This window comes from Epinephelus fuscoguttatus, linkage group LG2 (assembly GCF_011397635.1).
Source record: "Epinephelus fuscoguttatus linkage group LG2, E.fuscoguttatus.final_Chr_v1".
Lineage (NCBI taxonomy): Eukaryota > Metazoa > Chordata > Actinopteri > Perciformes > Serranidae > Epinephelus > Epinephelus fuscoguttatus.
This window is the reverse complement of record NC_064753.1, coordinates 18,559,890-18,666,077: the sequence shown is the minus strand read 5'-3', so window position 1 is coordinate 18,666,077 and position 106,188 is coordinate 18,559,890. Positions and strand designations below refer to the sequence as shown.

General features: G+C 40.6%; 5 protein-coding genes across 7 annotated transcripts; 3 read left to right on the top strand and 2 right to left on the bottom strand.

Annotated features, from left to right (window-relative positions):
- Positions 1 to 11,619: 11,619 nt before the first annotated feature.
- Positions 11,620 to 13,464, bottom strand: serf2b (small EDRK-rich factor 2b). Its single transcript, XM_049561005.1, has 3 exons — positions 13,307 to 13,464; positions 12,374 to 12,482; positions 11,620 to 12,054 (listed from the first exon to the last, which is right to left on the bottom strand). Exons 1-3 carry the CDS (start codon positions 13,311 to 13,313, stop codon positions 11,982 to 11,984), a joined length of 189 nt encoding a protein of 62 aa, XP_049416962.1. The 5' UTR covers positions 13,314 to 13,464; the 3' UTR covers positions 11,620 to 11,981.
- Positions 13,465 to 44,182: 30,718 nt separating this feature from the next.
- On the top strand, positions 44,183 to 75,643 carry LOC125882539 (RNA polymerase II elongation factor ELL2-like). The gene is made up of 12 exons (XM_049566291.1): positions 44,183 to 44,357; positions 44,904 to 44,951; positions 60,749 to 60,876; positions 62,052 to 62,215; positions 65,574 to 65,818; positions 67,589 to 67,713; positions 68,045 to 68,159; positions 68,447 to 68,930; positions 70,584 to 70,635; positions 71,131 to 71,302; positions 71,404 to 71,448; positions 72,742 to 75,643. The coding sequence occupies exons 1-12, from the start codon at positions 44,220 to 44,222 to the stop codon at positions 72,853 to 72,855; spliced, it is 1,830 nt and encodes a 609-aa protein (XP_049422248.1). The 5' UTR covers positions 44,183 to 44,219; the 3' UTR covers positions 72,856 to 75,643.
- Positions 75,644 to 79,701: 4,058 nt separating this feature from the next.
- LOC125882571 (uncharacterized) lies at positions 79,702 to 83,647 on the top strand. 2 transcript variants are annotated; one of them, XM_049566364.1, is made up of 7 exons: positions 79,702 to 79,785; positions 80,988 to 81,110; positions 81,191 to 81,307; positions 81,552 to 81,608; positions 81,874 to 82,032; positions 82,224 to 82,337; positions 82,491 to 83,647. In XM_049566364.1, exons 2-7 carry the CDS (start codon positions 80,988 to 80,990, stop codon positions 82,578 to 82,580), a joined length of 660 nt encoding a protein of 219 aa, XP_049422321.1. In that variant the 5' UTR covers positions 79,702 to 79,785; the 3' UTR covers positions 82,581 to 83,647. The 2 variants fall into 2 exon arrangements, with proteins under 2 accessions (XP_049422321.1, XP_049422313.1); XM_049566356.1 differs by lacking the exon at positions 79,702 to 79,785 and having other exon boundaries at positions 79,794 to 81,110.
- A 1,395-nt stretch (positions 83,648 to 85,042) lies between these two features.
- wdr93 (WD repeat domain 93) lies at positions 85,043 to 96,459 on the top strand. The gene is made up of 16 exons (XM_049562376.1): positions 85,043 to 85,055; positions 87,141 to 87,232; positions 87,499 to 87,700; positions 87,975 to 88,039; positions 90,851 to 90,929; positions 91,026 to 91,111; positions 91,282 to 91,366; positions 91,616 to 91,772; positions 92,064 to 92,134; positions 92,434 to 92,520; positions 92,681 to 92,812; positions 93,236 to 93,446; positions 93,537 to 93,597; positions 93,726 to 93,882; positions 94,060 to 94,246; positions 94,350 to 96,459. Exons 1-16 carry the CDS (start codon positions 85,043 to 85,045, stop codon positions 94,456 to 94,458), a joined length of 1,794 nt encoding a protein of 597 aa, XP_049418333.1. The 3' UTR covers positions 94,459 to 96,459.
- A 566-nt stretch (positions 96,460 to 97,025) lies between these two features.
- On the bottom strand, positions 97,026 to 102,945 carry LOC125882558 (putative gonadotropin-releasing hormone II receptor). 2 transcript variants are annotated; one of them, XM_049566334.1, is made up of 4 exons: positions 102,811 to 102,945; positions 99,792 to 100,395; positions 98,041 to 98,245; positions 97,026 to 97,739 (listed from the first exon to the last, which is right to left on the bottom strand). In XM_049566334.1, the coding sequence occupies exons 2-4, from the start codon at positions 100,338 to 100,340 to the stop codon at positions 97,216 to 97,218; spliced, it is 1,278 nt and encodes a 425-aa protein (XP_049422291.1). In that variant the 5' UTR covers positions 100,341 to 100,395; positions 102,811 to 102,945; the 3' UTR covers positions 97,026 to 97,215. The 2 variants fall into 2 exon arrangements, with proteins under 2 accessions (XP_049422291.1, XP_049422299.1); XM_049566342.1 differs by lacking the exon at positions 102,811 to 102,945 and having other exon boundaries at positions 99,792 to 101,805.
- Positions 102,946 to 106,188: the final 3,243 nt, after the last annotated feature.

The following is a 106,188-nucleotide window of genomic DNA, read 5'->3' as shown; positions in this document are numbered from 1 at the left end:
ATGCCACACCGCAAAAAACGCTCAGGAATGGTCCACAGAACGTGACAAACAGCTCGAGGCATCAACCTGGCCTCCAAATTCCCCAGATCCCAATCTGATCGAGCATCTGTGGGACATGACAGTACCACAGAGGTACCGCTTTGGGGCCTCCTTGGATCAGATTGGCTCTGATCTGTCGAGGCACTGGCACAGGACCTCTCTGAGTATCCTGTGTCGTCTAGCGACGGGGCATTGGGGGCAGATCCTTTGAGTCCTGTTGAGGCCAGGTTGACGCCTTGAGCTTGAGCAGTTTTTGCGGTGTGGCAAGGCACATTGTCCTGCTGTCATTGTAGGTGGGGGTGTACTTGGTCTGGTGTGAATATCAGATTTTCCATATAAGGTTTTCAGCATCGGGCATTGTAGTAGTGGTAGTTAATGTGGTGGGTGTTCTACTGCATTGATGGGTAAGTTACAGAGGAGGAAGTGGGTATACTCTCCTATGTATTCCAGTTTTTGGCTTTTGGTTTTGGCATTTTTGGCTGATAGGTGTGTATATTGTAAATGGCCAGAAAAGGAGGTGGGTATTACCCCGTATACAAAGTAGGGTAGAGCACGCACATCCAAGATATTACAGGTGCAGGACTAACAAGCAAACAGATTTTTAAAAATATGCCCCGTATACCATATGGTGCACCACTGACTTTGGGGGCCTTTGCCAAAAAATGTGAGCATCAAACACTTAATTTCCTGCTTTCTGGTGAATTTTTATGCACCAATTTGTTCCTGTTTGCATCTATTTATGGTGTAAATGTGTTCAAGTTTCCTTAAAATAAAGGTCCTCTGCTATTTGATATTTTTATGGAGGAGGGAACAAATGCACATGTTGTAAATATTGAGGGGGCTGTGTCCCCTGCATCCCCGCCATGTACTACACCTTTGCCCATATTGACACCTCTGTGGCTTTCAAATGGAGTGTTGTCATCAAATTAAATAATTACCTCAATAATTATATGCATTTTAGTGGTTAATATAATCAAAATAATTAATTGCTACTTTTAAAATCCAATTCATTAAGCGATCGAGTAAATTTACATTTAAATTATGTTATTCAAAAAAGTTTGTCAGAAAAAAAACATTAAATCATTTAATTTGTCAGTTAATTGTATTTTGTTTTCTTCAGCACTGAAGTCATGCTCGCATTAGCTGATTGATATCAGCTGCCTCAAGACATCTGCAAACATCCAGCCTGTTCTGGATGATTCACAGTTTACTGTATTACATTAAGGCCACATTACATATGGTCTCCTCTGAGAGAGGGAAAAATGTATCATCTGTGGTTGTGAAATAACAGATGTTATCCGACCATTTGATGATCTGCAGGCGATGGTAAAGTGCGTTTAAATAAACCAAAGTGCAGTTTTTGAATGAAAAATTTGACCATCTGGCCTCATAAACAAAAAACAGACTCTTACTGGAAGATGTTTCATTCTCAATTCTGGAGAATATTAAAACCATGTTTATCACTCATTGTTCACAGATATTTACACATTTACCCAAATGCAACCCATTAGCCTCCCATGATGTTTCCTGAGGCTTTCTTCTTTGTAAAATCAGCATCACTGTCTTTCCATAAAACCTCAGCTCTAACATTTAAATTATTACATCTAAAAAAACCTCTTTCAAAATATGTTTCTGAAGGTGTCCCACAGGGCTCCTAACTCGTTCCAATTCTCTTCGCAGTTTACATCAATAGTCTCCCATATAATACTGACAAGACAGTGGATCCGTGGATCTAGATCAACCTCATCTTGTCTGGTTTGGTCTGGCTGTACTGTATGTTGCAGGATTTAAAGTCACAGGACATTTAGTGAGTGGTTGTGGCATGATGATAAGTTTTGAACCTGCAACGCAACAAGTGCACAAGCACACACACACAGATCCACACACAAGACAAGGAAAGTGGAGAGTAGAGACAGTTGAGATCGCCACAGATTTTCTTAATTTGTTTGGGACACTTTAAATAAAAATGAATTGTGACTTGTTTCCAATCTAATCTAATTTGGTTATCATTCATTTCTGCTATTGAAAAGGGCAGGTTAGACCACAGAGAAGAGCTGCACAGAGAGCAATATTATTCATTTTCCCTTTTTCAGATCTCTTTCCCAAAGCAACACTTTAATCATCAACCTTCAGACTGATCATTTTCTGCTTGCAATATCTTTTCTCTTGACTTTTTTTGTTGCTTGTGTGCCAAAGAAAAACATTTATGACATGTAGAAATTGGCAAATGATGTCTCTTTCCAGGAAAGCAAGGGGACATGCCTGACTAACAGCAGAGGCCATGGAAGATCAACAGATGATTTATTTCTGGTGTTGATACTAGAAATGTGTAAAAAGAAAATGGCTCATGTCAGTAATATAAAACTGGACATTAAAGTTCATTCTTGGTTTAAGAAAAAGTAGTTTGAAAATAAGAGATTTTTCTGACAGTTTTCTGCTAGCTTTTTTGGGAGACTATAACCACATCATGTGGTCTTCCTCAGAGATTTAAGAAAGAAGAAGAAATGAAGAAAGACATGTTTTTCCTTTAAATCATTTAACAACAGTGTTGCCCCAAGATAATCTCCCAAGAAATCACGGAGTTACAGACAAATAATTGTAGCATTGTTTAAAAAGATTACCCAATCATTTCTAAACATACCATTGTGTTCAGCAACAATAAAAAGTTCTGACTCGGCAGCTAATTTGTAACTGGCCCATATTTCTCCATGTGGCAATTACACAGTCAGCTAATGTCATAATCATGTTGTCTTCTGTAAACATAAACTCCAGTGTGTAGGATTTAGGGGATATACTGGCAGAAATAGAATTTAATATAATAAGTATGTTTTAGTGTATAATCACCTGGAAATAGGATTTTTTTGTGTTTTTGTTTCCTTAGAATGAGCTGTTTATATTTACATAGGGGACAGGTCCCCAGGTCCTTCTCCATGTAGATTGCCATGCTGCACCACCATGTTTCTACAGTAGCCCAGAACAGATAAACCAAACACTGGCTCTAGATAGGGCCATTTGTGTTTACATGTCAGCCACTGTAGTTAGCGGCCCCTCCACGACAAGTAGTGCTGGAAAAACGCAGATGTTATAATGTCAAACTGTTTTATTCAGTGTTTTTACCCATTTAAATTTTTTAAATCACTAAGAACAATGCTGCAGTATGGGCCTAAACAAACGCCAGAAAAGGTAGTTAGCTTGTTAACTTAAATATTACCGCACAATTATTGAACATGACTTTTTGCAGGCCGGTATGCAACACAGCCTACATAACTACGCTTCTCATTGTCTGGTGCCGGTTATTGAACAAAGTAATGTAAGCTGGGGGAGTTTTCTATGTGTTTTTTTATGTTTACATGGGTTTATGTAAAGTAACAGTTCATGGAGTGGTAAAATTCAGGAGAGCAGTTTGATTCTTTGACACTGTTAATCAGTAGTACAAGTCAGCTGCCAGCAGGCACAGTATGGCTACGTGGACAGCATGTGCAGGAATAGTCACAGGCCCACGTGGGATCAAGTCACACTCATCACATCACATATAAGTGGACAAACATTGGAGTTATATAAGTCCATACATCACTGGGGTTTAATTATGTCTGATAAAGACCACTTCAGCTGTATTAAGAAATGGCAGATGCATCTAAGGGCATCCGGATGCCTACTGACAGTCTGTCCATCTAATTTTAAATGATAAACTACCATCCATATTTCCCATCGATCAAGTGTAACCTTAAATCCTAAACATTGTAAGCACATCCAGTAACACTGTCAAACTGTACATCAAGATCAGTTTCCAACTTTGTTTTGATGACTTCTTTACAACTATCTACATGGCTCGGAGCACCAAATCATGCCTGTGAAAATGACATTACAAAGCATGTCCTGTGAGCCCCCCTGCTTTAGAATCTGCTTTATGTTCTTGCGTCAGGACATGTAACTACAACTTATTTAACCTTACGCACTAATGAAAAACTGCCTGCTTATGGCCCTTTCCAACACTGACCCCAGAGTCAATATCCTGTTGAGCCTCTAACCGAAACCCAAAGCCAGCCTGAACATGGACAAAATGTTCTGTGAGGAGCTCTGCTGAGACAGGACAGTGCACTGTGAATAAATCTCACCTTATTGATGTCCTAACACCCCTGCTGAGAGAGATCAGCTGCCAGCAGGAATAATAGGCCTCTTCCCTCACAGACTGCCCATGTGTGTGAAGGCTGTGATGGTCTAATGGATAGCACGGAGTGGATACCCAGAGCTGACTGTGACTGTGCAGAGGACTCTCATCCAACATCTTTCCTCATAATGACTCAGGATGAATAAAAACAAAAAGATTCTCCATTTTTTCTCACACTTTCAGCCCATGTCCATCTGTCTTACTGTTCCTCTGAATCCAGCTAAATCTTGACGTATCCTCTGTCTTTTGATGCTCTGTGACAGATCCCATTTACTTTCAACACCAGCCGCTCATCTGCTGTCACCGGCCATTTGATGAAGAGCAAAGACAGTAATTTGCTATTCATTATTAACAAATCACTGCGCTGTGAAAAGTGCCTTTTGTTTGCCTCAGCCTTGAAAACAATTACAGTCAGCTTGCATTTCAGCTGTGATTGCATTGCATATTTCATGGCAACGCTTGGCTGATGGTGAAATTGAAAAGCAGATTTACTTTTCACAGTCAATGAAGGGAGCTGGGAGATCTTTTAAATCAGTCCGAACTCAACTTCCCAGGTCACACACCATCTCATCTCGCTTCAACACTGGGTATTCACACGATAGTTCATATTGTTTGATGATTGGATGATAATTTTTAACTCATCTGGTAATAACGCAAAATATCTCCTGATAAAGAGAAGAGAAATAGAACTAACATGTTTTCCTGTTGTCCCGTTCACTTTGGTTCAGTCTCATCATAGCTCATGTGTTTTGGGTTTTTTTTTTTTTTGTGGTGGGAATGAATAATTTCCCACCATGTTTCAGCCAATCAGAGGCCAGTTATTAGGTCCAAAGTGCATGCATGTACATATATATTTTTGCATGTATGCAGACATTTGCTTTCCAGAAGCTCATCTGACTCTGGTTCAGAAAATTACATACAGCAGTAAAATGAGCTTCATCTCCTGGATTGTCATCATAAGAACCAACCAGTCATGTGTGCAAGAGGCTAAGAGGTTCAAGACCATCAAAAAACAGTGAAGCAGGGCAGGAAAAGTACACTTTGTCCATTTCTCCACATACACACAGCATCTATTGAAGCAGCGTACTGTAAATCTGTTGTAGCTCACTACAGTCATTATGACCCTGAAAGCATTTTATGATTTTTCTTCCTACTGTTCTATTAAACTTTTAGAGTCAATATAGAATTATATAGACATTTGATATTAAAATTACAATTGTGTTATTAAATATTTACAGGCATATTAAATTGAATTAGCACTGGGTGAAGCTGAGTGTAAATGCAGCAGCATGAAACATACCTCGGGAGAATTACAGCAATCTAATAGTTTATAGGTGATGTATGCACCTCCTGCCCCATCATTATTTATAGTAGTATAGCTATGAAGAGACAGTTTCTGTGATAAGGCCCTGTGTACACAGTGTGGCTATCAGCCGCATACATTTTATAACATCCATCCTTCACTGTGCAGTCATTGTCTAAGTGGTTGCAGCAGTGTCAATGACTTACTCTTTTCACAAAGCAAGTATTATTAAAACACTGGGCTGCCTTCAGGCTCAGCATAATGAAACAGAGGAGTACCTGCCCGCGGCTGTGTTTATCAACCACATGATAAACATGATGGGCAAGTCTGGCTTTATTAGACATTTAAGGTAAGTCTGAGATGGTGATAAGGTGGGATGAAATGTGGCAAACCCAGGATGGTAGTGTCATTTTGAGCCAGTTAGCCAAAGAAAATGTTGGCATTGTACGTTTCTGCAAACCAAAGTTATGCCACATTTGTACGTTTCATAGGTATCATATCAACGTTTCTAAAGTGACATATATGAGCTGAATTTGTCATCGGGAGATGGAGGGATGGTGGATGGCGTGACACCAATGCGAGACCCCTGCCAAGCAGCAGACCATTGTTTGAGAACGGAACAACAAAACTGGGTGCTTTTATGCAGCCACATAGGCAAGAGCTGTGGCCTGGGGCGTTATGTTTTTGGGTTGTCCATCCATTCACCCAATTCTTGTGACTGCAATATCTCAAGAACGCCTTGCAGGAATGCCATCAAATTTGGCACAAACGTCCACCTGGACTAAAGGATGAACTGATTAGAATTTGTTGGTCATATGTCACTGTGACCTCACATAACACACTTTTGGCCATAACTCAAGAACTCAAATGCTAATTGTGACAAAATTCCATTCAAATGTCAAATAGAAAATAATGAAGTGATAAAATTTTATATCCAAAAGGTCAAAGGTCACCATGACATCATAATGTCCTGCAAAAACACTTTTCTGGCCCTTATTCAATGTCACATCCCAGGAAAAGAAGGGGAGACGTTTAGTCAGAAACTTAATTGTTGACACTAATCTTGGGTGTCCACCTTGAAACTGTGCTGAGTGTACAGATCTTCTGTTTTTGTGCCCAAACATAACCACACATTAACCACAGCATTGTTGAAACATTAAGAAATATAGAGTTTCAACATATTTGCTTCATAATGATGTTCAAATGTCACATATTTGTGGTTTGCAGAAATGTACAACGCCAACATTTATTATGCTGATTGGGTAGGTTATTGTTTCTGCCTTGGCTAACCGAGCCACCGACCCCCCTGAAGACCTAAATCCTCATCACAGCAGCAGTCAGGAGGGAGGTATAATCTGGAGAAATGGGGTTTCTGACACTCTCAGAGGGTATTTATTCAACACAGGTGACAAAAGGTAGAATTTTTAACAGTAGACATCCAGAGACTCATGCCTGAGCTCCCACACGCGACCATAGCTTTGCACTGTCGGCCACTGGCCTTGTAATTAGGAGGCAGCATGTCTGGACCAGATTTTGTGTGGTGGAGTGGTGGATCTTGGAGAGAACAGTGAGATTAGAAATACAGTCTAAAGTCAAGTCAGTTTTTCTGCCCTGCTGGGCTCTGAGCTCTGTGTGTTTCGCTAGACTACATCACAGCAGGACCAAGCAGGAGCATTGAAAGCCTGTCAGTGGGACATCCAACCTGTGGATGTGATACTGAACCGTCATACAAATGTGATGTTATGGAGCCTCTTTAAAGGAGCAATGTGCAGGATTCATAGGATTTAGTAGGGAGGATTGCAGATTGCAACCAGCTAAAATTTCTCCCATGTGCCAAGCATCAACTCCCACTTAGGATTCCTTCAGTGTTTATTGTTCAGGAGGTTTTTATCTGCAGAGGTCACCTCCTCTATAAAACAAACGGACCTGGCGATTTGGTAAAAATGCTGAAAAAAGCAGTTTCACGTCACAAATCAGTGTTTCTCCGACTTTGTGTGGGGGGTTGCAGACGGGCTGGTAGCCCAGCACCTGCTAATGTGGGCTCACATTTTTCTCTAATATTTCAAGATCCAGACATTCAGGAGGTTTTTACCAGGAGCCGAATTATCCATGAGGCATCTTCCTCTGCAAAACAAACTGACCTGATGATCTAAACCTGTGAAAACAATGGATAAAGCAGTTTCACATTTTTTTTTTAAAAAAAAATCAGTGTTTTTCCATTGCTGCTTGTTGCTGTGGGGCTGCTAACTCAGGTGGTCGATGCAAAAAGCCCGAAATCCTGCCCGCACACTGGACCTTTAAGTGTGGTGTAGAAATGGGACCGAGCAAAATGAGTAACCACTACCATTTGCTACTTTTTAATTTTGGGTATATATTGCCATCTTCTATTTTACCCTCATACAGTATCTTTAGCATAAAATGTATCACTATCTGCATGAGTGTATAAATAGAGTTTGACTTTACTTGGATGACTACACTCATCTTTGCTGGGTGATTTTAAACCATATGTAACATATGTAAAGCCAAGCAGCTGCAGTACATTGTTATCCATCCTCTCCCCAATTTGTTCTTTGACATCAGACTATTCAGCATCATAAAGAGCAGAGCAACAACTCTGCTACAACAATACATTTCACCCACTTCCCCGTCTCAACAAATTCAGCAGAGAAGCATAAAGAGATGAGGCTCCTTGTATGAATTTAATTAGATGAGCTGACTCCTGTCTTTTCTTTGCATTCTGCGTCTCTCATTACCACTGAGCTCCTCTCTTGGTCTGTTTTAAGAAAACTTGCCAAAACCCACAGTCAGTCTGTTGGGCCTTATGCTTGAATTTAAGTGAGATCTACCCAAAGCTGTAAGCAGACTATCACGGATGATGGCGAATAAGGTTTGAATTGTCTCGAATTTAAGCAACTTGCTGATGCTGCATTTGCTCCTCATCACTATTCAGCTCTTCAGCGACTTCCTCTGCTATCTGAGATGGAAAAGAGCTAAACTGGTGACTTAATTATACGCCCTGTAATCTGAGAATGGAGGACATAAACTCAACTGGATTTCAGTAAGTAGGCACAGCTTATTGACTCATGGCTGAGCTATAGTTTACTGAGAACTATGAAATATCAGTAATATGCACATTGTGCTTGTGATGAAGGGTGACAGAGTGCAGATGTCCTGCAACAGCAGAAAATGTGCATTCACTTCATTTCAATAGTATGAATAACATGTTAATCAAAAGCCTTTTTATCCTATTCAAAATACCTTTAAATCTTGAATACACACATAACGCGGGGGAGGGTATAATAAAGCATAACCAAATCAGCCTAATACAATTAATCTGCTACACCTATCTGACAAATGTTAAAAAAAAAAAAAAAAGAAACATACCTTGGTGTGTGCTTCCACCTAGTGGTCAGACTGCAGCCACTATTATTTTGCCTGCTGGCACATTTGGTTTAATTACAGTAAATTTGGCAGACTCCAGTGTTAGACAACACAGACAGAGCACAGATGTATCCTTTCCTTAATAACAAGACGTGTGGGCAGGATGCTATATCTTGTGTTATTTATGGAATATAGGACTTCTATAAAGAGATCTTCTTTAATATTAGTATCAATAAGTGACCATTTAGAGCAGTGCGTCCCACTTTTTAGCTTAGGGGACTCCTTTTCAGTTATTGAGTAAACTGACAACCCCTGACTAGGTGACATATTAATTAATATTTCATATTATTTCAGTACAGATTAACTGATAAACTGCACAATTAACCCAGATAGTGAACGCAATAACTGTAGGAAGTTAGTGTAAAATGAGCAGTTTGGATGAATTTTGAGCAGATTATTTTCACTTACTGCATCATATTTGAGCTTTTCTGATATTTTTTGGAACTTTTATACAATTCTCAATCTGCATTATGTATTTATTTAACAATCCTACATACTTAAAATTTGGTTGTTTTATCAGGATAAGTGATAAGTGAGCAATGACTGTGAATATAGCTTGTATTCAAGTCTTGAACTCATGCTAATATCCTGTGAGATCTTTTTAAAATGTATATCTTTACTAATAATCTTAACTTTAAAAATAAATTCATTTAGTTTTCTCCACAGTGATGAATGAAATCCCAAGATAAAGGCTTATCATGTACACATTATATATATATATATATAGAGATATAGATATAGATATAGATATAGATATAGATATAGATAGATAGATAAAGTTTTCTTACACCCCTTAAAATCAAGAGGGCCTCGTAACCCCCTGTTAAGTTTTGGCTACCCCTATGGGAGTGAGGACCCTCGGGTAGTGAACCAGTAATTCAGGGCAGTGGTTCCCAACCGGTCCAGCCATGGGGTCCAGACTCTCCGTAGTCATTGGTTCATGGTCCACACATTTTAATAATTTCAGTGTCATACTTGCGTTTGGCCATGTTGTCGAGCTGGTTTGCTGACTCTGTCAGCTGTCTGTTATTCACTCACTCCACAGCAGAAAACTGCACTTCAAAATAAAAGCTCTGCCAGAAATTCATTGTACTCTAAAATACAGTGGATTTTTTTTTTTTTTTTTTAACGTTGAAACATTTGCAAGTCCCTTGCGGTCCATTCAGAGTGGACCCGCAACTCACCAGTTGGGATCCACTGATTTAGGGAATACTATTGAACGCTGGCTTCAACACTTTTATGCCACTTGTGGAAAAAAAAAAAAGTACATGGGTTCTTGAAGGCTGCAAAATGATCATAATACATAAATAAAGTGAAACAGAACAGGTTAGACTGCATGTAGCAATTTAACTAAGAAAAAAACAGCTATAACAAGACCCTGATTCTGCCTGTTAATTTTTTGGCATGACATGGTTCTCACTGTACCAGAGTGTCTTCCCAGGAGACCAAACTTTGTTAAGCTGGTCAACTTTATAGGGTGTCTCGCAGCCATCTTGACCCCAATACTGGATGAGCATCTTCTTCTTCTGTACTGCAGGGGTTTGGCATGAAGTTGTGTACACAGTACTGTGCCCATAATAGTCTACTGTATTTATCTGGGATGCAAACACTGCAGAGCCTGATAAACCAATATTGATGTGAAGGAGGCCATGAGCACACTGTAGTTTACCTGCAGCACAAACGCACCCAGTTTTTATCCTGTTAAGTCATTACATTGACAGCATACTGTCACAGAACAGGTGAGACAAAACACAGTGGCAACACTAAATAAATGATTATGATTATGCCTTGCCCAACTTGATTGAACTATACATCTGGATGTTTTAAAATCAATAAAACAGACAAATTGATAGCTGGGCGGCACGGTGGTCTGGTGGTTAGCACTCTCGCCTCACAGCAAGAGGGTTGCCAGTTCGATCCCGGGCGTGGGAGCCCTTCTGTGCGGAGTTTGCATGTTCTCCTCGTGTCAGCGTGGGTTCTCTCCGGGCACTCCGGCTTCCTCCCACAGTCCAAAGACATGCAGATTGGGGACTAGGTTAATTGATAACTCTAAATTGTCTGTAGGTGTGAATGTGAGTGTGAATGGTTGTTTGTCTCTATGTGTCAGCCCTGTGATAGTCTGGTGACCTGTCCAGGGTGTACCCTGCCTCTCGCCCGATGTCAGCTGGGATAGGCTCCAGCCCCCCCGCGACCCTCAAGAGGATGAAGCAGTTAGAAGATGAAGATGAAATTGATAGCTATCTTTAGTTTTTTTCTCTTTAATTAAGGGGTCGAGGGCACCTCCACGAACCATGTGTGAAAGCTTATGATGATTTAAGAAATAGACATGTGAATTGATGAAGATTTTGATTGTCCAATATCACTAGCAGGTATAGTAGTTAAGCAGTAATCATCTTCTAATATTTTAACGTGTTAAACATCACAAAAGCAATCAATGATTATCCAAGATGTCTACATAGATTCAACTGTTCATTTACATGTCAGGGAGGTGTAACTGGTTTCATGACCCTGAGCAAAATTATATTTCATCTCAATGATTCACCTTTTATCTGTTTAACTTTATGCAGTATTTATAATGTCTTTTTTTGTTTGTTTAACCAAATTTAAGTCAAAGTTATATTACACAAACTATATTCCACACCAGCATTCAGAATAACTCAGGCAAGCATGAACTAAAAAGATACACTTTATTTGAAACCAGCAGGGGACATTTTTGTACAAAAATACACAACTGTTACGTAGATGCTTTGTGTCAAGAATTGTTCATCTTTCTCCTGCTGCTTACACCACTGATGCTCCTCTGCATGCAGCACCAATGTGGGACAACCGTTAACCTGCTCAGACATAATTTCACCAAGTAAAAATAACAAATCCAACAAGCAATGTCATTTGCCATAGGGAAGAATGTAGGGTCCTAGATTCTTGAGGCTAGACAAAAATGACAGATCCAATCTCATAAATATCAGGAAGAATGCTGAACATGGGATGTTATTGAAGCACTGAGTTGAATTTGTCTCCCGTCTTCATCCTCTACTTGGACTTGGTGCCTTCTTTCGATCCGCCTTCCGCCTTTTTCTGCTTCTGTTGCATTATCTCGGCATCCCTTTGGAAGAAAGCATCATTGGGGGAGAGAACAGACTCTGTTAGGGGAAATTCTTGGCCAGCAATATTAAATTGTGACAACTTTTTAACCAGAAAAGTAATGGAAGGTTATTTTTGCAGCCCTGGTCATACCAGGAGTTATATGCTGTATAACTAACACGAAGAGGCTTCAAGAATTTGTTTCTATATGACAAAAAAAATGCATGAATGCATGATCACCCAGGAGTGAAATAGTCCACAGAGCCCTGAATTCAAGTCATGCTACAACACAACTTGGTTATGGAGCTGCAAAAAAAAAAAAAAAAACATTTCAAGCCTACCTTTGCTTCCGAGCAGCAGCAGACAGCCCATCATCGCTCCTCTTCCCTTTGCCATGTTCGTTCTGTTTCTTGGCATTCTTCGCACGTGCAAGCTCACGCTGGTTTCCTCCTGCATGTCAGACAGACCAAATAAAGACAATGTGATACAACAACCTGCATTTAAATGAGCAACACATCAGGTATGTGAGCTACACCCTTAAAAACCTCACAACAAAGAAACAATAGGGTGCTCTGACGACTTAAAGGCATTTCAAAAGTGTGTACAGGCCATAATCTAACATAAAACAACAGTCCGTTCACATTAAATACGTGTGTGTGATGGTAGAAATCAAAAAATGGTGCAAAATATGAAAGCAGCCGACGTGGCAGAGGGGCGCTCCGGAGCAGCTTCATGCCAGAACAACAGCACAGAGAGCAGCAAAGCGTCTGCCATCACAACATAGGCTGTCCAACCAGTCCGATACATTAAGATGGGCGATGAAGGCATAAGAAAACACAAATTACTACAGGCTGTCTGCTACAATCTGCGCTGACACCAAACGTAAGGCTAAATACCCGTGTTATGTCTCTGCTACCTGGCTTTACAACAGGCCGAGGCTCGGACTAGCAGCTGGACAAACGACGCCATTGGCCCATGTTGACGAACGTTCAACAAACACTACACAACACACACAGCTATTTGACACACGCTGTAGCATGAGTCCGTCTACTCCATGTGAACCCACAGAGACAGCACATCCATTCGTGTGTGTGAGCTTCAAACCAAGATGACAACACTGGTGTAAAATAACATTCCGTCCATTTCAGCAAATAGACGGAACCCAGGTCGGCGGTGGCCAAGGCTAACGAGCGGCATAAACAACGAGCACAGTGTACATGCAATCCAGTAAAGTACACGAATGCCTTACAGTCAAAATATATGTCGATACCCACTGGTCATTTTAGCAAATGCCGCTTCTTTCGCCCCAAATCCAAATAGTTCAGCTCAGCCAAAGGGCCGTCGGTTCCCTTCTCGTCGCTCCAGTCGCAGCGCTGTTTCTGCTTTCGTTGCGCTTCTGAGGCTGCCAAATATGCGCGAGACTTCCGTGCGAGAACCAGAACATTCCATCTCGCTCCCAGATTGCACTGCGCATGCGCCAAGCAATTGTTGAAGACTACAAAAGTAAAAGATCAATTTACGATTGCAGCACAATGACAAAGACCAGAGAGGAGATTAGATTATTAAAATCCGTTACATGAGCAGGAACATCAATACCACACTCAGTGTAACCATCTAACAATCAAAGGCATGCGGTCAAATATTTGATTAAGTATACTGTTCTTGAATATATGTTGAAATAGGGTGACGTCAGGTCATATGAAACTCCAGGTAAAATGGGACAAATGCGGTTTTACATGTTGCCCTCTTTAAATATTAGCAGCCAGTCATTAAGCATTTTAAGTGCATTGTTAATATAAATGTGCTTTACATGAGACAATCATTTTTATTGGTCTGAGAGTCAAAAACCACTGGTCCCAGCATTTAGTAGTTAAGATGACCCAGATGGGTAGGACGTGGCTAAAATAATAAGGGTATAATAACAAAAATGTCTGTGAGATGTTGCATTTTGTTAAATGTTTGACTTATCATCGAACTATTTTCACAATACACTTTATGGGAAAGATGTTTAAGTGAGTATTTAACACATTCAGGTAAAATAGGGAATAAAATCAAGCTAAAATGGGACATTTTTCTGAAGTGAAACAGCATATAGGGTGAATTGAGGGTGAATGGGACATAAGGTCAAATGGGACCATATAGCTATACAGGGTTTATTTTCTCACCTGATGAGAGGGGAAAAAAACAAACAAAAAAACAACTTTTTTTGCTGAGCCATAGCTGTGAAACCACATAATCAAAATTGAATGCCCTCATAAATGTGACATCAAGTAGGTCAGTGGGGCAAGATTCAAACAGGAAGTTGACCCTGCAATGCATGAGCTGAGGAAAATGACTTGAGCTTTAGCTAGTTTTAATCATAAGGTCAAACAATTGTCATAGCTAACATATTGCACACATTTTTGATGGAAACATGATTATGATGTACTTTGGCTCCAAAGTTAGAAAAGATGTGTTCATATTCCATGTCTGCTTTTAAAATTAAGGTGATTTTATTTGTCCCATTAGCCCAAAAACGCTATGGGTGAATGGGACAGTGCTAGAGGGCTTTGCTAAAAAAGAAAATTATCAACCTTACAATAGAGAACCATTGTGTATGCTCTGTATACTCTAGATTAGTGCTTCCCAACCTCATCATGTGTGCAGAACCCTAATCAACCGTAAAAACATTTATGGACTAGCTGGATTTTGCTAGGTGTTTTTTTGCAGGCCATTTTAGCTGAACTGGCCAGCTAACAAAAAGCACTAAGTTTACACTAATACACTATCGAAGCCAAAACCAACACTTGGCCTTGACCTTGTAGCCCAACCCTAATTCTGATTAGCATTTTTAAAGCTCAACTAAATTTATTCTTTCTTTTTTTTTTTTTAACTCAAACATTTTTTAACATTCAGAGTCTTAATTCATTATGATGGACAGGGTAAAAAAAATTGCATGTGGAATGATATCAAAGTATGAAATAAACTGTACAGTAAATATGCTTACACTAGCCTAAATCAGTGACAATATGTTTTCCCAATCACCCAAAGGTCCTGTCCCCATCACCCAAATATTACCCAAAAAAAAGAGGTTTGGGGTCAGAGGTTTCACCCTATTTAGCCTACCAGGTGCCATGAAATCATGATCTATGCTATTGTGTGCCACTCTGTCATATCACAGACATTTCTTCACGTTTTTCGCGATATTAAAGATGATGCAGTGAGTCCATGTCAGCCACAATAGTCCAGAATGTCCCAGAATTGCATGCACACACATACACCTCCATTTGAGACAATGTGGCACCAAGGATACACACATGATTTAAGGAATGAATGACTGAATGAATAAATGGATTTTATCACTTAATAAACAAACAAAAACAACTGTCCCATTTTATCTCACCAGCTATCCCATTTTACCTGAACATGTCATCAGCGTGAAGTCAGGGCTCTTGATGTGTTTGAAGGTCCAAAATTTCTAAATTATTTTACTTGGTAGCTTATTTTATTTATAGAAATACAGCAGAGAGCCATAACAAGCTCTACAAGAACAAAGGTCAAGAGTTAACCTTTAAGCTCAGCTCAGTAAAAATATTATGCTAAGGACTGACATGATGACAGTAACTGCTGTCATAATTAGAGTGTGGATGTTTTCTCTGTTTGTTTTGTATCTGGTAGTTTATATGACTCCAGCAATCACAAAGAGAAGGCTTGTCAAACTGTGTTATTATACCTATCATGTCTGAGGCTTTAACTGAAGGACATGGAGCCTGGCACTGTTGTAGAATAACTTTTCTTCTCTCCTTCCATCATCCTTGAGAGACACACATAGGCCTACATGTCTTTCTACACAGTTGCTTTGTATCATGTGTAAAAACCTCAAATGTATTTGATTTACATTCAGTTTGGTGCACTTTGTGTACCTTAGATGCCTCTGCATGTTTCTCTGGTCACTGACAAATGTATTAACATTTGTAATGTATATTCAATAAACTCAGTTCAATGAGACATTACTGTAACTCCAATCATAATCCACAGCAAGCTCCTTAAAATTTTACTACAAAAGAACCAGCAGGTGGCAGACTATGCTTAAGTAAGGTTAAAAAATTAAGGCACTTCGACGGCTACACAACTACATACCCACTCTTGTCACTGAGGCTACCAAACATTTCAAAAGTATATTTTTAGAGTGGGTGGGATGATATAAGTATTTATATATACGTACTTAATGAGACAGATGACATGTAAAATATTTAAAGGAAAACTTCACCCTCAAAATGATCATTTGCATATCAGTTCATCTGCTGTTACCTTGAATTCGGGGATAAAACTTTTTTTTTTGTATGTCTCCACGGAAAACAGTGAACATATTGATTTACTGATTGATTGGGGAACATGTTTAAGAACAGCACTACTTTATCAAAACATCTCTGCACACTCTCACACAATTTGGGCAGTATAATCCAAGTCTCACATGCTCAGTACTGCCCAAACACATCAGTGCAATGAAGTGTATTTCAGTGTTGTGTGTTACACCAGACAAAACACACACACATAAATCAAAAAGCAGATTAACTTTTTTGTTACTGTAAAATACAAATTGCTTGGGATCATTTATTGGACACACTTTAACATACATTTGTATAAATAAACGGCTCATATCACCACAGTGTGATTCCACTTTTAATACTGAATTATTGCCTTGCACCGGGTTTAAAGTGTGAAATGGAATTTTCTTCATTGTGTTTTTTCTGTTCTACTATAACAACCACGTGATGTTTTCCTTGCAGTTTTAGTGGAGTGATTTTATGGACTGTCTGGCAATGAAATAAGCAAGATGACTGAGTCATGTCTGCCCAAAAACTGAACTTCTACACAGACACTGAAACCATGAATATAAGACAACTTACTGTTCACAACTGAACCTGCATGTGCATGTAGGTGTTACCAGTCAGACAACTGCATCAGGAGTATTTTTCAAATTAGGTTTCATTTCAAGGGAAACTTGTGATTGTCTGCAGCTACATTTAGATCAACAAGATATTTTCTGAATAGAATTATCAGAATCAGCAAAAAAAATTAAAACAAAATGTATGTTTTAAAGAGAAACTGGAAATGTAAGATTTTTCAAAATGATAAAAATAAAACAGTCCACATATTGAAACTGGAATAGAAATCTTTAAACATGTTCATAGTGCTGGGAGTGAGCTGTAGGAGGAGAATAAAGACAGGGCTGGGTTCTTGCTGAAAGATGAATACTGTATTTTAGGACATAATTACTGTTTGAATACAATGAACCATCAAACTACTGCTGTGATTGTCTGCTAACAGTCTATTTGGGTGAAGAATAAGGTCTTCTTTGAATTTAATTATACGCTGTAAGTTTGTTCTGGTCTGCAGCTCTCTGCATTTCATGTCTTTATGGACGTTCAGCTAAAAACTTACTTTAACTGATAAAAGTGGAGCCCAGACACTTTTTTGTCTGTTTCTCATCAAAGTCTTGAGGTCAAAATCATGTGTATGCCTTCGCTAACAGAATGAGCAGTCTATTTAGAAATGTTCTTGTGACAGGTGGTCACGCATCACTGACAGGAATACACTATAGTGCATAGTGTAGTTTTGTAATTTAATAGGTTACAGATTTCTAGTTACCCTGTTAAAATGTAATAAGTGTGTGATCTGATTACTTCTTTTTTTCCTAACAAATGTTTTAATTGGGCAATAAAGCTAAAAAATATCTGGAAATAGACTACACCAAAAGAAGGCATTCCTGCATGGTGAATAAATGTTACAAACTACTTATAAACTTTTACTCTAAAGAATATAATCAGATGTAACCCTTTGTAACCCTTTCATATTTTGTTCAGTAACTGTAGCTGATTACAATTACATTCACTTTTTAATTTAATTACATGCAACTACATGTAGTTACTCCCCAACACTGACTATAAACAGTGCAGTCAGTGAGTGCATATAGAAAGTCTTACTTCTGTGCTGACTTTCACTGTGTGCAGGACACATTTGACCTGACAGAGAGCATGCAGCTCAAACTGCACTAAAAACTGAGGAATGCGGCTGAGTACTAGCAGACACAGAGTATTTATATGTGTTCATTTGCGAGGGATGTACATAATAATCATCATCAAGTTCCCTAAATTATTTAAAGGGCTAAACCGAGACTAAAACTCCTCTGTGTGTTTTTCTACACAGCAGTCACAGATGACATATTTTGTCCTTTAACTTGGACGACTCGTTGGAAATCTCTCTAACTCAATAACTGAGCATGAATAAACAAGACTAAGAGTCTGAAACCATGCTAACAGCTCTGAGGCTGTGCTTTGAGCTAAATGCAACATACTGATGTTTCACAAGTGTAATGTTTACCATGCTCGCCGTAGTAGCATGTGTTACATTTGCTAATTAGCACAAAATACAAAACACAGCAGAGGCTGATGGGAATGACATTAGTTGTGCAGATATTTGGTCATAAGCCAAATATTCTAACATAAAGTATTGGACATGTTTAAATTGTGGCCTGATGATGGCGCTAGATGAACAATTAAGGGATCACCTAAATTATTACAGTTCATCCTGAAGGGGTCATGAATGTCTGTATATTCTGTGCCAATCCATCTGACTGACACTGAGATAGATCTATTGTGCAAGTGAAAACTTTAACCTGCTGGTTGCACCAGAGAAAAATTCAGGGGATTGCTTAAGTCTTAAGGATTAATCCTAGAGATCATGAATGTCTGTACAAAATGTCCATGCAATAGTTGTTGACATATGTCAGTCTGCACCAAAGTGGTGGAGCAAGCAAACAACATACCATTAGCGTGGCTAAAACATTACTTGCTGCCATTTTTAACAGTTGAACAAATCAAATTGATTTTGAAAAAATTTAAAAGTATGATTAGTCATGTGATAGACATCTAGTTTGTATGAAATATTTCGTTTTGCAGCAATAAAAACAGTTTAACAGCCACAAAAAAATTAGAAAAGACGTCATTTGACCTCTTACATCTGTAGCTTAATGCCTTCCTGATGGCCATATACATTTTATTAGTGTTGTAGTCAAGACCACCTTAACCGAGACAAAGTCATGATGAAGTGCGGAGTGTAACAAGACTGAGACAAGGCCAAGACTTTGAGGGGTTGAGGCCAGGTCAAGACCAGACCAGTGTGAGTCCCGTACTTTAGGATAAAATGTGGAACATGCAAACTTTAGGCACTCCTCAAACTGATCTAAGAGATCTATCTACATTCCCATAAAAAACACCCACAGAAAGCAAACAAAGATTCCTCTTCATTTCTCTTTTTTATTGCCATTGTGTTTAGGCTAACAAACACTACGGAGCTGAAATCAACTTAAACATCTTAATTCAACACCCCTTTACTGCATAGGCAATTTAGTGATGTCCCTGTAGGTGATTTTAAAATAAAATCCCAAGTCCTCTTTGTCCAAGACCAAGACAAAGGCTAATTAAAAATGCAATCTAGTCCAAGATGAGACATCTCAAAAAAGTGGCTCTGAGACTCATCTTGAGACTAAGGCCATTCCTGTGTACCACAACACTGCATTTTATGTACTTAGATATCATCTTTTATGGTTTATTTATCAAATTTACTCCAAAGATTGTGAACTGAACTTCACCAAGCGTCTGTCACCATATACAGATAAAGAAGACATCATATCATAATTTCTAGTTTCAGTCCCTCATGAGAGTCCAAACTTCATTTTTTGCACATGAAATTGAATTGCCTTCGACCAGATTTGAAATGTTTCAACCACTGAGGAAATATGTAGTTTTGTATCCTGGGAGTGAGATTGTTTTAAGGATGGACCCATGAAAAGAATGAGAAAGTGAGAACTTGTGAATCTAACAGTAAAAGTGAACATACAGAGGATCGAGTGGATACAGAGCAATGGCTTTTTCTTGCCACTTGCGTGCTGGAGCATGAAGACTTTAACAGCATGTAGAACAGCGTGTCAAACACTGTGGTCAGTTTATTAGGCTGCTGGCGACACGGGACAGCCCAGGATGTCTGCCTCTGACTTGTTTTCCCCACAGCTGCTTTCAGTGACAGCATCCTGCTTAAAGCAAACTATTTTTGTCTCCTAGTGCAATTATCACCACCTGGTAATTTTGACAATGTTGACTGCTCCTGCATTTAAAAAGCCTCTAAATGTTAATGCTGTCCTTGTGTGACTGCTGCTGCAGCTGCAGCTCAGTTGCCAGTCTCGTCTGCAATTTAATCAAATGGAGATGATGGGGAGGAAAAACTTTGTTTTCCATTAATTTCATACTAAATTTAACAAGGGGATTTTATATTATAAGTAAGAGTTCTTGCCCTCTCATTAGCTCCAGCACTTTTCCATACTGACTGCTCAGTGACAGACAGCCTTTTACATAATCACATGCAAGTAAACAGTTACATTTAGGCCTACACCATGTGTATGCGTGTTTGACTACAAAGTATGTGATGTGGGATAATTATGTACAAGAACTGATTTAAAAGCAAATGGGGGTGCTTTTTTGGTGTTTGTGTTCGGACTGCTGATTTCTTCTTTATCCAGTCCAAACAGGTGATAGATGATTTGTGAAATCATGGAGCTGTGGGTTGCATGTGATGTGAGGAAAAGACAACCACCATTAATTTCTCTTCCAACACATGATTGCATCATCTTCATGCATAGGCTGCACTGCTTGAAGCGGCCTCCGCTGACGCCGATCATGAAGTGGTGGAGGCACTGATGTGTGGCAGTATAAACTTAGTGTGACAAGCTGGACGTATGGTGCATTCCTCTCTGTCTCATTTCACCGCTGTCATCCATCACACTGCCAGAGTCCTGCCTGCTGTCGTGAATGATTGATGGGACTTGCTGATCCCGTCTTCTGCATCGCCTTAATGTCCCTCGTGTCCTGATTGTGGGAGCTAATTTTGACATGAGCCTGTGGAATTATGTTGTACGTCCTGTATTGCAAACTACTGTACATGTATATTTCTTCTGAAAACCTCTCTGATCACTGGAACATTTTTGTATTTATGTAAAGTGAAAGGTTTGTTCATCTAATATTGTCAGTGTTTTCAAATATGTAGCTGTATTTGGTTTTGATATGCATTATTTACACCAATTTATTATCAAGATAATGTCTCACTTTATAAAATTTAAAATATTTTTAATCACTCTCACTTTAAACCCCAAACCCAAAGGCAAGTGGGGAAAAAAGTCTAGTGATCCATTTTTAAGTCTGATCTTAATTGTTATCTCTCTTGTGTTTATAATTTAAGAACAGGTAAAGGAAGGGTTTTGCAAGGATAATCTGTGTAAATTAATAATTTCTTTTATCTGTGAAAACAAGTTTAAAAAAAAAGTTTTGGCAAATGAAAAAAATTCTTTTAAGTGTTTGTTGTTGTAATACTCATTTCGGCCACAAGAATCTGAAATACCTCATGTTCTCAATAGGGCTATAAGCATTTTGGTTTTGTTACAGGTGAGTTTTAATTTCACCATGCACTCTAAACACATGGTAGACACCGTAGCCTATTGTGTGTCAGAAAGTTATGCAATGGTATGTGCGGTCAAAACTCTTTCTTAGCTCAAAATTGTATTTTATTTTAATTGGGACTTATCTGCCATTAATACATAATAAGGGATGAAGTGTCACGTTTACTTATCCTAACATTACAGTGGACTAACATTAGCTAGTTAATTTAACCTGGGTTGTAGCTGTTAGTTAGCCGTGAACAATGCTTGTCACTCGTTAGCTAGCAAGTTAACGGTAGTATAGCTAATGCTAACGACAGATTAGCACTAATTAAGTATATTTCTAGCCAAAAGAAAGACACGATAGTAATGTTACATATTTTGCCAACACTCAATGTACTTTGTAATTAGAGAGCATTGTGAACTTCAAATTCACCTTAAAGAAAACATGAATTCTTTTTGTCAGATTTAGAGACCATGGTAGTGGTGCATTTAAGCCTCTCCCTGGGCAACTGTAGCTCAGGAGGTAGCGCAGGTCGTCCACCAATCAGTAGATCGGTGACTCGATCCCTGGCTCCTCCAGTTTGCATGTCGAAGTGTCCTTGGCCAAGATAATGAACTCCAAATTGGTACTGATGGCTGTTCCATTGGTGTGTGAGTGTGTGTGAAAGGTTGCTGAGGAACAGGTATGTATGGTAGCCTCAGCCTCCAGTGTGTGATTGTTAGTGTGTATGGGTGAATGTGACATGTAGTGCAGAAATACAGTCCATTTAGCTCTTATGGCCAAAATGAGTAGTACAACAACAAACACAAAAAAATGATCCTGGCAACAACAACAAAAAAGGATCTTGGAAAGATTATCCTGGCAAACTTTCTCTTTAATCTGTTTGTAAATCATAAAGACAGAAGAAACAGGTTAGCTCAAAGTTAGAAAATTGATTGATATTTTTTTTCTCACTTGCTTCTTGGGGCATCTGTAAAACTTTGACTTTAAAGGAATACTTCACCCATAAAATGACCTTTTGTATCAATAAGTCACTCCATATTACCTTGAATTTTTTTTTTTTTTTTTTTTTGCATTCCTACACGGAAAATGGTGAACATATTGATGTATTGATTGATTGGGGACCATGTTTAACAGTAAAACTATAAACATGTTCGCCATTTTCTGTGGATGCATTCCAGAAAAACAAAGTTCCCTTTACAAATTCAAGGTAACATGACATTAGTAATTGATACATAAATGGTTATTTTATGAGTGGAGTATTCCTTTAATATGCACATTTTTACTTTGCTCTCAGAATTTAGATTTCTGCAGACATTTTGTGCCTTTGCTGTGAGCATTATGTGATGTTTAAAGTGTTGGTATAAATTGTAATGTAGGTGGTAAGCCTGTTACCTTTACCCCAAAATGTTAATTGTTATAAGCTGAACATGAGCAAATTTGTTCAATAAAAGAGTCTACAACCACCTGCTGTAGCTCACAAAACATCAGCATTAGTTCTCTCACAATGTTGACATGCTGATGATTAGCAGGTGTAATGTGAACTACATTAACCTTTGTAGTTTGCTAATTTCAGGTGAGCCTTATGAAAGTGTCACTAGAAATTTGGTCAGTGTATAAGTACTGTACAAAGTAAAAGTTTGACAAAATGATGTAAGAGGATTTCGGACTCATTGTTTTTGAGGCCAGAAAAAATGTAGTTACATGCAGCTCTCATGGGTATCACCATCCTCTATTATGCAATGCAGTGATTCATTTCACCTGCGCTTTTGTCCTCCTCAGCACTGAAGTTACGGCTTTCAACAATATATGCTCAGTTTTACATTGTGGAAAAGAACACTGAAGTGGGTTAATGTGTTACATTATTGGGGGAAATAGGGCATGTTTGTGTGTGCGTTGGCTTCTTTGACAAAATGAGGGAAAGATAGAGATAGGCCCGGATGTGAAGGAGTAATTGCACATACGACGACGTTTTTAACCCTCTCATAGTTCACTGTTTTAGGCTGCTAAACAACAGTCCTTTGCTTTTCTTCTTTGTTATGGCTAACACATAACTGAAACATCACTGTTCATAACATGCAAATATTCATTTAAACAATAAAAGTTTAGTGAGTCAGAACCACCGAGAAACTTAAGGGCCTCCTATTTCTTGCACTGATTAAAAAGGGAGGTGGAGGAGGGAGGTTTTCCTGTTTCAAGGCGATAGAGCCAGACAAAATGACCTTCTCACATTTTTCTTTTTTAGTATTTCCACTCCCTCTTTCACCTTATTTAGAGGCTGTTTCAGTGGGCCCATTGTTTCACATTTTAACTGAGGTCTGAGGTTTCAGGCCTCGCCTGAGGGGGACTAGTCTGATTGATCAAAAGTTATCTGGGGACAAAAGAAAGACATGTGAGTGTCAAGGTAATTTCTGCTGGAGTGCAGATGTTGCACTGGTTGACCCTGTGCTGTGGAAACATTAGCACAAGCCAGCAGGGGTGGAGATTAAGCTGGGTTGAATTTCACTGACAGGACTATGGATGTAACCTTCTGAAAGCACAGAGAAAATTTCAGTCAGGTGCATGAGAGCGAAGGAAATATGTGAAAAAGCTCTGGCAAAAAGTAACAGAGGCTCACACATGAATTGAGCCATAATGTGCACTGCGCTGATCTGTCAGCTCGATACAACTGACCAGGCTGCAACACAAGAATCATCTCCATTTTGAATGAAGATCAGGTTTTTGGGAGTCCCTGTAAGGGGGCATCTCAACCTTTTTCTGCTCTCTGTAAGTCAGTGCTTTCACAAACACAATGCCAATGACAGGAGCTGTGACACCAAGTGAACATTGTGAGATTAACAGGAAAAGAATAACACTCTCTCCTCAGGCAAACATCAGATTTTACACAGCGATGTTGCAGAGTGCAGCTTAACGAGACAACCTGTCTTCTGATACAGCTTAATTGAATGTTCTTTCACTTGACGCGGAACAGTAGCAGTCATCCGAGGAGAAAATGATGGCTTTATTTCTCTAAATTTATACCAGAATTACACCATGTCTTCTTCTGTGTTTGTTTTGTGTTTGTGTCCTGGTTTAAGTCACTTGTAACCTGCCTTTAATAGCACCAAATGAAGCAGTGGGCCAAACCGACTGTAAACACAACAGTCTGTTGTTAAAAAGTACTTTGATTCTCTGTTTGACTAAAAAGAACAAAGTCCAATCCTTTATGGATTTTCATTGCTCATGTGGTGAAAATGGGATAACGTCGAGACTGGTCTCATTACGATAATTAAATGAAATCATGACATTGTCCAGATGACGTGTTTTTCAATGGTTGCCAAGGAAACAGCCATTTCGGTGCAAATACATGATGTCCAGAATACAGGGATGACTAGATAACAGTGGCTGGTGTGCTGGATCAAACCAAGTGCTTCTGACAAGGTTGCCTGGTCCAACATCAGATTTATTTGGGAAATTGGATAATTGCACCAGAACTACTGTTAACACAACTGCAGAAACACACAAACATCCTCAACTGTCAAAATATGGATCACATCTGCTTTGATTTGTACAAATATACTTGCTTGAATTCTTTTGTTGAAGATGTCTCTGTTGTCATCTCTGTCCTTCATCCGCCTGCTGTGCATGAGCTCACCACTATCTCCTGCCTGACTCATCTTGGTTGGTTCCAGCGACAGACGATCTGACTGATGGCTCCCCACTCTGCATGTAAAGTACAGAGAATTATCCATCTCTGTGAAATCTAGAGGACGAGCAGTGATGACTCGCTGAAAATACTCTGCATGCTAAAGTGCTGCTGATTCCACTGAGCTCATCAGTGCATCTCTCACAACAAGTGTTATATGGCCGACACAGCGTTCAGTACATACAGTTCAACACATGCTAGGAGGACATGATTCGACAGAATGTAGCTCAGAAGACGAAGAAATGTGTTTGATGGTCAATGCAATACATGTTGCTACAAAAGTAGTACATGACAGCCTGTGCAACAACTGTTAGCTACATTACCATGACATTTTGTAGAGACTGTCATGGTGCCCAGGCCTAGACTTAAAAGATAACAGACATAGCTACTGTGACATCACCCATTGGTTTTTGGACCCCTGTTTTGAAACTTCAGCATTTCAGCCATCTCCATCTCAGTTTTTGGAGCCAGAAGTGACAGTATTTAGGTAAAAGGCTGGTGCTGTGGAGGAGCGAGGGGTGGATCTGACTGAGAATCTGAGGCCACTAAGAGCAGACAGCCTGTCACTCGAATTAATTATGTATAACTTTAAGCCTTAATAAAATGTAAGCGGGTGAGTTATTTAAAAATTCACCCCCTCGCAGTTTTCATGAATATTGAAATTAGCTATAGAGATCAAAACCATCTTTTGTACCAGGCCGTTAACATGTTCATTCAGGTAAAAAAAAAAGTAAGGAATATTAACATGGAGGTCTATGAGGATTGTCCGGTTTCTGGGGCCAGCCTCAAGTGGCCATTCAAAGAACTGCAGTTTTTGGCACCTCAGTGTTTGCTTAATTTTTCAGCCCTGGAGGTTGCAGCTTGTGCCTAATAATAAACCTGTGATTGTGGTGTTTCCCTGACTTTTCCCCTAGCACCACCATGAGGCTGACATTTACAGTCTTGAACGAAATGGCTCGACAACTATTAGATGGATCTAAGTTTTGGAAGTTTTTGGTCAGATTTACGGTAAATAAAGCTAACACCACATTCTCATCTTCTTCTTCTAACCGCTTCATCCTCTTGAGGGTCGCGGGGGGGCTGGAGCCTATCCCAGCTGACATCGGGCGAGAGGCAGGGTACACCCTGGACAGGTCGCCAGACTATCACAGGGCTGACACATAGAGACAAACAACCATTCACGCTCACATTCACACCTACGGACAATTTAGAGTTATCAATTAACCTAGTCCCCAATCTGCATGTCTTTGGACTGTGGGAGGAAGCCGGAGTGCCCGGAGAGAACCCACGCTGACACAGGGAGAACATGCAAACTCCGCACAGAAGGGCTCCCATGCCCGGGATCGAACTGGCAACCCTCTTGCTGTGAGGCAAGAGTGCTAACCACCACACACCGTGCAGCCCCACCACATTCTCCTCAGTTGTAATTCCTGTTTACTGCTGCCTAAAAAACGTTAGCATGCTAACACATTAAACAAAGATGGTAAACATTGTAAGCATTATACCTGCCAACCAGCTGCAGCCTAGCATTGTCACTGTGAACATGTTAACGTGCTTATAATAGCATTTAGTTCAAAGCACTGCTGTTTTTAAAGGAATACTTCACCCACAAAATGACCCATTGTAAATCAATTATTCATGCAGTTTTACATCTAATCCATGAAGAAAACAAATTGATTTACTGATTGATTGGGGTCCACAACAACAACCGCAAAACTATATGAAAATATGTGTTTACAAACTCTCACACAACTCATGCAGTATAATCCAAGTTTCATTCAGCCATATGCACAGTGCTTCTCAAACACATGTATTTTTGTGTTATTTTTATATGGCTTTGAAGAGAGCATAGATGAGTAACACTTTCTGTTCAGTTTTAAACAGTAATGTTTTCATGAAAGTGCATGTGTCTGAGCATTCGACTGGATAAATGAGACTAGCATTATACAGCATGAGTTGATGAACTGATGTTTTGATATAGCTTTGCTGTTGTTAAACATTTTCCATTTTCCATGGAGGCATGCCAGAAAAAACAACATTTTCCTCACAAATTCAACCACCACATCTTAAATAGTATACCTTTAACTTTCTGGATGAGGGTGCATATTTTCAGACTTCTCTGACCTGGAAGGCATTCATAGTGTTGTTCTCATATTTAAAAAAGAAAAAGTGACAGAAGAAGTTGTGTGAAGGATGAAAAAGAAAGCCTGAGTGAGAGGTTAAAATCCTGGTTACTTTTTTCACCTCCACACATCACTGTGTGAAAGTTACAGAAATTGTTAGGGCCAGTGTGATAGTCATTATGATTTTGAGTATTGAGCTTGTCTTGAAACAGGGTTGTCGTCTATTTAAGTCTGTATTTTTCTTAAATTAAACGCCTCTGTATGTATGAAGAAAACATGATTAATGTAAAGAAAATCATTCAGACAACAAATGGAAAGTCTATTCTGTTTCTTTATGTGCAAAATACAAATAAAAGTGAACTTAGTGGTGTTCCCAAAAGAGCGAGACTAAAAGTAGAATCCCACATCTGGGAGTCTTCTCCATGGCAACTTGCCTTTACCAGGCCTCAATTAGCTGAGTGGCAGGACACATGGGAACCCCTTACCCATCTCGAGAGAGGGCTCCTGAGACCAGAGCAGAGGGAAATGAGTACAGCAGACTGGTTCTGTACAGTAGAGCCCCTTATTGTTGGTCTGAAGAGTAACAAATATCCACAGTGCCTTTTCCCTGAGAGGACATGTGGAGACAAATATTATGAAGGGTGGAATTAGGTGTAGCTCCTTTAGTCTTGCTCCTGCTCCCTGGGCTCTTCAGCTATAAAAGTGTGTGTAATGTTGATAATGATGAATACTTAACACAGTCTGTGTTGTGTGGGAGTTCAGTATTTCATCCCATGATTTTAACCATCAGTTTAACAAAGTGTTGATATTCAACATAGCAGCTGTTAGACATGACAATAATAATAGTGTTATTATTAGCGCTAATAGCATATTAAGGCTTCCCAGGGTACATTTTTTGGTTAATTTGTGCACTCAAGATGAGTGTAACGTTACAGAGTACCAGCACAAAAGACCAGCCTGTGTACATGGGGTGAAGTTAGGTTAATATTTGATATTTACAATTTTTTCGCAGCTATTACCTTCTGACCTCATTTGAAGAGGATCTGGACAACTTGCCAGGAGCCAACAACTCCCATACAAGGTTCTGAACAATTTGTATGATATCCTACAAATTAATGCCCCACAAATGGTGTTATGTACTAAAAGTAAAGTTGTGCACTTAACATAAAGTTAAAGTGGTTAGGTTAGGGCATGTTAAGTTATTGTGGTTAGGTTTTGGGAAAAATAAACATGGTGACTGCATGCCTTAAAATTATTCAAAGTTTACAAGGTTACGAACACTGGTCTCCTGGGGAAAGTCCCGTGATTTGTGACCCATCCATGACCCCAGCCTACCCTCTTTTCTTCTTTACTCTTGTCAGTAGTCACTTGATCACAGTCTTTCCAAATATGTAGGTTATGCTCAAATTACTGGCTCATACGTACAAATTTTGGAGCATCACTTTTCGTAGGATAACAAACTGACAGTGCATGATAACAGCCCGCAGGAGCACATTAAAGTATGGAACATCATACCATTTCCTGTTGCCAGTAGGTAGCCCAATGACCGTAACTCAGTATTGGCACAGAGATGTCCTTAGGCCCTTATCAAACATGAATTTTGGGGTAGATTTGACCATCTGCAGTTGAGGTATAAACCACTTCCTATTTTGTGGTGAAATAAGGAAATGTGACATCTTGCCACAGCCATGCTGTTTCCATTTTAGCATTGCCAAGGTTTTTAGATTCTACTTCCTGAATGTGAAGTCAGTTTCTCTAGGAAGAGTTCTTTAAAGTACAGCACCTGGACTTGGCAACATTTGTCCTAAGATTAAATTAAAAATGGCTGACTTCCTGTGGGGTTCAGGGTATGTTCAGTCTCTGAATCCACAAAGCTTTTCTTTATGTCTTGGGATTTTACATGTGCATGCTAATTTTTGTACATCTAGGTGAAACATACTGCAAGGACTGCATTGTTGAAATTTTGTAGTCAGTGCTATCAAGCCATTTTGTCACACTCGAGCACAAAACCCACATTATTTCATTTCCCTCCAGTTCTGCAAAGCTTCATGAGTTTCAGTGTACCTTTAGCCCTCAAAGTAATAACTGTCATTTACCTTCTACGAATCTGTAGTTTTATTTCAGTGATGGATTTCATATGCACAATTTTCCGATTGCGTCAAGATGTGTCTTTAATAGCTGGTATCCTGATGTTACCATTCACTGTCCTCAGCTGAACTGATGCCAGTATAAAATTGTGACTCAGATGCAAAACAAGTTGATCTTAACCACTTCTGCTCATTGTGTCCCAGACTGACTGGAAGAAGAGGTTGTCCCTGGGTCATAGAATTTGTGCCGCATGATGTCCTCTGTGCTTTGGGATACATTGGGTAGTTCATCGGCATTTGGACCTGAACTTTCTCAAGCATACTGTTCTTGTTTCAGTCACCTGAAGAGGGTTTATTTGCAAAATATGAGGCTGACTTTTCCGTTTCTTGTACATTCAATCTGTCTTTCATCACCCTCCTTTCTCTCACTCCTTTATGGATGTGTCGTGCAGTAGTGGCAATAAGAAGGCACCTGCACTGAATAATATGATGTCTGTGGCCTGAGTGAGTCATCAAGGCTCTAAGGAGCTGCAGGGAAACTATAGTGGGCTGAATGACGGTCGCCTTCTCCCCCCCCATAAAGCTTGGGATGAGGCAGCTCCAATCCTCCATCTGAACAACAGTCACAGGATGAGTAGTATTAAATTCTGAGATACAACTCTTTTGTATGTTTCTAGTCCTTTGACTTTCAAGAGTGATTACCTGGTCATAATACATAATACAGCTCTTGACAAGGCGACAGCTTTAATCAAGCTTCAAAGGGAACAGCATCATGTGGTGGAAACACACTCGCACAAAAGAGCACACTGATCTGTTTCTTCTTGTTTTTAAAAAGAGAGACGTGTGTGTCAGCCAGGGGGCTTTGCTCTTAAGTTTTACATATTGGCAGTGTGCTAACATGCTAAACTAAGATGGGGACTACTAAACATCCATGTTAGCATTGTCATGGTTAACTTGTTAGCATGCTGATGCTGAGGCCTCACAAAGCCGCTAGCATAGCAGCTATAGACTCTTTGTCTTGTTGGATCGAAATCAGATGTCCTAATCACAAGTCATGAGATCAGAGAAGACCTAAGTGTTGCTCAGATCTAACCTGATCGAAGATTGAACCATTTCATTGGTCATTTCAGGGTTTCCACGTGTCCTGGATAACAGGACCAATTTACCAGTCATAGAAAACACATGGAAAATAGGAGGAAAAGTCAAATATCCTGGAAAATTATTTTAGCATTCTCCTATTTTCCCTAAGCTGAGAATTATCTACTCAGCTTTCAATTACTGTATATCCCCCCAAAAATATAAAATTGCCATCTAAAAGAGCTGAGTTATGTTCAGAATCATACGCTCAAATGGTAGTTTATGGATGAGAGTATTTTGAATAGGCTCTCAGTTATGTTGTGGAAACACTCTGAACACAACCCTAACTCACGGCACATGGGAGCATGTGACTGAAACTTCAAATAATGTAGGTCAAGCACATTCATTCATTCATTCATTCATTCATTTTCTGTGACCACTTATCCTGTTGGAGGTTGCGGTGGGGCTGGAGCCTATCCCAGCTAACACTGGGTGAGAGGCAGGGTACACCCTGGACAGGTCACCAGATTATCACAGGGCTGACGCATTTAAGCCCCTTTTACACTGCCAGATTTCCCGCGAATGTTGAGCCATTTTGCCGGCAAGCTGCAAGCGTTTAGACACACAGAGCCGGATTGGTGAGTTGATCCGAGGTGCCCAATTTTCCCCCTTGTAGGGTAGTCATATTGGCGGAACCCTTTTGGTTTAAACAGAACGAGGTAGCCTTCTGCCATGCCAGCCACTGGCGGTGGATAAACTTTGAACAGCTGATAGCAGGAATTAGCGAGCAGCTAGTAGTAAGAGGGAAACACAAACCTGACAGACACTGTAAAGATGAGCAACTGGGGAGACAAGGGCCTCTAGTTTTCTGGCGCGGCACAGGGTGGCGAACCCCGCACAGAGCTAGTTTTGAGCAGCGCAACCTGAGGCACGCTCAGTTTGGTAGTTTGGTGCGGTGAGATGGGTGTGGCGGCGCAGCAGGGGGAGGTGTCGACAGATCCAGCTTGGCGCAGTGACAGTTTCGTGCCAAAAGGCTTCGCCGAAGGTGCACTAAAAGCTCGCCAGCTGAAACCAGGTCTACTGTCAGCGCAGGCGGAGCGTAGCCGGTGTAGTGGAAGTTTGGCTGACCAGCGGTGTGCACACGTCACCAAAACCTCACAGGCAGGTTTCCAGGATGTCAGGCACATTAATAATGCAATAAATAGCCCCAAAACCACTATTCCATGCAACTATCTGCAATCAACACATAAATGTATCTCTATATCGACTGTCCTGTCACATCTGATGCCAGATCAAAGGGGATTGGCACCGTTTGGCACGTTTGGCACGCGTAATGGAAACCCAACCTGATTTCATTAACACAGCTGCAAACTAATGAGTTCACGCCCCTCTCAGCCAACCACAAACAGCCACAGCATCAGATAGGGAGTATATATTCAGCATCTGTCATCTTAGAAAAGTCAAAAGAAAAGAACTGAGACTGTGACGCTGCTGCTCTCTTCTGCCATGGCGAATTGAGTAAACTCTCATTATGCCTTCATGCGGCGCATTTAAGGGCGAGGAGAGGGGTTCATTTGATTGGTGTGATGTGTGTAAAACCCACTCCATGCCTTCTCTCCTCCCTCTTTCCAACTTGCGCAGGTAGGAGGGACGGAGGTGGGAAAGAGGAGTAGCTGCGCCAGCGCGCACGGTGTGCCAAACTTGCGCCTCCGCCTCGCCCGGTCTGCAAAACTTGAGGCCAAGGAATTGTACGCCCTCCTTGTCCTCGCAAATGAAGAGGCCATTAACTGGCAAATGATGGGAGCGATGAGGAACGGACTGACTTACGAGAGAATCGCCAAAGGACTGACCAGCCGCGGCTTCCTTCCTTTTTATACTGCCAATGCTGAAAAAAGACTGATTGGGCTTCCCTGCAAATTTGCACAATTCCTGTACTCACATTCACACCCACACAACAGTCACCTATTAACTTACTCTGCATCATGTCTTTGGACTGTGCAAGGAAGCTGGAGCACCCAGAGACAGCCTATGCTGGTACGAGAGAACACGCAAACTCCACACAGGGGGCTTCCCTGGGTTCAAACCCAGAACTCTCTTGCTGGGAGGAAACAATGCTAAACACTATACCACCATGCCGCCACACTACACCACCATGCCGTGAAACCCAGTGTCAAGTGTGAAGTTGTTTGGATGAGCACTTCTCAAGAAACCTGCAAGCGGCAAGTTCAAGTGATTGGCTCATTCCAAACAAGCACGTTTTAAATTAAGACTGATTAAAGAAAGTGCTGTACATTTACAGGTATTTGCATTATTCTATAATCAATTGATCATAATTTCTGAGCATGTAATAAGTTATAGCTACAGACTGCATATCTTTTAAAACTTTCTCAGAGAGGAACATATTAGTGTATGGTCCAATCCCAGTCTGTCATACCAGCTAGATCAAAATGTCCTGGATAAGTCCTGGAAATGAGTGGGAACATTGCATTTGAAACAGTAAAATCCCAAAAATGATATTGCAGATGCATTTTAAAGTTATTCGGATCCTGTCTGGCTTTTACGGGCATTAGATTCATCAGAGTGTAAAAGTCTGGTCACTGCATTACCTTGCCCCATCAGAACATGGTTTCAAAGACACAGTCTCTTCCTGGTCCCTTGATATAAATGCTTCAGTAGTCTGGTGTCTGACTTTTATTGGATCGCTCTGTCACTGTGCCCCTGTGGTCATGGGAAATCAGCTCCTGCTCCCAATTATCCAATCCCTTTCAGTGGCAGGCGCCATTCGTTGTTGTCTATTGTGTGTAGTGGCACAGAGATGGTTATTCCAGACCAGACTGATATTTTAATCAGAAATTGTCCAATTCTGCCAATTATGTTGTAAAGACGCAGACATCAAACGTCCCACTGCTTCTGAGATTTTGTTGTAAGCAAAGTGTGGTTGATATTCCCTGCTAGAGCATTCGCACAAAAAGCATATGGATTGAAAGCTGGAGGAAGGCAATAGACAGGTAGACAATAAATAACACCTTTAGGCCAACAACTCTAAATACTTAAAAGCACTGACTATGTGGAGACACAAAAAGCTCTGCAGAACGCTGAGGATGTTTTCCAAGACAGAGCATCTCTTGTTTGACTGCTGTCTCATTTCATGCGTGGAATGATCAGTCACACCTGTACAGCCACAGTAAAAGTGGTGGCTGTAAAGGTCCTGTGATCTCAATAAAAACACCAAACACCTGGGTCTGCTTAGCAACGAGTGTGTACATGCATGCGTGTGGGTGCTGGCACAGACACAGAGGAACACACACACACACACACACACACACACACACACACACACACACATTCAGAGGGAATAGAAAAGCTGGATCCAGCCTGTGTGATTGTGTGTCTTTGTGGGAAAGTTTGTGCCCACCTTCACTTTGAAGACAGTGAAAACAAATGTGCAAATCTCAGATGTGAACATAATCCACAGACTTTGCTGAATAAACCCCAGCCTTTGTCCTCAGACCCAAGTTAAAGAAAACATGAAAACAGAATTGTGTTATGCTTCACAGAGCAAAAGATAAAGTCTCATCACATTCCTTAAGGAGTAGCTTAACATTTTGGGAAAAAGGCTTACTCTCTTTCTTGGTCTGGCTTACATGAGAGGATTGGTCACTTTCTGTACAGTAAATATGAAGGTGGAGCAAGCACCTAGTTAGCTTAGCTTAGCATAAAGACAGGTGGGCGGAAATAATTTCAGAGTTTAAAAAAACTCCCTACGTTGCAGAACCAATAGTAAATCCGCAGGGCGGTCCTTCGGTGGCTCGCTGAACTCTTGTGCTCGTAAACATAGTCCGACTAGAAACACGTGTAGCGGTACAAAATGGCTCAAGTCGCTGTAAGTCCTTCATTTCCACAATCTTGGTGACTGAGCACACGTTTGATAAAACCGAGTTAAATCTTTCGGCATCCATTTTCAAGCTCTCTGTGTGTTTGTGTCCCTACAGACGAGAAAAGGGGGAGCGCACATTTCCGGGATCTCTGATTGTCTGGTGGCGAGACTAACTCTGCATATACCATAGAACTTCAATTAAAAGCCTAGTCCCAGTAAAACGCCCAGTCCCTTTTACTAGACCGTTGTGGCTACACATTTTGACAAATAAAGGCCTGTCTCAATTAGACACCTGGTTTGGCTGCCAAGCAGTTCATTTTTTTTTTATAGAAGATCTTCAGATGTATAAAACTGGGTTGTTGGCTATCTCAAATTATGTGTCCATTCCTTGATTTCCATACAAGGTTTTCATATTCCTGTCCCAAATACAGGCCTGCTGATTTCAGTGATTTAAGCAAATAATAGCTGGGGCTATCAGTTTAAGTTTTATGGTATACAGAAATATAGATTCAAAACTAAACTGTGGGAGGAAGGCATTATAAGTCAGCTACTTTCCAAAATGTCAAACTATTTTTTTTTTTTTTCGTTTGTTTTGTGGGCTTTACAGATCACTCAGAAAGAAACCCTGACAACCAACGGCAGCTTTACTGAGACTTGAAGAGGTCTTGGTTCAGTCGATTGCCAACATGCCTTGCAGGTAACACATAGCCTTGAAATTCCTCCACCTCTGACACACAGACGCCTTGAGTATTGCTTTATGCAACACTGTTAGGATTCTCTCTTTCTCACTGCCACGCTTTACTGATACAGGAGAAACTGCTTATAGTGATCACATCTGTCCAAGTCAAATGATCACTGTAAGTGGATGATTATTAAACCAATTTTTTTCAGTTTGCAGTTTGTCATAAGCTTCAAGGAGACTACATTTTTTTCATTGAGAGAAGATGAAGCATTTCTTCCATCATGATTTCAACACAGCAGCAGCCTCAGGTAGCCAGCTGGAAGCAGACGAAGTACTGTTTTAAAGTTCAAAATATATATATATTTTTTTAAATTTCAGTTTGTTGTCATGTATGACAAGACCCAAAATGAATACTGAAAAAAGACTACTTGATTCTTTATGCAAATTACAAATTATGTTCAAAAGCATTTGTAGAGGAATCATTCTGTTCGAAGCTTGCTGATCCATATCAGCAGCTGATCACTGTAACCATTATCACTATGAAGAGTTTCTGCTGTTATCGATCAGTCACCTTTTTTTTACTTGTCCAGTGAACATTCATAAAGACGTTTCAGTTTAGGTTTCACCTTTGAGGGCACAGTGCCTGGGGTCATGAAGGGTCAACAAGCAGTGTTAGCTAGTCTCATGACTCATAGTGAGCAACTCATGAAAACATGAAAAACTACTATAGAAATACTACAACACAAACTGCTGTCCAAGTCCGCATTAGTTTAGCTGAAGAGGCATATTATTTACATCCTAGACTCACCAAATAACCGCAGCTGGGAATGGAAATGTTTTGAACTACAGTTAAGGGCATTGGCTTAATATCTTACCTTGTTCCTCTCTACTAAACCCTAACTGAAATATGGTGTTAAATACACCGCTCGCAGACGGGTGTGTCCTGCGTCTTGAAATATTTGATAATGTGTATCAGCTTATTTGACAACATTTTTGTGGCTCATGTCGATCGTTGTGTGAGTCAGATATGCAAAATAAATTGAATGAGCCAGCAGGACACATTTATCTGTCGTTTGAAGTTTCAGAGTTCACAGTGATGTGATCTTTAATTTAGAGATCATGTTCTTCACATGTGCTTCTTGGAGACGTCAATTAACTGATCTCTATTACAGCCCAGCTGGCATCTAGTTTTCTCACAGTGTCTCTTTTAAACAGAGAGAACAAGCAAAAGTGCATCATCATTCCACAAAGTGTCTGAACTGCAGTCTGACTTAATGAAAGGACTCGCTAACTCTATTGCATCTATACATCAGCATGTAGGACATACTTCATAGGATTTAATCATTTGAACTGAATATTTACTTTCTGTGTGTTTTGGGGGCTTTGTAATGTTGGCCTTCTTGATGCATAACTTAAAAAAAAATATTACTGTTTCTGGAATTTCATATTCAAATTCTCACCCAAAGAAAAGAAAATCTAAATTTTCAGCCTGTGAAAGTTTGACACCAGGCAAAGCGTTAGTCTCACACAAAAGGCGTTAGTGTGTCTAACCCGATACCTTTCCCAGATTCATAAGCACTTCTAACTCTGCCAGATACACCTTCTCTGCCAGCTGAAATAACAATGTGTGTGTGTGTGTGTGTGTGTGTGTGTGTGTGTGTGTGTGTGTGTGTGTACACGCACACTGAATGTGCACATTACACGTCCCCTCTAAGCCTCAGCCTTTGAGTCATTTGCACCGTCTTTGTGAAAATTTGTGTTTTCACAGTGAAACATGCAGTGCTGCGTACTTTGTGCATCCTGAGTGTGTGTTTGTGTTTTTGGGTGTATCATTCAATTCAGAAAACATATGCCTTTAGTGTCTACATATATATATGTGTTTGTGTGTGTGAATACAGCCTACTCTATAGTCAAGTAGAAAAAGTTTACTTCTTCTTAATGACACGTAAATGGATGAAGGTAATCTGAGCTGAAATCTGTGGCGTTTTTAATTAATACACTAATCTTCCATGCATTTGGTGGAGAGTGATGGGAACAGCACATTCACTGTGGACTCTACACAGCCAACTAATGAGAAATGTTGATCAGGTTTGTCGGGTCACACCTATCTGGTTTACAATGCCAGTGCCTTCGAACTTCATGACTACATAAATTATTTATTTCCATGTCCATATTTACTCTGTGCTAAACAACTTCAAAGACATTGACTTCATTTTGTTGCATCTTTGCTTCAGTTAGAAAGTAAATCTATACCAAAGCTGCACATGTGTTACAGTAGTCTGTTAAAATTTGGACAACTATCATGAAGATTGCGTTAAATTTGGTGAGGTTTGATGCCTTAAAGGGGAACTGCACTGATTTCAAACATCAAAGTATGTACTTCTGCATGTGTGCAAAAGCTGTATGAAGACTTACGTGACACAGAGGTTGATAAATTTTCCCAAGTCGTGTCACTCGAGTCCATGTTGTTTGGGTCTGAAGACCACAAGTTTGGGAAGAAAATATTAAAAAAAAAAAAAATCAAGCTTACCAAACCTTTGTAGCTCCTCATCTCTGTTTGAGTCTTAAGGCTGCATAAGCATAGCACACCCGAATATCTGACTGAACTGTCAGAGGCCATGTTGCATTGTGGGTAATGTAGCCACAGGGGTTTGATAACAAAGAAGCATGCATGGAATAAAGAAAGACAATATCTCTAGATCTTCTGCTTTGATTTTTAGCCTTTTTTTAAACTGCAGTCTGACCATGTTTTAGGAGTGCAATGCTAAACCGGTGCAGTAATGAAATAGTGCCTGATACTCTGTACTTTCAGGGTTAATCAAAGCCCATTTACGTCACATCTGATAATTTCTGTCATTGGCGACTTGTATGGGCAGTATCAAGAAAGACACTAGGTGTGTTTCCATCAGCCTCTTCAATGAGTATTTTCAAGTTGCACATAAAAAAACCTGTGCAGTCACGCCAAAAATTTGAAGAAAAAAAAATTGAATTATTGCCAGATAAAAATACTGAAGCTTGAGGGAGGTGGGAAAGTTGATGTATCCGTTAAAGGAAAATTGACTGAGTGCAATTGAAACATCCATCTTTTCATACACTTATCTAGGGATGGGTTGTGGGAGCAGGAGGTCAAGCAAAGCACCCCAGACGTCCCTAACCCCAGCAACGCTTTCCAGCTCCTTTTGGGGGACCCCAAGGCGTTCCCAGGCCAGATGATGATAATCCCTCCAGCGTGTTCTGGGTCTGCCCCGGGGCCTCCTACCGGTGGGACGTGCCTGAAACACCTCCAATAGGAGGCGCCCAAGAGGCATCCTGATCAGATGCCCAAACCACCTCAACTGACCCCTTTCAAGGAGCAGCAGCTCTACACCGAGCTCCTTCCGGATGTCCAAGCCCCTTACCCTATCTCTAAGGCTGAGCCCAGCCACCCCATGGAGGAAACTCATTTCGGCCGCTTTTATCTGCAATCTCATTCTTTCTGTCACTACCCAGAGCTCATGACCATAGGTGACAGTTGGGACGTAGATGGACCAGTATATCGAAAGCTTCACCTTCTGGCTCAGCTCTACTGGAATGCACATGAAACAGACTAATGGAATAAATGATGATGTACAGTCATGACATACTGTTATTGCATTAGACACTGCAAGCTCTCTTCGTCATCTCTGGATTTTAACATGCTTATGTATGTACACAGGGCTGTTTGCAGAACTCATCCAAGGGCACATAGCTGTGATAATAGTTGTTCAAAACTCTTTTATTCCATTGTCCTGTGTGCTCTCCGTTATTATACATCCACTGTTTTTCTTCATTTGAGGTACTGGCACTCTATTGATGTCTCTGTTGACATCATCTCTTCGAACCTCATCCTCCGCAGTGGCAGAGTAGATGTAGCTATGGCTGGAGCCAGCTATGTGACCTGCCCACTATACCTACACATCAGTCCTCAAGCAGCCCCTTCTTCACCTTTTGGTGAAAGTGAAAGCCCTAGAGAAAATGTCAAGTTAGCATTTAGCTAGCTATAAAGTGTAAGCTCAAACAGGCAGTTAAGTTTAGAGTAAGGGTAAGGTTAAGGGTTACATCTTGTCACTTATAAGGTGAATCACATCTTCATGTAAATTGAATATAAAGTGGATTATTGCTTTGTTTGCCTCATTGAAGAAGGGTTCAAATAACGTTCACATTGGTGGGTTTGTCTTGTACTGGTGGTGAGCGCAGTTGGAAACATAATGTGGCTGCAGCTATACATGTCTATAGCAGCTATATACACAACAGTAGTGTATGAAAAAGCACATAAAATACACATTTTATTTTGCATATTTTCTGAATGCTTAGTTAAAATTTGCATTTGGATGGAAACCCAACTACTGCCACAGACAGCAAAGCTTGCTGCTAGCAACCCTCTCCACGTCTGCCCTGGAGGCACTGAGATGGGCTGAAAGTAAAACATAGACTGCAGCAGTTTTCACTGGGATTGTCTCATTTTACCACTAACAAAAACTTATGCCATATGAATAATTTAACAGATGCTATAATCACATCCTACACATATTGGCTTTGCAGGTGCACCAAACTGCAGCTAATTTCATTCCAGTTTTCTTCATTAAGTACACTGAAGTAAACAAACCTCAATTGGAGCTCCCTTGGAATAAACTTTAAGACTTAAACTCCATTATTCCTGTTGGATAGAGGTCAATGATATACTTTGAATATATTTTCAGTTCCAAACTACACCTGAAATTAATGAAGTGTCCTAAGGCTGAATTAAGTGTAGCCTTAATATACTGAGTAATAAATTAGGAGCTCTATATGCACACTAATTGCATTTTGCTCTGCATGTAATAAAACTAATAATGTACTATACGTTCTCTTGACAAAGGTGTTTCATCAGTCTAATGCAGACAAAATGTCTCAGTACATTTCTACGTTTTATTTTACATCTGTTCTCTTCCTCCCACTCATGACAGAGCCATATGTAGACATGTGTGTCTATATCATGTTTCATAGATCAGTATGTTCTCCTCATGAGGCTGTGATGTAATCTCTATATGTCAACCTGATGTTAGAGACCAATTACAGTTTTTCAACCCACACTGTGCAGCACTAAAGAAGAGGAAACATGAAGGACAAGAGTACACCATGAACAAGCTGCTTCCTACCAGTTGCAGGGGAGTCACTGACCTCAGGTGTGAAACGTCACTCCCAGGGGATCGCTGTGCATTAGCGGTTTCCCATGCAGCAGATGGCAAGCCACAGACAATGAGTGGATGAGACAGACGAGCCAGGTAAAGAAGAGGGAGGGGCTGACATGGGTTAATCTCGCACTGCCTACGTGCATGTGTGGGGGGAAGGACTGCTGTTTTCAGCACTAATATAAAGTATGCAGTCACTTCTGGAGCTGGATTTTCACACACACATGAGTATAAATTAATTAGTATCATTATTATTTCTACAGTTATAGCTACAGTAATAAAACAATGTTTATTGGATTGTAGAGAATTATGTGGTCAGAAGAAACAGTTTTTCCAAATCTCAGATTCAGCACCACCTGTTCTCTGTTGACCTCCAGCAACCCCTCCCCCTCCATCTACTTTCATTCAGGGAGTAGCTTAGCAATTTAACTAAATAGGCTTACATGCCAGACTCATCTGCTTTGCCAACCTCCACCATCACTTGTGCGCTTTTTCACAGTTATGCAAACACTTAAGTTGCTTAGATTCGCTGTCAAGCTGCTTGGTCATGTTGGCTGGGCTGTGAGACGCATAAATTTAACACATGGACTTTAGAAAACAGGTCTGCTCAGCAGTGGATTCAGTATCAGTATTAAGTGCTCTCTTTCTGTCGGTTTACTGTTGGGCCTTAAGCCAGCTAGAGAAATGAAAGTTGGACAGAGGGCCAAAAATGACGATAACTAAGCCCATTAACTCGTCAGGATAAGCATCTTTCCTGTTGAGGATTATTACAAACTGACCCACATTGTGATTCTCGCTTGGTTTTTCCTTTCTTTTTTTTTTTTTTAGCTCTTCACGTGGTTCACCAGACAATGTAGAACGAAATTTAAAAAATAAAAACAATATGTATTTACAGCAATTATACATCTATTTAAATATTTCCATTATCTAAAATTGATATAATTATTTAGCCAACTATTGAGCTTGGCTGCTTCCATAAACTCACAGCAGAGTCTATGCAATTAAATAGACGATTCATTCATTTCATTTATTGCTTTTTTATGATTAGTGTCTTGTGGTACAAGAATGTTTCCCATACACAAGCTTGAAATTGTGACATATGATGTAAACACTCTCTTTTCAGTTCAGGTTATCTGAAAATTGTTATACAAACATAATAACTTTTACTTTGTTTTCATACACACTGTGGTGTCTGCAAATAAGCTGAATTATATTTATATGAGTTGGATGGATGTCTTGTCATAGTACATATTTAGCTACACTGTCACTACCATAACTCCAGAATTTAATTTAACTATTTAATGGTAAATAAATGTACCGATTGTAGATCCAGTGCATTAAAACAGCATTGCCTGTATTTAAAGGTCAGCACATGAACTGAAACCTACATGTTTTATTATTTAATTTAACTTATTTGAAAAAGCAATCCCATCACACTGATAGAGGACAACATTTGCAAAGTGTTGCTCCTGTGCTATGACTTTAAGATAGAAACAGTCTCACTGAGGCTGCATTTGCAGGCTTGTAAAACTAGCCAGGCCTAGTCTTGTCTCAGTGAAAATCATTATCCAATTATGTGTAGGTATATCATTAAACACTTAAGTTGGTACATTTATTATGGTTGGCATTTTTAGCATACACTGCTATGTTGATCAGCTTGTTAGGTCGTTCCTAAAATAGTTAACTAGCCCGTTCAGATCAGGGCCTGCACAATGTAGTGACACATGTCTCACCATGTTTGTGTTTACACACATCATAATCAACTTATTGCATTTCCTGGTTTTGCACAAGGAGATTCAAACACATGGCCGACTCTGTCTACCATGACATGTAGATTCAGCGGTAAATGTTGATTTCACAGTGTAATAGCTATAGAATATGAAACCATCTTTACTCTCTAGAGAACCATGTTTACTTCCTGTCAACTGATGCAGATACACGTTAGCATTCGATTAAAAAAGAAAAAAAGGCAGTGTGATGCACCTCGCTTTTCCCAACCTGCAAAACGCTGTCTGGGTAATGAAGGCCCAAGACTCACTTTCACTATGCATTTCTGTCTGCCACCAGGTACTGTATGATCTCCTGAGAAAATTAAGGCTCCATTTACGGCACAAAGGGAGTGTGTCAACCATTGCGCAACCAAACCATGAAGAGGATAGCACTTTTGTTTTCCATGGTAGCTATCCATAGCTATCTCCATTTACCAAATAGTATCAGCATTCTTTGCAGCTACTATCCCCAGGAGTGGGAATGGTAGACAGTGGAATGACAGAAGTACACCTGACTGTGAAAACTCCACCCACCTTGCTGAGGCTCTGAGGAAAACGACAAGTGAAAGGTTGTCTGCTTTCCCCTTAACTTAGCTGTCTGCCATTTGACCCATTATTCATATCAAATTAAAAAAGGAATGGTGCAGCTTTAACATGAAAAAAGGTAGGTATAAATCCTATACAGCAGGGGTCTGCAACCTTGACTGTTAAAAGAGCTATTGTTGGCCAAAAACAGAAAAAAAATCTGTCTGGAGCTGCAAAACATATTTGAATAACAATAACAGCTTTTAAGTCTAAATTAGCTCATCAGCATTACCAGTAGGTCTAAATGAGCATTCATTAATATAATTTACTAAGGTACCTACTCTGCAGTGGGCTATTTATAATTATTTAGTACTTTAACTTTGCAGCGTTGGTGGTGAAAGCAAATGATTCTGTCCACATGCTATCAAATCCTAGCATGGAAATCCAGACTCAAATCTATAAAGATTTTGAGTCTGGCCCTCACTGATACACCCTTCCTTCCCAAGGGGCGACACTAACTGAGGCATTTCAAATGCCGCCGCACACAATTGGATAGCATGATGGCCAATCAGAGCAAAATACAAGGTGATGTATTCATTGCACTAAGCCCCATTTGTTTGCCGAACAGTGGGGCTAACTGATATATTATGCTTTTGCCGTATCCTGTCGGCAAAACGGCAAAAATGTCCTTCCTGGAAACTCTCAAGGAAAAAGATAGCTGTAGTTGGCTTGGCATTTCTTCCAAAGCTAAACTGAATGGAGGCGGTCCTTCAGCAGCTGCCATCTTGGCTGTTTACTTTTGGACTCCTACGGCGCAGCGCTGTCATCATCATGTTATGCCCGCCCAGAGCCCGCCTCTGTCAGATAGACTGATCTGATTGGTCCGATTGGCGATTCACCGGGCTCTGCTTGTCAGGGCCAGATCCCCGTGCAGTGCAAATTTGAGTTTGCTAGGGGTGGGGCATCTGGATTTCCAGGTTAATTAAATCCTCTATTCTTCTCCAAAACTTTTCCTTTTTGGATCTGAAATCTATAACTAGCCTCGCTAAGAAGACTCCAGGCCACCGCTACTGAAGTTCAGCAAAACTTCGAGAGAAAGGCACCAGGTTGTAGACATATGACGCACATTCTAGTTGATGAAATGTTGATGCAGAACAACCACTGCGCCACCCGGCTTGTTCTTGGTAAGGTGCTCAAAACATCAGCAACTGATGAAATGTTAAAACATTGTTTAATTTGATGTATAGTACACATTTTTGCACTTGTAGAATGCAACACTTTAAGCCTACAACAATGACAAAGGAAAATCTGAATGTTAAAAAATATCCGTTATTCCTTTCCATATAATTTTATGTCAAAGCCACAGGGAGCCACTGAGGAGGGTCTAAAGAGTCACATGTGGCTTTAGAGCTGCAGGTTGCCTACCCCTGCTTTACAGAAATCCTACAGGTGATTTGTCTTTTGACTTGATTTTGATTTTGTCTGGGACCAAATATGAAAATCTCATAAACAAATCATTTTAATATAGTAAGAATGAATTCTCCAGATATTTTATGTGCTATAATATTAAAAAGAGTACATACAGTGTAGACACAGAGCCTTGCAGCTCAGCTCTCCGCCCACACCGTGACGTTTCAGGGAGAGTGTTGAGCCGACAGAGGAAAGCAGCTTTAATTGCAGGGCAGAGAGAAAAGCCAGCGATGGCTTCGCTCAGGCAGGAGCACCACTACGGGCTCTCCTGTGGAAAAAATAACAAAAACAGCCCCAACAGGACCCTGTACCATGTCAAGCTCACGGACACGGCTATCAGAGCTCTGGAGGCTTACCAGAACCTCAAGGTACCTTTTCCTCGTGTGTTTGTGTGTGTGCGCGTGCGGATGGAGTCACTTTTTTTTAAAGTTGTAGGCTGGGCTGTTGTGTTTTCTAAATTGTTTCACTGTCCCGTGTTGTTAAATTACTTTTTTTCTGTCGTATTTTATTCTTAAAATAACGTGTCTTTGTAGTATAATTAAAAGAAAATAAATGAGTGGCACAAACCAGTGTCCAGTCACCTCTGAATCACTTGGCTCCATCGCAGAGTCGCACGCACAGGCAGGACTGAGCCCAGTGGTTGTCGGGAAAGACGAGCCCGTCAGCTGTTTGCTGGGAAACCTTCCCTGTGCTTCAAAGTGAAGCACACACAGCCCGCAGTCTGCCAACTTATCTAATTGACAAGTAGCCGAGGTTCCTAATTAGCTGCTGAGGAGACCATTAACAGCACGCAGGCATTATTGATTGTGTAACTTTAGTTTACATGTAAACACATTACAACATCAGTTTGTTTACTGGACTAGACTTTTCTGAATATGTTCAACTATGTAACAGTAGTCTCTCTCTCACTTCAGGGATCTTTACCAAGTGAACCCTCCATTTGTTTCAAGGGAAACCAAGGGGTAAGTTTTTAACTGTGTTTATAAGTGTTTTATCCTGTTATAAATAAAATCAAGCAGATAAAACTTCCAAGTGATGTCTGCATGCATAAACCAGCTTAGCTCAGCTGATTTTGTCAGTAAAGCAACATATCACTGTGACTTATAAGAGACAAGAATGTATGCAACATCACATCTTAAATTCTGCCACCTCAAAGGAGCTTTTGTTTGTCACACGACTCGCACGTCCCACCATACTGCAGCAGTGGGAGCACCCAGATGGGAGCTTATAGTTGGACGTTTCCAACAGATAGGAGGCATGCAGGTTACTGGGTCAGGCTGGTGACTGTGGAGAGGCTTTGTTAGGTCAGCAAGCGGCGCTGGGAAAAAGGACGGGAGGGAGGGAGAAGTTTGCACACACACTGTCAGAGTCAGCCTTTGGGAAAATATATGTTATTACTTCATATATGTGAATGTGTATTCAGTGTGTGTGATACACGTAGACACTCGTGAATCAGTAATACTCTTGTGTTCTTGAAACAGAACCATAATCTGCAGTATGCAGCCTGAACTATGTGTGTTTTGACTAAAGTTAGGAGCAGCTGTGTCCTTGGGGAATACTTCGCAGTTGATTCTAATTGCACAGGCTGCTTGGAAAGAGTTGCAGCCCCCTTCCTGTCATGACAAGATGAGCTGAGCAGTAGAGGGCTGAGTACGGAGGCTTGTGAGGTTAACAGACTGGATTAAACCTGTAAGACTGTGCTCGGTGTTGGAGCGTGTGTTGCTCCTTCTTAGTCGGCACTGAGGTAGATCTTAACAGTTAGTTTTAACTGAAAGGTTGTTGTAACAGAAATCTTTTTTCTTTCCTTGAGGGGTTGAAGTCAAATTAATTTTTACTTCCTGCCCATTGTTACTTTTATGTGGTGGGTGGGGCTTTCTAATGAATTCAGGTAGTTTCTGTCAAATCTCCAAAGTGGCTCTTGCACAGACTGACAGGATACCTCAGGGCTGTCTGCCCCAAGAGGCAGGTCTCTGCTCAGGGTCAAGTGTTGGAGGTTAGAGTCGGTCAGCTTTTTTCTGGCTCTGTAGATCCCAACTGCTAAGGCACGAGGCTTTGACAGGAATATGTGTGGCGTTAAATTAGAAGAAAAGCTGCAAATCTAATCCACAGCTTCACAGCTCACACACTAAACTGTGGGACTGAGTGTGTGCTAAGAAGTCGTCAGCCATAAAACTTGGCTGTATGACTGAATTCAGTCCATTTTTATCGGAGAAACTAACATACCTGTAAAACAAAGTGTTTTAAATGGACACACTTGCTTTGTCCTGCACCCCATGCAAAGTAAATGCCACCTGTTAGAATGAAAGAAAAGCCATTAAACTGATCACACTGATGATACGGTTGTATTTTCTCAACAAGGATTCATACTAGTCAAATATAGCACAGTGCCATATTAAATACTGTCTCAAAACATGTTTGGAGACCAAAGCGAGGCCTTGGCCTGTTATCTGAGGTTTTGCACCATAACAGTTCATCTTTGCACCGCTGCTGTCAGTGTCATAACTGAGGGATCGCAGGGAATTTCACACCGCTCCCTGTATGTGGCACCGAGAGCCAAAGTTATTAGCCAAATGAATGTTTAGAGGTAATTACAGGAGCTATAATGCTCCTGATTACAGCGTGAGGCATCATGACTTCAGTTTGCAGAAGCTTTCCCCGTCTGCCTGACTCAGACGCTCATGAATGTGTGTTTTTGTACGTGTGTAGCTTTGGCACACTTTTGCTGCAGTAATAGCGAGGCAGATGACATGAACTCTCTGCCCTGCTAATTTTCCTGTCCCATTCCCAGGTTGGAGACCCACTTTTTCTGTGTGTGTGTGTGTGTGTGTGTGTGTTACGAAAGAGAGAGCACACTTTGTATGTCGCAGTGGTGTGTGTGTGTGTGTGGATTGCATGCTGTTCATGTATGCACGCATCTTAATGTATTAAATACTTGCATATGTTTGCTATGATGCGGGTGTGGCTGTTTTTTTTAACATGTGTGTGTTTATGCTGTGCCCTGTGTGGCCTAAAGGCATGATTTATTCATTTCCCACCTCCCTTTTTCCTGTCCTGCCCCCTCTGCTCATTGTGCAGCAGTCTTTTGCTCGACCAGACCAGAGTGGATCCCCTGAGGACCCTCTGTGTGTGGTGTGTGTGTGTGTGTGTGTGTGTGTGTGTGTGTGTGTGTGTGTGTGTTGTTGTTTTTTGGTTTGCCTGTGTGTATGAAAGAGAGAGGGAATTTTTGGCACTTGCTTTTCCATGAGTATCTGTGTAGGATTTTTCATCTGTGTGTGTGTGTGTGTGTGTTTACGCTGCCTGTGCTGAGATCCCCAGAGTCCCCCTCTGATTGTGTGTTGTCTCCTCTGATTTGAATAACAATGAATAGGGGAATGCAGGCTGTGTGTTGTCACCCTCTTTGGATCACCCAAATTGAATAGAGTACAGTCAGTCCTGATGTGTTGTGGCCTGCCTTCAGGGTTTGTTTGTGCCCAACACGATAGAAACTTCACTGCTGTGGATCTAATGCAGTAGAGACTCAAATGGAGAACACTGCAAACATCCTTCATCATAAACATTAAGTTACTTACCTGTGACCAAAGTTTGCTGTCCAGACTTTTGACATCTTTAGGTTTTTAACACGGGAAACACTGATGTCTCTTTGATTGCAGCAGAGGCTGAATTATTCAAGACATAGGTATAAAAAACTGTCTAATTATATATAACTACAATGTAAATCAATGTAAAAATGCACTCTGAAGTCATACATAAATCATCTTGAAACTTTAAACTAAAAAAGTACTTAACCCATGGATGAAATGTAGGGCAATTAACAATTTAAGAATTTACTTTCACGTTGCAAACAAGCTTTCACTTTCTTCAGTGTATTGTACATGCCACTTGTTATAAGTGTGTGTTGTTTTCTCATAGATCACGTTAATCACTGTGTGCCTATGAAGGGAGAAATTGTTGAGGGATTATGGTGTTTTAAACACTGGTGGTTATAGCTTGCTACTTTGTCTAAAAAGCCAAGAATGAAAATCTTGTGCATGGACTCGGATTACATATTTATTTAGCGAGCGTGTGTGTGTGTGTGTGTGTGTGTGTGTGTGTGTGTGTGTGTGTGTGTGTGTGTGTGTGTGTGCGCAAGATGAAGACAAGCAGCCCTCTGAGATCCAGAGGCAGCGGCTCCAGAAAAATGCACTCTCTGTCCGATTAAGAAGCTTGGAGATATGGAGCACATCTTGGCTCGCTGAGGAACGTGTCCCGTCTCATTCCCTCATGTGAAAATCCACACCGTGAGCTAATGAGGCATAAAAGGGCACTTGTTTCTTTCCTCCCCACACACGTGTGTCATGGTATGGCTCTGCAATGTGTGGAAGCATTCTGTGGAAGATCCCACCTAGCTTCGGAGAGGAGAAGGAGGGGCTTTTGTCAGACACAGTGACCCACAATTTGTTAAAGTTGACAGTTTGGCCCTCAGGCACCTGCCAGAGACGTATCGTTCTTGGCATTGGAGGGAGAGACCTCGGGGGATGCTTGCGCCACAGCACCCTTAATATCCTCCCTGCTCCTCCTTCATGCCCAACCTCCTCTCCCCCAAATACTGGAGCTTGCAGTTCTGGCAGCAGCTCTGTCCCTCTGTGAAATTGCAAATGAAAAGGAATGGAAGGCGATTACAGGCTTGGGCTTGATTACATGCACTGTCTCCCACTCAAGGCGGCCACATTAATCACTCAGTGCCAGCATGTGGAGCTCAGCTAGAGAGACGACACTGCGGAGCTTCAAGCATTGACTGATTGACTTTGGGATCGTAAACACACACGAAAACATGCAAAATCCCTAGTTTGTCTCTTTGTATGTCCTTCTCTGCTGCCCCCCGTCCCTTGTTCCTCCACTCGGCCAGAGACACAGACACACATTGTGTTTTGTATCTCTGCCCTCCATTGTGGAGGGGACTCTTCTTAAATGGCATGTGTCAACTTGTGGCCCTGGGAACAATTCGTCTCTTTTGTTTGTGATGAGATGATGAGACGTAGTGTTTAGTGAGGATGAGGGTGGCTGGCTGGCTAAGCGTGTGTATGTGTGTGTATGTGTGTTTGTGTCTGTCTTTTTGTGTCTCTAAGCCCGTGGCGGAGATGTTTGGCTGATAGCTAGACTTTGGCCTTTCTCCCTCCTCAGCCTTATGAGTGGCAGTAATGCTGATTACACCCTGGTGAGAGGAGCTGGAGCTGAGCCTCTCTTTGCTCACGCTGGATTAACACAGACACACACATGCACACACACACACACACACACACACACACACACACACACAGTTTGCATTAGCACCAGGGCCCAGAGTGACTTGCCTCCTGCTGATAACAGACAGCGGTGGTGGCGACAGGTTTCACTCCCTCCTCCGTCTCCTCCTCCTCCTGCACCTCCTCCCTCTCCTCCTATCAACCAGAAAGGGGAAGCAGTGCCATGGCATCCCACTCTGGAGCCGAGGAGGCCAGAACAAAAGACGGCCTGTTTTCAGAAGGCCATTACTCAGGCTGCAGAGGATGTGGAAACAATAGCCTGCATGAGATCTACACCCAGACCCCACATTCAACCAAAAGCTAGCAGGAAACATAAGCCCTGCGCACCGACAGCAGTCTCTCACAGTTTTTGTTCAATCGACTTTATAGTTTGATAAAGCCAGGAAAATGAGCCTCTCCCGTCCTGCGTCTTCAACGTGTGGAGACATTTATGACAGCCGAGAGTGAACTGTGGCTCATTAAGATAATGTCGCCACACATAGTGACAGTCTTGACTTGTGTCAAAATTTTAGCTGCTGATGGTTTTTCAGAAATGGCAGTATGGTTTCCTGTATTTGTCAAGTGGAAATTTCAAATCTGATGCAGGTCAATGGAATAGTCCTCAACCACTAAAAAGTCATAGGTTATCTCAACAGGCTTGTGTGTGTCATAAAACGTTAATATTAAAATGAGAAATGATAATTAAAAAAGAACCAGAAAAGAAACAGTGAACCAAAATATGTGAAGAGTTAAAAAATATAATATGAGGAGGGTTTTTTTTTTCCAAAAGTAATTGTACAGACTTCTGTTGATTATGACGTGATAGTGTATGTACATTGAAAATACTAATTAGATTTAAACCATATTAAGGCAAAACCCCAGTTTTCAAAAGGTTTTCAAAATTGAAGTAAAAAAAACCCAGTTAACAATTGCCAATTTAATCTGAGCTCTCCAAGCCCCCAGGAATGGTGCGGGGCTTTGAAGCCAATTTGACATAGTAGCCAAACAGTGGAATTACAATTTACAGGCCTGTCACATGACATTGGGACCAAAAAGACTTTTTCCCTTAGACTTATATTATGAAAGAGACGACTGTAATCAGTGGATTTGTTTGAGTATTGCAACATCTGCGAAATGACAGGGATGTGATCCATTTGGTCAGATAACATTTAGAGAGCCTAGAAGAGCTGAACATTTAAATAATATTATCCGCATTCAAGTTAGCAGAGAGCTAAACCAGATGTTAGCCACTGGGCAGATGTCTGTAGTGCACTTACTCTACTGACCCCATCATGTGGAAGAACGGAGCTTTATACTCGGAAGTAAAACTTTTTTGGCTCTCTGTGCTCAGTGGCACACGGAGCCATAAATGAACAGGACCCCACCTCCAACACTATATCCACTTCTCTTCACACATGCTGCTCTCAGCATCTCTGCACCATCATTGCAGCTGCGGAGATGACTGTAACAAACCTCAGCAGCTTCTAAACCAAAATCTTTGCAACCAGACGTGTTCCAATAGCAGTATGATCCAAAATCAGAAAAAAAAACACATCGGCAAGCAAGACTACCTGTTTCCCTGACTTTAGCATGCAGCTACATGTAGCAGTGTACTTGAAGCGAGGGAATGACTGTATTAGAGTATAGCGACACTTTCTACTGTGAAAAATCACCAGTAAAAGCTTCTAATCCAAAACCTTTGCAAGCGGCGATGCTCCTGTAGGAATATGATCTGGAATCGAGAAAAAAATAAACATCAGCAGCCAAGATTACATGTTTCCCTGGTGTTAGCATGTGGCTACACGTAGCAGCGTAGGTTACGTCATGTAAACACTTGCAGTAGTTTGCCTGGAGCAGATGACCATGTATAGAAATCTGTCTACTTTGTAGCCAAAGTGAGAAAAAAGTTGGAAACAAAGTATTCTGAACAATCTGAAGCCTGAAGGTGTCACCCAGAGGGATTACTTCTGCATATGTGTACCCTAATTATTTGAAACTTTAGCCTTATTTTATATAAACATCCGACATTGTGACATTTGGAAAAACATAATAGGGCCCCTTTTGTTTTTATCTTCAAACTGATTCCATTATTGTGTTGGGTACATCCGTAGTGTCATGAAAGCCACAGAAGTCTTTTTGAAATTCAAGTCTTGACATGATCAGTTAAAGGAGACAAATACAAATGCATTCACCACACCACAGACACACACCCACAGTTGCAGAATTAAGTGTAAACACACAGTCACAGATATCAGTGCATACTAGTATTTCTGGTTTTTGTACAGAGGTCTCGTTAAGAGCTGCAGGTTACGACTCACCAAACCTTAAACTGCTGCTGCTATGCTGTCTTACATAAGCTGCTGGTGGGATGAAAAGTTTAAATTTCTTCACATTTGTTCCCATTTATATAAAATTGTTAATATTGCAAGATTATGACCAAAAATGTCAGCTAGTTTAGAGAGATATAGAAGTTCAGAAAATAGCAGCCTGTTTGTTATGGCAGTGTGATTTTGTTTTGTTTCCATTTTCCTCTGTGGACTGTGGATGGTGGCTGAACAGACCTCCTCACAGGACTGTTTTATTAATTGACATCTCTCTCCTGCTAGTTTGGTCGCATCAGCATTTGAAATGGTGAAATTTAATTGCATCTGTGTGCTTTAATTTTTTATGTGCACCACCAACATCTTTGTTTACAATAAGCCTTCAAATAATTTTCCTTTGCTCTTCAGGCTGATGTTGATGGAAATTCCAAAACTTTAAAGACGTCTGTCAGACACACAGAAATAAGTAAACAGCTGTATTAAAGCAAAAAGTTGTGAAGCTCGCAGACGGAGAAAACAGATGGACACACAGGCATACGCCAAGAGTAACGCCTTTGAGAGAGATTGATGGCACAGAACAAAAATGGGAAAGGCTCAATATTTTCTGTTGACGAAGGCAAAGGAAGAAATATTGAAAAGACAGACCAACCAGGACGAGACTGTCCTAGCTGCATCAATTAGAATGAGAATGGGGAAAGTGAGGAGTGACAGAGGCAGGTTCAGGGATAAGACTGGCCTGTCTGGGGGTGAATATGTGACGTTAGCAGGCACCAGGGGCCATGGTTTGGGTTAAAAGAATGTATTGTATGTTGAAACACTTGTCAGATTCAGGCTTCTCTAGGTTGGCCTCTTTGTCTTTTGGGTCACTGAGCATTACTGAGGTCGTAAGTCATTCCCAAGTGTAGGGCAATTTTTATATGCATTTCCTGAGCATGGACCCATGCTAGCAAGTGCCTTTGCTATTAACCATCATGGTAACTTTATTTATGCTTGTTTTGTTGCTCCAGTTTTCTTTTTGCTCCATTCAAGAATTGCAAAGATCAGAAGCAACCTACGGATTCCCTGAATATTTTACTTGAAAGGAAGACAATAAATATTTCATTATTCATGGTCAGTTGAATTCTTTAAGTGCCAAGTCCTTTTGTAAGAGCGCCTCTCTGTGTTTGAATTGCCATGTGTGCCTCTCGGGAGAATGCACCAGGCCTTGGTGCGGCCCCCAGCGGCTGGGAACAAGAGTGCTCGTTGTAGTTTGCACAGCAGGGGTCTTAAAGTCTGCCCGTGGAGGTCATCCAAGCAACCACCGCTAGATTAATGCCAGCCAGTGCTCCTGGGTGCGATGCATGACTGGGCATTTGCAACAGCTGGAATCCTGTGATGGTACAATCCAATGAAAACAGGAGTCCATAAATTATTAATTATTGTTACTGTGGAGGAAGATTAAAGGATGATCTCACAGAGTGGCACAGGCTTTACATCAAGAAAATGGATTTTGCCCTAATAAGCACAAACTTTCAGTTCAAAAATGATTTCAAACATTTAATTTTAACCTCGAAGTGCTTTACATCTGCAGCTCCTCCAGGCATCCTCAAACAGGGATGTGTGAACTCACAGGCTCCCAAGCTCTGACAGAAACTGATGCTGCTAAAAAAAAAAAACTTTGTTGAATTTCTTACATTTTACTGATTGGCTCCCAAACTATGTTCCTGTGAAATGGCAAGTGCCCAGATTACTCAGCCCTACTTAACCTTTCTGCTGTCCCATTAATACCTCCCAGGAAATGCTAATCACACCTAAACTGAAAGTTGGATTTCACTGGAAGTGGAATTCAAAACAAGTAACAAGGCTCTCCACCATCTGTCTGATATGTTTCAAGTAAGCCATGTGAGCACCATTTGCCAGGTGAACTTTTTTCATTTAGGAAATTGTACTTTCTCAGTAGAACAGTCAAATGGACTTCAGCCCTGCTTCTCTTCATGAGATGCTGTGTTCTTTCTGCAATGGAGATGAGAGCTGCAACTAATGATTAAGATCTTTTTAGGCAGGATAAAGGTGCTTTCAATTTGACCTCTTCAAATCGCTTGTATGACCAGCAGTCTAAAACCTAGAGACATTCAATTTAAAATCACTTAAAACAAGTTGGAGTGAGCAATGGTTTGACGTTTGATAGTAAACCTACAATAAAAAATGTTTAGCTACCTTGGGACAGTGCAACAAACTGTAAACAGCTGACATATAGAATGGAACACTTTTGTCAAACAGTATACATCAAGCAATATTAGCATTTACATGGAGTCAGACTAAAGTTCGTCCTATGCATGTGAGTATTCCCTCTCCTTTTCAGCTTTGTTTTTGGTCTCCACCATCTGTCTAGCAAATACTCCACTATGTTCACAAGCTGTATCTGTGTGCTGTTGAGCATACAGTGGGTGTGTAAAACATTTTAGATGAAAACAACTGCCTGCTGCTGCTGCTGAAAACATTGATTAGAGTAGTGACACTGAACTGCAAAAATCATCTGTAAGGGGCTATTCACATGCTGCATCTTTGGCATGCACAAATTCATTATTTTAAAATCAATTTTAGCGCTTATAAGGATTCGATTATCTCAAACCTCAGTTTGCACAGAGCTAAAACTCTTGGTTTTATAAAGTTCTGACTACCCGCTGTTTCTCTGTTTTCACAAGTTTTTCAAGTTTCCCAATCAGAGGGAGATAACTTAAACAGGTTTGTTGGTGTAAGATGGCTTGGACTGATGAAGATGAGCAGGGAGTTACACTGAGACATTTGTTTGTATATATTACCATCTTTATTTGTATCACCACACTGGCTGTTGAAATAACACGGCTTTACACTTTATTGCTATTTAGTTAATGGGTATGTCTAAGTGGTCATTAAGTACTTTTATCATCTTGTAAAAATGTTACCAAAACTGTCTCATGGTGAGAAATAATCCCTCTGCTGAGCTCTCCAGTGTGATCACAACATGTTTTCTGACCGCTGTCTCCTACAAACAATGAGACACCCAGTGTTAGCTCACAGGATTTAAGTGTTTATCATTGAAGAGATACCCATGGGTAGATATTACTCCCAAACCAGGCACATTGAAAGATAAGTTATGTGAAACTTGCTAGAAGAAAGCTGGTCTGTGTCATTCAGTGCTATCAGAGGTCAGTCTTATATAGTTTGTATAAATTCCTGTGGTGAAAGCGTGCGTGTATAGACATGTGCATCAGGCTGATAAGAGAACAGCCAACGTCTGTGTTGCTTTGTTGCAACCTTGCATCAACACATCTGCGTCAACACATCTGATGTGACAGCACAGAAGCAGTGGGCTGCCTGGCTGAATGTGGGCTGCACAGTGTATGCACTAAATTTATAGTTCAGTTCACAACCTTTTAAAATGTTGGCCTCATATTGCCATGTTCAGTGTACGTTAAAGTGACCGCCTGTTTACTTGTTGATTTGCAAGTTAAACATGGAATCGAATTCATCATTAATCATGCAAATCTGGCCTACCCAGATTTGTAAAAAATCTTAATTGCCAGTTGGTGTAGATATTCAGCGTGCACACACATAAAAACAAACCTGTAGAAAACATTGTGAAATCTGGATTACTGGCAAATACCCAGTTTTGTTATCATTAAAGTGTGTAGACCTGCCAGCTCTGACCGAAAATGCAGCTTGACTCATGCAAATTATAATTTGAAAAAAAATGTCAGTTAAATCAGGACTCATATAATTTTCCCATAAAAATACACCGTAATTACTTTAATGGCCCAAGATGAGAATTGTTTCCTGTAGGGTTGGTCTTAACACCAGGACACTGATACACTGGTAGAGATACAGTATGAGCCAGTGTTGTAGTCAAGACCACCAGAAGTGAGACCAAGTCATGACCAAGACTTCAGTGTATTAAGACCAAGACTTTGAGGGGATGAGATTGAGTCAAGACCAGGATCATTCCCATCAAAACACCAAAAACAAGTTTAAAATTTCTTTTCATTCACCTCTGTTAATTCCATATATACACAAATCAGCCAAAACATTATTGAACAGCATAGATCTTCTCGTTACAGCACATTGTTCTGCTGGGAACCCTTTGGTCCTGTTAGTTATGTGGATGCCACTCGACACGCATCACCCACACAAACACTGTTGCAGTGACACCCCCAGCAGGACATTGCACCACACCACACTGTAAAAACTGTTTAGCAATGGCCTGAGGAACGTGACAAAGAGCTCAAGGCATCGACCTGGCCTCCAGATTCCCCAGACCCCAATCTGAATCGAGCATTCCTGCGACAGGCTGGTACCCCAGATCTACGGTGGAGCTTCCTTGGGTCGAACTTGGCTCTGACATATCAAAGCAAGGACACAGGACTTCTGGGGGTGTCCTGTGGTGTCTGGCACTGGGTTGTTGGCGGCAGATCCTTTGAGACCTGACGGTTATGAGGTGGGGTACCAGCACTTCCTACAGATGCTCAAACATGGTTGGGTGGAGTGTTTCAAGTAGCAGTCAAATGAATGCCAGGATCAAAGGTTTCCCAGGAGAACATTTCATAATAATGAGATGATTGTTTTATTTATTATTGGTTATCAAATAACAACACAAATTATAGAAATTGTCATGAAAAATGACTCCATTTTATCTGCCTTGCTCTCAAACTTGCGTCAAAATGGGCAATTGGTTGGAGTTCTGCCCATATTCTTGAATGGCACCCAGCTAAACTCTTGTTTCTAGAATAATTGAAATGCTCGCTTGCACTTCAGCTCATATACTTTGTCTCTACCAGCCGCCATTTTCTCCCGAGTGTCCAATTGGTACTGTGCACGTGCAACTCTAAACAGACATGAGGAGGAAGCAAGATGGCTCACTCCTTAGCTACTTCCCTCATTAGCCGCGGGTAAAAATGATGTATTTCATTCTTTTATACCACTTGCCAGATCAGGCAATTGAGTGGCAAGATTTACCAGCCCTTCGTGGCATTTTACTTGCCCTGGGCAATGGGGCAGTCCTTATTGTTGAGCCCTAAAGTCAATTTTAGATCATGCGGCCCAGCCCCTGTAGATTCTGTGGAAGTCAGTATCACATGCACAGGTGGGAAAACCAGAGCAGAAACTGAGTGTTTTTTGAAAAACGAGGAGACCAGAGGGATACACGTGGAGAAAGTAGTGGAAATCCCTCATGATCCTAACACTTAAAGCTGCTCCCCACCCTGAAAAAGATGGCACAGCTGCCTGCAGCATGAAGAATGTGATTGCTGGGAAACTGCTGACCTCGCCGCCACAGTTGGAAGGCAGTGAAGAATACTTGTGATGACAGTGTGGATCTCCTCTGCAGGGGGACCTTTCACTCTGAGATTTCACTTACTATATTTACTGTAGCTCACGACTTGTCTCTCACTGTATCCATTTCTCCCTTCTGTGCCCCCCAAAAGCTCCTGTAGTGCCTCTGTAGTGCGGTGCTGCAAATTTCACATGAGCTAAATGAAAATACCAGTCAAGTTGTAAGGAAGTATTTCAGAATTCTGCTTTTACAAACGTGCAATTACATCTTTTTCAGTGGTCAAATCAGGGAAGATTCTGATCCTCATTTCTCCTCATCTGTTATTACATGTCTGCGTGTGTGTTCGTGTGTGCGTTTGTCTGCCCTGGAGGTTGCAGCCTTGGCTCTGATGCGCTCCACTGAGTCTGCCAGGAGATCTCATGGACGCCTCAGTGGAGCGGACTCTTAAAAACACTGTTTACCCAAGGAGATTTATTTAAAGTTACAGAGCGGCACAAAGTCTCACTCTAGATCCTTTATGTGTGTGTGTGTGTGAGTGTGAGTGTGTGTGTTACTCATGGTATTTACACATGCGAGTCTGCATTGAAGATGCGATTAAAAACAAAATATGCAAGTAGTGGTTTGCTGTTAGTGTTTTCCAGAAACATATATGATATTTAATTTAATTGGATTGTTTATCCACAAATCATCCGTTGTAAACCAAGTGCTTTGTAGTCAAACAGCTGCACTACATGTTCATAAGTTTGTGTTATCTCCCAGATTTTCCCCAGTGATGATGATCAGGTCATGCATATACTGTCTTCCAGTACTCTGATGGAAGACTCAGATGTGTTTCATCTGGATTCAATACACTTTTCCCAGTCTCTGAGGAGAAGCATTTATCAGACAGTACTGTCTTTGATGAACAAACAATAGGAGGATTTTATTTTTTATGCATCATACTTTTTAAATGACATGACATCATGAATTCTTCTGTGGATATTCAAGTTCCCTGAGTAGCAGGACATGAATGTTTTTGGTGACAGCCTGACCTTTCATGTGGTGTTAGCATTAGACCAAACTTCCCACTCAAGAAACCTCTAAATCTGAACCTCAGTTTGCCAAAATAAAGAGAGCACGTCCATACTCCCCAAATCATGAATCCTCTTGTGTCTGGAAACTCTATGAGCTGTGGGGCGGCAGTAGCTCAGTCCATAGGGACTTGGGTTGGGAACCGGAGGGTCGCCTGTTCGAGTCCCCGTAATATGGAGCGTGGACTGGTGGCTGGAGAGGTGCCAGTTCACCTCCTGGGCACTGCCGAGGTGCCCTTGAGCAAGGCACCGAAGGCCCCAACCACTCGGGGTGCCTCACCAAGGGCAGCCCCTCACTCTGACGTCTCTCCACTTTGTGCATGTATAGGTCCTGTTTGTGCATGTGTGTGTCTTTCGGACCTGTGTGTAATTGACAAGCAAGAGTGAAAACATTGACTTTCCCCTCAGGGGGATTAATAAAGTAAATAAACTTAAACTGTGCCATTATCAGGCTAGAATATAAAACCAGCACGCAAGATATCTCATAAATGTATTACTAACACCGATCAAATGGGACCTTTAATACTTTTGCTTATTTTCTGTCATAATATTAAAAAGGTGGATGTTCATGTTAAAGGTGACCCAAGTAATCCCTATGAACGAAACATTCAGGTTTCAGAAGGTTCCGAATAGTCAGTTTCAAGTGTTTGCTTGTATATTGTCTATACTGGCCATATGTCATCAGATTATGACATGGTCACCTGCTTCCAGAACGCTACTGCAAGTGTACATTAAGTAACCTATACTGCTAAGTGAAGCTACATGCTAACATCAGGAAAACATGTGAATTTGGTTGCCTATGTTGTAAATTTCTCCCCAGTTTCGGATCATATTCCTGCTGGAGCATGTCCAATTGTATTCACAAACTGTTATTGGTGATATTTAATGGGAGAAAGTGCCTCCATACAAAATCATTCCCTGGTTGCAAGTACACTGCTACATATAGCTACATGCTAACACCAGGAAAACATATGACCTTGGTTGCTGAAGTTGTAAATATCTGTCCGGTTTGTGATTATATTTCTGCTGAAAAATGTCCGGTTGTGAAGATTTTGGTTTAGAAGCTTTTACTGGTGATATCTCACAACAGAAAGTGCCGCCATACTTTGTTACAGTCATTTCCCTGGCTGCACTTGTGGTGCAGAGACGCAGAGAGCACCATGGATGTATAATGAGAACTGGATACAGCATTGGAGGAGGGCCCTAGATCATTCCCATTAAAGTTGCTCAGTGGCATATGAAGCCAAAAGAGTTCGACTTTGAATAGGTATAAATTTCCAGGGATGGGGCCCATAGAGCAAGTGCACCAGAGACTTTCAGTGGCTAACTTCGGGTTAAGCTCTCTGCTAACCGGAATAGGGATAAAATGATTTAAGTGTGTGGCTCTTCTAGACTTTCTAAATGTTATCCAACCAAATGGATCACATCCCTGTCATTTTGCAGAGGTTGCAACACTCCCAGAAAAAAAATCCACTGATTTACAGTTGTCTCTTTCACCGTGTAAGTCTATGGAAAAAAGTCTTTTTTGGCTCTATGGCATCATGTGATGGGATGTTTGACTACTATGTCAAATTGGCTTTGAAGCCTGGTGCCATTCCTCGGGGCTTGGAGAGAGCAGATGCAGAGGACCCAGAAACTCTGACCAATCACAGCAGCCTAGGGTTTTTTTTGTTTTTTTTTTAAAGTTTCACTTAAAGACATATGTGCTAGCCGATCACTTCAGACTGACAGTGAATACAAATTTATTCAGGCACAAGCGGACATTCAGGCATGTTTGGTGGTGAAGATTTTGCTTTTGAAGATTTTACTGGCAATTTTTCACAATGGATAGTGCTGCTATACTCCAGTACAGTCACTCCTTAGGCTGCAATTGCAGTGCAGAGATGGTGAGATGTGCAGTACCCAGAAACTCTGACCAATCAGAGCAGACTAGGCTTTTTCGGGAGGGTCTCAGACAAAGGGTGAATACAGGTGTTTCAGTGCACACAGTATGAGAAAAATAAAGTCAGCGCATATAAACATGTGTCTAGTAGAAACCCAAATTACAAGTATTAACCCTGAAAATGAGTATAATAGTTTCCCTTTAAATGTGTTAAGTACATTCGTGCTCCCAAGAGGATAAATCAGTTAAATTTCAACAGCTATGTAACCCTTTCTTTTTTATCACCTATGTGTACATTTTTAGCCCTGCTACTGGTATGGCTCTAGAAGACTCTTAATTGTCAGTATGGTGTTTGTTCTGTTCAACAGTGCAGCCTCTTGCAGCAGGCTTTCAGACTTTCTGTGTCATTTTGGAGTAAACTATTTATTTAGGACCGTTTTAAGTATACTTGTCAGAGCCTGGTGTTTGCAATGGGCTGTTAAGTTGTGAAAAAAGAAACTTTACTGATTTATGTTGATTGCAAAAAACCCTAAGTTTGGATGGCCCTGTGTTCTTGGCTGCAACACATTTGGCAGCAGAGTTTGTCTCTGAAATTCTGCTGAGTAGATCATTTCTTTTCCCTACAAAAAGTTGACAGTTTGAAAGATAACAAAAGATGCATGAACTCAAGAGGTCTTATGAAAACACTGACAAGTTAAAATAACTAGCTGTTATCAGGCCTGTGAAACAATAAAACCATTATATTTGCTTGTGCTTACATACAGTGTATTCCAAACCTGTTTATGAAGACAAAAGCCTTTTAAAAACAGACAGGAAGACCTGGCATATGAGTGACTGAACTGTTTTCTGTGTCATTTGTTTGTCTATATGCCAGTCACCTATGTTTGTTGGACTGTATGTTTAAGTCAAATCTGACTGTGCTCTGTTTTTCTTTGTAGTACATCAAGATCCCAGCTCCCACACCAGAGTCACCCTCTGCTCTTCGCGTCTTCTCCTTCTACCTATCCAGCGACAGCAAAGACCAACCTCAAGCGAGCTTTGACTGCATCCATCAATATGTTTCAAGGTAGAGAGTCAATCAGCCGAAACCTCATATCTCTGCACACTGAACATCCTTGGATTAATGCATTAAACTATTTTATTTTCTTTAAAAATTGCACTCTAAACCGTTTTGTTCCTGATTCACAATTCCATCTTATGCTCCAGGGAAAACCACCCAGAAATCTTTTTTTTCTTTTTCACATAGATCAGCAAAGGCAAATATGTAGTTTAAACAAGAAAAGAAGTGTGCCTGAATTAGCTGAGGTTCCAGATCTGTCTGTCGCAACAACTTTAGATGCAATTGTTGGATGTGATAGAGTGGTTGTGGCTCACGTGACCCCAGATGATACCCTTTTGTCCCCTTCATAGGTCAGCAGTCAGCTCTCTGTGAGCCCTCGTCTCAGGGCATCGTGAGAAACAGTTAGCTCACTGCTTGCTGTACACAGGATGGGGCAGTTGTAATTTCCTGTATATTTCTGGGCTGACCCTCTCATTACCGAGACCTGTGATGCCTTGTTTACGGAGTGGATATGCTCGGAAACTAAGGGTTTTGCTCTGTTGCTGCCTCCTGCTGCCAGATGGCTAACTGTGGTCTGAGCTCAAACTCGCTGTGGCTCCAGTCAGCTGCTGGAGCCAAGACAAACAGCGCAACAGCATGAGGGCAAGATCCTGCTCTCTCCGCCCTTACATTTGTTTCGATATTTAGAGGATAAGGAGGAGAAATGAGCTGTGGTCACGTAAATAATTGTGTTGTGAAAATTAAAATTGGAGCAGGGAAAAGGCTCCTGTTTTATGAATGTGAAAAAAAATGGCATCACAGTAAATCTTTGATTTATTTACAGCCTTAATGCAGCCCAGGTTCATGTATTAAACTTTTTAACTTTTGTCCAAGATGAACTTTGTTTTGCAAGTGTGCTGGCAGGAGCCACACTAATCCTGGTGGTTTTCCACAGGCTCTATCCTGCTTTGAACCAGGATATCTGGCTTTCTCACACGTAGCAGGCTGCAGAGCTATATCTAGCGTCTGACATAACATACAGTAACCATAGACCTGTCTGAGCCAGCTCCCACCACAAAGCCACTTTATGCCGCATGGCATCTATGTTGGTATGCTGCTATAAGACAGCTTATAGGCCTGTGTCTTTACAGTGCTCACTGTACAGCCAGTGGTTTCAATGGCCCTATGCTTTTGTTTTGCAGTGATGGCCGCGAACAGCTGGAAGGTCAAGGCGTCATCCAGGACAAGATCACAGTGTGTGCCACCGACGACTCCTACCAGATGACCCGTGAGAGGATGTCTCAGGTGGAGAAGGACAGCTGGAGCCGCTCTGCCATTGAGATCAAACCTGGAGCCACACATCCAAGTAAGAATAGACCAGAGGTCTCTGTGGAGCAAGAAAAGAGGGACAGAGGATGATGCATCTGCAGAGTTTCATGGCGAAAGACCAAACGGCTTAAAGCTTGGAGGGGGAACAGCAAATTGAATGTGATGGCATATAAAAACAGAAAATAGAAATATAATAGCACCAATAAAAGTAATAGAAATATTTACCTCACATGAAAAAAATATTGCCATATTCATTGCTTTAAGCTGAAAACCAGATATTTTCCTATTTTAATGTGTAATGAAACCAGATGTGTTGGCCATAATTCAGGTTATACAGAGCAGACTTAAAGCTAACTCTTGTCTCTTATGTTTATTATTTTATACCATTTTTTGGCTTTTGGTTGTGACTTTGTTGTCAAGTCCTATTCTGTCTTTCCTCTCACATCTGGCTTTGAAGAGTGCTGGCCCAAATGAAAGTTTGGTGATGGTCAAAGTCAGCAGCATCTGTCTTTAACCATCATTTCAGAGGTAGAAGGCCAATTCAAAGATTCAAAGCTAGGTTCTTCTTGTTTGTTCTGTTCAAGAGTGTAGTTTCTTTGGAAGAAGTGATGGGGGTGTATCTCTAAAACTTGGCTTAGGAAGATGAAATATTATCTCCACAGGGCTGTAACGAGTTCATTTTCTTCAGCAACAGCTTAATTCTCCTGCAGCGTGGTGCCGCAAGCTTGTGCTGAAATGTCTCACTGTTGTTGCAAACAATACTGCGGTCTCCAATGTTTAAATTTTGACAGACACGCAGTTTGTGTGTGTATTTTCTCAGATCTTGACCATCAATTACACTTTACAACACATTCATGTTATGAAAAGAGACTTTCTTTTTCTTTTTTTTTTCTCCAACCTTTTTCGTTGTTATGCAATTTTGCTTCTTGGCATGATTTAGACCCCCGTGTCAGTGCTGGAGCTCTTGGGAAGCTGGAGCTCTTGGTGGTTTAGACCAAATTTAGACTGTGAGGATTGTGTAACATCAGACCTTAAGTTGAAGGTGACTAAGCAACATATATTCCTGTAGGGAAACATTTAATAACTGCAGTCTGCATTCCCATTTCAGCCCTAGGAGGTAGTCGTGAACACAGTGCATATTATCAGGCATGTCAAAGCCTATGGAGCATGCATCTGACACCCCGTGCATCCCATAATATATAACACATGACATAATTATTACATATTTCTGTGTATTTGTTTTTTTTTCAGGATGAATGACTGCTGGTAGATTAAAATTATTATCACTTGGCAGGACATAACTTTGTGGTTGAAAGAAAAGCCCTCCCTTCCTGTACCTCTGCCCCACTCTGACCTTCAAAGCACAGATTAACCTGTAATGGGATTAGCACAGAGAGATAGCTTTCACTGCCCTGTCTGTCTGCAGCAGAGATGTAAGCAATGATCAATGGGGGGTTTACATCTGGCGACAAAGCTGCAGGCCAACATGCACATGGGAGCCAGAGATAAAGGTTACTAGAGGGTATTTTAACGCATGTTGCCTCATTGGTCAACCAGCAAAACAGGTAGAAGTGGTGGTGAGAGTTTTTAAAAATCTGGCTGCCTTGAACCTTGTCTGTCACATTTTTGCTGTTGTTCTGCTATGTAAAAGTATGAAATGCCTTTTGTTTTAATGTTTGCATGGTACATTTCACTGAGGTCCTGTTGCAGATCTTCCTTCCTCCAGGCTCACAAATTAGTTCCAATGAGCTTAAGTCTCGCTAAATGTCAGGGAATTCCTAAAATTAGATTTCTTGTGACTGAGACCGATTTAAAGGCAACAAGTTATTTTTATTTATTTGCTAGGTACGATACAATTTAACACAGTTCCAACACAGGGTATAAGACTGATGTGTTGCACAGACTTGCATAGCCATTGCTAATTTTCAACTCTCGTCCCTAGTTGGGCTTTTGCATGTTGGCCTACAGTGTTATTACAATAAACAGTTTTAAACATCATAAAACCACAACACACTGTAAACATGGAAGGCACAATGAAATACAAATACCGCAATAAATATACCACAATACACACACTATAATTTACATACCACTGTATATATACCATAACACATACATCATCAGCATATACCACAATACACATACTAAAAGACACATACCACAATACACCAATACACTTATACTAACACCCCTTAGAAAGATGTAAAATAAATTTCCTTATATTGTGTAAACTTTGGGGGAAATGTGATACAAATACAACTTAAAGGAGTAATGTGCAACATTCAGAGCACATCTATAGGCTAGCCTCTTTCCAGCTGGACAAAAAAAAAAAACCCACTTACACCCACTAACATCTGGCTTTTGTATTTAATGGGAAAGCTTTACAATCGACATTAACTCAAGGGACAAATAACTTTGCAGTAGTCACTGGTTTTTATCAGCTCCAGCTTCCATCGGCTCTGATGGGCAGTGATGGAAATAAGACACCCTGGTGGACGCACTAATTTTAACCCCTTTGCCTGCGTGATGCAATGACAAACTGCCAAAAAATACTGTCTATCTCCGTCCAAATAACGCTCGCACATTGTGCCAAATTGGTCAGCGCCAACTTTAAAGGAGGGACTAAATAAGAAAGAGGTACAAAAAAGAAGAAACCACCATAACATTTTCACAGGCCTCCATAGTGCTTCCTTTTGTTTACTAACTTTCTGGCCTGTCTGTGATGTCGAATGTAACACACCAGAAAGAAAATGCAACAAAATAAAAGGCATGTTTGTCTACTGCCAATCAGAAAAGAGTCTATCGCCTAATTTTAACAGGTTTTCCTGCATTTAAAAACCTGCGTAGACATGCTAATTTTGGTGGGAAAAGGAGTGTATGATTCAGAGTCTGGGGCGACATTGTCTGCATATGGTTCTCAACATGGAGGTGTCTGATCCAGCAGCTAGTACTAGCTAACTCCTTAAACAGCGCTCACAATGGCAACAGTGCCAGCAGAGTTAACCTTGTTACCTGGCGGGGACTAGAGGGTGGGTGCTATGCTTCCACAGCAACGCCATCCTGATTTTAGCGGTAACCACTGTATGAGCACAGTGCAGAGAAGCAACAATTTGCTATCTAGTGGGACACACTCACAGGGACTCACCTGCACGTGATAGAACAGTCTGCCACAACAGAGAAAGGAAAAGCTTGGATTACAACACACACAGAGGGAGCGTGACTTTACTCTCTGCTCAGGATGCCTTTACCCCACTATATCTTTACATAGAAAATAGTGGTTTGCTGTTATATTATTGTTCTGAACGTCACATACAGCTCCTTTAAGAATTCCAATGTATGACTGAGTATCACTTAGACATGAATCTTGTTCTCCTTATCTACTTCTGTGTCATAAGGTAAATGTGTGAAGTACCAAAAGAGGCCAGCTCCTCTGTCTGCGTCAGACAGCAGCTTCCATAAGCAGACCACCAACAACCGGAGGAACGGCGGTATGTCCACACCGACCCAGAAGCCCTTGAGGGAGCGCATCATCCACCTCCTAGCTCTCAAGCCCTACAGGAAACCGGAGCTGCTGCTGTGGCTGGAAAGAGAAAGAGCAGGCCCCAAGGACAAGGCCGAGCTGGGTGCCATACTGGAGGAGGTATGCAGAAATAGTGCGTGTGTGTGTGTGTGTGTGTGTGTGTGTGTGTGTGCGCATGTACACATACATAATATAAACATACATAATCACTTACATGTGTGCATAATTGGTTTGCACACAGAGGTTTTAAACATTTATATGACTTGTATAATCCTAAACACATCTAAGAAAAACATTGTGGACATTGCCATGTGTGTTTTTTGCCTAAACACATTTGGCCTATACATTTACACACTCCCTACAAGTATCACGCATATAAATGCTACAGTATTGCAGCCAGCTATTGTCACATCGTAAAATGCACCTAACACCATTAATAAACCCTTTCCACTCAACAGCAGAGCAACAAAACCATACGCTTGGCAGTGTTTAATATCATGTTTCTGAAATGTATGTGACCCAGACTGAACAGTAGAGATCTACGTTTCAGCTTGCAAATACATAATTGTATATTGAAAGAAACCAGGGGCCAGCTGTGCTTTAATTCAACCTGTGATCTAATTTAGAAACATTTACTTTATGTGAGTCTCCTGTATACATTTTTTTGTTATTCCTAAATGATGTTTGTGTGTTTGTACTGTCAGCACTGGTGTGCGTGTGTGTGCATGTGTGTGTATTTACTGCCCCTGTGCTTGTCGATGCCTGTGCATGCATGTGGTTTTTGTATCCGTGCATGTGTGTAATTAGGTCGATGCTGTAATTGTCTCTGCAGAGATTGTGTTTGCACAGGGGCGGGCCGTTCTGTCAGGAGGACCCAGAAAGACAGATGTCCTCTGAGAAAGTCAGTCTGACGAGATTAGAGAGGAGGTTAAAGCCTGAGACTCTCAGATGGGAACAGAATGGCAGAAAAAGGGTTTTGATTTTCAGGAATGTGGACGTGCCACTTTCAGCACGTTCAGGGCTCCAGTTAGGGACAGTGTTTGGTGGTACCTCTCACCGCTCTCATGTAGGGCTTTTCTATTGGCTCTTTCGGCCACACAGAGTCAAACCATACCCTGTTGATATGCATTTCCATAACTCGAGCTCAAAATTAACAACTTCCAGAGTCGGGCCAAAGTGTGCCTCACTGCCTCCAAGCAGCTTGACATGATGATTGAATGGGCTTCATCATTATTAAGTGACGATACAGCAGCATGTTTAAATAGCTTCAGCTGCTGTTTTCAAACATAGCAGATACTTCATCAGTTTAAAATGCAATTGCACAGACCAATTGTAAACAGCACCAGGCAGAGTATTGCTTTTATACATTATCGACTCAAGACATGCAGCTCAACAGTTAAAGACACATCTTTCAGCAGATATCCCTGTGGTATGGAGATACAAATCCCTGTCGCGCTGGGCTGATGCACCGTGTCAAACCAAGTCATGCCAAGTTAGCACACGTGCATGAAGAGGTGTTGTTTTCATTCACAGCAGGCAGCTGTTCTCAGGGAAGAAGCTCTAATTTCCCTCTGTACACCAACAGCAGACAGACACAGCAAATAGCTGGAGCCCAATACATTCCCTGTTAGGAAAAAAGTATTCTCTTTCTTGTTTATGTGTATGACTGGAATTTTAATTCTAGATGCTGATAAATCCCAGGACATTACTTTACATAATCGAACATCAAGCAGATTTTAATTTTTTGTGACTCCAGTGGAGTGTATTATTTCAGAGAAGATTACAGATTTCTTTAATATACGTTGGAGCTGTGTGCTCAGGTGTGATAAAAGTCAGACATTCAAGACTTTAATGGGTGAAAGTAACATCCTGTGCTATATTGTGTTTTAGGTGGCTAAAGTGAATCCCAAAGACAGCAGCTACCTGCTGAGGGACGACTTCTACAAGCATGTGCAGAGAGACTGGCCAGGCTACAGCGAGGAGGAGAGACAGCTCATCAGCAGGCTGCTGGCCAGGTGAGTCACAGGCACAAGCTAAACCTCAGCAAACTGATAATTACACCTGTTTCTCATTACACAGCCCATTTCACTTTGATTCGATCTGTGTTTTTTGTTTTTTTGATTGTCAACAGAATACTAATTGGACATGAAAAATGTCTTTTTTACAGCCACAGTTTTTTCTCACAGCTCCCCGCTGTGATCTGTTTCATTATCATGCTCAGTTTTGTTAGTTCTCCTGTAGATCCACATAAACTTTGCTTGCTGAATGTCTGCAAATACCACATTGGTAATATTTTGGTATATTTTGTCTTCAACTGCAAAGTCTCTTGTTGTTTCTGTTTAACAGGAAGTTGCAGCCACACATCAGCCACCAATCAAGGAATCTTCAAGCAAATGTGTCAATGCTGAAGACCTCAGACGATACGACACTACATCACAGTACAGCCAAAAATGCTGCATTGGTAAATAGCTGTTATATTTTTCAGTACAATTTTAACATATGTGAAAGTGACCAATCTGTTTTTAACAATGCTTATGTGTAAATAAGTTTGTATTATATATTGTCTTTGGCTTGTTGGATTTAGATGACAGCTGACAGGTGAAGTCTATAAAAGAAAAGGTTGTAAATGATATTTTCTATGTAGACTGACAGTCAGAGTTTGACATCATATTGACAAGCTGTGTTGTTGCAGATTGTTAATGGCTCTGTACAGAAATATAAAGGTTGGTTTCTGTCTTCCTTTCCCAGAAACGTCCCATGCCTTCTGACCCAATGGACAGTCTTGCTGTTAAGAGACAAAAACTTGTGGACCAGAGGTTGCAGCAGCAGCCCGCAGTAAACGGACTCTTAAACAGTAAAGGGCACGACATTGCAGCTCCCACCCTCAACCCCAGTTTCCACACAAAGACTGAGTTTCAACGGACAAGTAACCACACTGGTAACCAAAATGGCTTACCAGGGGGCCACAGTGGCTTTCCTCTAATGCACAAACTGTCTAACACCTCTGACACATGCGTCTCAGAGAGCAGAGAGAAAGAACCCAAAGTAAGCAGCCACCAGCCACCGCAGGGTGACTCTGACTGCTCGTACCAGCAGCACACCAGCAGCCAGCACAGGAAGAAGAAATCTAAAAAGCACAAAGACAAGGAGCGGGAGTGGATAAAAGATAACAAGGGCAGTGAGTGGTTGGAGACGAGTCCTGATCTCAAGCAGAACCCAGACAAACTTGACAGTAAGACCTGTTTTTCTTTTTTTACGTAGACTTCTCTTGTGACTGATGAAAGCATTTCTCTTATAATGTTTGATCACAACTTGAAACCAACACATTGATGAAGAGAAGTGTTGATAGAACCACATTTTTGTATATCAAGATAAACTTACCCCATTTTGACTTCCATGTGACAGTCAGACTCGGAGAAAGTTTGGACATATCACCCCAAATTCAACAATAGCAGTGCTATTTATCAGTCTAGATTGCTTTGCTGTGAGTTGCAGAGTGTTGGAGATATATTTGCCTTTTCTCAAATGTAATGGAACGAGATGGCACTCAGCTTGTGGTGTTCAAAGTGCCAAAAAATACATTTGACAAACTCAACAGCAATGTCTTCTTCCAGAAATCATGACCTGGTTACTCAAGGTAATCCACAGACCTTTTGAGCAGTTTAATGATGGAACTATTTTATTTTTACTGAACTACACCTGCCAACCGTATCTCCCAACATTTATTTATTTATTTATCTTCCAACAAATCTTCACACCTTTTTTTTCTCTTTTCCTCATCACCACCTGGCACTGCACAGTGTATAAGCCCCACGAATCTGAGACTCCAATGTTTCCACCTGTACGACAATACAGTTACACAACACAGTGACATGCAAGAGAGCTGCTCGCTCCTCGCCATCCTCAGTGAGTGAGACTGAGAGTGAAATACAGCATACAGATTGCAAACAGACAGAAATACTCAAGCAAATTTCAGACATTTTGGAAAGACGAATTGTTGAAATTTCTGTCAAGCACCTGTGTCGCACGGTGTGATGAATTCAATGAATGAAAACCGATGAGTTAATGCCAGAGGGCCAAATTATTCTTCATTCTTTCCTGGGAATTATTACAAGTGTTAAACACAAAACTTCTGTTGCAGTGAACTTATTTCTTTGTTATTTTCAATCTTTAGAAGTCACCAGAATTCAGGAAACAAAGTCTGAGTCGGAGTCAGAGTTTGCTTTGGTTTTGAAATCCTCCTTATTTTTGAGGTCTAAAGTGTTCAAGTATGCTCACACCAAAACTATCTGGATTGATATATAGCTGATAAGTTTAGATTTTTGGGGTGAACTGTCCCTTTTAATTGCTTCTCTGACTTTTTGCTTTATATATTGCGTCTATTATCAGGCAATGGCCCTGTCCCCAAAACACTGCTGAACTGTCATTTCTGCTCCACACTTGCCTACAAAACAACAGGTTAATCACACAGACTTTGAGCTGATGACCAGTGGTGTGAGGTCTCTCTGAGCAGCTGTTTGTCTGACAGTCCACTGCTGCATTTATACAGTATTATCTCATAAGCGTGACTGTGCCTGCTCCCTTAAGCTCATTCTCTTGAGTCCTCAGTGTGTTATGTGGCTGATTGACTCAACAACAGCCCGAGCAGTGCTTTGTGTCTCTAAGCTGACATGTCTCCTGATACCCACAAGCTCTCAGCTAGTCTGCACACAGCCGGGCACACACACACACACACACACACACACACACACACACACACACACACTGCCTTTTCCAAAACAAAAACACATTGCTTAACATTTAGACAATGACAAAGTATCATGTAGATGAGTGTATTGACTCAGCTGGAGCTAATGTCATTTTCTTTATCCTGTGCTTATTCCAGATCCTGACATCACAAACGCTGTGGCCTCTGAAGAGAAGCCAGATTATGTGCTGTGAGTGTAAACATGTTTTAAAATCATTTTGTAGTGTTTGTTTCATGTGGTATCACTTGGCGTAGTTTCCTTTTAACACATTTGAGATATATTATGTGTTAAAATATGTGTGGAGAACAAACAGCGGGTGTAAACATCCACATCCAACAATTAACGATCCCATTTTAACTGCATGTTTGCAGTTTTTTTTCTCCATCCACAAGAGGAATTCATTTCAGCTACCAGACTTACTGTGGTTGGTCTTGTTACAAAACAGTAGACAGACTTTTTTCTTTGTATTTACTGCTAGTACTTTTGTATAAAACCAGTTCTACTGTAGCAGCCAATAAAGGGTTTTCTCCGATGGTGAGGTACACCTGAATCTTTAGCGGTATCTGTATCCCTATGCTGCTCTCTTGTGCCTAAAAGAGGTACTGCACATAATGAAACGTTAGGAAAAAGCCTTTTGTAGAATACTGTGAGGTATTTAAATTGTAATTGTGTGTCCTCTTTAAGCACATACGGCACCATCATGAATTTGGAGCAGCGCGAGAGGTACCAGAAGGATTTCTGTGCAGAGTATGATGAATACAAAGACCTCCACTCACGGATTGCCACCATAACTCACATGTTTGTTCAGCTGGGATCCAAGATCAAAAGCTTGTCCCCTGGCACTCAAGAATATAAGGTACATACTACACACAATCAGATCTGATCTGATACAATAAATGCAAAGGTTTTGTACTGTGTATTACACAAATTTAATGATTTGTGTTTTGTACCATCTAGATAATGGAAGACCAAATACTAGAAAAGTACAACAAGTATAGAAAGGTAAGTTATTTTGTTGGATTGGTTTTGTCTCCTTAAATAAATCACACAGGAATCTTATTTTATGCAATACAATACATGTTTAGAGACCTACATGTCATTAAAGGGATACATCGCCATTATTCAACCAGTTCTGTATCAAAACAGTGTGGGTAGTATGTGTAAATGAACTGTGGAAAACTTCCCTCCATCTAACCAGTGCCTAGATATCCCTCCCCCTGCAAAACTCTGCAAGATGACACAAATTAATGCAAAACACATCATGTGGTGGAGTTTTGCTGGCTCTCAGGCTGTTGATGGAACTACAGGCTGTACTTCAGCCTTTTCATGTTGCTCACCACACATGTTGCCACCAAGAGAATAGAAGCAGATCAAGAGACGGACCCGCCCCTCTCTCTGTCTCTCAAACTCAGACCAAAATCTGATCAAATTTAACTGTAATATGGCATTGTTTTTTGCCAGCAGGCTGCCATCGTTTGAAACAGATGAACTTGCATTATGTCACCCAGTGCAGTGCATTCTACTACTTGTAGGTTTTCTCACTCTTTTTTTCTGTTTTCAATGATCACGTAGCACCAGTTTCAAAATTGTTTGTGCCTTTCCTGCATAGACAGCTTAGTTTTATTAAAAGGCCAGCATTCCAGCAGTGAAATACTTCTTTAAGCAGAAATCTTGAATGATTACTGGATGTAAATTGTTAATGCGCAAATGCCCCAAGGGTTTTCATTGCAGCCTGTTTTGTGGCTGCTGGCTGCAACGTTCTTACTCAGTACTGAACCAATTTCATAAACTGTTGTCCGTTTGTCACTTAGACTCAAAAACATCTATAAGTAGGGTCCAAGTTAAATTTACAGAAGTTACCCTTTAAAGTGGGCAATTCAATCAAACTATCAAATAATTAGCTATGCAGTCACGTTAGATATAAGATAATCACAACATTACTGACTTAATATGTGAAGTCAGAACTCTGGGATTAGCATTGTGTGGTGATGATAATGATCAGTACCAAGTGCAAACGGCAGAAAACTGTGGAGATATCGACTAAAAAGTCAGCAGTGAAGTGATGAGCATGCTTTATTTGAAGTGTTTCTGGAAGTAGACAAGCATGCAAGGAGATGTAGACCTTTTGCAATTGCCCTGCATATTATTCCATTTATTTCCACCTCTTTATTATTGTATTTCTTGTTATCTTGTTATATTTCTATATCCTTGGGTATTATCATCATTTGGCTGAGGAAAAAACTGTTTATTAGATGGTTGAGAATAGTGTGAAAACCTTTGTCTTTCTCTCCACAGAAGTTCCCAGGCTACCGGGAAGAGAAGAAACGCTGCGAGTATCTCCATGAGAAACTGTCCTACATCAAACAGCTCATCATAGACTATGATGTCTCTCAGGCTTCTTCTTCATAGCATTGGCTCTCCCCTTTATCAGATTTTTTTTTTTTTTTTCAAATGGAGCCCCCTTCTTTGCATAAAAGGTGTCAAAGCGGTCCTACCTGAGATCAGAATTACAGATTTTGGATGACACTGCATACAACGGGGACTGCCTCTGCTGGGACCACGGATGATGCTGCAAGCACCAATAATATAAATCAGTAGCAGATTTCACTCTGGTGTTTGTAAGTCTGTTTGTTTTTGAAGATTTTATTTCTTATGAGATATCTTGTAAATGTGAAAAATCCAAGGAAGAGGCAAAAAAAAAAAATCTTGGAAAGCGTCTGTTCACATCAAGTTGCCATGACAGACCAATAGTTTTTGCCAGCCTTGTTAAAACCAGTGTCAACGTGAGTCATTTTGATGGGAATATGTAAAAGGTAGCAAATATGACTTTAACTTATTCTCTTTGTTTTTGACACTGGAGTCAGACATCGCTCCAGGCAGGTTTCCCCTTTATTTTTTATGAATTTAAAGATTTCAATATGCAGTGTACTTTTCAATTCCATATCAAAGTGGCCTCTTGATACATGATCGAAGTAGCCCAGTGCAAAAAAACTGAAATATTTAAAGTCATTTTATCTCAGATTCAGCCTTGATGTCTTATTATGTAAATGGTGTGAGATGATTCCACTTGTTCCCAGTGCAGTTTCCTTTAATGATTCAGGCATTTCTCTTTGAGTAAGACTAGTTTAAAGCAGTCGCTGTGAGATATTGAAACATGATTTTAAAAAGTGGAAACAAGTGAAATAATCTCACGCCTTGGTAAAAATGACTCAATTATATATAAAGTGATGTATTAAAATGAAGATGTGTTTGTAAGACAGTCGGTAAGGGGTCGTACTGTTGACCTGGATTCATCTGATAGCTTGTTTCATGAGTGGAGCATGTGGTCCACACTAAATTCAGATTCCTAAAACACTTGCCAACATTTTGAAAGCAGCTGATTCCAATGAGAGAAACTGGGGAATATTGAAATGGATCAACATGTTAAGATTGAGGTATACGTTTTCTCCCAAATGCACTTGTGTTTGAAGTATTTGTTAACCACGCCACTTTGCTTTTGAGTCACTGGAAAAGGGACCAAAATGCTTGGCCTTGATAGCTGTTGCAATAATCTGGTGAGGAAGGACCATTTTCCTCCCCAGAGCCATTACTGACATTATGAATCAGGCATAAAGTCTAGTTTAAAGTATTCTAACTCACTGGGAAGAAGTGTCTCTGTCTCTCTGTTTTCTTCCTTTGAACTACTGATGTATTTATTTCGAGACTCCTTCCTGCGTCCTGTGTTGTTGGTCTCCTTGGCTCGAAGCGTCAGGTTTTGTTAGATCAAAGTGTTTGTTTATTCCAAGCAGCTGGGAGAGGTTGTGAGCAGATCAAAGGTTAGCATAGCATAATGTTATGTCTCCGTCTGACCCGATGGAGAATGAATGGGTTGCCCTGAAGTCCTCCAGATATTTATGCTGAAACCTGGAGGTTAGCGGCCACGTCACCCAACACTTGAGCTGTGTCTCAAATTGTTCACGTATGAAGAAGAAAGTCATGCTTGTTGGATTATTTACGAACTCAAGACAGCACTACAAAATGGGGGACAATGCTAAATTTGGAAATTTGTAGTGTACAGTGAAGGATTTCAGAGTCGTCCCCAGATATTTGGTCTTCAGGGAAATATGGAGCCATATTAGATTTTTTAAAAAGTGCACATTTGCTATTTCGTAACCAGTTGTGGTACTATTTTAAGCGCTAGCCTGGAAGCTTTTATATCCTTCAATTCCCAGTGAATAATCAGAGCCTATTCAGTTTTTTTGCACTAAACCCAGTCTGATTAAAGGGGGCGGCAGGCTAATCAAATGTCCATTCAGATTGTAATTGTTCTTCATGCTTACAGGTTTTTGTACTGAATGTTACCGCACAGTCACTGACGTAGAAGCCTTAAGATTACACTTTTATAGGACAAAAATCTTCAAACTGCCAATATCAAACAGGAGTTATGATCCACACACATCTGTTGTCTGCCTTATGTTACTGCTAGCTGTTACATTTAAACATGTCTTAGCTGTTTCACTGTTCATACGAATGCCAACGGTGGTTTTCACACACATATGAAATATTACTTTCTGGATGAAATGTTTGATAATGTAATTAAAAATGTTGTTTAATGCACAGTTTGGTTGGCTCTGGAGGTGTAGCTTACTCATCAGTTGCATTTGTAATCTTTGCGGTACTCTGTTTTTCATAATCATCGTGCAGATATGAGGTCAGGTATTATCATTATACTGCGGCTGATGTTTCTGTTGACATCCCATCTGACTGTGAGCACATGGAGCAGTTTGATTGGAAGACAGTGGTTTCTGTTATGTCAAAAAGTCATTGTTAAATTCAATAATCACTTTCAGGTATGGATGGTAATTATTAGAAGGGTGTAATGGTGTCGAATGGTTGATTAAAGACCATAATTATCTGTGGGTTATTGAGTATGATGAGAGACTCACTGGTCTTAAGGTCAGAACATTTCTTACAAAATCACTAAATGAATTTTATTTATCTGTGCAAGTTTTGCTTTTTGGACAGGTGCTGAATATTTACAAGGCACCGGTGTGTACTGCACAAGAGGTGTTTTTATGTTCATATCTGCTGAAGGGAAGGCCTCGTCTTATTCACAGAGGAGTCGGAGGAGAGGATGCATTATGAACTGCATTTTACAAATGTATGCTTTCTCTTTTCCTTTTGTGCAAAGTTCAAAAGAATAAAAACATCAAAGTGACTTTATGGTGTTACAAGAGCCTTGCTCTTTGAGTTTTCTGTGCAGGTAATCTGCATCATTTATTGATCATCATCATTATTCATGTTTTCCTTACAGCGTTGTTCAGCTGCACAGTCGTCTGCAAACCTACGAGACTGTGATATTTGTCTGCATTCATTGGTGGATTTATTAATTTCATCACACGAAAGCCAAGCTCATGAGACCCCAAAAATACACAATAGAACATAAATTATGACATAAAACTTCACTTTGAAAACAAAATAGCACTATTTTCTAACAAGTCACCATTTTTAAAGGGTTTATAAATTGTAAATAATTACTTAGGTAAAGGCTGAGAAATGATTTACTCTTAGGCTATAAATCATGAATCATGGATTGCCAGTTTCTGAGGAAAACAACCACAATGTGATGAAGTATGAGAATCCCTGAAACACAATTTTTATAGGCTTTAAGTCATTACCCAACAAAATGAATAAGGCAAGGGCAAGAGAAACCTGGCAACCCAGAGTTTGTTCATATGGAAAATGACAGTAACACAAACACATATAAAATAAATATGAAAAATATGAAAGCAAAACTAAGTAAGAAAGTAAATAAATAGGGGACGTAGCAAAAAGGTAAATTATGTCACAATTTATCAATTATCAATTAATGCCTACATTTGACTATAATATTATTTTTGGTACATTTATAGCTTTTTTCCCCGAGTCATTTATTTATTTTTTTATCTGTTGTCAGTGTCTGTTGGGGATGTAAATATAGACAGTGCAGGCAGTGCGGTTGCACTGGGGCCTGTGAGCTGGGAGGCCCATAGAGAGAATGGGCCCTCCAACAATGTGTTGGGTGAAGAATGGGCCCGTATGAGTGATGGCCACCTTGAAAATATGCCTGTGTTTAATTGTTTATTTAAAATTAAATACAGTGTTGTTTGCTATGTATGCCCTTGAAAAGGCAAACCCTTCCCCGTCATGTTTTTATTTTTTTTGTAAAATAGTCTTTAACATCTATAACAAAATATTGTATAACTATAAATTAACAATTCTACAAATCAAACAAATAAAATTGCTAAATTAAATTAAGGATTCCTTAATTTCTTATTTTCCTTGGTATTTTTTATACAGATATGCAGTGATGATTGCGGGGTAATATATATGCTGATGATACCCAGTGTCAAGTGTCTGATCATGTGATGAGACGATATGTGCACGTTAGCGTGCACTGGGGCCCAACGTAACTACCTTATGGTGTCCATCCTCCATGTTTACACACAGTTTCACTAACCATCAATAAAACCAATACTCTTTCTAAAAGGGCTACACAGTCAGAATGGTACCCTACCCACCCAAAATACTATTAGGCCGATCCTGTCTCCTTTCCTGTTTGAAAGATAATCCACTAAAGATGAATGAGCTTCAGAGCTTTTCGGTGTTTTTATTAAAACCACTGAGAGTTCATAAAAAACACCATCTTGTGCCATTTCTCCCTATTGATTCTGCTGGGCTTTGAAGGCTCTAAGATGAAAGAAAGAAGCCTCAGACTGTGCATATTGATCTTGCAAGACTATCCAAAGAAGCTGGGGTTTGACAGATATCGGAAGCCCTTGTCCGTGACATCATCCCACCATGACAAATTAGACTTAATCGATCATGTGAAAAAATAAATAACACCATGCAGAAAATGAAGAATTGATGTCACTGACATTCATTACCATGTGTTCACAAGATAAAAAATATCACAATATGGGACTGTAGTGTCTCCACAGCTTTGACTGCCTGACAGCTTCATGAAAAGGAAAAACACTTTCATGGTTACTGGTGATTTTACATCACCAGATTATAGTCAGAATTGACGAAAGATATGTATAGTCAGATATTGATATGTCCCATATTGAAAAAAAAAAGTGAAATGAAAATACCAGAATACTGATTGATCCTCTGTCCACTCTTTGTGCGACTGACCCTGCCTAAAAGAAAACTAATGAGGAATTAAACTTTAATCCAAAACTGATGTCTACATGCCTTTGGGGATTCCAGTGTAACTTCTGTAAGAGGAAAAGAAGCAGAGGACACATGCTGCTATAAAACTAAGATGCATATTTGCCACTCTGCATAATAAGCATACTTTGGATACATGTGAGACTTTGTTGCCAATGTGTTTGTAGTTGCACTTATTGCAAGTTTGAATGCAGAACTTTTACTTGTAATGTTGTAAGTGATACTGCTTAAGTAAGGGCATGAGGGAAGAAAGGAAACACTAAATCTTAACTGTGTTTTTTGCTAAAAAAAATTCCCGGACGGAAAGTCCGGCTCTCTTTTAGGAGTCGACCATTTTGGACTGTTAAAGCAAGAGTTCCTCATGTCACTGGTTCTTTGTTTCTATAAGAAACCAGACCACTTCAATTAAAGGTGTTTCTCGTGATCTCTTTTCTAGCACTGGGTATTATTAATGGTTAATGATGCATTACATGCCACTTTAGGTTGTGTGTAAATGTAAGGGGACAGCTTTGATTGACACAAGTGCTGATTCACAGAGACTGCTCTCCCAAAAAAAACCAACAGTATCAGAAAGTTCAGCAAAGAATGGCACATGTTTACCCATCAGTAAAAAAAGGCATCTATTGGCTGTGAGAAGCATAAGTTTTCATCCAGTGATCTGTTCACTCACATTTCGATCTGCATTTGAATAATAATGCAGTAGGATCAATACATTCTCACTTGACTACATCACATATTGACAATCGGTCATGGACTTTCCACGTCCAGATACGATGTGCAAGGTACCCTGGGTGTAGGAGTCATTATTTGTTTGCTTATTTCAGCCTGTCTGTTTGTTTATTTTCAAGTTGTCACTGGGTGGCAGTGCAGATTAGGGTGGTGGTTTGGGTCCACCTCATGATGGTTGCAATTAGTATATAGGCTCAGGTGTACTGGGCGGCCGTTTTATACACACACACGTGATTGGGTTTAAGCAACAAAAGCACATGGTTAGGTTTAGGGAAAGATAACAGATCTGACTTTACAGTCTTACAAGAAGTGAACATCCTTCCATCCCACCCAACCTACTCAGACTTTTGCTGCCTTAACTTTCGTTCTTGTCCCTTCCTTGTTCTTTAATGTTACCCTCTGATGCTGTCAGGCACAGTTAAACTATAATGGCACGATCGGCATGATCCATGACTGGCCGCGTGTCAAACCGATGTGAAAGGATGGCTTTTTTGTCTGTGTCTGATGCCAGAAGTCACTGCCTAAACTCTGGATTTTCACGACTATGGAGTGAGACAGGGTTGGTAGCTTAGAGAAAACTGAAGGGACTACGTAGTCATTGACTACAAACTTTTTAACTGGAGTGAGCTGAGGGGTGGCATGGTAGTGTAGTGGTCAGCACTGTCGCCTCACAGCAAGAGGGTTCCTGGCTCAATCCCAGGAGGGGGCCCTTCTGTGTAGAGGTTGCATGTTCTCCTCATGTCAGCGTGGGTTTTCTTCAGATACTCCAGCTTTCTCCCACAGTCCAAAGACATGCAGGTTAATTGGTGACTCTACATTGTCCGTAGATGTGAATGTGAGTGTGAATGGTTGTCTGTCTCTGTGTGTCAGCCCTGTGATAGTCTGGCGACCTGTCCAGGGTGTACCCTGCCTCTCACCCAATGTCAGCTTGGATAGGCTACCCACAGTTCTTTCATTGTTGGAGTCTCAGGACTGAACCATGACTATATCATGGTCTTCTTGGCGGCACTTAACCCTGCAAATATGATTTACCCAAGGGTTAACCTGGTGATTTGTAATTTTCACCTTTACACTCTTTGCAGTGAATCACTCTGCCAGGCTAAATAGCTTCAAACAGTAAGGTTTTTTATATAGCTATCATCACTTCAGTTATGTCCACCATCTCAATACATGTCAGTAAAGGAAGTTAATATACAATAGAAAATATAGAATAATAGATATAATAGAAAACGAAGACAGAATCACAATAATAAAATGTTGCACATCAGTTCAAGCCCATATGACAGAGTCCTGTGTGTGTTCAAAATGAACCGATCGTCCACTGATGCCCCATCAGGCTGCTCCAGATATGAGCTGATGTGAGCGTTTACAGGAGCACACACAGACCCACAGCACTGACCACATACAGGACGACACAAGGTATCTGACTCTTGTTCTCTAACATTTATAACAGCTTTGTTTGGGATTTCACTCTTACATAAAACTCTTTAACACGTAAGCCTTCATTAATAAGTCGGTTCATAGCCATGTCGTATCACTTAACACTAAAACTTATCAGTCTATGCAGAGTGGAGGACACACTGGATGTTTATCCTCCGAGATTTAAGTGTAGCCTAGTATCTTGTCAGTTTTGATGTAAATATCAGGGTTTAACCGACAGGCTGAAGATATCTAAAACATGTCTAAAACATTTTCCAGCCTAGATAACGTTAACTTTAGCTTGTTTCGCACTTTCTACATCTGTAACGTCAACCTTACAACATTTCTGCGGTATTTTGTCCTTGTTGTAAGATAAATGGGTATCTGCTGCTGTTATATTTCAACAACTTGTTATTTCTGAGTTGTTGTTTTTTTTAAGTTAGAAATGACGGATATTTTGTTAACAGAGACCCTTTTACACGGCAGACATTTTGACATGCCATAGTAGGGAAAGCACAGCTGTGTTTAATAACGTCAGTGGTGGCTGCATTCCACTTCGGGGAGGCGCTGAAATTGTTCATGCTGGTTCGCTGGAACAACTCACTGGGACACTAAATGGAACCAAGCCATCATTAATGTTATCAGCTTCCCCTGTGCTCTTCCAGCTTTGACGATTAAAAGTGTCTGCTGTGGAAGAAGTCTATTAAATGACAACATACCTCATGAGTATGTCTCAATCATTGGCCTGCTGTCAGAGCTTCACTTCAGCTGCAGTCATTTTTTTAAAAATTAATAACATGTGTGAGTACTTTTGTGATGTTGACACTGTTGTGTAGGCTATATATTGCGCAAATGCATTGGCTTTGGCTTTTTTGTGGACTTTTTAAGCATAAAGACATGAAAACTTATTTTAAACTAAACATGCTGATGTATTTATGACGTGAACTTAGTTTAGCCACATTGATTTAAGATTGAAAGCTAGTTTTGCAGGTCCAAATGAGAAATAAAAACAGAATCTGTCAATTTGCCAAGAAACATGCCTTTTCAGCTCTGCTTATGGATTCCTGATACTCAAACAATGTGACAAGAATCAACACCAGGATTCAATATGAAACAGGACTGATCGGCAGACTCAGAATCAATACATTAATTGGACTTAACTCCCTCCAGTGTAACAGTTTTAACCTATTTCTGTCCACAAGATGTCTGCTGAGCTGTACTGTGCAAGTGAACTAGGCAAAAATAATGCAGGTCTTCAAGGCACCACGCTGGGGGGCAGCAAACCTTTACACCGCTTCATGAAGGGGCAACCCAAGATTACTGGTGTAAGACACACACACACTCCTACACACACACGCACACCAGTGCTCAAATATCTATTTATCATGTACTTATTTTCTCTTAGATCGTCGTGCTGGTCTTGGGTTCGTCCCTCTTGATTGTTACCATCGCAATCATGCCAGATGACTATTTTCAGTTTGTATCGACAGCCATGCAATCTGAACTCGTGCTGGGAGCAATGGTTGGTAACACAACAAGAGAGTTATTTATCAGTGGATCGTAGCGGCTTTGGATTCAATCAAGGAACCAAGGATAATTCAAATGTGTACAGGATTTGATTGAGGGCTGATAGAAAGTCACTTTAGTAGCTGAGCCCCAACACTAGGCTGTGTTTTTCTATCCTTTTTACTAACTACAAGCTAATGCAGCACCCTGGTACATTGAAGGGATACATAATAAAGCTGTTATTTTCCTCCTTCTCGTAGTTGATCGCATGTGGGATTCTGTATATTCTGACAGAACACAACACAACCAAGAAAACCGTAAGTTATATTGTCATATTTTGAAGCAGTACTAAAAATATTTTATTAAGATGCCCTCTAGAAATGTTTTAAGATCATATGCAAATCATGCTGGGAATAATAATTTGTGTCTGACATGTTTTTTCTTTCTTTTTACTTACTGATTAATCATGATGGCTGTTTGCAGGGCTCTCCAAGTTGTCCATAAACCGTATGAACTTTTACTGACATTTGTAAGTCACTGTCTGCCTCTCCTTCGTCTCTTTCTGTTGGTGTCCACATGCAGGTGACCATATCGTTGGCTCTGAGCATTGTGACCGTACTAGTGACATGCTTGACTCTCATGTACATGGTGCCCAGCATTATTAGCCACCACTTCTTCGGTGATGTTGAACTTGTTATGGACAATGTGACAGCGGCTGATTTATCTCAGGAATCATATCAGGTGATTATTATTTTTGCTGCAGTTATTTTCTTCACTTGCTAAAACCTGCCCTAATTAGCATCCAGGTTTGGCATCACATCTCAAAATATATAGGAATTTTCCAATGATTGTTTCATTTAAAGTTAACAGTTTTTATCAAACCGTCTTTAGAGGAGACATGGTCTTGTATATTTGTTTATGTGTTTCTCCAGGTCATGGGAATAACATTAGAACACATCATTCTGGTCTACACAGTTGCAGCCGGACACATTGTCCTTGTAATGTCGTGTCTGGCTGGGGCTGCCCTGCGTTCTTCAACGAATAGGGTAAAAAAAAAAAAAAAAAAACTTGACCTCTTCCACACACACTACAGACTAAGAGAGTGTCTCACAATATTTCATAAGCTTAAACAAAGTTGCAGCATAAGCAAGGACCAGCTAAGTCAAACACTGGAGTTCTCTTCTTTCTCTTCTCCTTAGGCCATTGTAGTGATGACTGCTACACGTGCTGAACCACCAGCTGAACAAAGAGCACAAGAGGAAGGCCTGAAGTGCGATACTGTAAACTGAGCAGAGAGAGGAAATATGAAGCATATAAGGACGTCCATGTATCTAGATGTGGGCACAACAGGATGCGTCATTCCCAAACACAGACTATTTACAACCAGCATTTTTGGGTTGTTGAATACTATACAATACAGATAATATGTATGTATGTATTGCCTTGTAATTTCTATGATATATTACTACTGCCGGTCCCACGTGAGCACTGTATTTCCCTCTCTTGAACACCAGGCTCAATTGGATGTTGGCGACGAATATGATAGGCAGTTAACTGCTACTTACTCTGCAGTCTGGCGTTGGCTGACCTGTCAGCACGTTGTGTTTGCACCACAGGACAAAGGTCTGAGTGAAACCAGTGTTCCTCTGAGATAGTTAAAGAAAACTTGTGTGGGCTCAAAAACATCCAGATTAATCAAAGGCAGACTTAAACAGAGATAAGCTGACAGGTGCTCTTGTTACAGTACCACGTTTGATAATGCACCCTGTAGTGAGGGCTCATAAGTTGTTTTATAAAAGATTTGTAGATTATTTACTTATACCTGATTGTGCTGTTATATACCATTAATAAGAAAAACTTTTGTTATCCTTCACCAGCATGGCATTATTTGCTTTGTATTTTTATCTGTAATTCACCAGTAAACGACTCTAATGGATGGTTTGTATTTACTTCTGAATTACATAAACAGTTTTTTTCAGCAGTTTGTCTACTTACCTTTGGAAAAGTGTTGCAAAACATCTGGACCAGAATCCAGTATAAGTGCAAAGTTATTGTTTGTTATATAAAACTTAATCACTAATCATTAATTACATATTAACATTTATAACTCCAGATGAGTTACAAGCTTGTACTTATATGAGTGAGAAATGTTGATTCTGTATTGAAACATATTCATTTTTAGAACTACAGGCATGTCGACTTAGTAAAACGTGAGCATTTATTTTGTTTGGCATTTAGAAGTGCATTACTACCAAATGGAAACACACAAAGCCATGTTAATCCTGAAACATTTAATGAGTGTTTTTTTATTCCAACAACAGAGCGGCAACATATGAACATGAAGATATAATGTCAACAGCTCCAACCATAAACATGTCACCTCCTGTAACCTGTTCTCTGCTTTTACTATCTGAAGTGTTAAGCACAGAATCCTGTTGAGCACTGATCCTTTTCCACCTTCCTGTCCCTTACAGAAGAAGTGTGGCATAAACAAGACTTGCACAGTTAACATTTAATAGCTAGACTGGGCTTTCCATTTTATATCCACAATGTCATTGCAGATATCTAGAATAAATATTCTGGGTATCTGTTGTAGAATTCGAACTAGGGGAGTCACCTACTTCAGATGCCTACAGTTCAGTTGTTACTGATCATAATTTTTATTTCAGATATCTAACATGAAAAACCATTCCAGATATCCATAATGTAATTTTGAATATCCAAAATATATTCTGACTAGTGAAAGATGTCATAATGGATATCCACAATTGGTATTAAGACTAGTAAATATTCGATTTCAGATACCTACAATTTGAATTATGACTAGGAACAATGCAATTTTTTATCCTGAACATCTGAAATGAAAACAAGGACTAGTAGCTCAGCAATCAGATTGAAGATATTGGAAATTGAAGTTTTTCCTTGTAAGAATTTTACTGCAGCTATTACTGTTAATTGTGGGTGTTGTGGATATCTGAATTTAAAGGCCCAAGACACATGAATAGCAAAAAGTCATATTGACCAGGAAGAATTTAATTACAGATATCTGCAATGCCTATTCACTCTAGTTACCAAATGTTAAGCTGGCCACTTCTACTTTTTAAGGATTTAAAGATATCTTGAATTGAATTTTTATTAGAAGAAATACAGTTTTAGATATTCTGAAATACATTTTCTATGAGTGAGAGTGTCATTGTAGTTATCTGAGGGCCTAATTGCTGTTCTGACTAATACAAACATATATATCTGTAGTTGCATTGTTCCTAGTCATTACTCTAATTGTAGATATCTATTATTGCATTTTTACTATAGTCATAATAACAACTGTGGAAACCCACAATGGCATTTTTGCTAGTCAGAATGTATTTTAGATCTTCAAAATTACATTATAGACTCTACACTGTACATGTATGGGACAACATAATTTTGTAATATAAAGCTTCAGAGTGTAATAGCATATTTGGAAAACATCATGGAGTTTAACTGGGACGATGCACGCTCTGAGCAACAAAAGACAGCACATCTTATATCAACATTACAATTTAAAGCTCATGAACGCACCGAAGTCAGATTAACCACTTCTCAGATGGAGAAATGCGACCTCCGAGGGACACGCGAATGCAACATCACTGGGCTCTCCGCAGAGGGGACTTAGCAACAGTTGTCATGACGACCGTGATACACTTAACACCCTCGGGTCTAAGGCTGCTTCATAGGACAAATGAAGATAAGACCGCTGCTGTAAAATTAAATGACATTTCGAGGTGAGATATTTTTTCAATTCACAGCTAACAAAAGGTCACTGTGAGTTCTCCTTGTTCACTGTGGGTGTAGTAGCTAATTAGCACTAGCTGTAACTTTATCTTGTGTTAGCACCTCTGCAGTGTTAGCGCTAGATTAGCTAACATGCTGTTTTAGCTAATAGCTAACATGTCTCCTCCTGAGACCCAGATATTAGCCTACATGTAACGTTATTTATAGTTATATATCGACATGAATTAATTACTTGTGTCTGTGTTACCCTACATTAGTGTAGGGTAAGTGTGACTGTAAGTAATTGTAGTATAAGTATGACTGTGTAGTTATTTTGTATGCGAGCTGTATTTACAGTAGTGCTGTGTGACTGAGTACCTTTGGTCAAGTAGAGACAGGCCTGCTGTACTCTTTGTGAAGTTCTGTACAATTTTAACAGGAGTTACCTAGGTAAAGTTAATTCTGTTTCACGTTACTTATACTTAAACTACATTTCAGAGGCAACTGTTGCTCTGTCCACTACATTCAGGTAACAACTACTATGCAGATTGTCTCTTTATAGAATATATGATCATCTTAGAAAATATGATGCATTTTCCAGATTAAACTATCCAGTAGCATGTCAAATCAGTATAGAACGAGCTCAGAAATAACACTACAATACCAGCTCCTACATATTAATGTATCAGTAATAATTCAATACACTCACCAGCCACTTTATTAGGACACCACCAGCACCAGGTTTGACCATCTTTTGCCTTCAGAACTATCTTAATTCTTTGTGGCATAGATTCAACAAGGTGCTGGAAACATTCCTCAGAGATTTTGGTCCATATTGACATGATAGCATCACGCAGTTGCTGCAGATTTGTCGGCTACACATCCATGATGTGAATCTCCCGTTCCACCACATCCCAAAGGTGCTCTATTGGATTGAGATCTGGTGACTGTGGAGGCCATTGGAGTACAGTGAACTCATTGTCATGCTCAAGAAACCAGTTTGAGATGATTTGAGCTTTGTGACATGGTGCGTTATCCTGCTGGAAGTAGCCATCACAAGATGGGTACACTGTGGTCCTAAACGGATGGACACGGTCAGCAACAATACTCATATAGGCTGTGGTGTTTAAACCATGCTCAGTTGGTTTTAAGGGCCCCAAAGTGTGCCAAGAAAATATCCCCCACACCATTACACCACCACCACCAGCCTGAACCGTTGATACAAGGCAGGATGGATCCATGCTTTCATGTAGTTTACACCAAATCCTGACCCTCCCATCTGAATGTTGCAGCAGAAATCAAGACTCGTCAGACCAGGCAACGTTTTTCCAATTTTCTATTGTCCAGTCTTGGTGAGCCTGTGTGAACTGTAGCCTCAGTTTCCTGTTGTTAGCTGACAGGAGTGGCACCTGGTGTGGTGTGGTCTTGTGCTGCTGTAGCCCATCTCCTCAGTTGTAACAAGTGGTTATTTAAGTTACTGTTGCCTTTCTATCATTTTTAACCAGTCTGGCCATTTTCAACAATGCATTTTCACCCAGAGAACTGCGCTCACTTTGTCTTTTTCAGACCATCCTCTATAAACCCTAGAGACGGTGGTGTGAGGAAAATCTCAGCATTTTCTGAAATACTCAGACCAGCCCATCTGGCACCAACAACCATGCAACATTCAAGGTCACTTAAATCACATTTCTTCTCCATTCTGATGCTCAATTTGAACTTCAGCAGGTTGTCTTGACTGTGTCTACTGTCTACATGCCTAAATACATTGAGTTGCTGCTGCATGATTGGTTGATTCGCTATTTCTGTTAACAAGCAGTTTAACAGGTGTATCTAATAAAGTCACTAGTGAGTGTAAGTACTATATGAGCATTTTAATTTGATACTTTAAAAAGTGTTTTGATGGTAATAGCTACTTCTGTCCATAGTATATATGCTGGGCATTTAATTGTGATGGACTATTTTTACAATGTAAAGTGTTGTTACTTTTTTCCATCAGCATGACAAAAACTAAAATGAAAAAAAATTACAGAGAACAAAATACTTTGTATAATTTTTTTTTAAATATATAATTAATAGGCTTTCCAAGTGCACATAAGAAAGTACCCCAGACTCAGATATGGCTGCAGCTTGCAAAACAGAGGCATCCAGACAGAAAACACCTACTTTGGAACTATCCGGTGAAACACAGGTACAGATGTGGAGTTTAAATTTATTAGGTTGTTTCTGGCTTCTGTGTTAAGCTTCACATACTTGACAAACCATCAGTCAAAACCCTGCATAAACTGTGTATTATATTGACCTCTAGCCCAATATCAAATATGTCCAGAGGGCTCTATGGGCAAACAATGCCCTTGCTTTTTATTCTAGTAAAGAAAGTAAATAGGTTATTGAATAAAAAGATTCATGTTTTCCAAAAGAAATGTCAATACTCATTTTTCATGAGTTATCTGTCAGCTTCCAGAGAGCACCAACTGCCTGACGTGTTCAGATGATGGCAGGTACCTCAGCCTAGGTCACTCCTGCGGCTTGTCTGTGTGGTGTGCATCTTCTCTGATCTGCGCTGCAGAGTGGCTGCAGGACACACTGGAAATTACATCTATTCAAATGACCAGAATGGCTGAGACAGCCTATCTGCTCGGCACTGTTGATGATATGGGTGGGTAGCACGCCTCTCTCATACCTCCTGCATAAAGCATGTAGATAGTCGGATTTTTACAAATAAAATATGATATAGATAGACATTTATTTGTACACTTGAAATGCTCTAGCTTGATTCTGAAGTCATGAATTATTACTGTACTGAACGGAGACAATAACACCTGTGATTCAGAGGAACGAAAGGTTAAAACTGGAGACCCCCAAGAAGTTTTCAGAAAGAGTTCAAAATGTATCTTAATACTGACATCAGCTGCTTTTATCTTTCACTGCAGGTGTTGCCAGAGTCTTTGCATATCACTGTCAAAGTATTTACCTCCTCAGTGTTATAAACATCATGGTACGTATTGTCAGTGTTATTTACATATGTATTTGCTGTGATATTTTGTTTGTCCACTTCCATTTTCATGTATTTGTAGAAGAAAAAAAAACACAAGAGAAATCTTAATTTTGTCTTTCACCACAGGAAATACTTCATATTAAACATACAAAGGAGATAAAAAAAGGCACACCTAAACAAAACACATAAAGGCACTTTGAATATAATGAAAGTAAAAGTCATAACTGTGACAACAAAGTCCTTTAAAAGTCAAATAGAAATTTATATTAACAGTACTTCACTACAAGGGTTTAGCAAAATCTTCCCTCTCCAGAAATTTCATGAATGAACCCCAAGTCTTATCAAAACTGGTGTATTTCCCCTTTACTACATATATAAGTTTCTTCATAACCAGTATGCACAATAACTTTTCTTTTAAACAGATACCAATAACCGATAACTTTCAGCTCATAAAGGCCGATACCGATAACCGATAACACACACACATATACAGTGTGTGTATATATATATATATATATATATATATTTATATACCTAAGATGACATCAATACTATGAACAAAACCAAAACAGTTCTGACCCTTTAAATGAAGAGATATTTATTTTTTTCCAAATAAAAACTATTGGCAAGCATCTCAAACATTTTCGAAAAGATATCAAACAAAAAAACTATTTGATATCTCAAATGAACATCAGTTTAAATAAGGTGCATTACTTACTGATATAAAAACAAAGGCCCCTTGAACTGATGCAAATACATGCATCAGGATTACAAACTGAAAAAGTTCATTACTGAAGTTCAAAAAAATAAATATATATAGAAAATGATTGCACTGGAAAAAGTTAGACTTGTCTATGTAAACAAACTGAAAAAGTGCATTCCACAGTAACAAAAAAATAAATTTAAAGAGTTTTGGCTTATGGTTCCATTCAAATGAATACCTTTTCAGTAAGGTAAATGAGGTTCAGTTGTTCTTTTATCTCATATTAGGAGAGAGAGAGAGAGAGAGAGAGAGAGAGAGCGCGTCTGTGTGTGTGTGTGTGTGTGTGTGTGTGAGAGAGAGAGAGATAGTGTTGTCACGGTACCAAAATTGGGACCCACGGTACAATACCAGTGACAGTATCACGGTTCTGAGTAGTATCACGATACCACAGCAAAAATGAGGCAGATGTGCCTTTTGTCATTTATAAAAAAGATAAATCACTTTTCTATAATACATCAATGATATTTCAATGGAATAAATTACTTATTGACTTATTCATACTTCAAAAACAGCATCGATAAGTGATTAACATAGGGGGGATCAAAATAAAATAAATAAAATAAAAATCAACCAGCCACCCTCCTCCCCTGACAAGTTAAGAACAGTCCCTAAAGTGCGGTGAGGTTTGTGGGCCGTTACCTGCCACAGAGAGAAATGTGAACGGCTTGTTTCTCTCCACTGACACGCTACATACCTGTGTGCCGCCACGGCTCGGCTGTTCAGGTACTTCTGGGCAGTCATGACGCCAACAAGAGGACATTATTGGACCTGGAGCCGGACTTCTCCGTCGCCGGTAAGCCGTTATCTTGCTCCACGGAGCACTATGGCATCTGTATTTGACAGGAATACGTATTCTTGTCTGTGACCCCCGTTCGCCATTATTGGACAGCGCGCGCCGTTATTGGACGGCGCATGGACACTCATTGTCTTGCGACTGGACTTTGAACTTATCCCACAGTAGTGGTACCGTGAGGTACCGTAGTACTACGGTACTCCAACATTACGGTATCATATGTACTGTGGAGTTTTAGTGCCGCGGTCTACCGTTGGTATCAGTATACCGTGCAACACTAGTGTGAGAGAGAGTGTGCGCGTCTGTGTGTGTGTGTGTGTGTGTGTGAGATAGAGAGAGAGTGTGCGTGTGTGTGCGTGTGTGTGTGTGTGTGTGTGTGTGAGATAGAGAGTGTGCGCGTCTGTGTGAAATTATGACCGAGTTAACGAGTTGTTTTCCGACATGAGGGGATATTCTTGAATTTTCCCAGTCAGAAAGAATTTTTCTGATTATGCCGACGTCACGATGTCAGGCAGCATTCACTGCAGGCCATTCAGGTCTCATAGTGGGAGCGGGGCACTACCGTGCTGACAAAATTATATATGTTATCGGGGCTATTTGTCATGATATCGGATTTATTGGAATGACGTAATAATTTCCTGTTATCAGCCCGATAATTATCGGCCCAATAGTTATCGTGCATCTCTAATAACCAGACATTGCAACAGTCCATCTAATCCAACTCTGCTTGCATGATCTGTTAATGGATTTCCATGATAGAGCAATTTTATGTTGAGTTTCAAGTACACAGAGTATAACCACCTTAGTATCACTTACAACCCGCTAGAAGTGCGTGATGGTGTATTTTCTGCAGAGACTCTGCCCTCTACCTGTACTTTCTTATTTTCTGTGTTGGGGACATTTGTGGGTGTGTCCCCCCACAGTACTCAGGTGAGGTCTGGGCTTTATTAAAAGGTAGCAACCAGGTGCCAGACCATAAGCAGCAGGCATGCAAGACACATGGCACCAAAAATACTGCAAATATAGTGAGTTGAAATGCCAAATGAGAGTGTGGTTGTCTGTGGTTGGCTTTTACTTTTACTTTTATTTCCCTGGCGATCGGTTTACAAGCAGTAACCGACAGTCCTGCCTTCAAGTATACCTTTAAATTTACAGTTTACTGGGAAGCTTTAAAAACAGTTTAATTGATGTAAATCCTTTTAGGAATAGACAAAATAAAAAAAATAACAGATTCAAAAACCCCTTTTAATATCAGGAAGATGTCAACAAAAGGAGCATTTGCTTGGCATTTGAACTGTCTGAAGGGGGAGAGTATGGAGCTGCGTCAGTCAGCTGTAAGTAAGAACTTTCTGTTTGAGCTGTTTTTTTTGTAGGAGTTTGAAAACTTGACATTCAAATACTGAGTCACGTGATTGTCACATCTTTGTCAGGTAACAGTGCCGCTAGTCTCGAGGTCTATCACTTCCCCTCAGAAGCATGGCTGAAAGAGTTAGAGACGGCACGATCACATCAGCAGGTATTGTACTGAAATTTGATTGGCAGGCTGTGTACCCACTGGCTTTTGTGCATTCCTAGCTTTAAATGTCAATTCAACTACTCAGATACTACTATATGTCATTGAATTACAACTTCAGTAGCTTTATTTTTAGGGGAAAAAAATGTAATTTATATGGTTATTATCGTCAGGATCAAGACTCATCTGAAGATGTGGGTGTGGAATGGTCACCAGTTGCACTTGTCTGTAAAATCAAGCCATCCAAAGTTCCAGCAGGTATATTTTTATCTACTGCAAGCATGTATCACAGCAACTATGGTATAACTTTTCTATTTATTATATATTTATAATTTGTTGCTGTGTGTAAATGTAGGTGATGGTGTACATGCAGAGGTGTGTGTGTGTGTGTGTGTGTGTGTGTGTGTGTGTGTGTGTGTGTGTGTGTGTGTGTTAGTGATCATACAATGTATTTCTTTAAATGACTGAAATGTTCAAACACTTAACTGTGTAACTGCTGTTTTTCAGGGACAGTATTGGATGGTTCCCTCGAGGCTTTGCAGATCACAGACTTTTTTACACACTGTTTGGCTCTGGACGTAGAAACCAGCAGCAGCTGTCAACAGAAGAAACAGTCTTTTGATACAGACGCAGGAAAAACAAAGGAAACAAATGAAAGCCCGAGGTACAGTTTACACAAACATAAGCAGAATTTGACAGCTGAGCTTCTATGATAGCTCTTTTGTAAATTTAATACTTAAAATACATACAGGGTCTTTAACTGAAGTCTTTGCATGTAATATTTTTTAACCTTTGAAGTTATTTTTATTTATTTTTTTTTATTTGGTCGTGCTGAGGACCTCTCCCACTCCATCCCCACTTCTGACACCAAAATTGTGCCGCTAGTGATATAAAGCCTTGAATGTAAATGCTCAGCCCTCTTCCTGTCTCACATTAATTACATGAAATCTTTCAGACGTTGCACCCAGCACTTTCTTCTGCCTTGTGGTCAGTTTCCTGGCGACACTATAGCAAAGTCTCAGCCAGGTTAGTAATGGAGGGGGATGGGGGCTTTGTTGAATGTGTGATCTTTTATGATTGGCCAGTGTTTCAGAGCCCTTCCACTAAAAACATCTGTCAGTTTTCAGGATAAAGGATGAAAGGTGTGTTAATGAATAGTCTTACATGAGTAGCAAAGTGGGGAAAATGGTATGGCCAAGATAATTATTTCTTATGGATTTCATCCCTCATAATCATTCAATCCCTTATTAAGGCATTTTCAAGCCTATAGTGGCAGAGCATGCCCCTATTAATGTCTTCTTTAATCTCTGACCTTTACTCAGCAGGATTGCCTGTTGCTGTGTGTGTGTGGTGGAGTGGCAGCCACAATCTTCTTCAGTATTTTCTGCAAAAAGCTCCAAAGAACAAACAAGGTGAGATACTTATTTGTTCAGAGATGAATCTGCTGGGTGCTCACATCTTTAAAATATGTTGCCTGTTGTTAACAGCTCACGTCTGCTGTGCTTCTTTCTTTATACTCGAGTTTGCACCGGGCACATATTTCTGTTTTTGATCCTTCTCTTTGTGAAACAGATGTGGATCCCATGCCAGATGTGTTATGGCCAAATTCAAAGGAAATCCTCTGCTCTGCTGTTAGTACATGCACCCGTTACATAGCTCTTGGGCTCAATAATGCTCTGGTATGTGTGTGGGACAGGCTATCTGGTAAGCAGCTCTTAGTGAAGTATCTCTGAAATGTGATCAAATCTGACCCTGGTTTAGTTTAGCTACAGCAGTACAGTTTATTAGATTTATCTTATTGAAAACTCTTGATGGTTACGTGGTAGAAAAAGCCACTTTTACACACATCGTAGTCTTTAGTCTTTAGTGTAGTATCTAGTTTCAGTGAATTCTATCAAGCTTTGTCTTAGTGAGTTGTGATATATATATTTAGGATTTCCCTGAAAGAAGCTTCACTGAAAAGCAATAATGCCGAATCAGTTTGTGGACAGATACAACAACACTTAATGTGTGTTTTTGTTTTTTATGAGTGACTCACAAGCTAACCGCATTTTTGCTTTTTAGATGTTTGTTACGCAAACAAGGCTATGGCACGTTGGGATCTAATTTTTCTTCTCTGTCCCTCAGGGTCTCCTCTGTCTGTTGTCTGTGTGACAGCAGCAACAGACAGCGCTTTCTTCAGGATGCAGTTTGTGGATTCCTGGCCTCGGACTGCTGATGATATCCAGACTTTTACCCCAGCAAAAGTCCATCTTTTGGTGTTGTTTAAAAGTGGAGCAATTCATACAGTCACCACAGGACGAGGGGCACAAGCCTGCACAGAACAGCTCACTGGAAGGTTACCAGAGTTTTATATGTTTCCTTATTCAGTGTGTGCTTCATACGGTGCAATCATGGTATCCACACATTATTATCTATATCTCTGCAGACCTAAAGACAGCAGGGACCTTCCAACTGTCACTGCACCAGTGCCATTTCTGCAGAGTTTGGTAGAAACACTGAAGTTGCTAATAAAAAGTTTCAAGCTTATAATCCAAAAGGGATTTCTATAGAACTTAAAGTGTTGTAATTTCTGACTCTTTGGGTCCTACTGTCTTATTTTTCTTGCCTAAACTAGTCGCTTGTGGTGCAAAGAAATGGGAAAGTGTTGCTCCAGGACGTCATCAACAAAACCACTGTGTGCTTCTTGATTCCTCCCACAACTCATGTGATTGCCACTCCATGCAATCCTGTTTATGCTCTGAACTCCAGACAGCAGACTCTGTTCATTCAAGGTAAACCCAAAGCCACATTTTTGTTTTGTTTTGTATTACACCATAGCAAAAGAAAATATTGATGAAGGTGATGAATATTGATGACTGGTGACATTTCAGAGGAGTAACCAAAAAAGCTGCAGAAACAAGGTTATATCAAATTGAAATACTCTCAGTAAAGGTGTTTGTTTTATGCAGGTGACCTGGACCCCAGCTGCAGTGCCTCTTCTACAGATGGAAGCCGAAGTAAGCTTTTCATCTTCCGATTTGGAGAGCCTGGCATCATCAAGCAGTATATCCTTCCACTTCCAGACACTCCACGAGAACAAAACACACTGAGCTGTGTCACTCTAGAGGAATCCTGCAATCTCTACCTCCAGCAAAGGTAGCAGTCTTTGTGTCCTCATGTAGCTGTAATCTGAAGAACAAAGCACAAACAGTTCATAGTTGAATGTCTTGTCATGTGTTTCCTGTGTTTTCATGTGAAGAGTGCTGACTGTGGATGAAAGGAACAAAGCCATAACAGAGACATGGAAGCAGCTACAGGAAACTGCGGTGACACAACAGCGGGGACACAGCAGAGCTGCAGCCAACTGAGGAACAGCAACAAATCTTTTTTACACAGAGGTACTATTGTATGTAGTGTTTGTGTGCATGTTCATTTCATGTCAGTTTGAAGCTTCTTTACAGCACTATTTTCCTCGATACACAATGCTCACTTACACAGATGTAATTTTTCCATATAAAATTGCTGCAATTAGTGCAGTGTAGTATATCTGCTGTATTTTTGTTCCTTTTGCTCACAAAAGAATAAAGTGAGTGGGAAAAATTTACATAAATGCATCTGAATCATCTTAAGACATTGTGTAGTGGTATTTTCTCCAGGGCTTTAAATAACAAGGGCAGTGCTCATTGCAACAAATGAGAGAATTCAGTTTGAATAGTTTTGAATAAGCAGTAAATGCCTGCTGGTCTGTTCCTTTTGGTAAATCTTGATATGGTTTATGGTTTAGAATAAATGTCATTGTATGTTTTTGATTATTGGCAGTTGAGACAGTTCGCTTTTAAGACAAATCATACAGATTTCAGGCTCTTATCTGGAATTAGTCTTAGCACACAAAAATGGATGACATTTGTTCTTGTGCTGATGTAGGCAAGAACATTATATCTGTAGTGCTGGTAAGTGCTGTAGTGCTCGTATATGAATTTTAAAAAGATGAGTGTATTCAGGCTGATTATGACTCGGCCGTATTTAGTCATGGCACGTTGACATTTCGTTGCCTTTGGGATCTTCGGATGTTTCATCTGTCCTGTTTTTAATGTCAGAAGGCGCAAAAAAACAGGACAGGGTGCAGAGCTTTTACTCAGTTTGATTGAAATTTTAGAATCTGTCATGCAAGTCTTAAAAATACATTCGGACTGTGTATACTATGAAAGTTTAGGTTTAGTTTTGGTTTGAGTTTGGGCAGTAACAAAAGAAGAAGTATCTTCTATTGTGCAGCTAAACAGCCTCATGCCACTGATACAGATTTTAATTTAATGGAAAGAAAAACAAGCGTTGGATTGAATTATTTGACCCCTCGACCCTCCTGAAACGTTAGCCTGAAATGTAGCATAATGTAAAGGGAAAATAGTGACTCAATTTAGGTTTTGAATGCAGACGCCTGCTTTTCAGGTTCATGCACACAGATGGAAAATGGATACTGGTGGGCAGCATTAGTAGCTGAGTGCTCTAGTTTTATGTGTGGCCACCCATCACATTCAAATTCAAAGGGTGCATAATCAGCTACTCAATATTGAGCACCAGAGTATCAGTGGACCAAATGAAAACAGGTGAGATGGGCTCACAGATTCAGGAGATCTCAATCTATCAGAGTGCTTATTTTTCATCTATAACCAATCAGCATGTGTGGCTGCTGAATTATTCTTGATTGGCTCTCTGTATTATTTTATATTGGCGGCAAAACAATATGGGAATGCTTGTGACAAAATGTACTCATGTTCATTTCATTGAAAGCTTTCTGGATCATTTGTGTGGCGTCTATCTTTTTGTTGTCATACAAAAATGCATCCACATTGTTGCATCTTTTGTGCTCAACCTTCACCAGTCAAAGGAACTGGTACTGATACAGATTTTAATATGCGCCTGGAAGCCTTATTTGAATTTCTAAAAAGCTTTACTGATGCCAAAGGGCCAAACGTCACAGAAAGCATAATGGAAGCACAGGTGCTCTGTTTATAGAGCCAAGCGTGCATTATTTTCAATATCAGTAAAAACAATACAGCAATGGCCTATGAATTTTAAGCATTGTCACTGTTTGCTGTTGTGGTTCGCAGGGCCTTGAACAGGCAACCCTCTGGTTCCCAACCCAAGTCCCTATGGACTGAGCTACTGCCGCTACTTTATAATTATTATTACTTGTAGCCATGTTAGAAAATGACGTAAAAAATCTTGCGGCTAATGCCTGAAGGGTGAAATACATTACTGTGCTGGGAGTAGATACTTAAAGATGCATAATTTATTTGTAAAACTTGCAAGAAGCACAAATTGCTGTCATTTTCAGTGATGCAGATTTCCCTTTAGAGTTATATGTACAATAAATCTTGGTCAATAAATCATATTTATTAGAAAATTGCATGTTTTAATACACTACTTCTAAAATTATGCTTGTCTCCCACATTGAGGTTAGGTGAGTCACTGAACATGTACCTGTCTCAGTCTTTTTTTTCTCTGAACAAAAGAAGACAAATGCATCTTTATTCCCCACAGAGCTGAGAAGGATTATTTAAGTTATTAGCTATCTCTGCTACATATCAAGTTGTCACAATTAAAGGGTAGAAATGGCCTTTTCATTTTGCCTTCGTGACTCATCACTAATTAGCAGCAGCAGTCCCCTCAGGCATCCTGCTGCTACACATCACCACAGACATAGAAGTCTGTTTGCATAAGACATCTGCACAGACACTGCATGCCAGTGCTGTGCCACGTGAACACAAGCTTACAGTTTCAGCTATATTTTAGAATTATTACAATAGAAACTCCAGGTCCCAGTGAAAACATTTAATTCAAGATGAGCACAAGTTACAATGTACAGAGCACCAAACATTCCTTTATAACATAAGGTTGTTATGTTCTAGGTATTTATTTTACAAAACTTCCCCTCTTCAAGAAAATACAAAGTTCTGTGTTTTCCAACCAACAGCAGTTAGGATTTTTGGCCTTTGCGTTTTATACAGAGGCATGTTAGTCAAATTGACATAGAAATGTCAAGGAATTCTGGACCCCACACAAGATAGACACTGAATAAATTAAATTAGTAGAAACGGTCAGAGAGTCTCCACCACATACTCTCCTCACATGATGCTCTCAGGGCTGGACTGGTATGGATCTCTCTCTATATCGTTGCCTGCTGTTAAAAAGCTGCTCCTTGGTGACATGGACTCTGCTTTGCTGTGGTTATCACCACACAGGATGAACCTCTCCTGGCTGGCACGGCTTAGCTCTCTTTTCATTGGCAAAGAATTGGCAGCACAAGTGAAAGATCCAGTTAAAACCGTGTTGTCCAGATCAGACGCCACAGTGGCATTGCAGTAAAACCTCCGCAGCCCCTTTCGGAAGTGAATGGTGAACAGGCCGTAGATGACTGGGTCCAGGCAGGCGTTGAGGAGCCCAAAGATGAACAGGATGTGGGTCAGTGAGTGGGAGACCTTCCCCTCCAGGTCGCTGGGGAAGAACCAATACCACAGGCCCAGGAGGTAATATGGAGTCCAGCAGATGATGAAAGACGAGACAATCACAATACTCATTTTTAGAGTTCTCATCCGGGCTCTGGGGATGTTGTTCTTCGAACACCGCAAATGCACTTCATTGGAACGCACTGGGAGAAGAGCAGATGACAGACACAAAACATAATTCACGTTACATGGCTCAATACTGACTTTTAAAAGTGGTTACTATTGGTTGCCGAAACTGAATATACGAGGTGAACTGTCCTGTTGAAGCCCCACAGCCCTGTGTGGGTTAAAGAATAAAAAACATTAATCATCTACCAAACACAGCTCAGTTTTTATCAGTGTCCCTCCATGAATAAAAGGGTCAGTCAAACTGCAGCAGGGGTTATGTGAAATAAGAGCTCATCACTTTATTAAAGTGATCCACAGGGCTTCATCTGAACTCACAGTTGTCCTTTTTCAGTCGTTTGGAAATCTCACAGAAGATCCTGGTGTAGCAGGTGATCATGATGACCAGAGGCAGCAGGAACAGGCAGGAGAACGTGAACATGTTGTAGGCTGTTTCATGCCAGTGAGTGACAAAACTTCCACGTGTGGTGCACTGAGTGAAGTCCTCAGGATGGATGATGGTCACATTGTGGAACAGGAACAGCTGAGGATGGGAAAGATAATAATAAGATAGGCATGGAGATAACATCTATGGCTATACTGCCATGTGTTTGGCGGTCGTATCATCATCCAGTGGTAACTCTCCACGCTCTGGTTGACCTGCTGTTATCCATAGAGACTGTCTCAGGACAAACACATTTTACCACTCACACACCATAATGCTGTTTAAACATGCAGATAGTTTTAGTTTTATGTGGCCAGGTTTGGAGATATCTGTCTCTGAGGTTGCTTGGGATTGTTAAGTTGTTGGCCTGTTTGTTGGCTGCACTACAAAATACAAACAAAAATATAGAATAAATATAGAATACACCTGTGCTTTCCCTACCATGGCAAGTCAAAATGTCTGCTGTGAAAAAGGTCTATACAGTAAGGGAAAGTGTGGTCAATTGGGACAAGAGGACAGTGGGGACAGTGCCTTCTTAGCAAGTTGGAAAACAACTATGCCTGTCCCATTCACCATGCTCATACCCAGCCAAATCCTCTTCACTTTCAATCCCAGAGTGGAGATCTTCTAACTATTCCTCACATTTTACTCAGAGTTTCGAAAACCACAGCATGTAAGTACATTCTTGGGTCTTTTGTTATTTTTCATTGACAGTACTGTTTTAGTTGTGCCACATACAAAAAACCAAAATGCTAGAAAGCTGATTTTCTAGCACATCAGTTGACGCTAGTGTTGGCTGTCTGAATTTTGTCCTACCATATGGCACAGGAGTGTCTCTGCTCTTCCTGGAATGGTTGGGACAATATTGTGTCAAATTCCATATCTCAGTAATATATAGTGTTTTCTGTTCTCAAAGCAATGTGTGAACAAGAGACATTGTAAAGCCTAGATCAAGGTGTCCCAACCAGTCCTACAGTGGTTAGAGTCAGTCGGGACACCATGTTCTTTTCTACAAAATGCGTTGCTTGTATACTTAGCGACACTGTGCCTGTCATGTTTGGGTTGGGATTTAAAAAACTGTTTAGCAGACACTGTTATTTTAAGTTAAGTTAGTTATTTCCACCACTGTGTAAGTAGTTTGTGAGTAATGGAAGGTTATTTCATGGTAATACAAAAGTATCCCAACTGACCCCACCAATAATTTGGTCATTCCATGGGATTTGATGACAATAAACAGATTCTGTAACGTTTGGATGGACCTGTATGCTCACAAGATACCCTGTTCCACAGGCTGAGGACTTGTCTCAATTGGCTTCACTTATCTGCCTAAATTTCCTCTTAATATTGTTCACATTAGTCCTCACCTGCACAACCTCTCTCATGGCGATGAATGCATTTTCATGCTAGCAAAAAACACGGTGAGGAACTCTTCTTGCTGATGGGATGGATCATCATTTATTTCAGACTGAGGTTGGGAGGGCAGCTGGCAGCCACACATTTTATACTTTTTCCATTTGCAGTTTTTCTTGAAAAGAAGTGGGTATATTCCTCTCTGCAAGTTAACTTAGCCACTTTTTGGACAGGACATGTTTAATGAAAACTGTTTATAGCCTAAAACAATGACAACCAGTCCTGACCTTCTTACCTGAGGGACAGACAACAGGACACTCATGCCCCACGCCACGGTCAGCATAACCCTGTTCCTCTTTCTGGCTTTACTGATAGCCAGAGGGTTGAGGATGGCTGACTGCCTATCCAGGCTGATCACCATGGTGACAAAGGCACAGGAGTACATCGCCTGCAGCTTCAGAAACATCAGCAGCCTGCAGGCAAAGTCCCCCGCGAGCCACTGGACCGTGATGTTCCACACAGCATCCACAGGCATCACGATGAAGGTCACCAGCAGATCGGCCACCGTCAGGTTAATTATCAGCACCCTGACGTGGGATTTGCGTTTCCCATCGCTGTGCGCCGCCCATAGCACAGCCAGGTTGCAAAAGGCCGATATGCCGCAGAGGATGCAGGTAATAATCACTCTGACTTTGGCTGCTGTGGTGAACGTGGGCAGCTGCGGGGCTTCATCCACCACTGTCCAGTTGGAGGAGAGCGGGGAGCAGTTGCAGCTGGCGTTAAGTTGGTGGTCTGTTGTCAGGTGATGCATGGTCACTGTAGAGTCACACAGAGTGGCGTTCATTTTCTGAGGCTCGCAGAGGAAGCAACATTCTGCTCATTCACCATGAAGATCAGTGCTGGGGATGAGATGATGGAGATGAATGAGTCAGGGGCCATTAAGTGGGTGAAGGTCATCCAAACACCTTTGTGTTACAGAATAAACACAAACAACTCATGAATGAACTGTAAAGAGGCGCTCAGAGAGCACAGACCTCTGCCAAGGCCGGTAGTCCAGTCTTCTACGATATGCACATCTGCAGGCTCACCCACTACAAAACTATTAGAAATATGTAAAGGTTGTGCCTCACTGAAGTCTCATCACTTCAGCTGTGCATTTATGTACTTCTAAATTAAATATTTCACATACTTAACACATTATTATGCACATATTTACAAATATCAGATGTTTAGACTGAAATAAAAACATGCAGGGCACTTTGTCATCAAAAACAGTTGTTATGAAAAACTATGTTCACAAGGAAGACAATTTATTCATTTATTTGTGTAATAGAGAATAACTATTACACAAACCAGTATAATGTGTATATATAAATGTATTTATTGATATTAGTATTTAAATACATGGTGTTAAAACTGTACTTGAAGAATCCTGAAGAATATCAGGATTAGCTTGCCAATCAGAGCCAGAGTAGGGACAGTAATGACTTCGCCATCCTAGGAAAACAATATTGCATCCCTGAGGCCAAATTTTTTTCTACTCGTTGCCTTCCTTCGTTGGTTTGTTTAGGTTTCAGCATGAGGGGTGAGACTGGTCAGGGTTAGGGTAAGAATATCGCAGTAAGCCAATCAGAGTAAGGCAAAATAGGGCAGGTTATGCCTTCGCCATCAAAAAATCAATGTCCCTGAGTGCTATGTAACGACTGCTCTCTGTATGACGTTTGAGTGAGTTGGTGTAGGCAACCCCAGAGGATTACTGGTACACATGAGTGTGGATTGTGATATGGAGTCATTGCATTTCTACAATATTGGCTATGTTGTATCACCCCTGAACTTTACAATCTACAGGATTTTAGGATGTATGGCAAGACCATGCCCTGTCTCACAATGCCAGCGAAAGTAAATGTGTGTATCACGATTCAGATCCACTACAAAATGGACCAAGTTCATGAAAATCAGGCCATTAGTTTATCTGTAATCTTGCTGACAAACAGACAAATAAACCAATAAGGATAAACACATCAAACAGAAAACAACCTCCTAGGCAGAGGTTATGACACATCTCTCTGATACATCTCATGAAGAGGAAGTAATATGCATATATAGACATGTCATTCACACTGCAAATCAGTGAGGTGGAGATATAATGCTCACAAACTGTGAGGAACATAGTGTGAAAACAATGTATTTGGCTATTATTACATTGTACAAACCTCACAAGCCCATGTTTTCCTTGAGTGCATGTCGTCATGCTAATATGCAGCTACAATTTACAAATGGTGTATGCTGTTGAGAATTACAACAACATAACAGGGGTGACAAAAAAATATATTTTAAGGATTAATTCCAAGATATAATAAATAAAGATTATTATTATGTTATAACAACAATATTTGTTTCTCTATCAACAACAAATTGTTACCCAATAAACAGCATCAATAAAAAAATCTTAATGTGTTTGACTTGTGATTTTAAATGGATTTCATCCCGCTGGATCTTCTTCAGTGTCCTGGTGCATTTACGAAGTGCCTGGCAGCCTCTGTGTTATCAGTGTGGTGTCTACACCTGCAGAGCAACACAGCTGCATCACTGACTGATGCAGACTGACACTGTGAAATACAAACACCACACCATGGACTGTGTGGACATGATTTAGGGTGATTCCTCCCATATTTTAAAGTCCATTGATTGAAAAATAATGTCTTAACATAATGTCAAATAATCATCATGTGAACGTATTGAGCGTGATGCATGATGCAAATCACTGGTCAATTAAGCAAAATTACGCACAAGCGCTGCGTGCACCTATCCAGCCTCGCTCTCTCTTCTCTTTGAGAAATTTCCTGTTTCGACTGAGGGGGAAATGAGCAAAGATTGATTTAAGAAATTAATGAACCCAACACTTTCGGTTCAATCAATATATTCTTAAACTCGTACAGACATTTAAATGTCACGTTATGGAGAGCTTGTGTCAGACAGACAGATCCTAACATGAATCATTAAAGACAGATCATATTACATATAGCTACAATTAAAAAAGTGTTACTTGTACTGATATCATCCACACAGAAAGAACTTAAAGACACCCTCCAATTTGTAATGATTTGAAATACACCCTAATAAATTCAATAAAATATGTTAGTGTCTGCAAAAAAGACAAGAAAATTTCAGTTCAGCTGTGAGGATATTGCGCACAGTTTTTTATAGCTCCAAATCACATCAAAAACGAAACTGTAATGCATCCTCAGTATCATGTTCCATCTCTGTGTGATCTCAAACTACAGGACGCTTAACACGCGAAGAAGCAAACTTACCTTCTTGTGCAGCGGAGAGGACTGTGGGTTCAGCCTTGTGCGCACCTCTGGGACCCCAAATATTTAAACATGACAGCAGTACAGAAGCCTCGTCTGTGTGAGTGCCTGTTTGTTCTACATCTAAAGGTTGCACAAGTTTTCAAAGCAGCTGGATTAGCTTAGCGACACCTACCCCAGCTGCTCAGCTCTGATATCCTGTGCGTCCAGCCGCTCCACCTTTATCCATCATCAGTGCCGTGCAACAGAAACCCCAGGGTGGGGCCCCTCAACGCCACATTCACTGACATAGACTATCTATTAGAAAAGAAAATAATCAGTCTATGTGTGAGGATGAATAAACAAGCTGATGATAACTACAAGATAAAATAATAATAGGATGATAATAATAATGCAAGAAATCATAAGTTGTAAGAGACCATAAATATTTCCATAATTATAAAGATCACAGCTCAGACTGTGTCTGTGTGGTGTAACATCTTCCAGAAAAAGCTGCTACAGTGTTACATAAGACATGATTCATGAGATATAGGGCACAGGCAGCTGAGACTCTGCTGCTGGAAAATCAATATTCTCTTTGACCATGAGGAACATGTCTGCAACCAACAAGAAGACCCAAGTCTGTCTGCTGAATCTGAAGATTATAGACACTGTGGTACTATAAGTTACAAAGAGCATAAAGCTAAGCAAAACAAATGTTAATATTTCAGAATTCCTAAAGGTGTCTTGATGTGAAGAAATTAAGTGTGTATGATATTGTTTTATAAGGCATGGCTCAGCATTTATTTATTTATCTATCTGTACATGGGTGCAGATCCCGGGGGGGGACAGGGGACATGCCCCCAAATTCTGAAAAACACAAATTGTCCCCCCCAGTTCTAAATAGCTTAAATGATTGAAATTGAACAAATATATACAGTAGTCCCATATACTGGGAGAAAGGGAATATGATGAGGAGAAATGGGAATCCATGAGAGTTGAGAGATGAGAACGTGAGTGGACATAATATGCCTGAGACCCTGAAACTAGAAGTAGCATTAACTAACAGTGAAGCAGTGAAAAGGAGGGTGATGGCTGGTTCCATGTACTACTGGCTGTTTAAGAGAAATAAACAGTAAAGATAAGCATATAATTCTCTTTGTGGTGCTTTTTGAATGACTTGGTGATGGTGATGAGCCTCTATGAAATCGTGAAATATGCTGGCAATCTCAAGCGCTCTGTGGGCATGATTTGCACGCGTGCAATTAAAAAAAAATCACAACTGATTGTGTCCCCCCCAAACTTGTCATCAGATCTGCACCCATCTGTAGTTGACACAAAACAATATTTCAGTCACATTTTTAGTAATTAGTACACACACACTTTCCAAGCCAGCCCTGTAAGGTTGGTCGAGCGGTGAAGGCAAAAGGAAGAGGACTTTAAACTGTTCAACAGTCCAATTTTTTTTATTTCCCTTTTCTTTTCCAGCAGTGGGTTAGGTGCAGCAATATGTACAGTGCAGTTCAGCTGGCCAAAACTGAAGAAAAACTAAAACAAAAATCAACTCTGCACCCGGCTATGCCCCCTTTAAGTTGGGCCCCTGGCAGTAACAGCCGCTGTGGCTGGCTTGCTAGACAGATCTCAAAAAACTCGAGAGAACCTTCCAACTCCTGCATATATAGGCCGTAGCTCCTCCTACACATGGGAAATACAATTAATAAATCAATCAACAATCAGCAGTGATCAATTCATACTCTTCAGACTACTTTTTATAAGCCAACAGTGAAAAACATTGCTACACACTCCAAAAGAGTAAAAATGTTCTTAAACTGCTCAAAATCAACACTTGCACAAATATCTCCCCAAAACTCCCCCTCATCCATACTACACTTGGCACATTCCCCCAGGAACTTGACTATAAAAGGAATCCAGATGGGCGGGGTCTGGTTTGGCAGTTCCTGAGTCCAAACCAGAGGTTGGCCAAGTGCAGTCTAGAGGAGAGGTAAGACACACAAAGAATTAGTCAAATAAAACGATTTAAAACCACAATATTGTCAGACTTTTCTTCCTGACTTCATGTAAATGTGCCTGTGACACTGAAGCACCCAAACAACTACACACCTACAACTACCAGGTTTCAATCTTAATTGTGCTAATTACCAACCCCAGACACCTGCCGGCTAGATGGTGTGTGAAAGTGCCTGGAGGCGGACAAGCATTGTGTGTGTTTGTCTTTTACCATTAGAGGTCACGGGGCATCCCCGGGACATTCCCCCCCCCCCCCCCCCCCCTCCGAGGGCGACCCCTGTGGAGCTCTGGAAAGGAAATCCGCTGTACAGTTTTCTGTTCCTTTCCTGTAATGCACCACAAAGTCAAACGGCTGCATTGCAAGGAACCACCTGGTAATTCTGGAATTAGTATCCTTCATGTCCTTCAGCCAGGCCAGTGCGCGATGGTCTGTCTCCAGAGTGAACTTTCTCCCCAACAAGTAGAACTTCAGGGAATCGAGTGCCCATTTGATGGCAAGACACTCCTATCAGAACCTATCTGGTTCTCCTTGCAGCAACACCGCTCCAATGCCTACCTCTGATGCATCCGTTTGGACTGTGAATGGTTGCTCAAAATCAGGGCTTTTCAGCACAGGCTCCTTGCACAGGGCATCCTTCAGGCTCTGGAAGGCCACCTCACATTCCTCTGTCCACAGCACCTTGTTGGGCAGGTTCTTCTTCGTGAGGTTCGTGAGGGGTGCCGAGATGGTTGAGAAGCAAGGAATGAAACGACTGTACCAGCCCACCAGGCCCATAAAGGACTTTACTTGTGACTTGGTCGTGGGTCTCTCAGCCAACATGACAGCTTCCACCTTCCCAACTTGTGGTCGTATTACCCCTTTCCCTAGCACAAAACCCAAATACTGGGTCTCTTGCTTAGCCAGAGAGCACTTGTCAGGATGGATGGTCAGGCCTGCCTCTTCAATTCTGTGCAACACTGTCTGTAGATGGCTCAGGTGTTCTTCCCATGAGCTGCTAAACACCACCACATCATCAAGGTAGGCTGCTGCAAAAGAATCTGTGCCTGCCAAGACCTTGTCCATCAGGCGCTGGAACGTAGCAGGGGCACCATGGAGACCAAAGGGAAGGACAGTGAACTGAAAATGTCCAAAAGGTGTTCTGAAAGCTGTGATTTCTCTACTCTCTGGGGTGAGGGGAACCTGCCAGTAGCCCTTACACAGGTCGAGAGTGCTGATGTAGCTTGACCCCCCAATCCTCTCCACCAGATCGTCAATTCTCGGCATGGGATACAAGTCCAGTTTACTGACACCGTTCACTTTCCTGAAGTCCAAACAGAACCTCAGGGTTCCATCTTTCTTGGGGACCAAGATAATTGGGCTGCTCCACTCACTGG

Excerpts from the sequence above, each read along its gene's own strand:
- serf2b (XM_049561005.1), bottom strand. Across the intron at positions 12,055-12,373 it reads GCTGCTGCTCGGAAGCAAAG|GGATGCCGAGATAATGCAAC; the intron begins GTAGGCTTGAAA and ends TTTCTTCCAAAG.
- LOC125882539 (XM_049566291.1), top strand. The coding sequence starts at position 44,220 with ATGGCTTCGCTCAGGCAGGAGCACCACTACGGGCTCTCCTGTGGAAAA. Across the intron at positions 67,714-68,044 it reads ATCAGCAGGCTGCTGGCCAG|GAAGTTGCAGCCACACATCA; the intron begins GTGAGTCACAGG and ends TCTGTTTAACAG. Across the intron at positions 71,303-71,403 it reads CTGGCACTCAAGAATATAAG|ATAATGGAAGACCAAATACT; the intron begins GTACATACTACA and ends TGTACCATCTAG.
- LOC125882571 (XM_049566364.1), top strand. The coding sequence starts at position 80,988 with ATGTCTGCTGAGCTGTACTGTGCAAGTGAACTAGGCAAAAATAATGCA. Across the intron at positions 81,308-81,551 it reads AACTCGTGCTGGGAGCAATG|TTGATCGCATGTGGGATTCT; the intron begins GTTGGTAACACA and ends TCCTTCTCGTAG. Across the intron at positions 82,033-82,223 it reads TATCTCAGGAATCATATCAG|GTCATGGGAATAACATTAGA; the intron begins GTGATTATTATT and ends GTGTTTCTCCAG.
- wdr93 (XM_049562376.1), top strand. Across the intron at positions 87,701-87,974 it reads CGGCACTGTTGATGATATGG|GTGTTGCCAGAGTCTTTGCA; the intron begins GTGGGTAGCACG and ends CTTTCACTGCAG. Across the intron at positions 88,040-90,850 it reads TCAGTGTTATAAACATCATG|GAAGATGTCAACAAAAGGAG; the intron begins GTACGTATTGTC and ends TTTTAATATCAG.
- LOC125882558 (XM_049566334.1), bottom strand. The coding sequence starts at position 100,340 with ATGAACGCCACTCTGTGTGACTCTACAGTGACCATGCATCACCTGACA. Across the intron at positions 98,246-99,791 it reads TCCTGTTGTCTGTCCCTCAG|CTGTTCCTGTTCCACAATGT; the intron begins GTAAGAAGGTCA and ends TCCCATCCTCAG. Across the intron at positions 97,740-98,040 it reads ACGACTGAAAAAGGACAACT|TGCGTTCCAATGAAGTGCAT; the intron begins GTGAGTTCAGAT and ends CTCTTCTCCCAG.